This window comes from Sceloporus occidentalis, unplaced genomic scaffold (genome assembly GCF_023333645.1).
Source record: "Sceloporus occidentalis isolate IW3139 unplaced genomic scaffold, rSceOcc1.0.p SCAF_242, whole genome shotgun sequence".
Taxonomy (NCBI): Eukaryota; Metazoa; Chordata; class Lepidosauria; order Squamata; family Phrynosomatidae; genus Sceloporus; species Sceloporus occidentalis.
The window spans coordinates 857867-994345 of record NW_028317222.1 but is presented as its reverse complement, the minus strand read 5'-3'; the positions used below and the strand labels follow the sequence as shown (position 1 = coordinate 994345).

The window sequence follows — 136479 nt, the reverse complement described above, 5'->3', positions numbered from 1 at the left end:
GGAGTGACACTCGCCGGTCACCAGAAGAAGATCCTCTCCAGTCTCCAGCAGATCCTCCCAGCTGAGAAGGCCTCGGCGGGCCCCTGTTACTGAATCTACCCCCCGCGCCAACGGACTGCAGCCCCCCCCCCCGGCCGCGGCCCCCCGGCAAACGGAGACATTGCAGTTGTGCGCAGTGCATTGACACGGTATATAAACGTGTAGATACAGATCAGGGCTGTGCGCACGCGTGTCCGCACCGCTCTCAGCCCGACACACAACATGCATAGCACTGTGAAGACCCCGGATCCATAGCCCTGTACAGAATGTATATACACGCATTGTCAAGAGGTCGTTTTTTGTTGCATTTTTATATTAAATTATTTGATAATAAACCGACTGCGAAAAACTGTTCCGACACAGACGTGTAAATCACAGAGTATACAACCAGAGCGTATCACCGACACCATACGTGTAAATCACAGAGTATACAACCAGAGCGTATCACCGACACCATACGTGTAAATCACAAAGTATACAATCAGAGCATATCACCGACACCAGAGGTGTAAATCACAGAGTATACAATCAGAGCGTATCACCGACACCAGAGGTGTAAATCACAGAGTATACAATCAGAGCGTATCACCGACACCAGACGTTTAAATCACAGAGTATACAGAGCGTATCACCGACACCAGAGGTGTAAATCACAGAGTATACAATCAGAGCGTATCACCGACACCAGACGTGTAAATCACAGAGTATACAATCAGAGCGTATCACCGACACCAGACGTGTAAATCACAGGGTATACAATCAGAGCGTATCACCGACACCAGACGTGTAAATCACAGAGTATACAGAGGGTATCACCGACACCAGACGTGTAAATCACAGAGTATACAATCAGAGGGTATCACCGACACCAGAGGTGTAAATCACAGAGTATACAATCAGAGCGTATCACCGACACCAGACGTGTAAATCACAGAGTATACAATCAGAGCGTATCACCGACACCAGACGTGTAAATCACAGAGTATACAATCAGAGGGTATCACCGACACCAGAGGTGTAAATCACAGAGTATACAATCAGAGCGTATCACCGACACCAGACGTGTAAATCACAGGGTATACAATCAGAGCGTATCACCGACACCAGACGTGTAAATCACAGGGTACACAATCAGAGGGTATCACCGACACCAGATGTGTAAATCACAGAGTATACAATCAGAGGGTATCACCGACACCAGACGTGTAAATCACAGGGTATACAATCAGAGCGTATCACCGACACCAGACGTGTAAATCACAGAGTATACAATCAGAGGGTATCACCGACACCAGACGTGTAAATCACAGGGTATACAATCAGAGCGTATCACCGACACCAGACGTGTAAATCACAGAGTATACAGAGGGTATCACCGACACCAGACGTGTAAATCACAGAGTATACAATCAGAGCGTATCACCGACACCAGACGTGTAAATCACAGAGTATACAATCAGAGCGTATCACCGACACCAGACGTGTAAATCACAGTACAATCAGAGGGTATCACCGACACCAGACGTGTAAATCACAGAGTATACAATCAGAGGGTATCACCGACACCAGACGTGTAAATCACAGGGTATACAATCAGAGGGTATCACCGACACCAGAGGTGTAAATCACAGAGTATACAATCAGAGCGTATCACCGACACCAGACGTGTAAATCACAGAGTATACAATCAGAGGGTATCACCGACACCAGACGTGTAAATCACAGGGTATACAATCAGAGGGTATCACCGACACCAGAGGTGTAAATCACAGAGTATACAATCAGAGCGTATCACCGACACCAGACGTGTAAATCACAGGGTATACAATCAGAGCGTATCACCGACACCAGACGTGTAAATCACAGGGTACACAATCAGAGGGTATCACCGACACCAGACGTGTAAATCACAGAGTATACAATCAGAGGGTATCACCGACACCAGACGTGTAAATCACAGGGTATACAATCAGAGCGTATCACCGACGCCAGACGTGTAAATCACAGAGTATACAATCAGAGCGTATCACCGACACCAGACGTGTAAATCACAGAGTATACAATCAGAGGGTATCACCGACACCAGACGTGTAAATCACAGAGTATACAATCAGAGCGTATCACCGACACCAGACGTGTAAATCACAGTACAATCAGAGGGTATCACCGACACCAGACGTGTAAATCACAGAGTATACAATCAGAGGGTATCACCGACACCAGACGTGTAAATCACAGGGTATACAATCAGAGGGTATCACCGACACCAGAGGTGTAAATCACAGAGTATACAATCAGAGCGTATCACCGACACCAGACGTGTAAATCACAGGGTATACAATCAGAGCGTATCACCGACACCAGACGTGTAAATCACAGGGTACACAATCAGAGGGTATCACCGACACCAGACGTGTAAATCACAGAGTATACAATCAGAGGGTATCACCGACACCAGACGTGTAAATCACAGGGTATACAATCAGAGCGTATCACCGACACCAGACGTGTAAATCACAGGGTATACAATCAGAGCGTATCACCGACACCAGACGTGTAAATCACAGAGTATACAATCAGAGCGTATCACCGACACCAGACGTGTAAATCACAGAGTATACAATCAGAGGGTATCACCGACACCAGACGTGTAAATCACAGAGTATACAATCAGAGTGTATCACCGACACCAGACGTGTAAATCACAGAGTATACAATCAGAGGGTATCACCGACACCAGACGTGTAAATCACAGAGTATACAATCAGAGTGTATCACCGACACCAGACGTGTAAATCACAGAGTATACAATCAGAGCGTATCACCGACACCAGACGTGTAAATCACAGAGTATACAATCAGAGGGTATCACCGACACCAGACGTGTAAATCACAGAGTATACAATCAGAGGGTATACCCACTACTGACACCAGCGCTGTGTGTGTAAATCACGGGGTATCAAAAACCTGACACCAGCAATTTCCTACTCCTAACACCGGTATCAAGCTCCTGACACTAGTGCTCTTTGTAGATCACCGGATTTATCACTTTTTCACTAGTGCTCTTTGTAAATCACCGGATTTATCACCGGTGCTCTCCAGTTCCTGCCCTCGGATCGGCTCGTACTTCGAGACACAAAATCGCGTCACTCGTCTGTCTTCCCATAAAGAGACAGTGTCATTTAAATCCAGGGCTGTCCGCAGGGGCCGCAGGTGGCCTCATCAAGCATTCGCCGTGCCCCGGGCTGCTTTTGGCCAAACATTTACCGAGTAATTACCGAGGCGCACTAAGTGCTTCACTCAGTACACAGCGAGAGCTCTTAACTCCGATGAGTAACGTCCCGCGCAGAATATGGCGCCCTCCGGCACTGCGCACAGCGCTTTGAGTTTACACATAACCCCACCGATCTCACGCACATTAACCCTCTCCTCCAGGTATATCCCGTCTCAGTCCTCCCCGGTGAGGAAATGATGAACCTTTAGGGGACAGACCTAGAAGCCTAGGATGGCGGACGAGTTCCAGCAGGTCCCCCGACGCCGACATCTTCTCCGACTTCATCCCAGACTTTGACCCCACAACTAAGTGTTATTTTGCCCGGGGTCCTCATTCCTTTCCAGCCTGGCCTGCGCATGTTTGACCCCCATACTGACATAGACTCGGACAATCTTCCCGTTATTAAACGGGACACAAAGTGTGCTCTTTGCCCCAAGATGTCCGCTTCCCCCGCTGTATATTCTACGTAGGAATTAGGATGGTAAAGAGTGGTAGATACGTGAAGCAGCCTTTCAGCATAAGGGGTAAATATTTCGCTTCTCTGCCCGGGTCAGCCTGGGGATGGAGTCTGTCAGGGACATTATCTGTAAACATTTACCTCCTTATCTCCTCCATGTCACAACCACTCAGGTCCCCACCATCCACTATCTGTCACCCACTCCTCTCCTCCCTCTATCCAGACTTCCCTCCTTCCTCTGTCTCTCCCCCTCTCAGTTTATTAACAGGCAGAATACGGTCCGAAATCACGAGTCCTACCGGGGCCAGGTGATATATAAATAATAACACACATTGTACAGCGCTGCGGAGTATGACGGTGATATATAAATAATAATAACACACATTGTACAGCGCTGCGGAGTATGACGGTGATATATAAATAATAATAACACACATTGTACAGCGCTGCGGAGTATGACGGTGATATATAAATAATAATAACACACATTGTACAGCGCTGCGGAGTATGACAGCGATATATAAATAATAATAATAACACATTGTACAGCGCTGCGGAGTATGACGGCGATATATAAATAATAATAACACACATTGTACAGCGCTGCGGAGTATGACGGCGATATATAAATAATAATAACACACATTGTACAGCGCTGCGGAGTATGACGGCGATATATAAATAATAACACACATTGTACAGCGCTGCGGAGTATGACGGCGATATATAAATAATAATAATAATAATAACACATTGTACAGCGCTGCGGAGTATGATGGCGATATATAAATAATAACACATTGTACAGCGCTGCGGAGTATGACGGCGATATATAAATAATAATAACACATTGTACAGCGCTGCGGAGTATGACGGCGATATATAAATAATAACACATTGTACAGCGCTGCGGAGTATGACGGCGATATATAAATAATAATAATAACACAATGTACAGCGCTGCGGAGTATGACGGCGATATATAAATAATAATAACACATTGTACAGCGCTGCGGAGTATGACGGTGATATATAAATAATAACAACACACATTGTACAGCACTGCGGAGTATGACGGCGATATATAGATAATAATAACACACATTGTACAGCGCTGCGGAGTATGACGGCGATATATAAATAATAATAACACATTGTACAGCGCTGCGGAGTATGACGGCGATATATAAATAATAATAACACACATTGTACAGCGCTGCGGAGTATGACGGTGATATATAAATAATAACACATTGTACAGCGCTGCGGAGTATGACGACGATATATAAATAATAATAACACATTGTACAGCGCTGCGGAGTATGACGGCGATATATAAATAATAATAATAACACATTGTACAGCGCTGCGGAGTATGACGGCGATATATAAATAATAATAACACATTGTACAGCGCTGCGGAGTATGACGCCGATATATAAATAATAATAACACACATTGTACAGCGCTGCGGAGTATGGCGGCGATATATAAATAATAATAATAACACATTGTACAGCGCTGCGGAGTATGACGGCGATATATAAATAATAATAATAACACACATTGTACAGCGCTGCGGAGTATGACGGTGATATATAAATAATAACACATTGTACAGCGCTGCGGAGTATGACGGCGATATATAAATAATAATAACACATTGTACAGCGCTGCGGAGTATGACGGCGATATATAAATAATAATAATAACACATTGTACAGCGCTGCGGAGTATGACGGCGATATATTAAATAATAATAACACATTGTACAGCGCTGCGGAGTATGACGCCGATATATAAATAATAATAACACACATTGTACAGCGCTGCGGAGTATGGCGGCGATATATAAATAATAATAATAACACATTGTACAGCGCTGCGGAGTATGACGGCGATATATAAATAATAATAATAACACACATTGTACAGCGCTGCGGAGTATGACGGTGATATATAAATAATAACACATTGTACAGCGCTGCGGAGTATGACGGCGATATATAAATAATAATAACACATTGTACAGCGCTGCGGAGTATGACGGCGATATATAAATAATAATAATAACACATTGTACAGCGCTGCGGAGTATGACGGCGATATATAAATAATAATAATAACACACATTGTACAGCGCTGCGGAGTATGACGGCGATATATAAATAATAATATGGCGTCCGTCTCTCTCCCCATCTGTCTCTTGCCCCCCAGTCTGTGTATTAATAAACCTGCCTCCCCCCACCCGGCCTATGTGGAGGGGGAAGTGCTGATGTAAGGCGGGTGGGGGTAATTAGCGGAGTTTGTTTAGCGCTGGGAGAGGATGAAGCCTCTTCAGGAAATGAGGTGGGACGCGGTGTTTAGGTTGGGGTAATTAGGGTAATTGGGGTAATTATTATAAATGGAGGCCGGTGTAATGACCCCTTTTCTCCTTGCAGAGTCTGTGAGGAGTTTTATAGTCCTAGAGGTTGGGAGCGCTGGTGTCTCCGAGGTCCGCCGTAAAGCGGGTTATCTGGAATATGAATCGTTTAAAGGGACGGTACGGGGGGGGGGGTCTGTACGGGGTGCCCCCTCGCTTAGGACTCCGTGCTGAGGGATTTACTCGGTGCTGCACTATCGTGTTATAGTTGTGGGGCGTGTACGTGTATGTGCACCCTCTCTGCATGTTGCATGTGTGGTACCATCTCTGCCTGGAGTCTCCACCATGCATGCCCCACCCCTTCAGTGGCCTCCCAGTATTAGTGGTCAGGGGGGTTAGTGGTCCAGGTTAGCGGGCAGGGTTGGTGCTCCGGGTGTTTAGCGGCCCGTGTTGGTGGCCTGGGTGCTTTTGGGGGAGCTTGTCTACCCCCCCCCGTTTGCCCCTCCCCCCCGCTCACCTGCCCGGTATGTTAATGACCGTTTTAACATTCCTCTAAAAGCCCCCTCTAATCCCCGCCCGCCCCGAGGGGGCAGCTCGAAGGTTAATGGACCCCCCCTCCCTAACTCCTGCACCACAAGGGGTTAACCGCACAGCGCTGTGTCCGGCCGGCGCCTGCCATCTGGGGCTAGTTAGCTATTAGCCCCGGGAGCGCGTGGCGCTGCCGCACAGGGGGAGGAAGCAGATAATTCTCTGCTAATTTGAGCAGCAGAGCCGCGCATGTGCTTCACGTGTCTGTCCTCTCGGCCCCAGTCCATCTACCGAGTCCTCGATGGGTTAACTCTCTAGGCATACCTACCAAGTGCCCCGTTTTAAGCATAAGATCCCGTGACCCACCCGGGGGGGGGTACAGGGTGGCCGGATGGGGTAACCGGGGGTAACAGGACCTGCCCCAACCACGTCCCCAACAAAGCTGTCCCGCTTTGGCCCCTGGAAGGTTAAGGGTCACATGTGAGGCCCCCAAATCCACCGCCTCGGGGTGATAGGTGGGAGAGACCGGTTTCACGTTACCCCGGGGTAATTAGGAAGTAATAACCGTCTCACCCTGGTGTTTTTGTGAAGCCACCACAGGGGAGCCACCCCCCCCATACACCGGGGGTGGCAAAGAGGGGCAGCAGATCCGAGCTTTCCTCTAATGTTCATCCAATCCCCGACACGTGAGAGCGAACGGCGGGGGGGCTGCCTCTACCACTTCTGCTGGAGGGCTGTTCCACTTATCTACCACCCTCTCAGTAAAGTAAAACGTTTTAGAGTGTGGGGATTTATCATGGAGGGCGATGAGCGACGGAGCAGTTTCAGTCTCTTCATGCCTCGCTTTGCCTCAAAGAGCCCCAAGCCTGGGGCAAGAGTGGAATTTGCCCAGGTGCTGCGAGGTGAGGGGCCCCTGCGCCTCCATGTGCTCTGTGCTCGGGCTGTGACCTCTGACCTTGCCCCTGGCACCGCGAGCACTCTCATCAAACACTTACTTATTATGTAATGTTTTCTGTAGCGCCATCACATTCCGTAGCGCAGTAAAACACACCTTGTTTCTGCCGGGGAGCAGCGCACAGGTAGAGCTGGGTGTGCGGACTTCTGGGATTCTGGGGCACCTTTTGAAATATGGTGTCATTGCCATAGCAACCAATGGAATGTTCCTGCTTGTTGGACCATCGGGTGCTATGATGATAAGGCCTGTTTTAAAACTTTTCACCGGACTCGCCCTGCGGATTTTTAGCAGGTGTTTGGATAAAGTGCGATCAGCAGACAGACTTTGTCAGCCAAATATGTCAGGTCTGCAGTGTACTCGGCGCTCATCACTCCGTAGGGGCTGGATTGACAATTCAAACAACAAGGGAAGGATGTGGGGGAGGGGAAGCTTCCTGCAGGAGAGTTTGGATCTTAGAAGATGTGATTCCCGGCACTGGCCAAAATACGCAGGAAAAGCTGGCATAGCGCTCCCTCTGCTGGTCATGGTGTGTATTACAGGGAGATGGATAATGTGTGCTCCCTCTGCTGGTCATTGTGTGTATTACAGGGAGACGGATAATGTACTCTCCCTCTGCTGGTCATTGTGTGTATTACAGGAAGATGGATAATGTGTGCTCCCTCTGCTGGTCATTGTGTGTATGGCAGGATGATGGATAATGTGTGCTCCCTCTGCTGGTCATTGTGTGTATTACAGGGAGCTGGATAATGTGTGCTCCCTCTGCTGGTCATTGTGTGTATTACAGGGAGATGGATAATGTGTGCTCCCTCTGTTGGTCATTGTGTGTATTACAGGGAGATGGATAATGTGTGCTCCATCTGCTGGTCATTGTGTGTATTACAGGAAGATGGATAATGTGTGCTCCATCTGCTGGTCATTGTGTGTATTACAGGAAGATGGATAATGTGTGCTCTCTCTGCTGGTCATTGTGTGTATTACAGGGAGATGGATAATGTGTGCTCCCTCTGCTGGTCATTGTGTGTATTACAGGGAGATGGATAATGTGTGCTCCCTCTGCTGGTCATTGTGTGTATTACAGGGATATGGATAATGTGTGCTCCCTCTGCTGGTCATTGTGTGTATTACAGGGAGTGGATAATGTGTGCTCCATCTGCTGGTCATTGTGTGTATTACAGGAAGATGGATAATGTGTGCTCCATCTGCTGGTCATTGTGTGTATTACAGGAAGATGGATAATGTGTGCTCTCTCTGCTGGTCATTGTGTGTATTACAGGGAGATGGATAATGTGTGCTCCCTCTGCTGGTCATTGTGTGTATTACAGGGAGATGGATAATGTGTGCTCCCTCTGCTGGTCATTGTGTGTATTACAGGGATATGGATAATGCGTGCTCCCTCTGCTGGTCATTGTGTGTATTACAGGGAGATGGATAATGTGTGCTCCCTCTGCTGGTCATTGTGTGTATTACAGGGAGTGGATGATGTGTGCTCCCTCTGCTGGTCATTGTGTGTATTACAGGAAGATGGATAACGTGCTCTCCCTCTGCTTGTCATTGTGTTTGGTAATTTTTACTACTAGCAGCCATGTGGAGGCAATATTACATCCATAAAGTGTCAGCACAAAAAATCCTAACCTCCTGTCAAAGAGTAATTACACAAAACGCATTACACAAAAAAAAAAAAAAAAAGTATATCTAGAATTTGGAGATGCAGATTTCTCTGCAGTCATTCACAACCCGGACAGAAAAGCATAAGCAACCAGGACGTGTTGGAGAAAAACAAATTACTGGCAGGGATTGGCAGTCAAAGAAAGACAGGAGTTTTCCATATATTAAGTATTTCATACTTAGTAACATAGTAATTTAGACTGAAAAAAGCCCAAAGTCCATCAAATTCAAATTGTGCCTCACAAAATGGGAAACATTCCTATCTGACTCCAAAGTGGACACTGATCTCTCAATAGATTAACAACCTCTAAGTAATCCTGTTGTTACAACCCATTATATCCCTGTATATTCCTCATATTATATACTCTCCACCTCGTATAACTAATCCCGTCTTTATAACCCGTTACACCCTGTATATTCCTCATATTATATATTATATACTCTCCCCCTGTATAACTAATCCCATCCTTATAGCCCATTATATCCCTATATATTCCTCATATTATATACTCTCCGGCCGTATAATTTATCCCGTCCTTATAGCCCGTTATATCCCTGTATATTCCTCATATTATATACTCTCCGGCCGTATAACTAATCCCGTCCTTATAACCCGTTATATCCCTGTATATTCCTCATATTATATATTATATACTCTCCGGCCCGTATAACTAATCCCGTCCGTATAACCCGTTATATCCTGTATATTCCTCACATTATATATTATACTCTCCAGCCCGTATAACTAATCCCGTCCTTATAACCCGTTATATCCCTGTATATTCCTAATTTTATATACTCTCTGGCCTACTCTGTTGGATCTAATAGCACAGTCTCTGTGGGAAGCGGAATCCACATTTTTATCACTCTTACTGTAAAGAACTATTTTTGCTGCTTCAGGTAAAAATTCCATTCTCTGAGTCTGAATGGATGACCCCTTACATTTCACTTAGTCCTATTAACAAACAGGTGCTCATAGAGTGGCCGGTATTGCCCCATACGTATATTGATATATCCACTCAGGGTACAGGGGCCTCTATACCTTACTAGCCCTTTCAGCAGGAGCCGTCTGACATTGAGCACTGTCCCTGCTTGTCTACTATTCTCAAATCCAACTCATGGATTTCCCAATGCAGCCCCATTTAAGGGTTAGTTTGCATTTATTTTCCCAAAATGCAGAATTTATCAGCATTAATTCTCATCTCTCACTTGGTCGCCCCATCCTCCCCCTTGACTCAAATCTCCTCGCAAGGAAGCAACGCCTGGTTCAGGCTGTACATGGCTTCCATAACCCACCACAAGGTCATGTTAGGGATATTAACGAGACAAAATAGGCAAAAACAATATTTCGTCGCACACACAAAATAACGACGCTACCAAACATTGTAGTACCACATCCACAATATTAATTTAAGGAGATACCCTATATTTTATCTCCGATCCTAAATCCTTTCAGATCGCCGAAAATTATAATTCAAATTAGATAGATATCGCCACGATAGTCAATAAAAATATTGCTGTTGTCCAACTGGTCCTTGTAGAAATTAATCCAGATTCATTGTCAAGAAATTAAGTGGGCAAGAATATAACTTTCTACAAATTATATAGGTTAGGACTCCAAGTAACTCTAAGAGTGAAAAATGGTGCCAGGATTTTAAGATTCCAATTCTCTGGGGTAAATTTGGTGAATAAGTCCGTCAGGGTCTGTCCGTTTCAGGGTGCAAGCTTTTTTTTTTTTTTTTTTTTATTATTAAAGACATCAGCTTTTAAAGACAGGGCTCATTATCATAGCCTCCACCTTTTGGTAGGAATTCTCCAATCATAACGGTGGGTTTTACCCATTATAATTAGGATTTCTACTCATATTTACACCGTTGTAATTTCTTAATTTACCTGTGAGAGACGCTCTGGTCTAAGAATGAACTTAAAACCATTACATATGTGTTTGGAATTTATCCTTGGTTACCCTAATCGCCAGGTGTTACCTCCTAGATAGTAACTCAGGTCTTGTAGTCTTCCGATGGATCCCCCATTCCAAGTTACATTTCTAAAGATATGCAGCGTCTACTCCTTAACTTTCTCATGGAAGATAACGTTAATTGTATCATACATACTGAAACATCATTATACATGAATACTCCTTTGTTCTCAATTATAGAGGGAACAAGGACAAAAAGAAATAATCACTACATGATTAAGTAAAATAAAATGGCTCTGACTCCATTTTGTGTTCATGTAAAATACAGAATATGTGGAATACATGTTTTCTATCATAAAATATCTGACAGTCATTAATAAAGACATTACATAGGGGGGGCCGGGACAGGGCCCTCAGGAGCCACACTAACCATTTTTGTCTGTTAACACCTCTGAGCTCCATCTTCAAGCCAGTCAACCCCGGTGCAAGAACGCCACCTCAGCCGAGCTGTTTGAATTTGTACATTAACCTTTTATGAGGAATCGTATCGAATGCTTTACTGGAATCCCAGACAGACCCCGGGATATATTTTTCTCTCCTCGTCGTAGAATGCCATTAAGTAAGTCTGACTCGGTTATTGGATAATTATCTTATCGGATGAAATGTATTCCTGAATATTATTCCTTACTGAGCTTTTAAATAATTGCCCAGCCACTGCTGTCAGACGCACAGGTCTATAATTCCTTGCCTGGGATTTTGATCCCATTTTGAATCCCAACACCGCTTCTGCCTGTGTTTGCAGACCACGTCAGACAGGAGAAAACACTCGAAGGGCAGAAGGCAATGTCCTGGCTATTTCTTGTCTAAGGTCCCTAAATAACCCAAGCCTTAAAGGGTTAAATTACTTTCTTACAAAGCGATGCAACATGATTAGGGGTGATACAGGGACCTCTCAACTGGAGTGTACCCCTGAGGATATCATTGGGGTCCCTTTAAATACTTTTTTACCCGTTTCTTGAGGCCCCCCCACCTCTTCTCAATGTAATCTCCCAGCCTGCTGATCACACACTGATCAGGAAGCAGGGATCTGCAGCCATGCTTTTCTGATCACACTGAGATGATCTGAAGACTGAGATTAATACAAATAAATTAACACATTCAATTGTACTATTTCGGATTCCCCTCCCCCCAAAAAAACATTAAACTTCACACCATAAGTTCACTCAGGGTAGCCCAATGCAGACGCCAGTTAGACGGCAGGTTTTATTTATAGGAGGTAAAGGGGATTACAGGTAACCAAATACATCTGCAGGTAAAACAAAGAGGCAGAACAGAACCCGGAGAAATAAGAAAACAGGAACACAGGGTCGTCATTCTACAGAACTTTTAGGGTTAAACGTTGCGTTAGACACGGGGCAGGCACATATATCAGGCTCCACTCAAATGAAACACTTCAGCATAAATCTATACATTAAGGAACGTTAACGGTCGCATTATTCAACGCCCTTCGGGTTGCAGCGGGTGGGTTACAGAAGCGGAGAGCTGCAGCTGCCGACGGCAGACGGGGGAAGCTCCGCCCCTCCTTGTTGCATTAATGTTCCTTTAGCTATGCAAGCACACGCACAACTAATGGTTAATTTGGGCTTAAGGTTTAAGAGATACACCGATCCCTCTCGAAATACCCGCCGTGGCCCCAAAAAGCCACAGAGGTTTCACCCCTTATTGCTGCATCAACAAACCTAGGGCTGGAGAGGTATCTCGAAATTTTAGTTCACTTCAACCCTTTAATACTGAAAAATAAGGCAAAAATATCACAAAATGGAGAAAACAGGCAAAATGTGTTTGTCCAGGTGTATGAACATGGCGAAGTAGACATGCGGTGCGTGCACGCCGCTAAGTATATGCGCCATACACACGCACACGGACTGATGTAAAACAGCGCTTGTATACATATGTACAAACATGCAATACCCGGCGAGGGTCTCTGTATGTCACACTCACACCGTTACCTATAGTGCGCACGGGTAGATTTATTGCGCAGCTCGCCACGTGCACACGCGAGTGAGAGCGCGCGGGGGTCCGTGCCGGGCAGCGCCATGAATCTCAAGACAGGGGGAATCGTACATTTAAGACTCTTCTCTTCACCTATCGAGAATGGAAATTCCCAGAAGGTTGGGGGGGGGGGGGGCTTCACGTTTTCACTTGCCAGAGGATAGAGCACTCTGGCTCCCCCATATCCTGCTAGCGGCGCATGTACCGAGGGCCGGGCCACTCATCTTTTCTGGCCAGGATACAGTCACAAGCCCAGGGAAGTTTCCAACCTTGTATATATCCACATACACGCTCACACTATATATAGCTGAATATCTATAGGCGCGCGTATGTCATATAGGGTTACACACAGCGTATACGCGTGTGCACTTACACACTCGCAAGCCAAAGTACACACCCTACTATTTACACAGAGCAATACCGCGTATCACCGCACTCGGCTGCCCTAGGCGAACACCCCACACCTTAATCGCGTACGTGGGGTAATCCGCAGCCACACGGGGGGCTTTGGGGCAGATAAAATGCTGGATACCAGCTCCTGCCCTAATACATTCTTGTGTAGATCATTTTGAAACCCACAGTAAAAATTCTAAGCATTTTTAGGCATAAAAGTCAAATTTCGGCAAATTAGCGTTTCTCTGTTCGAGTTGTATTTACACATGACACATCCAGGAGTCCGTGCGGCCCTCCGGGGGGGTCCTGAGGGCGAGCCCCCGCAGCGGAGGCCTTCACCACTGCTACGCCGGGTGACCCTGCAGACCGTAGATCCTATCGGGGGTGACATGTCAAGGTCCACGTCTGTTCACAGTCCAAAGCGGAGATCCGGTAGCCGCGCGGGGGTCTCGGTCCTCTGCTCGGTGGGACTGTGCCGGGGTACGCCGCCCCATCAAGTGCTGTAAAAAGTATCCTAAAGCGGCGTTTACAGCGGTCCCCGAGTGTCTTTACAAGTCCTGCGGTGCAGCTGGGGTTGGGGCTCTCAGACATCGGGCAAGCGGGCGATGTGGCTCTTTGACGTCAACGTTAAGGCAACTGCATACAAACACCCCCACAACATTCTGTCCAGTCCTGTTAACACCCGCCCCCCGCTTGTGTGTGTGGGGGGGAGGGTTAACCTCGGGTAAGGCTCCAAACTTGCTTTGGGTAGACCTTCGCCCTCATGTCTGTGGATCCCACTGCCCCGGTTTTTTTTTTCCTCCCCTCGAGGCCATTGTAAACAAAAGGAGGACTTAAAAACAAAATAAGACTGTCCCGGGATGTCCGGTTTAAGGAGAACATGTACCATGAACCAGTCCCTTAAAAAAAAAAAGAAATGACTGGGGACACCGTCCCATCATCAACATAAAAGACCCGCGAGTAGCTCTTCCTGTGGTCGGAACTTTTTGGGTGCAGTCCGGGCGGCCATTGCTTGCGGTTTCGCCCAATCAAACACTTCACAGGTTTTTAGATTTGGGGTCACAGATCATACCCCGATAAAGGGACAGAAAAAACTTTAACAGCACATGTGGGTGGGGGGGGCACTATTTATTTTTTTTTCTTTCAATTTTTTTTTTTTTTTCTTAACAAAACAAAAATTATCTGTGCAAAAATAACCTTTAAAAATGTAGAGTTCCAACTAACCCCCCCATACCCACCAAAATTGCTGAATAAGTGCATTTTTCAAGTTTTGTTGGATTAATCTCTCGCTCTCCCCCTACATAACGGGGAATTCGAAGCAGAACACTTCCATTTCGCAAAAAAAAGCACAGAAAAAGTTTCTATTTTTTTTAACTTTGTTTTTAAGTTTTGGTTTGTTTTTTTTTTTTTCGATTTTTTTTTCCATAGTTTTCTAAACAAAATATATATATTTTTTTTTGCGACAAAAATAACAAAAAAATAAGTGTTTTTGGCTGCTTTTTTTTTTTCCTCCAAAATAATTTTTCTTTAAACATCTTTATCTGTTGCCGGAAAACTTTTTGATACAAAAAGAAAAAAAAAAAAATCAGAAACTGTCAAAAAGTTAAAACAAAAAACCCAAAAAATAAAACAGGCTGAAAGATCCGAAAAATGCTAAAGAACACAAAACACATATCTAGTAACAACAGTCAAAGTCGGTAAATCCAGTTTTTCCCCTTATTTTTGGGTAAAAAAAACCTGACAAAATGACAAAAAAAAAAAAAAGGAATAACTCAGATTTTTGATCAGTTTCTGTAAAGTGCATGTTTTAAGGTGCTTTAAAAAGAGTGCATGGATGTTTGGGGGAATTGGGGTAACTTGGCCCCCTCCTCCTTGGCTCTGGCTGGGGTAACCCATACCCCACTCTCCCAGTCTCTATTCTTGCCCCCACCTCGCGCAGAGGGAAGGGGCAACGTTTGCAGTGCATTCAAGCCGCAAATGGAGCGACATGTGAAGATGGCGTTTATGGAAAAGGTACGCCTCAGTAGTCATCAATGGCTTCCATTTCTCCCGACGAGCCGTGGAGGGAGTATCCTGCGCGGACGGAAGGAGAGCGTTAAGACACAGGGATTCATAAAAGTAAAAAAAAAAAAACCTCCATCAATAAAATGATTGTTAAAAACCCAAAACCCAAAATCTACCCTGTAAATACTTAATTAGCTTAATTCACCTAAGCCAGAGGTTCCGGTTGCGATACGGATCCTCGGCTGCAGGACGACTCGGCAATAAGATCGGTAACGGCTGCGCGGGGTTAATAATAACGGGGGGGGGGGGGGAATCATGTGACTGCTCTATTTACCAATAGAACAGGATGCTCTATAATACCCAAAATGCTGGGATCCGAATGTAACATGTGAATCCTCCTCTTCATTTTGCTGCTCTGTGCATCGAATCCGCTCTGCTTGGAATTCTGGGATGCTGGGAATATGGATGGAGCAAACCAGGAGGCTTCCTGCACGAGAAGGTATAGTGGTACCAAGTACATCGAGGGAAACGGAGACACTAATATATATATCTATTACACACGGGAGAACAATACCGCTCTCTATAACGACTCCAAGTACCCCAAAACCCTAGGCACTGTATACGGGCCGGGCCCACGCAGTATATGTGTATATACGTATGTATATATATATATAGCTACGTCAGGTACCTGCTGTCGCTGGCTGGCCTTGTACTTTGCTCTTCGTTCTAGGAACTGTTTTGCAAATTCTTTGGCTTCAAGCGTTTCCCCCAGACAGGAACGGATATAATCGTGCACATCGTACGGAGACTCCAGCTCCTTCAGGAAGGCCACCAGCGTGGGGACTAGAGAGAGCACAGCGAGTGTCAGGGAATCCCCAACGCAGGCACTAACCGCAGGGGGCAGAGTGTCAGGGAATCCCCAACGCAGGCACTAACCGCAGGGGGACTGAGTGTCGGGGAATCCCCCAACGCAGGCACTAACCGCAGGGGGCAGAGTGTCGGGGAATCCCACACGCAGGCACTAACCGCAGGGGGCAGAGTGTCGGGGAATCCCACACGCAGGCACTAACCGCAGGGGGCAGAGTGTCGGGGAATCCCACACGCAGGCACTAACCGCAGGGGGCAGAGTGTCGGGGAATCCCCAACGCAGGCACTAACCGCAGGGGACTGAGTGTCGGGGAATCCCCAACGCAGGCACTAACCGCAGGGGGCAGAGTGTCGGGGAATCCCACACGCAGGCACTAACCGCAGGGGGGCAGAGTGTCGGGGAATCCCACACGCAGGCACTAACCGCAGGGGGCAGAGTGTCGGGGAATCCCACACGCAGGCACTAACCGAAGGGGGCAGAGTGTCAGGGAATCCCCAACGCAGGCACTAACCGCAGGGGGCAGAGTGTCAGGGAATCCCCCAACGCAGGCACTAACCGAAGGGGGCAGAGTGTCAGGGAATCCCCAACGCAGGCACTAACCGCAGGGGGCAGAGTGTCGGGGAATCCCACACGCAGGCACTAACCGCAGGGGGCAGAGTGTCGGGGAATCCCCAACGCAGGCACTAACCGCCGGGGACTGAGTGTCGGGGAATCCCCAACGCAGGCACTAACCGCAGGGGGCAGAGTGTCAGGGAATCCCCAACGCAGGCACTAACCGCAGGGGGCAGAGTGTCAGGGAATCCCCAACGCAGGCACTAACCGCAGGGGGCAGAGTGTCGGGGAATCCCACACGCAGGCACTAACCGCAGGGGGCAGAGTGTCGGGGAATCCCCAACGCAGGCACTAACCGCCGGGGACTGAGTGTCAGGGAATCCCCAACGCAGGCACTAACCGCCGGGGACTGAGTGTCGGGGAATCCCCAACGCAGGCACTAACCGCAGGGGGCAGAGTGTCAGGGAATCCCCAACGCAGGCACTAACCGCAGGGGGCAGAGTGTCAGGGAATCCCCAACGCAGGCACTAACCGCAGGGGGCAGAGTGTCAGGGAATCCCCAACGCAGGCACTAACCGCAGGGGGCAGAGTGTCGGGGAATCCCACACGCAGGCACTAACCGCAGGGGGCAGAGTGTCGGGGAATCCCCAACGCAGGCACTAACCGCCGGGGACTGAGTGTCGGGGAATCCCCAACGCAGGCACTAACCGCAGGGGGCAGAGTGTCAGGGAATCCCCAACGCAGGCACTAACCGCAGGGGGCAGAGTGTCAGGGAATCCCCAACGCAGGCACTAACCGCAGGGGGCAGAGTGTCGGGGAATCCCCAACGCAGGCACTAACCGCAGGGGGCAGAGTGTCAGGGAATCCCCAACGCAGGCACTAACCGCAGGGGGCAGAGTGTCGGGGAATCCCCAACGCAGGCACTAACCGCAGGGGGCAGAGTGTCGGGGAATCCCCAACGCAGGCACTAACCGCAGGGGACTGAGTGTCGGGGAATCCCCAACGCAGGCACTAACCGCAGGGGGCAGAGTGTCGGGGAATCCCCAACGCAGGCACTAACCGCAGGGGACTGAGTGTCGGGGAATCCCCAACGCAGGCAGTAACCGCAGGGGACTGAGTGTCGGGGAATCCCCAACGCAGGCACTAACCGCAGGGGACTGAGTGTCGGGGAATCCCCAACGCAGGCAGTAACCGCAGGGGACTGAGTGTCGGGGAATCCCCAACGCAGGCACTAACCGCCGGGGACTGAGTGTCGGGGAACCCCCAACGCAGGCACTAACCGCAGGGGGACTGAGTGTCGGGGAATCCCCAACGCAGGCACTAACCGCAGGGGACTGAGTGTCGGGGAATCCCCAACGCAGGCACTAACCGCAGGGGACTGAGTGTCGGGGAATCCCCAACGCAGGCACTAACCGAAGGGGGCAGAGTGTCAGGGAATCCCCAACGCAGGCACTAACCGCAGGGGGCAGTGTCAGGGAATCCCCAATGCAGGCACTAACCGCAGGGGACTGAGTGTCAGGGAATCCCCAACGCAGGCACTAACCGCAGGGGGCAGAGTGTCGGGGAATCCCCAACGCAGGCACTAACCGCCGGGGGCAGAGTGTCAGGGAATCCCCAACGCAGGCACTAACCGCCGGGGGCAGAGTGTCGGGGAATCCCCAACGCAGGCACTAACCGCCGGGGGCAGAGTGTCGGGGAATCCCCAACGCAGGCACTAACCGCAGGGGACTGAGTGTCGGGGAATCCCCAACGCAGGCACTAACCGCCGGGGGCAGAGTGTCGGGGAATCCCCAACGCAGGCACTAACCGCCGGGGGCAGTCTCCACTACACATCTCACCGTCCAGGTTGTTGGATGTATTGAGGATGTGTAGCATTTGTTCGCACCACTGAGTGAAACCGTCCGATGGTTTAATTCCCTGCAGAAGTTTCAGAAGCTTCTCTTCCTCCTCCGTCTTCTTGCGGCGAGCAGACGCAGCGTACGCGTCACTGAAGTAAAAGGATAAGTCGCTGAGGGGAGACGACGCGTAACAGGCACGCAACACCGGTGTTAGAGGGGAAGAGACCACCGCAAAAGCAAGGGGAGACAGCAGACAAGGGGGTTCTGTGCCTAGCTGCATAGGGCAAGAGGAATCATGCGGGGTATTACAAAGGCAGAAACAATGGGCACACGCACATTAACTAGGTGAGTACGGCCAGGGAAGGGCGTAAGGCAGTGGCAGGAGAGGGCTGGAGTACGGGCAGGGAAGGGCGTAAGGCAGTGGCGGGAGAGGGCTGGAGTATAGGCAGGGAAGGGCGTAAGGCAGTGGCGGGAGAGGGCTGGAGTACGGGCAGGGAAGGGCGTAAGGCAGTGGCGGGAGAGGGCTGGAGTACGGGCAGGGAAGGGCGTAAGGCAGTGGCGGGAGAGGGCTGGAGTACAGGCAGGGAAGGGCGTAAGGCAGTGGCGGGAGAGGGCTGGAGTACGGCCAGGGAAGGGCGTAAGGCAGTGGCAGGAGAGGGCTGGAGTACGGCCAGGGAAGGGCGTAAGGCAGTGGCAGGAGAGGGCTGGAGTACGGGCAGGGAAGGGCGTAGGGTAGTGGCGGGAGAGGGCTGGAGTATAGGCAGGGAAGGGCGTAAGGTAGTGGCGGGAGAGGGCTGGAGTACAGGCAGGGAAGGGCGTAAGGCAGTGGCGGGAGAGGGCTGGAGTACGGCCAGGGAAGGGCGTAAGGCAGTGGCAGGAGAGGGCTGGAGTACGGGCAGGGAAGGGCGTAAGGCAGTGGCGGGAGAGGGCTGGAGTACAGGCAGGGAAGGGCGTAAGGCAGTGGCGGGAGAGGGCTGGAGTACAAGCAGGGAAGGGCGTAAGGCAGTGGCGGGAGAGGGCTGGAGTACAAGCAGGGAAGGGCGTAAGGCAGTGGCGGGAGAGGGCTGGAGTACAAGCAGGGAAGGGCGTAAGGCAGTGGCGGGAGAGGGCTGGAGTATAGGCAGGGAAGGGCGTAAGGCAGTGGCGGGAGAGGGCTGGAGTACGGGCAGGGAAGGGCGTAAGGTAGTGGCGGGAGAGGGCTGGAGTACAGGCAGGGAAGGGCGTAAGGCAGTGGCGGGAGAGGGCTGGAGTACGGGCAGGGAAGGGCGTAAGGTAGTGGCGGGAGAGGGCTGGAGTACGGGCAGGGAAGGGCGTAAGGCAGTGGCAGGAGAGGGCTGGAGTACGGGCAGGGAAGGGCGTAAGGCAGTGGCGGGAGAGGGCTGGAGTATAGGCAGGGAAGGGCGTAAGGCAGTGGCGGGAGAGGGCTGGAGTACGGGCAGGGAAGGGCGTAAGGCAGTGGCGGGAGAGGGCTGGAGTACGGGCAGGGAAGGGCGTAAGGCAGTGGCGGGAGAGGGCTGGAGTACAGGCAGGGAAGGGCGTAAGGCAGTGGCGGGAGAGGGCTGGAGTACGGCCAGGGAAGGGCGTAAGGCAGTGGCAGGAGAGGGCTGGAGTACGGGCAGGGAAGGGCGTAAGGTAGTGGCGGGAGAGGGCTGGAGTATAGGCAGGGAAGGGCGTAAGGTAGTGGCGGGAGAGGGCTGGAGTACAGGCAGGGAAGGGCGTAAGGCAGTGGCGGGAGAGGGCTGGAGTACGGCCAGGGAAGGGCGTAAGGCAGTGGCAGGAGAGGGCTGGAGTACGGGCAGGGAAGGGCGTAAGGCAGTGGCGGGAGAGGGCTGGAGTACAGGCAGGGAAGGGCGTAAGGCAGTGGCGGGAGAGGGCTGGAGTACAAGCAGGGAAGGGCGTAAGGCAGTGGCGGGAGAGGGCTGGAGTACAAGCAGGGAAGGGCGTAAGGCAGTGGCGGGAGAGGGCTGGAGTACAAGCAGGGAAGGGCGTAAGGCAGTGGCGGGAGAGGGCTGGAGTACGGGCAGGGAAGGGCGTAAGGCAGTGGCGGGAGAGGGCTGGAGTACGGGCAGGGAAGGGCGTAAGGCAGTGGCGGGAGAGGGCTGGAGTACGGGCAGGGAAGGGCGTAAGGCAGTGGCGGGAGAGGGCTGGAGTACGGGCAGGGAAGGGCGTAAGGCAGTGGCGGGAGAGGGCTGGAGTACGGGCAGGGAAGGGCGTAAGGCAGTGGCGGGAGAGGGCTGGAGTACGGGCAGGGAAGGGCGTAAGGCAGTGGCAGGAGAGGGCTGGAGTACGGGCAGGGAAGGGCGTAAGGTAGTGGCGGGAGAGGGCTGGAGTACGGGCAGGGAAGGGCGTAAGGCAGTGGCAGGAGAGGGCTGGAGTACGGGCAGAGAAGGGCGTAAGGTAGTGGCGGGAGAGGGCTGGAGTATAGGCAGGGAAGGGCGTAAGGTAGTGGGGGAAAGAGGGCTGGAGTACAGGCAGGGAAGGGCGTAAGGCAGTGGCGGGAGAGGGCTGGAGTACGGGCAGGGAAGGGCGTAAGGCAGTGGCGGGAGAGGGCTGGAGTACGGGCAGGGAAGGGCGTAAGGTAGTGGCGGGAGAGGGCTGGAGTACAGGCAGGGAAGGGCGTAAGGCAGTGGCGGGAGAGGGCTGGAGTACGGGCAGGGAAGGGCGTAAGGCAGTGGCGGGAGAGGGCTGGAGTACGGGCAGGGAAGGGCGTAAGGCAGTGGCAGGAGAGGGCTGGAGTACAGGCAGGGAAGGGCGTAAGGTAGTGGCGGGAGAGGGCTGGAGTACAGGCAGGGAAGGGCGTAAGGCAGTGGCGGGAGAGGGCTGGAGTACAGGCAGGGAAGGGCGTAAGGCAGTGGCGGGAGAGGGCTGGAGTACGGGCAGGGAAGGGCGTAAGGCAGTGGCGGGAGAGGGCTGGAGTACTGACTCACCTTAGTGACGGGCTGCTTCTGCTGTTTCCTTAGTCCTCTTGTGCTTCCTGTGCTCTTCAAACCATCCTCCCAGGGACTCTTCTCCAGGCCACCCCACAGGGACACCGAGTCAGGAGACCACTGAGACGAGGCAACGGGTCCACCGGGCATTCCCAAGCCCCCATGCTGAAGAAACAAATAAGCCGCTCACCAACTGCTGGCGTTGCAGACCAATTTCACAGCGATGGAGGCCATCATGAATTACACCAGCCATGGAGTCTAGTAGTCGGAGGCTGATGTGCTGGAGCCGTAACACCCGGTACACATGCGCGCTCTCTCTCTCTATACATGATCCTTAACAAAACACATAAAGGAGGCTCACGGCCCACCTCCAAACTGCTCAGAGCCATTACGCTTTCTCACCACACTGCGTGACTGCCCTCTCTGCTTGAGAAGTTGTCCTTCTCTCTCCTGCATTTCCAGCATGGCTTTCAGAGAGAGCCCCTTCCCGTGAGAGCTCCACGGGTGAGACGCGCCGGTCGGCTGCCCGCTCTGCTGGATCAGCTTCAGTAGCAGCTCCTGCTGTTGGCGAGTCTGGGGGAAGGCAAGAAAAATACAAACATCCCATCTCCGCTAGTGCTACGGCGCAAAGAACGTGTACCTGCGCGGTGAAGTTAGATGCAGCGCATTTGCATTATATATGAGGGAGAAGCAGTGGCTGGCATGCCAGGAAAGGAGGCCACCAGCGCGCAGGCAATGCCAGGAAAGGAGGCCGCTGGCGTGCAGCAATACCAAGTGGAGGGGTATAATAACGAATAGTGAGGAGGAGGTCACCTGCTTGCGCCTGTACATTTCCTCCTCCTGGTCTCGTCGTTTCAGTTCCTCCTGACGTCTCTTCTCCTCTCTCCTCTTTCGTTCCTCCTCTTCCCTCTTGGCCCTGAGTTCTGCTTCTCTCCGTTCCTGCAGCTGAAAGCGGCAAAGAATTCCGCATGAATATCTGCGATCATCACACCTGCCGCGCACTGCTTAGACATGGCACCCCTCCGCCGCCCACATCACACTGCTTTGCCCGCTGGGTAAAGATGCCCCTCTCTCAAAGCATTTGTTAACCCTCGGCAGCACCCACCGTACCTTCTGTTGCAGTTGCAGCTGTTCCAACGTTGGCCCCTGAGATGCAGCTGTCACCGGCAGGTCCCACAAAGCGGAGTCCCCACCTGCGAGTAAAGCTGGCGGTGAGAAGAGGTCTGCGAAGCGGCGGCGCGGAGACGGACGGGACAGAACTCACCTGCTGCCTGCGTGGCTGAGGTATGCAGATCCCACATGGATCCGGTGTCTGGCACAGACAGAGATCTGTTCATTGCAGGGAGGAGAGCAGAATCAGGAGCTCTGGAGTGCAAGGAGTAGGAAGGTCAGTAACGGCGGGGAAACAAACCATGCAGACGCCACGGATCGCCGGGACGGATACCGTCACCGCCGGCGCAGACTCGGAGGGGTAAGTAGGAAGGTGGTGGTACGGGGTATCAGGGAGTGATGCGAGATTTCACGAGACTTTGTTAACTCGGAAGCGGGAGAACCGCGGATGAAGATGAGGGTCCGATCGCCGGTGAACATACCTTGACTTTGAAGGGTTAAGCTGCTGCAGAAAAAGGGTGAGTTGCTGCTGCTGCTGAGGGGTCAGATCTCCTGACTTCTGGGAATACTGCGGTCTGCAGGGGCAAAGGGGGCAAACAGCTCAAGTACGGGGCAGGCGGCTGCATGGCTGGGGATAGGGGTGGGGTAGCCCCGCTGGGGGCCGCGAGGGCCGTTACCTGTTAAGTAGCTGGAGCAGGTACTGATGTTGCAGCTGCTGGTACAGAGCCAATTCCTGCTGTTTCTTCAGACACTGCTGATCGATATTTCCCTGCCGAAAGTCCATTCAAAAAGACCATGAGAATAATGGCAAGAAAACCCCGGGGCAGGACGCGGCGGGGCAGATAGGAGAGAAACTGCCCCCCCCCCGACACAACATACAACTGGAGGCGGCCTCCTGCCAGCACCGTCAGTCTGGTTCCATTATATCGAAGTGATTTGGTTTCCGTCTGTATTGCCCGGGGCGGGGGGGCAAAACCATCGCAGAGGGAGCGCTCGGAGGGGGCACTGAATTCCAGCGGAGGAGGGCACTGGCACGGCGATGATGATGCACATGCGTATCATGCGCGACGCACACACTTACCAGCAGTGGGGGAGGGGAAGGGCCGGGGGCGAAAGGGACCCGTCCCCACATCTTGATGACTTCTCCTAAAGGCTGGAAGCCCTCGTCGCAGCCTCTCTTCACCAGCAGGGACATCGTAAAGTACCCGGCCTGGCACCACTCCGCCATCTCCTGGGTACTGAACGGGCCTGAGGAGGGAGAACGATCGGCATGAGGGCAGAATGACGACAACCGAGCAGACACCGGTACGCGGGGGTAACACTCACCCTGAATCTCCCCCTGAGGATCCTTGTAAAACCATTTCATGGCGGCCTCGTGGGTGAGAGGAAGAGCGGCTGCGCTGTGAGAGCGAGCGGAGGAGAAGCCGTCCTCCTCCAGGGAGGAATCCTGCAGGGAGGCCACGAGCTTCTCCGCTTCCTGAAACAGAGACGGGCGAGAGCGTGTCCGAGACCGGCCGGGGCAGAGGAGCCGCGCAACAACCCCGGGGAGGGGGGCAGAGGAGCCGCGCAACAACCCCGGGAAGGGGGGGGGGGCAGAGGAGCCGCGCAACAACCCCGGGAAGGGGGGGCAGAGAAGCCGCGCAACAACCCCCGGGAAGGGGGGGCAGAGGAGCCGCGCAACAACCCCGGGAAGGGGGGGCAGAGGAGCCGCGCAACAACCCCGGGAAGGGGGGGCAGAGGAGCCACACAACCCCGGGAAGGGGGGGGGGGGGCAGAGGAGCCGCGCAACAACCCCGGGAAGGGGGGGGCAGAGGAGCCGCGCAACAACCCCGGGAAGGGAGGGGGGCAGAGGAGCCGTGCAACAACCCTGGGAGGGGGGTAGAGGAGCCGCGCAAAAACCCCGGGAAGGGGGGGGCAGAGGAGCCGCGCAAAAACCCCGGGAAGGGGGGGGGGCAGAGGAGCCACGCAAAAACCCCGGGAAGGGGGGGGGGCAGAGGAGCCACGCAAAAACCCCGGGAAGGGGGGGGGCAGAGGAGCCGCGCAACAACCCCGGGAAGGGGGGGGGCCAGAGGAGCCGCGCAAAAACCCCGGGAAGGGGGGGGGGCAGAGGAGCCTCACCTGCTGGAGATGCTTCATGCCTTCGTCCTCCTCTGGATCCCCCACAGAAAATTCAGTAGCAGCAACTGGGGGGGACGAGGAGGGCGGCGGGAGAGAGGAGAGGGGAGAAGGAACAAAGCGTCCGGGATCGACTGTCGGGAAAGAGGAGAAATAAATGAGATCTCGTGTCCCCCGCGTGACTCGCTTCACTCCCGTACCGCCGAGAAGAGACTCTTACCTTCCTCTACAGAGGCCTGCAGCTGCTCTCCTAACGCCCCGTCTCCCCCGTCCGCGGAGGGCATCTCTGGGCCGCGCTCGCCCTCCATCTCAGTGTATAGCCCTGGTGCCCAGAGAGGGTTTGCAGCATCAGGCGAGCCGGAGGCAGTTTCGTGGTTGGTCTCTTCTGTATGAAGAGCAGAGCCGTTATCTGTCGGTGAGATAGGACAGTATGGTGACGCCGTCAGGCATCACACGCTCACCACCCGCGCCACCCCCCGAAGCCGGGTCCATTCCGGCATCTTCCACCAACCCCAGCGGCATACACCGTGTCTTTTACGTAACATCAAATTCAGATATATTGAAAACGCAGTCGAGATAAAAGAAACTCCCTTGCAACTCCTGGGTAACTGCCCCCCACCCGTTACCCCGGCCCCCCACGCTGCCCCTCCGAGGAAGGGTGCATATTCCAGCACTTTGTTAGCACTTTACCGTGAAGCCGGTCGGCCATCTCGTCTGCTCGGCCGTCTTCTTCCTCCTCCTCCTCCTCCTCCACTCCCAGGAACTCCAGCTCGTGCTCCTCCAGAATGGTTTCTTTGGGGCATTTCTGGTAAATCAGAGGAATGCGTCAGGCAAACCAGTACCGGCCCCCCAGACCCTCCCCCCGGACAGACAAAGGTCCTCACTATACCTTAATAGAGAGGAAAGCCCCTGAGGAGTCAAAGGTTCCCATCTCATCATCTTCATCCTCCATGCACCACTCAGGGAGCCCGTCCCTTTCATCATCGTGGCTGCCATCTCCACTTCGTCCCCGGGGGGCCGCTCCACCCTCCTCCCGTCCCATGTCAAAATCAAACTTGCGACGGCGTTCGCCATGGTCCCTCCATCCGGCCGAGCGCGGCCCCTCTGGCAGACACAGAAGCAAGGGTGAAAAGAGGGATCTGAAGAGTGGTGGAGGCAGGAGACGGGGAGGAATAAAGACCGCCATCTACCTGCACTGGTACCCCCAGGACTCGTGGATCTCCAGCGCTCGTCCCTCCGCGTCACGGACAGCCTCCAGTTGCCATCTTCATCCTGCTCCTGCCCGTCCCTCAGCGTGCGCCAGTTGTCGCTGTCAGAGCGGGCGAATTCCTTGCGAGCCGAGACGGCCGTTTCTTCAAATCCAACGCGAACTGCAAAGACGGGCGATAGATGGAAACGTTTATGTCGGCCCCCCGCGGTATAAGGGCTGGCAGAGCGGAAGCAGCCCCCGGACAGATCTCTCTTAATGCCGACCAGCTGATGCTGCAGGGGGGTCTGTGTGAACAGTCATCATACCCCCCTGCACAAATATCACCCCCCCCAGGGGCCAGGAGGGGTAACTGCCCCAAACACATCAGGGTTGGGTGGGATATAGCATTACCTACCAGCCTCTCGACGAATCGGCTTCTCAAATCTTCTTTCCGCTCTGAAGAGAGAGAGCGCACCGCGTTAGGGCCATGTCACCTTAACGCATTAAACGGTACAAACCCGACCAGCTTTCCCTAAACCCCAGCAGTAACCCAGGCCTCTGACCCCGGGGCAATAAACACCCCTCTCATGGCTATACCGGCTCTTACCTGTCGTCCCAGCTTTGGCTCCGGTGAATCTCACGGCCTCCGCGGCCAAATCCAGACTCCCCGTCATCGAGCGCTCTCGAGAAAACGGCGGCGTCTCCTCGGCCGCGACCTGGGAGAGAAGGGACACGACGGTAAGACGGGAAAGGGGCGAGGAACGAGGGCCGTGGGGGACATTAAAGGAGCTTTACCTCGTCCCCGAGCTGTGCCCCGTCCTCTGGACACCCCACCAGGAGGGGGAGCTGTTCCCTTCCCCATCAATCGCAGGACCGGGACGCTGTTCACCGACAGCGAGAAGTTTCTCTGCAGACAGAGCAGACAGTGAGAGATCTGAGCGCCTGCACCCAGCCCCGCCCCCAGCCACTCTCGCAGCCCGCCCCCCCAGCCACTCTCGCAGCCCGCCCCCCCAGCCACTCTCGCAGCCCGCCCCCCCCAGCCACTCTCGCAGCCCGCCCCCCCCAGCCACTCGCGCAGAAAGCCCGCCGCCCCCCCCAGCCCCTCGCCTCTCTCTGCCCAGGACTTACCTGCTCCTCCTCGGTGAGGGGAAGAAGCGCCAGGGGCTGCAGAGGCTCCTCGTTTAAAATCACAGCAAACTCCTTGTCCTGCATCTCCTCAGGAACCTGCATGTGGGGGGTTGGGAAAGCAGCGTCGGGTTAACGGGACACTGGAAGAGAGCCCCCCCCATACAATGTTCCAGCCGCACCTTGTGACTGTTGTAGTTTAGCAGATAAAGCCCCGTGTGCGTTACCTGCACCGCGACAACCTGGGGGTCTTGCAGGGCTGGTGGGCAACACTATGAGACAGGTACTTTATAACTAGAGCTCTTTCAGCCGGGTACCCAACAGCCCCCCTAAGGGGCAACCCCCCGCCCAACGCCACCCCACCAAGCACCCCAACTCCTCCCCTCGCTCACCCACCTTGTTCTCCTTTACGTAAAGTGCTAACATCTCCTCTCTGCCGTAGCGATACTCGGCAAGCTTATACTTTGGCATGGCAGGGGAAGGAGGGGGGGACGCCACGCCGCCGCCGCCGCTGGATAGTGCTCGGAGCCTGCAGGAAAAACACAAACACTCCCGCGTTACTCGGCACAGGGGGCCGCATCGCCTCCGCGGGGGCCGCACTGCGATTTACACACGTCACATGACACAGAGTGCTCGGCTCGTAGTAATTAAGGGGCCGTTTCACTCCAGAAAGGCTGCGGCCTGCGAGTCACAGCAATATGTTCTCTCCGTGATGGATCCATGTTAATAGCGTGCGCCTCCTTTAATGTATACGTCGCTAACAGATACCGAGACGCTGCACAAACGCTTACACTGACAGTAAGATTATACAGAGGGAATGTGTGGAAGATCCTTGTCACCAGAGCTTACACTTACAGCTCTATATAAGTATCCCCCTTATAGCCCCCACACCATGCGTTACTTTATATGCTGTTCCCGGTCACCACTCCGCTCCCCCCCACACACATTACACGGAAGCAACCAAACCGCTCCCTTCTCTCCTCAAAATACTGTAAAAATTCACTCTCCCCCCCCCCCCCTCCAACACACGCCTGTGCTAACCTCTCTATCTAACCTCCCCCCTCCACGGCTACCGCTCCCCCCCCTAATCAATTCATTTATTATACAGTAAAGCACCAAGCACACCTGTCTGAAACATACACACCCCCAGGGTGGGGGAGCACAGTCTAGCCACGCCCACTCCAAGATAATTTAATTCGCCACGCATTACATGGCATTCGCGGTGACCTAGTCCTGCCCATTACACAGCTAGCCCCGCCCCCAAAAACTACTCCCTCAGAAACGGGAGCGCTCCAGGTAGCTCACCCAATGAACAGACTCATCACAAACCCTCCACCAATAGGAAGACGTCACAAACCCTCCACCAATAGGAAGACGTCACAAACCCTCCACCAATAGGAAGACGTCACAAACCCTCCACCAATAGGAAGACGTCACAAACCCTCCACCAATAGGAAGACGTCACAAACCCTCCACCAATAGGAAGACGTCACTCACCACTCTGGGCCGAAAGTTAAGGTTTCTGCAGCCATTATTCAGTCTCCAGGGACCTGAGAAACAAGAAGATTATTCTACACACTGCAACACCGCGCAGCACCGGCCCCACTCCCACACCGCGCAGCACCGGCCCCACTCCCACACCGCGCAGCACCGGCCCCACTCCGCGCAGCACCGGCCCCACTCCCACACTGCGCAGCACCGGCCCCACTCCCACACCGCGCAGCACCGGCCCCACTCCCACACCGCGCAGCACCGGCCCCACTCCCACACCGCGCAGCATCGGCCCCACTCCCACACCGCGCAGCACCGGCCCCACTCCCACACCGCGCAGCACCGGCCCCACTCCGCGCAGCACCGGCCCCACTCCCACACCGCGCAGCACCGGCCCCACTCCCACACCGCGCAGCACCGGCCCCACTCCCACACCGCGCAGCACCGGCCCCACTCCCACACCGCGCAGCACCGGCCCCACTCCCACACCGCGCAGCACCGGCCCCACTCCCACACCGCGCAGCACCGGCCCCACTCCCACACCGCGCAGCACCGGCCCCACTCCCACACCGCGCAGCACCGGCCCCACTCCGCGCAGCACCGGCCCCACTCCCACACCGCGCAGCACCGGCCCCACTCCCACACCGCGCAGCACCGGCCCCACTCCCACACCGCGCAGCATCGGCCCCACTCCCACACCGCGCAGCACCGGCCCCACTCCCACACCGCGCAGCACCGGCCCCACTCCCACACCGCGCAGCACCGGCCCCACTCCCACACCGCGCAGCACCGGCCCCACTCCCACACCGCGCAGCACCGGCCCCACTCCCACACCGCGCAGCACCGGCCCCACTCCCACACCGCGCAGCACCGGCCCCACTCCCACACCGCGCAGCACCGGCCCCACTCCCACACCGCGCAGCACCGGCCCCACTCCCACACCGCGCAGCACCGGCCCCACTCCCACACCGCACAGCACCGGCCCCACTCCCACACCGCACAGCACCGGCCCCACTCCCACACCGCTACACCGCGCAGCACCGGCCTCACTCCCACACCGCGCAGCACCGGCCCCACTCCCACACCGCACAGCACCGGCCCCACTCCCACACCGCGCAGCACCGGCCTCACTCCCACACCGCGCAGCACCGGCCCCACTCCCACACCGCACAGCACCGGCCCCACTCCCACACCGCACAGCACCGGCCCCACTCCCACAACGCAACACCGCGCAGCACCGGCCTCACTCCCACACCGCTACACCGCGCAGCACCGGCCCCACTCCCACACTACTACACCGCGCAGCACCGGCCCCACTCCCACACCGCGCAGCACCGGCCTCCCACCCCCGACACACACACAGTGTACAGCATCTACACTACAACACAAACACTACCCCCGACACACAGTGTACAGCCTCTACACTACAACACAAACACTACCCCCCGAAACACACACACACAGTGTACAGCCTCTACACCACAACACAAACACTACCCCCGACACACACACAGTGTACAGCCTCTACACTACAACACAAACACTACCCCCCGACACACAGTGTACAGCCTCTACACTACAACACAAACACTACCCCCCGACACACACAGTGTACAGCCTCTACACTACAACACAAACACTACCCCCGACACACACACAGTGTACAGCCTCTACACTACAACACAAACACTACCCCCCGACACACACACACAGTGTACAGCCTCTACACTACAACACAAACACTACCCCCGACACACAGTGTACAGCCTCTACACTACAACACAAACACTACCCCCGACACACACACACAGTGTACAGCCTCTACACTACAACACAAACACTACCCCCCGACACACACACACAGTGTACAGCCTCTACACTACAACACAAACACTACCCCCCGACACACACACAGTGTACAGCCTCTACACTACAACACAAACACTACCCCCCCGACACACACAGTGTACAGCCTCTACACTACAACACAAACACTACCCCCCGACACACACACAGTGTACAGCCTCTACACTACAACACAAACACTACCCCCCGACACACACACACAGTGTACAGCCTCTACACTACAACACAAACACTACCCCCCGACACACACACACAGTGTACAGCCTCTACACTACAACACAAACACTACCCCCCGACACACACACACAGTGTACAGCCTCTACACTACAACACAAACACTACCCCCCGACACACACACACAGTGTACAGCCTCTACACTACAACACACACTACCCCCGACACACACAGTGTACAGCCTCTACACTACAACACAAACACTACCCCGACACACACACACAGTGTACAGCCTCTACACTACAACACAAACACTACCCCCCGACACACACACAGTGTACAGCCTCTACACTACAACACAAACACTACCCCCCGACACACACAGTGTACAGCCTCTACACTACAACACACACTACCCCCGACACACACACAGTGTACAGCCTCTACACTACAACACAAACACTACCCCCCCGACACACACACACAGTGTACAGCCTCTACACTACAACACAAACACTACCCCCCCGACACACACACACAGTGTACAGCCTCTACACTACAACACAAACACTACCCCCCCGACACACACACACAGTGTACAGCCTCTACACTACAACACAAACACTACCCCCGACACACACACACAGTGTACAGCCTCTACACTACAACACAAACACTACCCCCCGACACACACAGTGTACAGCCTCTACACTACAACACAAACACTACCCCCCGACACACACAGTGTACAGCCTCTACACTACAACACAAACACTACCCCCGACACACAGTGTAGAGCCTCTACACTACAACACAAACACTACCCCCGACACACACACAGTGTACAGCCTCTACACTACAACACAAACACTACCCCCCGACACACACACAGTGTACAGCCTCTACACTACAACACAAACACTACCCCCAACACACACACACAGTGTACAGCCTCTACACTACACTACAAACACTACCCCCCGACACACACACACAGTGTACAGCCTCTACACTACAACACAAACACTACCCCCGACACACACACAGTGTACAGCCTCTACACTACAACACAAACACTACCCCCCGACACACACACACAGTGTACAGCCTCTACACTACAACACAAACACTACCCCCCGACACACACACACAGTGTACAGCCTCTACACTACAACACAAACACTACCCCCCGACACACACACAGTGTACAGCCTCTACACTACAACACAAACACTACCCCCGACACACACACAGTGTACAGCCTCTACACTACAACACAAACACTACCCCCCGACACACACACACAGTGTACAGCCTCTACACTACAACACAAACACTACCCCCCGACACACACACACAGTGTACAGCCTCTACACTACAACACAAACACTACCCCCCCGACACACACACAGTGTACAGCCTCTACACTACAACACAAACACTACCCCCCGACACACACACAGTGTACAGCCTCTACACTACAACACAAACACTACCCCCGACACACACACACAGTGTACAGCCTCTACACTACAACACAAACACTACCCCCCGACACACACACAGTGTACAGCCTCTACACTACAACACAAACACTACCCCCCCGACACACACACACAGTGTACAGCCTCTACACTACAACACAAACTACCCCCGACACACACACAGTGTACAGCCTCTACACTACAACACAAACACTACCCCCGACACACACACACAGTGTACAGCCTCTACACTACAACACACACACTACCCCCCGACACACACACACAGTGTACAGCCTCTACACTACAACACAAACACTACCCCCGACACACACACACAGTGTACAGCCTCTACACCACAACACAAACACTACCCCCCCGACACACACACACAGTGTACAGCCTCTACACTACAACACAAACACTACCCCCCGACACACACACACAGTGTACAGCCTCTACACTACAACACAAACACTACCCCCCGACACACACACACAGTGTACAGCCTCTACACTACAACACAAACACTACCCCCCCGACACACACACAGTGTACAGCCTCTACACTACAACACAAACACTACCCCCGACACACACACACAGTGTACAGCCTCTACACCACAACACAAACACTACCCCCCCGACACACACAGTGTACAGCCTCTACACTACAACACAAACACTACCCCCGACACACACACACGGTGTACAGCCTCTACACTACAACACACACTACCCCCGACACACACACAGTGTACAGCCTCTACACTACAACACAAACACTACCCCCCGACACACACACAGTGTACAGCCTCTACACTACAACACAAACACTACCCCCGACACACACACACAGTGTACAGCCTCTACACTACAACACAAACACTACCCCCCGACACACACACACAGTGTACAGCCTCTACACTACAACACAAACACTACCCCCCCGACACACACACACAGTGTACAGCCTCTACACTACAACACAAACACTACCCCCGACACACACACAGTGTACAGCCTCTACACTACAACACAAACACTACCCCCCGACACACACACACACGGTGTACAGCCTCTACACTACAACACAAACACTACCCCCCGACACACACACAGTGTACAGCCTCTACACTACAACACAAACACTACCCCCCGACACACACACAGTGTACAGCCTCTACACTACAACACAAACACTACCCCCCGACACACACAGTGTACAGCCTCTACACTACAACACAAACACTACCCCCCGACACACACACAGTGTACAGCCTCTACACTACAACACACACACTACCCCCGACACACACACAGTGTACAGCCTCTACACTACAACACAAACACTACCCCCCCGACACACACACACAGTGTACAGCCTCTACACTACAACACAAACTACCCCCGACACACACACAGTGTACAGCCTCTACACTACAACACACACACTACCCCCCGACACACACACACAGTGTACAGCCTCTACACTACAACACAAACACTACCCCCCGACACACACACACAGTGTACAGCCTCTACACTACAACACAAACACTACCCCCCGACACACACACACAGTGTACAGCCTCTACACTACAACACAAACACTACCCCCCCGACACACACACAGTGTACAGCCTCTACACTACAACACAAACACTACCCCCGACACACACACAGTGTACAGCCTCTACACTACAACACAAACACTACCCCCCCGACACACACACACAGTGTACAGCCTCTACACTACAACACAAACACTACCCCCCCGACACACACACACAGTGTACAGCCTCTACACTACAACACAAACACTACCCCCCGACACACACACACGGTGTACAGCCTCTACACTACAACACAAACACTACCCCCCGACACACACAGTGTACAGCCTCTACACTACAACACACACACTACCCCCGACACACACACAGTGTACAGCCTCTACACCACAACACAAACACTACCCCCGACACACACACACAGTGTACAGCCTCTACACTACAACACAAACACTACCCCCCCGACACACACACACAGTGTACAGCCTCTACACTACAACACAAACACTACCCCCCGACACACACACAGTGTACAGCCTCTACACTACAACACACACACTACCCCCGACACACACACACAGTGTACAGCCTCTACACCACAACACAAACACTACCCCCCGACACACACACACAGTGTACAGCCTCTACACTACAACACAAACACTACCCCCCCGACACACACAGTGTACAGCCTCTACACTACAACACAAACACTACCCCCCCGACACACACACAGTGTACAGCCTCTACACTACAACACAAACACTACCCCCGACACACACACACAGTGTACAGCCTCTACACTACAACACAAACACTACCCCCGACACACACACAGTGTACAGCCTCTACACTACAACACAAACACTACCCCCCGACACACACACACAGTGTACAGCCTCTACACTACAACACAAACACTACCCCCCGACACACACACACAGTGTACAGCCTCTACACTACAACACAAACACTACCCCCCGACACCACAGTGTACAGCCTCTACACTACAACACAAACACTACCCCCGACACACACACACAGTGTACAGCCTCTACACTACAACACAAACACTACCCCCCGACACACACAGTGTACAGCCTCTACACTACAACACAAACACTACCCCCCCGACACACACACACAGTGTACAGCCTCTACACTACAACACAAACACTACCCCCCGACACACACACAGTGTACAGCCTCTACACTACAACACACACTACCCCCGACACACACACACAGTGTACAGCCTCTACACCACAACACAAACACTACCCCCCGACACACACACACAGTGTACAGCCTCTACACCAAACACACACACTACCCCGACACACACACAGTGTACAGCCTCTACACTACAACACAAACACTACCCCCCCGACACACACACAGTGTACAGCCTCTACACTACAACACAAACACTACCCCCCGACACACACAGTGTACAGCCTCTACACTACAACACAAACACTACCCCCGACACACAGTGTAGAGCCTCTACACTACAACACAAACACTACCCCCCCGACACACACAGTGTACAGCCTCTACACTACAACACAAACACTACCCCCGACACACACACACAGTGTACAGCCTCTACACTACAACACAAACACTACCCCCCCGACACACACAGTGTACAGCCTCTACACTACAACACAAACACTACCCCCGACACACACAGTGTACAGCCTCTACACTACAACACAAACACTACCCCCGACACACACACAGTGTACAGCCTCTACACTACAACACAAACACTACCCCCGACACACACACACAGTGTACAGCCTCTACACTACAACACAAACACTACCCCCGACACACACACAGTGTACAGCCTCTACACTACAAACACTACCCCCCGACACACACACAGTGTACAGCCTCTACACTACAACACAAACACTACCCCCCGACACACACACACAGTGTACAGCCTCTACACTACAACACAAACACTACCCCGACACACACACAGTGTACAGCCTCTACACTACAACACAAACACTACCCCCCGACACACACACACAGTGTACAGCCTCTACACTACAACACAAACACTACCCCCCGACACACACACAGTGTACAGCCTCTACACTACAACACAAACACTACCCCCCGACACACACACAGTGTACAGCCTCTACACTACAACACAAACACTACCCCCCCGACACACACACACGGTGTACAGCCTCTACACTACAACACACACTACCCCCGACACACACACAGTGTACAGCCTCTACACTACAACACAAACACTACCCCGACACACACACAGTGTACAGCCTCTACACTACAACAAACACTACCCCCCGACACACACAGTGTACAGCCTCTACACTACAACACAAACACTACCCCCCGACACACACACAGTGTACAGCCTCTACACTACAACACAAACACTACCCCCGACACACACACAGTGTACAGCCTCTACACTACAACACAAACACTACCCCCCGACACACAGTGTACAGCCTCTACACTACAACACAAACACTACCCCCCCGACACACACACAGTGTACAGCCTCTACACTACAACACAAACACTACCCCCCGACACACACACACGGTGTACAGCCTCTACACTACAACACACACTACCCCCGACACACACACACAGTGTACAGCCTCTACACTACAACACAAACACTACCCCCCGACACACACAGTGTACAGCCTCTACACTACAACACAAACACTACCCCCGACACACAGTGTACAGCCTCTACACTACAACACAAACACTACCCCCCCGACACACACAGTGTACAGCCTCTACACTACAACACAAACACTACCCCCGACACACACACACACACAGTGTACAGCCTCTACACTACAACACAAACACTACCCCCGACACACACAGTGTACAGCCTCTACACTACAACACAAACACTACCCCCGACACACAGTGTACAGCCTCTACACTACAACACAAACACTACCCCCCCGACACACACAGTGTACAGCCTCTACACTACAACACAAACACTACCCCCGACACACACACACACACAGTGTACAGCCTCTACACTACAACACAAACACTACCCCCGACACACACAGTGTGCAGCCTTAGTATAATGTACAGTTAAATCAGCGAGATTCCATCACAATAAATCATACATTATCCGGGGCCAGCTCAGCCCTTTCGTGTTGGAGAAATCTGACAGTATTTACACTTCGTAATGATCAGCGACACGAGCGCTAAAACCAAGTCACCTGCAAACTCTGTGTTTAGTGAATAAACCCCTGCGAGCCGAGAGCTCAGCGAGTGATAAAGAGAGGGATAAGGCAGAGCCCGGGGCCCCCGGCTGGCTGCCTCACTCCAGTCACCTTGACAGTCCGAGCCCTGCAGCAGATGGGAGAGGCCACCAGGCCGCGTAACACGAGGGGAAATAACCGTGCGGGGGTCAATACAGGTGTGCGGGGGTTAATACAGGTGTGCGGGATTTAGGGGCTCCCAGGACTGGTTAGTGAGGACATGGAAGAACTACTTCCCTCACGTTATGTATTCACGGCCGCGGACTGGCCAGTCACACCCCCAACGGGGGGACTTCACTAAAGCTTTCAGGGATGCTGGGTGATATTACCTTCGCGGGGCGGTCTCTCCAAGCTGTCAGCCCTCCGGAGTTGTTGTTCCTCTTCTCACTCTCTTTATTCTCCGCTGGATTTTCCTCTCTCTTTCTATTGCCCCCAGTCCCGCAGAGCTCAGGGGTATAACCGTAGTGTCTGCCCCAGCGAGGTCCGCAAGTCACAGGACGCCCCCGGCGGTCGTCTCGCCCGGCTATTTACCGATCGTTGTGTCTCTAGCGCGAGATGTCCATTAAACTCCAAGCACTCTCTCGTTATAAGCACGCATGTGTGTGGTGTACACACTAAACACTCTATGGTGCGGCACCCCGGGCTGTCTCCATACGCCGACGTCCCCCTCCGGAATCCCGCCTGGTGTACAGATCTCTAGGCGTGCACGTATGTAGCTTCCGTGTTTATGTAAACATGTGTCACTCTTTGCGTTGCAGCCCCCAAAGGCTGTCTATAAGTGTAAAGATATGGTGCGTCTCTTCAGTCGTGGCTGACAGTATGCACGCCTCTGCAGCTGTCAGAGCTGTACGTGGATGTATACATGTATTTATAGTCCGTGTGCGAGCTCCCCGGCTGCAGGCTGTCTCTCTCCCAGATCCAGACCTTTCTGGTCCTGCTGGTTTGTAGCGGTCTCTTTATGCAGAGATAGCTGCCTCTGTAAGCGTGTTTACCTCAGTCTCCCCGGCCTGTGGGTCTCCACAGCAGCCGTCTCTCCCTCTCAGGCCTTTGTATGTTGCGGCCGTCTCTCCCTCTCAGGCCTTTGTATGTTGCGGCCGTCTCTCTCTCTCAGGCCTTTGTATGTTGCGGCCGTCTCTCTCTCTCAGGCCTTTGTATGTTGCGGCCGTCTCTCTCTCTCAGGCCTTTGTATGTTGCGGCCGTCTCTCTCTCTCAGGCCTTTGTATGTTGCGGCCGTCTCTCTCTCTCTCAGGCTTGTATACGGTGCTGCTGTTGCTGCTACTTCTGTATACTCCGAGGCCGTCTCTCTCCCAGGCCTGTATACGCTGCGGCCGTCTCGCTCAGGCCTATGTTTATGGTGTCCGCCTCTGAGGCCTGCACTTGCATGCAGCCCTCTCGCTGACTCTCGTTCCCCGGGCGTCTCCTCCCCCAGGGATCTCGCTTCCTCTCGTTCTGTATTCCTCTTTCTGGTGCTGTCGGCTCAGTCGCGATAGTGCTTCTTACGTCACGACACGTCACACTACCTCCGCCACCTCCTCCGTGTGCGGAGAACCCAGGACAAGATGGCGGCCGCGCCGCGGAGTCACGTGACCTGTCTTCGCTGCTGGGCGGAACCATTGAGAAAGGAGGGCCTCAGACCACGCACGAGCGCCATTCACATTAGGCGGGCGGGTCCTCATGGTGCCCGGTAATTGTCTTTTTTCCCCTCACACAAAACTTTATTGCTATAACGATTTTTAATAAAACTTTATTAAAATGACATCCGCTACATTTAAGTCAATATTTAGCGTCAACAATTATTTAAAAAAAGAAAAACACATTATCCCCCCCCCACGTGTTTAACCCCTCCAGTCCCGAGGGTTTTATACTCAAAGACCAAATATATTTTCTCTCATTTTTACCATATGTTTGTTAACCCATAATTCCATATTATGGACAAATAATACACATTTTATTTAAGAGAAGTAGGGCCTTAATACAAAAAACATAATTATTAATGATATGAAATCACATTTTTGCAGCTTCGCTTCATTTCTCTTCCATGCTGCAGCCGCCGCAGCTGACCAACGGCCCAGTTCACGTTCCACTTCATCTCATGGTTGCCGTCGTACCCGGCACACCCGTGTTTGTGTTCTAGAGCGCCACACGCATTTGTGTTCTAGAGCGCCACACGCGTGTGTTACATTTTACCATACCTGGATCCTCCTGACACACTCCACTCCCCACCCATTTGCCCCTTATTCAGGGGGGGGGGGCATCGGTAGGTAGCCGGATTCTAATAGCCCCCAGATATGGATATTGCCCTCTATTACGGTTGACTTAATGAGTTTGGGACTTATAGGGGACAGGCTATGGGGCACTTTTTTTTTTTTGGAGGGGGGTATTTTTTTATACAATATATTATTTATTGTTTTATATAGCGCTATCAAATTCCGTAGCGCTGTACAATTTCAAAAAGGGACACTTTTTTGTTTAAATCGATCTCGCCATCGCACGTTACCATGTCACGCTCGCATCGCCACTTAAAACACGCTTCTTTTTTGTCAGCACAGTCATGCATATTAAACATAACCAACACATTGAATTGAATTCCCATGAGGCTCAGCCAGACATACTACTTCCATGATGCTGGCTGAGCGTCATGGGAAGTGCAGTTAACAGTAGATAAAGCTGCAGATGCTAGCTGTGAACTACAATTCCTATGATTCTCAGCCAGCCAGGTGTCCACCATAATGCTGCCTGAGCATCATTGGAAGAGAAGTCCACAGCAACAGAACATTAGCCTCCCTCCCAGGACCCTTACACACACCTGCCCATGAACACACATACACTGCCTTTACACACACCTGCCCATAAACATACATATCCACATACACTGCCCTTAAACACCAGCGAACAAATACCTTTACTGATCTTACACACACCGGCCCCTACACACACACAAGCTTACAAACACATACATACACATACACTGCCCTCACACCCCTTTGGTGGTGGTGGGAGCGCGAGGCCTGTCACTTGAGAGCTCGCTTTACTGCTCCCTCATCACTACGTGTCGGCTATTGCTGCCGAGTGCAGGGATGACGTCATATCCCCGCATTATTTGCCGGCGGGTAGTGATGAGGGAGCAGTAAAGCGAGGTCTGAATTGACTGACTAGAGCTGTGAGCAGTGATCATCCCTGGGCTCCCATTTTTTTGTACATTTATTTCATTCACCCCCCCCCCATGTTTTTTGGAAGGTGGAGAAACTATTTTTCTTCTCCTGATCTGTTTGTGCTGATCACAATGTGATCAGCAAGCAGGGCTCCATAGCCCAGCATCACAACTTACAATAACTGTCATCAGCCAGCAGGGGGAGCAATAGGAGAGCTCAGCAGGGTGTAGAAAGATCCCGCTTAGTCTCTCCCTTCCTCGAGCGCAGTGGCGGATCTACCGGGGTCGCAGGGGTCGCGACCGCGACCGGGCCCCGGCGGCAGGGGGGCCCAAGCCAAGGGGCCGCCCGAAATCTTTTTTACGTTTTTTTTTTTTAAATAAGGCAGGGGCGTCCAACATGCGGCCCGCGGGCCAAATGCGGCCCGCGAGACCTCGAGGTGCGGCCCGCGTAAGATCGTCAGCCAGGGCAACCGATCTTACACGAGCCGCACCTCAAGCCCTACTACTTACTTGTGGGAGGGTCTTCTGGACAGCACAGAGGAAGCGGAGTTCACGTGACATCCTACTTCCTCTGTGCTTTAGCAGAGAAGGCAGAGGGAGGCCGCGCCCCCTGCTGAAGTCTGTTAGCGGCATCGAAGGGAGATGCAGTGCAGGTAAGGGGGTGGGGAGGGTGTTTGAATGAGTGTGTGTGATTGAGGGAATGAATCTGTGAATTAATGATTATATGAATAAATGAGTGTGTGAGTGTGTGTGTGATAGCATGGATGTGTAAGTGCTGGAACCTAGGCATGATGGGACTGTGATTGCTGTTAGCAATCACACTCCTATCATGCCAAGTCAGCCAGTACATGCTGAAACCTGGCCAGCTGCCCCCCTTGTGTAGTGATGCTGCCAGCAGTATGGGGTCTGCACTTACAGCCACCCTGTACCAGCATGTACTGGCTGACTTGGCATGATAGGAGTGTGATTGCTAACAGCAATCACAGTCCCATAATGCCTAGGTTCCAGCATTTACTGGATGGATGTGTAAGTGCTGGAACCTAGGCATGATGGGACTGTGATTGCTGTTAGCAATCACACTCCTATCATGCCAAGTCAGCCAGTACATGCTGAAACCTGGCTAGCTGCCCCCCTTGTGTATTGATGCTGCCAGCAGTATGGGGTCTGCACATCACTTACAGCCATCCTGTACCAGCGTGTATTGGCTGACTTGGCATGATAGGAGTGTGATTGCTAATAGCAATCAGAGTCCCATCATGCCTAGGTTCAAGCATTTACTGGATGGATGTGTAAGTGCTGGAACCTAGGCATGATGGGACTGTGACTACTGTTAGCAATCACACTCCTATCATGCCAAGTCAGCCAGTACATGCTGAAACCTAGCTAGCTGCCCCCCTTGTGTAGTGATGCTGCCAGCAGTATGGGGTCTGCACATCACTTACAGCCACCCTGTACCAGCATGTACTGGCTGACTTGGCATGATAGGAGTGTGATTGCTAACAGCAATCACAGCGGGCACAGTCCCATCATGCCTAGGTACCAGCATTTACTGGTTGCCTGGGTATGATAGGAGTGTGATTGCTGTTAGCAATCACACTCCTATCATGCCAAGTCATATTGCTAATTTTGTCCAATTGTGTGTTACCTACTTTTATTAAACATGTGAGTTTTTATTATTATTTTTAAAGGTGGGGGTCATTTTCGGTTTTGGCTAAGTGAACCCTGAATGTTTTGGTCCAGAATTTTCATTTTAGTTCATCCCTAGAATAAATCTAGGGAATCCTGAATTTGTAGTCGCAAAACTTTCAAGGCCCAGAAATCAGTGAGAGGAAGAGTAAAGGTTTTGTGTCATTTTACTTTATTTTAATCTGCATATTTTATTAAAGGCCATATTTTTTGTCACAGTGAAAAATGAGTGCGGCCTGCGCACGTATACAATTCTGATGAAGTGGCCCACTGCAGAAAAAACTTGGACACCCCTGGATTATGCCCTTTGTACATGCGCCCCTTTTTCTTTGATTTTTTTAGATATGATTCAATATGTAAATTGAATTAGTTGAAAAAAAATTGTTGGGTAAAAATCATGTTTTTTGGGGGGGGGTGAGGGGGTGGGGGGGGCCCTTAACAGATTCTCGCACCCGGGCCCTGAGGCGTCTAGTTACGCCCCTGCTCGAGCGAACTTCCAACGGGTGTCAGCAGCGCCGCTTACCGGAATGGAACGCCCGGTCGCGTGTAACAGAGCTCCATACACGGCCTGATCTCCCATGTAGCGGCCGGGAGATATCTCTGCTGCTGCAACAGTCAAGATGTACCAGTAAGTCCTAATGGGCTTCTTGCCGTAAGTTTTAAGTTTGTGCCGGCGCACCTTAAATGGGGTCTCAACGGCTTAACAAAGATCACGCCAACAAAGACAAAATCTGCCTAAAACTATTAGTACAAACAGTACGACACGCAGAGTCTCCTGGTTTGGTTAGAAGAGTCCTGATTCCTCAGGACAGTTAGCCACTTTGCCTCAGCAATGCCTGTATCCTCACAGGCCATGCGGCAGACCGGGGCGTGATGTCAGCGGCGCGTAAATGGAAGCCCCTGGCATACTTTTCTATCCTTAGAAATATGTAGAGATAAAAGTCTTCATGATTTATTTCTGCTCACCTACCCACAATCCTCTGCTACCCGGGAAGCCACTGCTCACGCCACGAGAGCCCTTGGAGATTCACCGCGATGATGTCATGTGCGATGCAGCCCAAACGTGTAAATATTTCTGCCATCAGACGACCCGACAAGCCACCTTTTGAATGGGGCAGATTCACAGGGCTGTGGTTTGATGCAGTTTAAGGGGGTTTTGCTTTACTGAGAGGGTGGTAGATAAGTGGTGCAGCCTCCCAGCAGAAGTGGTAGAGGATAATACAGCGAGGGTATTAAACATGGATGGGATAGACATACAGCTCCTGCATCTAAGACAAGACCAACGACTGATTAAGCTGACAGCAGGAGAAACGGGTGACGAGACGGGGGCCGATCTGCTGACCGGGAGACTCTCGGTAAAACGGGAAAGGTCAGATTTTTAGGATCGCGGGGTAATCAGTTTAAGGGGCAGATTAGGGCTGCATTTTATTACAGAGTGAAGCCGTTTCAAGATAACATAGCGATCTTCCACGGATGAGACAAGCGGCGACTAGATCACGGATCACGCGACATTCAACAATAAAGCGGACGAAGCCCAATGCAGCAGACGATCCAGCAAATCGCCATGGGAACCACACTGAACTTTTACACAGACTCCACGCGGTACATTGGAAACAGACAAACCAATGCATTCCAAATGAAGGATGCATTCCTATGACTCCCAGCCGCTCCGATGATGTATCGCAAATATCTTTATTATTACATAAAATTATCTTTCCAGCAAGAAAAAAAAAAACCCCAAAAAACATGAGAGAAATGCCAGCCCCGGCTTCGCCAGCTCACCAAATCATCACGGATTTAATGTTTATGATGGGCTACAGGGATCACATGACTGGAGCCGGTGGAGGGGGTCGCTCTGTACGTGAGCACTTCCCGAGGCCACGCACCCCCCGCTTAATCACACAAGGCTGTAGGGCCTTTAGCACTAAACGCGCTGCAGCCAATCGGTTCCATACAGGGTGTATCAGAATCCCGGCGGTTTGTTCCATACAGGGTGTATCAGAATCCCAGCGGTTTGTTCCATACAGGGTGTATCAGAACACCGGTGGGCTACATTGACATGGGAACCCCCAGATGATGTTGGGGGCCCGAGGTGTCAGTTGACCGGAGCCCTGTACACACGGATGTGGATGGCAGAGTTGTTCCTGCTCTTGGATCCTGGCTCCAGATCCTCTTCCCCCTCCGGCTCCATGTCATCTGTCAGCTCTACTGTGGAGGTGGTGGTGGAGATCAGAAGGGTGCCGGGAGCCGAGGCCTGGAGCTGCAGGGCCAGGTTAATGGCACGGCCGATGGCGAGGCCCAGGCCATGGACCCTCAGCTCGCTGTGGTCTCCAGCTTCAAGGAGCCGGCGGCAGCGGCCCAGCTGGGCTCGGAAGTCTGTTTTCGTATTGACGTAGATGTCGTTGGGTCCGCGGGGCGGGCGAGGGGCCGGTCGGCGGCGCCGGTTAAGGGTTTGCTGCGGAGCCGGCACCTGGTCAGCCATGTCCTGAAAGCCACAGAAAGAGAATCATAAACTTTATCCCAAACTGAGTCCTTTAACCGGTTTAAAAAAAACAAAACAGGAGGTTTCACCCCAAGAGACTCCATTCTATCAATAGGGGAGATACCTGACATCTCCCGGGGCCCCGTGGCAAAAAAAGGCCCAATTTGTGCCCCACGCCGGGGTTACCAGACATGAATATTTGGGGTCAAACATTTGGGTTACCTTGGCAACCACATCCCATAATCGTGGGAAGTTCCCAATACCAGCATTCCCCATAATGGGAATTTATCATTTGCGCCATCACTGAAAGCTGCACGGGCCGCTCCATATCTGGAATATGATTTTTTGCATATTTCATTTAACGCGGGGCGGCGGCAACCTAGTATTTGCCCTGAGACCATCATGCCTCCAATACCCTTAACTCCCGTCCCTCCGGTTACCCCTGCCCCGTAAACCCCCGTCCCTCCGGTTACCCCTGCCCCGTAAACCCCCGTCCCTCCGATTACTCCTGCCCCGTAAACCCCCGTCCCTCCGATTACTCCTGCCCCGTAAACCCCCGTCCCTCCGGTTACCCCTGCCCACCGCTTCCAGCCCCGTTCGGGATATTTCTCTCACCTGTAACACGCCGCAGCTCCCGGTCACGTGACTCAGACGTTGCGCCAACAAGAAGGTTTGGCTGAGAGCAACCAATCAGCGAGAGGGAGCTGAAAACGCCCCTGCTGCCTGTTAATCACCCTCCTCCTCAATGAGCCCCTCCCTGGCTGCTGCGTGCGTCACGCGGGGCCGGGCCTGCATGTCAGCCCACCCCCTTTAATTACAAAACCCCGGGGTTTCCGACGTGTTCCCGCGTAATTTCCACCTCTCTGCAAATCGTGGGATAGTCAACCTCCTACCGTATTCTGCTCCTTCTTCTAGTATTCTCCCCCAGTATCTTGCCCCCACATCCTCTGATATTCACCCCTCAGTATTCTGCCCCCACATCCTCTGATATTCACCCCTCAGTATTCTGCCCCCACATCCTCTGATATTCACCCCTCAGTATTCTGCCCCACAGCCTCTGATATTCACCCCTCAGTATTCTGCCCCACACCCTCTGAAATTCTCCCCACGTATTCTGCCCCCACACCCTCTGATATTCACCTCAGTATTCTGCCCCACACCCTCTGATATTCACCCCTCAGTATTCTGCCCCACACCCTCTGATATTCACCTCAGTATTCTGCCCCCACACCCTCTGATATTCGCCCCTCAGTATTCTGCCCCACACCCTCTGATATTCACCCCTCAGTATTCTGCCCCACACCCTCTGATATTCGCCCCTCAGTATTCTGCCCCACACGCTCTGATATTCGCCCCTCAGTATTCTGCCCCACACCCTCTGATATTCACCCCAGTATCTTGCCCCACACCCTCTGATATGCGCCCCTCAGTATTTTGCCCCACACCCTCTCATATTCACCCCTCAGTATCTTGCCCCACACCCTCTGATATTCACCCCTCAGTATTCTGCCCCACACCCTCTGATATTCTCCCCACGTATTCTGCCCCACACCCTCTGATATTCACCCCTCAGTATTCTGCCCCACACCCTCTGATATTCACCTCAGTATTCTGCCCCACACCCTCTCATATTCACCCCTCAGTATTCTGCCCCACACCCTCTGATATTCACCCCTCAGTATTTTGCCCCACACCCTCTCATATTCACCCCTCAGTATCTTGCCCCACACCCTCTGATATTCACCCCTCAGTATTCTGCCCCACACCCTCTGATATTCTCCCCACGTATTCTGCCCCACACCCTCTGATATTCACCCCTCAGTATTCTGCCCCACACCCTCTGATATTCACCTCAGTATTCTGCCCCACACCCTCTGATATTCACCTCAGTATTCTGCCCCACACCCTCTGATATTCACCTCAGTGTTCTGCCCCACACCCTCTGATATTTGCCCCTCAGTATTCTGCCCCACACCCTCTGATATTCGCCCCTCAGTATTCTGCCCCACACCCTCTGATATTCGCCCCTCAGTATTCTGCCCCACACCCTCTGATATTCACCCCTCAGTATTCTGTCCCACACCCTCTGATATTCACCCCAGTATCTTGACCCACACCCTCTGATATTCACCCCTCAGTATTCTGTCCCACACCCTCTGATATTCACCCCAGTATCTTGACCCACACCCTCTGATATGCGCCCCTCAGTATTTTGCCCCACACCCTCTCATATTCACCCCTCAGTATTCTGCCCCACACCCTCTGATATTCACCCCTCAGTATTCTGCCCCACACCCTCTGATATTCACCCCTCAGTATTCTGCCCCACACCCTCTGATATTCACCTCAGTATTCTGCCCCACACCCTCTGATATTCACCTCAGAATTCTGCCCCACACCCTCTGATATTCGCCCTTCAGTATTCTGCCCCACACCCTCTGATATTCACCTCAGTATTCTGCCCCACACCCTCTGATATTCGCCCCTCAGTATTCTGCCCCACACCCTCTGATATTCACCTCAGTATTCTGCCCCACACCCTCTGATATTCACCCCTCAGTATTCTGCCCCACACCCTCTGATATTCACCTCAGTATTCTGCCCCCACACCCTCTGATATTCGCCCCTCAGTATTCTGCCCCACACCCTCTGATATTCACCCCTCAGTATTCTGCCCCACACCCTCTGATATTCGCCCCTCAGTATTCTGCCCCACACGCTCTGATATTCGCCCCTCAGTATTCTGCCCCACACCCTCTGATATTCACCCCAGTATCTTGCCCCACACCCTCTGATATGCGCCCCTCAGTATTTTGCCCCACACCCTCTCATATTCACCCCTCAGTATCTTGCCCCACACCCTCTGATATTCACCCCTCAGTATTCTGCCCCACACCCTCTGATATTCTCCCCACGTATTCTGCCCCACACCCTCTGATATTCACCCCTCAGTATTCTGCCCCACACCCTCTGATATTCACCTCAGTATTCTGCCCCACACCCTCTGATATTCACCTCAGTATTCTGCCCCACACCCTCTGATATTCACCTCAGTATTCTGCCCCACACCCTCTCATATTCACCCCTCAGTATTCTGCCCCACACCCTCTGATATTCACCCCTCAGTATTTTGCCCCACACCCTCTCATATTCACCCCTCAGTATCTTGCCCCACACCCTCTGATATTCACCCCTCAGTATTCTGCCCCACACCCTCTGATATTCTCCCCACGTATTCTGCCCCACACCCTCTGATATTCACCCCTCAGTATTCTGCCCCACACCCTCTGATATTCACCTCAGTATTCTGCCCCACACCCTCTGATATTCACCTCAGTATTCTGCCCCACACCCTCTGATATTCACCTCAGTATTCTGCCCCACACCCTCTGATATTTGCCCCTCAGTATTCTGCCCCACACCCTCTGATATTTGCCCCTCAGTATTCTGCCCCACACCCTCTGATATTCGCCCCTCAGTATTCTGCCCCACACCCTCTGATATTCACCCCTCAGTATTCTGTCCCACACCCTCTGATATTCACCCCAGTATCTTGACCCACACCCTCTGATATTCACCCCTCAGTATTCTGTCCCACACCCTCTGATATTCACCCCAGTATCTTGACCCACACCCTCTGATATGCGCCCCTCAGTATTTTGCCCCACACCCTCTCATATTCACCCCTCAGTATTCTGCCCCACACCCTCTGATATTCACCCCTCAGTATTCTGCCCCACACCCTCTGATATTCACCCCTCAGTATTCTGCCCCACACCCTCTGATATTCACCTCAGTATTCTGCCCCACACCCTCTGATATTCACCTCAGAATTCTGCCCCACACCCTCTGATATTCGCCCTTCAGTATTCTGCCCCACACCCTCTGATATTCACCTCAGTATTCTGCCCCACACCCTCTGATATTCGCCCCTCAGTATTCTGCCCCACACCCTCTGATATGCGCCCCTCAGTATTTTGCCCCGCACCCTCTCATATTCACCCCTCCGTATCTTGCCCCACACCCTCTGATATGTTGCCATTTAATTGACAATGGGGTTTGTGTGAGGGTTGAATCCAGGAGTCTGCAGCCCCACAGCCGGGGCAGGAGCCTAAGGTACAGCAGTCAATATCAGACCCAGCTTGGAATGCCAATTATCCCGGGATAGCAAGGAGGCCATTTTTAGGACCCAAATTTGGCTCCAATATTCCTCTGGAACTCACTGGAATCCATCGCTAGATCATTCATGGCCGCCTGTTACCTTGACGATTACGTGCATTGAGCTGTACAAGATGCTGCCTGGCCGTATGACTCCCGGATCGGGGCAGTTAACACAGCTTCTGGGGCAGGAGGGGCATTTCTGCTGCAGATCCCTGTACATTAGGGATGCTGGGTGCGTACTAATGAAAGCAGAAGTAAGGGCCCCATAGTAACCGCCCCGTAGTAACGCCGCTGCTCGAGAAACATTCACTTCCCTGCAGTCACTGCTCCCTGCACTGGTGGTTGATCAGACTATTTGGTTATCGGACACTAGGTGGCGCTCCTTACATTTGGAATTGAATATGACATTCATGATATTAAATCCTTGCTCTTCATTCTCTTCCCCTGACGAGCCCACCCAGTAACGTACCGGCGCCCCTATCCCCCCCCTTGCAACGTACCGGTGCCCCCCCCCCCAGTAACGTACCAGAGCGATGCCAAGCGGTCACTCATGAATACATTTTCAGCAACCGCTCGGCGCCCCTCACTCTTCTCTGTGAGTCCACTAGCTCGGTCGCGGTGCTGGCAGTTCATGCTGAGTGAAGCAGCGCGCACCAAGACAGAGACCTCGTGTTCCCACCGCAGGACCTCTACAAGGTAAGTGAACTACAAAGGGTGGGGTGGTAGGTAGTGAGGAAGGGGGTAGTAAGACTATTGAAATTAAAAAAGTGAGAACATTAATGTGTGGATGAATTGTGTGAATGAGTGACAGTATGAATTAATGTGTGGGTGAATTGTGTGAATGAATGAGATTATGAATTAATGTGTGGGTAAATTGTCTGAGTGAAGTATGAAATAATGTGTGGATGAATTTGTGAGAATGCATTAATGAATATGTGTACATTGTGTGAATGAGTGAGAGAAAATATGATTATGTGAATGAAAGTGTGAATAAGTGAGTGTGTAAAAGTTTGTGTGTATCATAGATGTATAATTTAGGGTTTTATCTATACCTTTAATGCTGTTTCCATACATTATTATATATCTGCAAATACAGAGTTTGTATGTCTGATTCTGTTTATTTGATCTATACCTTAAGTGCTGAGTTCAGATGTGAATTCCAATTGATCTATACATGCTATGATATGTTTCTATACATTATTTATGTATACTTGCAAATATAGGGTTTTTAGGTCTTATTCAGTTAATCTATAACATGCCCCCCCAACTGTCACTGTTTGGGCGGGACAGTCCTGATTTTGCCGTTCTCACCTCAGGTGCAGCGCGCGGGCTGCACAGCCCCTCGATCGGCAGCTGCAGTCTGCAGGACTAGTTGGGAGATCACAATCTCCCTCTAGTCGGCTCAACATAAGGGAGCGAGAGGCCTGTCGCTTCATACATCACTTTACTGCTCCCTAATCACTACCCACCGGCATGTGACGTCATCCCTGCGCTCTACAGCAATAGCCAGCACGTAGTGATGAGGGAGCAGTAAAGCGAGGTCTCAATTGAGGCCTTGCGCTCCCACCACAGGATGAAGGATGGTGGAAGAGGTTAGAGATGGGGTGTAATTGCAGTGTATATGTATGTGTTTGTAAGATTGTGTGTGTGTATGGACAGGTGTGTAAGGGCAGTGTATGTATATGCGTTTATGAGCAGGTGTGTTTAAGGGCAGTGTATGTGTATATATATGTGTGTGTGTGTGTGTGTGTGTGTGTGTGTGTGTGAGGGCACTGTACATGTATATGTATGTTTATGGGCAGGTGTGTATGGAGAGGCGTGTGTAAGGGCAGTTTGTGTGTGTTTATGAGTAGGTGTGTGTAAGGGCAGCTGTGTGTGTGTATGGATAGGTGTGTAAGGGCACTGTACGTGTAAATGTATATTTATGGGCAGGTGTGTGTGTGTAAGGGCTGCTGTTGACTACTCTTCCAATGATGCATTATGGTGGACACCTGCCTGGCTGAGCATCTTGGGAATTGTAGTTCACAACTAGCATCTGCAGCTTTATCTACTGTTAACTGCACTTCCCATGATGCTCAACCAGCATCATGGAAGTAGTATGTCTGGCTGAGCCTCATGGGAATTAAATTCAATGTGTTGGTTATGTTTAATATGCATGACTGTGCTGACAAAACTGTAGCGTGTTTTAAGTGGCGATGCAAGCGCAACATTGTAATGTACAATCACTTGTATTGATGAGTTCCGTGAGAGCGAAAAAGTGTCCCTCTTTTACGTTTGGAATGTTGGGAGGTATGTATACATGCAAGCGCTGTTTCCATGTGTTGTGTTTATTTGATCTATAACTGAACTACAGGGAGTAAGAGAGGAATGGCTTAGTGAATGAGGGGACAGAGGGACTCTGAGGATGATTATGGGGGAGAGACGACCTCTCAATGTCATGGTCAGGGGCAGAAGGAGGGAGTGATTGCATGCTGTGGAGCTGGTCCCAATTTTTTCAATATAAAATATATTGGCAGCAGGGGCTAATATTAAAGAAGCTGCCAGTTCAGCTGTTATTTTGAAGTCTTATTTCAATCATAGTCTTTACTTCAAAGAGATAAGTACATATTATGTAGTTAAAAATGCACGTCTAACGCATATATATATATATATATATATCAGGGCTCGACAAATCCCAGGCTCCAGGTCGCCATAGCGACAGAGAATTTTGTCCTGGCGCCTAGGTTTTGTCAGCCTCTTACATCCAGAAAAAATAGTGGATGTAAGAGGCTGAGTAACCACGCCAGGAGTCTGGGCAGACAGCACAGCCACTCTGACCCCGCCCCCGAGCCTGAGACCCCTCCCACGGAGTGATCCTGTAGGCTGAAAACGCGGTTGCTGCAAAACCAGCAATCGTGTTTTCAGCTGCCACAGGCAGGTTCAGGGAAGGGGGTTGTGTGTTGATTGGGTCCCCACACCCCCCAGCTCTCCATGCAGTGCAGCGTTAACCCCTTCAATGCCGCGATCGCGCCATTTAAGGGTTAATTCCCGTTTTGTACGGGGCTCTGCTGCTGATGGTCTCCCTGGAAGCCCAGACAGGCCAGCAACAGCAAAAACGAGCCCCCCCACAAGCCCTTTGATGATTCCTGTAGGCATGGAAGCTACAGCAGTCATCAGAGACTCCCCCCTGCAATGGCTGCTCTATAGACCAGTAATTACGTCCCAGCTGCCAGAGGCAGCTTCAGGGACAGGGGAGAGGGCTCTTCGGTCTCCACATGAGTGTGGAGGGCAGCCCCAACACCCCCCTGCTGCCCGATCGCTCCATGAGAGCGACAGTGCAGCGTTAACCCCTTCAATGCCACAATTGTGTATAACACATTCGTGCGCCAATGGAACATCAGCATTGAAAGCGTTAAAAAATAAATAAATATATATAAAAAAACAACAAACAAAAAAAACCCAGCACTGAGCTGAAAGTCCAGGGTGCTTCCAGGTGAAACGCTGTGATTTTAGTAAGTGGGCTGATGATGATCGGATCCCTCCTGACCAACTGTTAGTTTAAAAAAATCCTGGCTCCTAACTTTCTTACCTGGCGCCGAGATTCACAACAAATTTGTCAAGCCCTGGTATATATATATATATATATATATATATATATATATATATATATATATATATATATATATATATATATATATTATATATATACACCTGTGTGTGATCTCATGGGCTTCATAGTGTGTCCCTGCATGCTAGAAATACAATGTGGTCACGCTACCAGTAACGTATCGGCGCCCACCCAGTATGGCAGCCAAAATCATGGGGTGCGGGGGAGGACCGGCCCCGTTTGTACGCAGAGCCTCACACGAGGGGTAGCGCAGGTCTGTTATTCTGGGAGTAGGGGATGGCAAACCCCTCTGCCAGGGACAGAGCACTCTATTGGGGCAATTGGGCTCCTTGGTGCAGCCCAGCCTCTGAAGTATATACTACAGTGCCCCTCCTAAATGCACCACTGGTCCTATGAGCTGACAATCTATAATATATATATATATATATATCTGTGTTTTCCTCCCCAGTTCTAGATACCAGGCACATGTTATTGACGATGCCCCCGTATTATCTGATATAACGCATCACTTTATTATCAGGGCTGCAGGACGGATCTGAGCGGTAGATCAGACATCCTGATTCCTGAAGCCCCAGGAGCCAACTCCCCCCGGGCTGCCTGTCTGCCCCGGAGGAATAAACCGTCATTTATTATCATCCATCCCGGCTTCCCCTCTGAATTCTTTGTATATAAACCTTTTCATCCCCGCAAAATGCGATGTCTGATCTCCAGAAACGAGCCGGCGGTGGAATGAATAAAGCTAATCGCTGCTGGCGGGGAGCGGCTCCTTCCTGGACGTCTGTGAGCTCGGCGCCGGGCTCTTTAAACAAACATGGATAGACTGCACAGGAGCCACAAGCGGCCCGACAGCGCGGGGAGCCCGCATTATACAGCACCTCGTCTTACTGCTTCAGACCCAGCTCTGATATCTCAGAACCCCAGAACCTGCCGGCAGATCGGCCCCCGGCGGCCCGTCCAGTCTGTAACGACTCAAACATTAACCAGTTTTTGGTTTCGTCTTAGATTCAGGAGCCGTATGTCTATCCCATGCATGTTTAATACCCTCACTGTATTACCCTCTACCACTTGTGCTGGAAGGCTGTTCCATGTATCTACCACCCTCTCAGTATTACCCTCTACCACTTCTGCTGAGAGGCTGTTCCACCCTCTCAATAGGGTTCCTCATGTGCTTGCCCCAATCATTGTGGAGGCTTCCACTGTACCCCTGTCTGGCACCAAAACCACCCCCGGGCCAAGAGCATAGATGCAAATAATATTAGAAAAATATCCAGAAATGACCAATAAAAATACTTTTTACACTATATTTTCAGGTCATTAGCTGCCTTCTCAAAAGCCGTGATGTGTAATAATAAAATATACTAATCATCCCCCAAAAGGGATACATGTACAGAATAATAAACCGGCATTCTGTTGTCCAGCTGGTTCCGGCCGACATAAATCCAGATTCTACCGAAAAAATCAAGTTAAAAAAATAGCTTTCTTAAAATTAGTTAAAAACTCCAACTGACCAGGAAAAGATAGTAAATACAGAGATTATTAAATAATCATGTATATATATATATATATATATATATATATATATATATATTTCTCCTTTGTTAATCACTTTTAAAAACTATTTTATTTATCTTATTTAGCCCTAAAAAGACTTAAAAAAATGATGCCTTCTGGGTTATTAATCAGTTTTCTAGCAATTTAACGATCTGTGAAATTCCCATTTATTTAAATAACATTTCTCCTTAGACTTTCATTATTCAGAAAGTCTGGCTGGGTGATTAAGACTGAGCCATTCTAATGTTTCCCTCAGGCAGTGTGATAAGTCACTCACTCCCACTCCCATCGCACCTTTTTTCAAAGTGTCACAATTACACTTTGGCTAAAAACTAGAACACTTTTAGAGAAATAAAGAAGCGAAGTATTTTTTTAAATTTTTTTTATCTGATGCTAGAAATGAAGATTCGGCGTTCAGTACAATAAAAAGGCAACCCGTACGGACCGACTGTAATACCTAGAATGGCCAGGAGGTGGCAGTCTAAAGACTGTTCAAAACAGACACCAAAGCAGCAGATCTGCTCACCGAGGGTCAAAAATCATCCAAAATAAAGCAGTGACGGAGCTGTGGGATTTACTTCTATTAGTGCCAAGCAGAGAAGCACGGACGAAGCCCCTGTATAATGTATAGCTAAATGAGCGAGCCGGCCCTGTATAATGTATAGATAAATCAGCGAGCCGGCCCCTGCATAATGTATAGATAAATCATTGACCCGGCCCCTGTATAATGTATAGATAAATCAGTGACTGGCCCCTGAATAAGGTATAGTTATTCCTTTAGGGAATCAACCCCTCTGTGATGAGGCTCCCAGTTTGATGTATGTGAATGACCTCAGGATGGGGCTCTGTCTGGTAGGGTGACATTTTATTTCTGCCATTCAGAGAGACACTATGAAGCCCATGAGGTGTGTGTCAGACATGCATTTTGAACTATTTTGTGTGTATGTATGTATGTATGTATGTATGTATGTGTGTGTATATATATATATATATATATATATATATATATATAAAAATAAATATTTGCCCCTGCTGCCAATATATATATCAATATTAGACCCTGCTGCCAATACATTTTATATTGAAAAAAAATTGGGCCACCCTCCCTAGCATGCAATCCCTCCCACCACTCCCGCACCACAAAATAGGTATAGATCAAATAAACCACACAAAACAGCACTTGCATATATAGATCAACTGAATAAGACATCCAAACCTACATAACTACATACATAAATAATGTATGGAAACATAAATAATGTATGGAAACATAGCATAGCAGGGACAGATCAACACACAAACACACACAATTCATCCACACACTAATTCACACAATTTATCCACACTAATTCATACTTTCACTTATTCACGCAATTCATTCACACAGTAATTCATTTATTCTCTCACTCAATTTCACTCTTTATTTATTTCAATATTCTTTCTACCCCCTTTCTCTCTATCTACCCACCCTCTCCCTCCCTTCTCATTATCTACCCTCTCCCCCCTTTGTAGTTCACTTACCTTCCAGAAGTCCTGCAGTGGAAGCACAAGGCCTCTGTCTCCCTGCTCCGCCGCGGTGCGCGCTGCCTCACTGCTGACGCTGAATATGACGTCATATTCTGGCGCTCAGCATGACGCGCTGGCACCGCAACCGAGCTAGAGGCCTTGTGGAGGAGACGGAGGGGCGTCATGAAAACTTCATGAGCTAAAGTCATGCGCCGCTGTCTCTCCTCTGAGGCTGCCCGGGACTTAAAGTCCCATTGCGGGACTGTCCCGGGCAATCCGGGACGCGTGGTCACCCTACTGTGTGGGGGCCACATGATGGAGCTCTGTGCGGGGGCCACGTAATGGGGCTCTGTGCGGGGGCCACGTAATGGGGCTCTGTGTGGGGGCCACATGATGGAGCCGTGTGATGGAGATCTGCGCAGGGGCCGTCTGATGGAGCCGTGGGATGGGGCTCTAACAGAATGGAGAGCGAGGGTAGAAGAAGATGTGTAAATCCCTTCTGTGTGGAACGTTGTGTTTTCTTTGCTGCAAGTGAACAGAATGGAAAGTAGTTCCTAGAAACACGACAATAAAGCCTCGGCCACTGGAGAGTGCGGAGGGCAGGGACGACAAAGTCCCGCCTGCGCCTTCACTGCTTCCAGATCAGCCATAAACCGCTGAGGAGGAAAAGCTGGCTGTTTTGGTGCTCGTGGCAGACGATAAATAACCCTTCAGTGATTTGATCCCTTCGCGATCGGCACGTACCTGGTACGCCATGGTTACATGGTAGCTGCAGACCGGGACGTACCATGCCCCCACGTTGCCACAACTGTGGTGATCGCGGGGGCGCTGCTGCTGTCTGCCCGGGTGTCGGGGAAGACCAGCACAGCCACCCAGCGCCCGGGCCGAGCCTTCGATCGCTCCCACGGGGTGATTTTGTCGTCTCAAAATGTGTTTTTTCATAAAATGCCGCAAACAGGCAGCTTCAAGGAGGGGGGTTGTTTGTTGATTGTGTGGAGACCTGACCCGACATCCCCCCTGCTGCCTGATCGCTCCATGAGTCCTCCCTGCAATGGCCGCTCTACCGGAGATTGTGTCCCAGCTGCCAGAGGCAGCTTCAGGAACGGGGAGAAAGGGTTCTTCGGCCCCCACCCCCTCCCTGCTCAATTAAGCCCTTCAATGCCACGATTGTGTATGACCCCCATCTCAGCATTGCTTGGGTTAATATTAGCCCCCACAAGCTTTGCTGTGCTTCAAAAAAATAAATAAATAAAAAAACTAACCACTGACCTGAATGTCCAGGGTGCTTCCAGGTCAAATGCTGTGAGTTTAATAACTGCTGCAGAACCCATCAAGTCACTGATTATTGATCGGTCTCCCTGATCGAAGTAATCTGATAAAAAATATTTTAAAACGTTTAAAAATTGAAATGCGAACGTACCAGTTTAGACTCCACAATGTCTGAGAAACATGACTTATCTATGCATGCGGGGTATCGCTGTACTCGGGACCGATTTAGTTTTTTTACACATCTACTCAGAAAAATAATCATGAAACCGCAAAGTGGATGCGAAAAATGTTTCCTTTTTTTGTTAGACTAAATTTGGAAGGCGCCGGGGTGGAATCAGCTGCATGGGACGGGTCAATATTCCCCTAACTAGAGTCCCTGAGCTGTCTAGTTTTAGGAAATATGTAGTTTTAGGGATTAATATGAAATATGGGGCTTCTACTGTGTCACAAAGAATGAGACCTGGACCCAACAAACTGATCTGTCAAAATTCCATGGATAGAATGGTTTTGTTAAAAATGAAATTTTACTGCAATGTTTAGGACAGACTGGCACTAAAATGGTTAAATAAAAAGTGTTAAAATGCCCCAAGTAAAATACTCTGGGATGTCATTTTCCAAAAAATATATACTTTTGTTGAGCTGTTTTTCTTTTTCTGGCCGCTATTGGGGCGTAACTCCCAGGATACCACATTTAATAAAACAATCTTGGTTAGAAACAGCGTGTCATTCATATTTAAACCTGTAAGTGCCAAAATAAATTAAAATACCAGGCATATGAGGTGTTTCCAAAAACAGGACAAATACCTAAATACACTTTTGGAGCTTTTTTTTCCCGTTTGCTCCGGTTATATTAAGGTTTTTTTTTATAGGTGAAACTGTCAAAATATTTTCTTTTTCTCTTAATTTCCCCTTGCATTTTTAGATATTTTTCATACTTAATCATAGTTTCTTTTAAAATAATAATTATATATATATATATATATTTGTGTTGAAAAAAACCAATATATGAATTGTGTGGGGGGGGCACTAATTGAGAAGTGAGAATTTACTGTTGAAGACAAAAACACAAAAACTGCTGGTCTTTGAGCACAAAATCATTAAATATTTGGTCCTTTCCGCTTCACACATTTTGTTTTCTGCCCCTTCGGATTTGATGGAAATCTGAGGGCTTTTTTATATGGAAATACATTTTTTTTTCTCTCTCGTTCACGATCTCTTCCTTCTCCACCAACCGCTTCCCTGCGTCCGCTTCTCCATTTCTGCTCTCTTTCCTCAACAGAGCACAGGCTCTGCGTGCCCAACACGGATGACCCCCCCCATCCAATACAAAAGAGGTCGTCCCCGCGGGGTGCGCGGAGGTCGACCCCGTCTGCGGCTGTCCTCTGTAGATTGCTGAAGAGGAGAGAAGAGTGCAGACGAAGAAGCAAAAATGAAGAAGCGGAGAAGGTAACGAGAGGAGAAAAAAACGAGTTTCCAAACGAAGGTTTGAAGCATTTCTCCTTAACTTTTTTGATTGTTTTGTTGGGACTCCATCCTTGTTTTCGGACATTCGTACAAATTAATAAATTTAACAAAACTGCTTAAATTGAAGTCGACTCCATAATATTTATCGATTACATCTCACACAGGCGACTCTCGGGAGCTCCTGAAACCTCCTGTGACCCTTAACTAAAGACTCCGTCTTCTCGCGGGATAATTTGGCTCAATCTATTTCCTCAGGATCAAGAAATAGAGATGGGGCAAACCGAGCGACTATCAGCACCTGGATACCCCACAAAGCTGAGAAGAAAGAATACTGGATAAAATATATCATATGATTTGTTCCCAAAGAGGGGATTGCCTTAGAAATGCTATCCTTAGGTCAACGCATCAAATTGTAGCGGTCGTGCCCTGTAACGTGTGACGATGAAGGGTGGTGGATAAGTGGAACAGCCTCCCAGCAGAAGTGGTAGAGGGTAATACAGTGAGGGTATTAAACACGCATGGGATATACATACGGCTCCTGAATCTAAGACGAGACCAACGACTGATTAAGGTTTGAGTCTTTATGGATTAGACGGGGGCCGGATGGGGCCGCTCTGCCGGTGGGTTCGGGGTTTGTGTGTCACAGTTGTAAATGGGGTAGATTTGGAGTAATGATGCACATAGTTATTATTTTTATTATATGTATAATATTTATTATATGCCGTCACATTATTCCAACGCTTCGCTTCCTGCTTAAATTCATTTTATTTCCGGCAGCAATCGGCTGTGGAAGCCTCGGCGGGGTGAATACTGCAGTCATTTCTTGAAAAAAAAGTACCATTCATTTAAGAATCTAACGATATAATTATTTAATAGAAATATAAAATATTCAAACAAAAAAAGTGAATTCAACCCTTAGGATCCCCTATGGATATTCCTGTACGTCCTTAAAATGTGTTCCAAGCTGCCGGTTCGGACGGCAGGGACCTGCTGCTGCTTTCTTACCGAAGCCCACTAACCGGCGGCCGTCTGCCTGACCCCGGTCGCCGTGCACAACGCTCGGAAACATATCATTTGTGCCATTTCTGCAGGAAATTAACGCTACGCCTAATGCAGGGATCGGCGGCCAAACTTTGGCTGCATGAAAAGCGTCCAAACGCTCCCGATGCGATACTCGGGGGTCTCTGCTTTATGGAATCTATACTTTTATGGGTAACAGCAATGTGCACCCTCTAATATTTTCCCCATAATTATCCGATACGGAAATTCTACACAAATGAGGGGTTCCTAAAATCAAGACACTCAAATTTTAGGGGTATTTTTGTTAATTTAACTCTTTTAGTGATGCTTCACTTCATAAATTCCATGAAAAAATGTTTTTCTTTTATATTTTTTCCACACTTAATGATGGGTGACACATATGAAAATGTATAGAGACGGTATTCATGGAAAAGGGGAATCGGCGTATGGTGAAGATGGCAAAAAGCTCGGTCGTCTTCGGTATGAACCCCCCGGGCCTGAAGGGGTTACACTGGGATCCCGTCTGTCACGGAGCTGGCTAGTCCGACCGACTATCTCCGCTGTCTTGTGCTCCCTTAGTCTGGGACACCACACTTTCCCCGGTTCCCCAGTCACTCGCCGAGACTCAGTGTAGGGTAAAACCAAACGAAGACTGATTTATTTTAGACACACAGAGGATATATCCAGCAAAACACACATTAACATAAAACAAGACATTGGGACACAAACCGCCCCCTTAATCTGCCTCTCAGAGACAACAGGGGCAGTAACGGGATTAACAATACAATAGGTGGGGGGAGACTGATTTATACAACATTAAACATCAAAGAATGGTGGTCACTCCCTGGTGGCAGATCCTGGCTGTCTGCTGGAGATAATCCCCTCAGCCAGTGATGAGATGATACTGCTGGGGGTAGCCACAGAAGTCTCTACAAACCCAGGGCCCATAGTCAATAGGGAGGAGGCTGGCAGTCAGGCTTCTCCAGTGGTCCCAGTGATGGAGGCTTCCGTCACACCGTCTCTGGGTGTGGGTGGGAGACGGACCCTGTTGGAGGTGCCGTCTTTCATCAGGCATCAGCGTGTATGAGAAGGGCTGCCTCCGGTCGCAGGTTTTCGCGGGGGGGCTGTCTCTATTCACAGGTTTTCGTGAGGGGGGGGCTGCCTCCGTTCGCAGGTTTTCGTGAGGGGGGGCTGCGTCCGTTCACAGGTTTTTGCGGGGGGCAGGTGGCTTGGTGGTGTCAGCAGGAGGAAGACCTTGGTGCCGGGGAGGGGAGCGGGTTCAGGGAGATCATCTCCTCGCTCCTGTCTTCAGTCCGGCCGGCTCTGGGAGTGAACGTTCCTTTCACAGTCCCTTGTACCGCGTCCTTCAGCTGAGAGAATACAGGACATGATGGGTTATTATAAGCACACGTCCACCATGACATCACACATGGTTTCGATGACATCACCTATAAACATGTACCAGTTCACAGTGTTATCTTTATCGCTATTTCTATGTCACTGTGTCTCTTGGTGACATCATAAGAGAGACACAGTGAGCCCACCGATTGGTGAAGCTGACACGTCTATTTTGTACGAGGGACGTTAAGTCCTGTTCTTGTCCAGATGTTGGAGTTCATTCCCCAGTTTAGTTCTCTGGTGCATATGACCGAAGGTGTACGGGGTGGGGACCTGATGTTTAAGCAGCAGGCGACTCTCCATTGGGATGCTCTGCTGTGGAGAATTTGGGCCCTCCCTGCGAACAGAAGCTTCTAACATAGGAGAGAACGTGGAGGTGGCGCCCCTAACAACTCCATGATGCTGAGGTCACTATATCGTAGGGTCTGCCCTAACCGTATTCATGCTGCGAGAGTTATATTACCTCGCGGAGGGATACCACCCCGATGAGCCTTCCGGTACTAGTGACGTACGCCGTACGCAGACCAAGCAGGTTAAACAAGTCGTAGCACTGCGGGGAAATGGGAGGGAGAGACGTCAATGCCAATGTAATCAATGCCACAATTATGCCCACGGTTCTCTGCCCTCATCCTCTGCCCAGAATAACTTCCCAAGTGTCTCCCCTGCCCGCACCGACTCCTCCCCACCCACACTGACGCTCCCCTGCCAGCACTGGCTCCACCCCACCTACACTGACTCCCCCCACCCACACTGACTCTCCCCTGCCCGCACTGGCTCTCCCCTGCCCTCATCGGGTTTTTCCCCTGCCCGCACTGGCTCTCCCCTGCCAACATTGGCTCTCCCCTGCTAGCACTTACTCCCCTCCACCCACACTGACTCTCCCCTGCCAGCACTGATTCCCCACACTGGCTCTCCCTTGCCAGCATTGGCTCTCCCCCGAGTTGCTCTTTCCCCCGACTGCACTGGCTCTAGCAGAGTCTCTCTCCCACCAGCATTAACTCTTTCACCTGCCCCCCAAAGACCTCCATTTTCCTCGTCCTCTCACCGGCCTGTTCCCATCTGGTGTAATTTATCTGTGCATTACCTGATACAGAGTCTGTTTCTCTACCAGTCTATACGGTGCAGAATCAGTGACCAACTCCTCCATTGGTACCTCTTCATTCAGCTGCCGGCACTCCCACTCCTCCACCTGCAAAACACACACTGAGCATAAGGCCGCACTCCCACTTCTCCATCCATTACGCATATACTGAGTGTCAGGCTCCCGCTTCTCCTTCCACTACACGCACCCTCAATGTGCAGCTCCGGGTGCAGCCTCAGAGGGGTTAATATTGCCCTGAGGTATGGCAGAGAGCCCGCAGGACTGCTCTCCTGGGTAATACTCACCAATTTCACATAATGGCTCCGGAATTTGCTTGATCGCCGCCTCCTCCCCGCAGGCCGCTGTTTCTGTACCTCAAAAAGAGGTGTAAGAGATAAACAATACACACACACACACACACTGGACATTAACCCTTCTGGATATATACCCCCTCTGGATATCCCCTAGACTTTATACACCCCTTTTGGAAATATACCACACTTACATATATACCCCATATGAATTTGTCTCCTCTGGATATATATATATATATTCCAACTAAATATTTATCATCTCGATATCTACCTCAAAAGCTCCCTGTATTAGATTACACCGTGTCTTTTTGCCCCCGTTTACCAGCCCTGCCAGTAGGGGGCTCTCTGTTATTATATTAAATGTTTCCCACCTCTTCGCTTTCATACACCACCGTCTCCTGGTTGCTGTACAAGGTGTCCGCAGCTTCCGCATCTGAGTAGATACAGAGAAACAAATCAGTGTTCCCAAGTGCCACGGCCCAGTGAACCCAGCACCCCCGGGCGCACTGCCCCAGTGAAGCTGGAACCCTGCGCGTGCCGTCCCATTGAGACCAGAACGCAGCATTTTTTACTTCATGTTCCATTTTCTAGCCATTCGGATTTAGAAGCCATGGCTCCCTCCAAACCCATAGTCGGGGCATTTCATGGAAATCCCCCTCCATTTTCCATGTTTCCGCATCAAGATCCCCCCATCAGCCTGAGCAGGAAGTTTTAAGCCGCTTCCTGTGCTCCCCCCCATCAGCCCGAGCAGGAAGTTATGAGCCCCTTCCTGTTCTCTCCCTCTGTTAGCCCAAACAGGAAGTTTGAAGCTGCTTCCTGTTCTCTCCCGCATTCTTTTAGCGGACGGCACAGGAGCCTCTAGCGTTAGAGATTGTTTCCAGCTGCGCAGGCCCCTCCGTAACGCTATTATCACAGATATCTTAGGGCAAAGGGGCGATTTATACCCCATGACGGGGCAGCAAGATGGCGGCTCCCGCATACAGCACAACCAAATACAACCCAGAGACCCCTCTTACCAGCTCTCAGCAGTTTGGGCCGAGAAGATCCATTCTCTCCCATAGACTGAAAAAAACCAAAACAGAAATAAAACCCTCCTTTAAACCCCCCATCAACAAATGTCTCTCAGCCCTCCTCCTGTCCAAGCCTGCACACTATTAACAACCCTTTCCTACCATGCCCAGATTTGTCACCCCAGATAGCCCTCTCCCACCAGTATCCACCTCTCTCCACCTCCCAACCCTCTCCGGACCTCTCACCACAGCCCTCCAAATCACCACCCACTCTGCTAGTCTCATATTGTTGCCCTGTTCTTTACAATATAAATAACGAGCCCCTTCCATGCCAGTCCTGTCCCCTGTTATCCACATAAGTCTCTTTCTTACAATCACTGTGAGGTTGTTGTCCATATTCTCCCCATGCCCTGATTGAGCATGAACTGAATTCTCCGTTCTGTGCTGAGCTGATCCGCCAACATCTTGCTTAGGGTCTTCCGCGTGACTGAACCAAGAAGAATCTTCGAGTCTAAGGGAAGGAGAACATTAGAGAGGGAGTGAAAAGAAGATGGGATCTAGAAGGTGTGATAATGATCAAAGCCATAGGGAGAAGACAATGAGGGAGGAGGAGAAGATGATGCATGAGATGAAGAAGAGGGAGAGGAAGATACCTTCTGCATCCACAATGGGGAACTGTCTGAGTTCAGATGTCTTTAGGAGGGTGCGAACATCTTTGTACTTAAACCCCTTCACCAAGTAGAGCAGGTCGGTCACCATGAAATCCTCAGCACAGATATCATGGGCACTATGGAGAGACAAACTACAACGTGACCACCTGAACACCCTCGGTAACCAAGTGACCACCAGTACCCCCATCACAGCAACTGCATGACCCCCTGTGCCGCAGACCCTATACGAGTCCTATATCATAAATGAGATAGATGAGGTGGGTAGTTACTAACCAGTTCTTTCCCATGACGAGTTTTGGGAGGTACGGCAGCTTCTTGATGATGATAATGAGGTCGAATAACGAATTCTGACAGCTTTGGCTTATGGCGTTTGCTATAAGAACCGCAATCAGGACGGGTAGGATGTGGGACATTTGCCCCGTAAGCTCAAACACCAGCAGAGCGGTGGAGAGGGTATGCGTCACAGCCCCGGAATATGCTGCAGCACCTGCCGATCCAAGAGCGAGAGAGTGAGGCGGTGGGAGAGCGAGAGACACCAGCGTCGGAGAATCAACATACAGACGAGACTGCAAAAGACCGAGCGGCCAGAGACAGAAGAATTAATATTCAAAAAGAAAGGCGAGACAGCATGGCCGGAGAATAAATGTACAGACGGAGCGGAAAGGGACATAAAATTCCCATACGTATGAGACAGCAAGAGACAGCATGGCCAGACAATTAATATACAGATGGGACGGCAAGAGACCGTTCAGCCAGAAAATAAACATAAAGACAGGACAGCGAGAGACGGCACGGTCGGAGAATTAATATTCACAGTGGAAAGTGAGGCATGGAGAATGAATATACAGATGAGGCACACGTGACACACACAAGGCTTTCTGCTGCCATGTCCGCGTCTCTTGATGCCATAAAGCTGAATGGATGTGCATTGTGTGTCCTGGCCACTTGGTGGTCCTGGCGAGAAGTTAATCGGTGAGGGGCTAAATTCTGAGAATACCGGTCCTGGAGACTCACCTGCAAGAGCGTACCCTGCTACGTAATCTTGATACGTATTTCCTCAGAGATGATGCCTTCAGGGAAGATTTTGGCCATTATCTCTCCATAAAGTCTTCCCACCCCTGCACCTGTTTGAGGAACAAATGAGGTCACACGATGCCCACTTCAGGTCTATACATTTTATTTCAATGCAGATGCATATGTGACGGACCCGTTAGTGTAATGCATGGTGGGGCTGGATCCGTCACCCCCAGCTAGTAGTAGAGATTTATGAGATGGAGTTCTGGGTCAAGGCTTCTTAACACTTAAGTTTGATCTGAATGAGCTGTTCTCCTTTCCAGGCCTGGTTGACATTGGGTGAAAGGGACTTATTAACTGCCCTCCAGCCAATCCACCACCAATTGTACATTGATGAACCTCAGAGGTACCGATTAGAATCAATCCCCCTCTAAACATTCAGATATTTAATCAAAATGACCAAAATGATACTTTATGTATTTCCTTGTTTCAGACCTCAAGGGCCCCCGGGGGTCCGAGACGCACCGGCCTCAGTAAACCTATCGCAAGCAATAGCGGCTTCGCGAAAGTCCTGGAGGTCACTCACCATACACGAACACGGGGAGGAAATATCCCGCTGGGATGGTCATGGTATTCGCAAAAAGCAGCATAAAAAACTGGTGAGAAGAGAGATCAGCGTTAGGAGATTCGTGCCTGGCAGGGTTGAGGGTTTCAGGATACAAACGATATCTGGAGGACTGGATTTATTGTGTTGAGAACGTTGAGAAACATATTAATGGAATGTCCGTGTGGCGTCTAGATGAGACCCGCGTGCCGCCTGTTAGCTTAGCTCTAGAAAGGCTCAAAAAGACAGGCAAAGGTCTAGACGTTTTCTGGTTCTCACCTTCAGAACGACGAAGCAGGCAAGTTTTTCTATAGCAGACATCTGCGGGTGCGTCCACTGGAGCCAGTTATTGTCATAGGTAGGATTGGGGGGCTGGCGGGAGGCATTTAAACTCAAGGACAATTCCTCGACGCCCCAAGTGGTGGTGTTGAAGAATGTTTCTAGATGTTCCTTCATGGTCAGCTATCGGGAGAGAAAGGGCGACAATGAGGACGGACGTCACAGGCAGGTCTTACTGCGATCGCGGCAGAGACGTGGTCACTTACCCTAGTGCCCCCCATGTACTGGCCAAATCCGTGGGGGAAAGTGATGCTGGCCAAGATCAAAGAAACAAAAGCGGCGTAGACTATCCGGCTGCAAGAGAAAACCCAGCAAGAAATGAAGTCCAGATCTCCTGTCTGTATCTGGCTGTAGGCTTCTCTAGAATAAGACCATTGACCGAGATCTACAAAACGCTTACTTATTCCTCAGGAACGTGCCGATGCGTTCGTTGTTTCGCAGGAAAAGCAGGGTGACGCGGTGAAGGAAAAGGTAGACGCAGCAGAGGCATCCACAAACCACTCTGGAACGACAAGGACAAAAGGGATCTAGAACCAGACTTCAAATCGGCCTGGGACCAGAGTAATGCCCTTCTAGAGCATGTTCCCAGTGGACACCGGGCAGCTCGGAACTAAGGGTGTTCTGGAGCTCTTACTGAAAAGTCTTCTCATTCTGGATGTCCCACATTAGTGATAAGCAAGGGCTAAATCCCTCAGCCACCCAGGATGCCGACTTCCTACCATTCATCTCCCTTCCTCTCAGATGTGAAACAATTCTATATTATTCCGCCAGCTCAGTCACGTGCCACGGGGTACATTGGGTTAAAAATATGCCCCGGTCACCCCACAGGTTGGCGCAGATGCCCCGATGTTACCTTATCACATTGCTTATAGGAGACATCGATTTAGAGGTTCGCTTACCCCAGCAGTGCATAGGACAGATATTCCGGAAGGTCAAAGGGAAATTCTACTCGCCAATTGGTACTGAAGAGGATGGCAACGGTCTCTAAGAGGGATAAAAAGGGTTAATGCCCTGTGGGAAGTCGGTTGGATCAGAGAAAGGGTGAAATGCTCTGCAGCTCATGGACAGGAGAAGATCAACACTCCAGTTATGGGAACAGGAGATGTACAGTGTTTGTAGGCAGCAAAAGGGTGATGGTGCAGTGCTCTGCGGTGTATGGAGAGGGAGGGTGATGGTGCAGTGCTCTGCAGTGTATGGAGAGGGAGGGTGATGGTGCAGTGCTCTGCGGTGTACGGAGAGGGAGGGTGATGGTGCAGTGCTCTGCGGTGTATGGAGAGGGAGGGTGATGATGCAGTGCTCTGCAGTGTATGGAGAGGGAGGGTGATGGTGCAGTGCTCTGCAGTGTATGGAGAGGGAGGGTGATGGTGCAGTGCTCTGCAGTGTATGGAGAGGAGGAGGGTGATGATGCAGTGCTCTGCAGTGCATACAGTGATGGAGGAAAAATGTGTATAAAGATACATGCGCAGTGACCGGGTTCACCTCTCTCGTGGTTGATGACGGCCAACATTAAAGCTGCGCTGTGACAGGGCCAGGCTAGCTGGCTCATATGTCATATGAAGTTTAGCCGGGTCACGGAGCACTTTTGTATCCGGTTCTGTATACTGTGACCCGGTAATATATTATATTGTGTTTATTGTGTAACCGGCCCAGAGACTGATGTGGATTCAGCCCCAGCCTTCAAAGAGACAATCCTATAATCTGGCTGGGGCTCTTAATCAGCCAACACAGCCCTGTCTGCCCAGACGGCACCCGCACTACAGGGGGGATAACACAGGTGGGGGAACCCATTGTATTCTGTAATCCCCTCACCTGATACATCCCCTGTATACTGATGGGATTTGTGATGGGATGTGAGTGATGGGATTGGGGGTTGGGTTTGGTACACATTGCATTGAGATTGTATAAAGTTCTGTGTGTTTGTAATAAAGAGAGTTCTTTTTGGTTTGCTACGAATGGTGGTCTGGATGATCCGTAGATAGCTGAGTGCTATCCGTATGAGGGACTGACTGGTGATTCCTCAGCCCTCAAACAGGGGTACCCAGCCTTGGGTACGGTGACCCTGTAACATGCGCATGTTGCAGCGAAGAATCCTCGCCAGTAGTTCCGCTCCGCAAAGTGCGTGGCTGTGGCCTCCACGCTGAATAAGACCCCTAATGAGAAAAGCACTGTCACAAACCGGCCGGGCCCTCGACCTAATGAAGTAACACGCCAATGGGCCCCTGGTAGGCACTTGATTAGGGCTACTCTGCTGCCACACGATAGAGGGGGCCACACTCGGCAAGCCTAACCCTGTAATGCTTGCAGTGGCCCTGGAAGGGCTGTTAAAGCAAGTCACTTACCCCCAACTGGAGCCACGAAGCAGCAAGCCACGCCGACAGAGGCCCCCGCGATAAGCAGCTCATACTTCCGGCTTGGATTCTATAGGAAGAGGATTACTTAGAGACAGCATCTAACACGGGGTAATTCCCTAAATGATAGGGTCACACGGGGGCTATTCCTATAAATTACAGAGCCGGTCACCCCCCCCCAGTGATGGGGTAAGAGGGAGTTAAACGTACAGCGGGAGCGGGAGGTCTGTTAATGCAGACCTCCGATCCTGCTCCCTTGCGGGATTTGATGTCATATCCCGGCGCACAACACTGAAGCCACGCCCACCGCCTTCCACCAGTACATGCTAGTACCTGGGGATGATAGGAGTGTGATTGCTGTTAGCAATCACACTCCTATCATGCTAAGTCAGCCAGTACATGCTGGAATCTGGGTATGCCTGGGCATGATAGGATTGTGATTGCTGTTAACAATAATATTTATATTAATATTGTTCTTGCTTTCTTTTGTGTCTGATTTTGATGTGTTACTTACTTTGATCCCGTTGCTTTAGTGAGAAGATTGAGGTAGCTTCTTGAGAGCATAAAAGAGTGAGACCATGTTTTCTAGAAATTGAGCTATGGCAGGTAGGAAATGGTAGGAAATGACTAAACAATGTAGAGATAGAATGCTAAAATATGCCAAAAAAGGAGAAAGAAAAAAGGAGCTTCGTGATCATGAAAAAAGGTGGCCAAGTAGTTCGCTTGTTCCCACAAGCAAAAGGAAACGTAGGAATGCTTGCTTGAAAGCACAGTGAAAATATTTCTGCTAGTTACCTCTCATTGTTTTCCATCTGTGTCAGACTCTTTCTTCCGAAGTGAATGTGCACTTAAGCACGCGCAGCCTCTTATGAACAGGTGTTGCGAGAACATATCCGTAACAAGGAATTCTGGACAGGAGCAATTTAGAAAAACTAGAGAGCCGTGACCCGGATTCGAACCTGGGTTGCTGCTGCAGCACAGAGTACTAACCACTATACGATCACGGCAGGCAAGACGAGCCAGGTAGGACTTGAACCCACAATCTTCTGATCCGTAGTCAGACGCGTTATCCATTGCGCCACTGGCCCACACATGTTAAAAGCTGGATACCCGTTGCTTTAGTGAGAAGATTGAGGTAGGTTCTTGAGAGCATAAAAGAGTGAGACTTCATGTTTGCTAGAAAGGGAGTTATGGCAGGCAAATTATTTGGTAGGAAATGACTAAACAATGTAGAGATAGAATGCTAAAATACGTCAAAAAAAGAAGAAAAAAGGAGCTTCGTGATCATGAAAAAAGGTGGCCAAGTAGTTCGCTTGTTCCCACAAGCAAAAGGAAACGTAGGAATGCTTGCTTGAAAGCACAGTGAAGATATTTCTGCTAGTTACCTCTCATTGTTTTCCATCTGTGTCAGACTCTTTCTTCCCAAGTGAATGTGCACTTAAGCACGCGCAGCCTCTAATGAACAGGTGTTGCGAGAACACATCCGTAACAAGGAATTCTGGACAGGAGCAATTTAGAAAAACTAGAGTGCCGTGACCCGGATTCGAACCGGGGTTGCTGCGGCCACAACGCAGAGTACTAACCACTATACTATCACGGCAGACAAGACAAGCCAGGTAGGAGTCGAACCTACAATCTTCTGATCCGTAGTCAGACGCGTTATCCATTGCGCCACTGGCCCATACATGTTAAAAGTTGGATACCCGTTGCTTTAGCGAGAAGATTGAGGTAGGTTCTTGAGAGCATAAAAGAGTGAGACTTCATGTTTTCTAGAAAGGGAGCTATGGCAGGCAAATTATTTGGTAGGAAATGACTAAACAATGTAGAGATAGAATGCTAAAATACGTCAAAAAAAGAAGAAAAAAGGAGAAAGAAAAAAGGAGCTTCGTGATCATGAAAAAAGGTGGCCAAGTAGTTGGCTTGTTCCCACAAGCAAAAGGAAAGGTAGAAATGCTTGCTTGAAAGCACAGTGAAGATATTTCTGCTAGTTACCTCTCATTGTTTTCCATTTGTGTCAGACTCTTTCTTCCCAAGTGAATGTGCACTTAAGCACGCGCAGCCTCTAATGAACAGGTGTTGCGAGAACATATCCGTAACAAGGAATTCTGGACAGGAGCAATTTAGAAAAACGAGAATGCCGTGACCCGGATTCGAACCGGTGTTGCTGCGGCCACAACGCAGAGTACTAACCACTATACGATCATGGCAGGCAAGACGAGCCAGATAGAAGTCGAACCTACAATCTTCTGATCCGTAGTCAGACGCGTTATCCATTGCGCCACTGGCCCACACATGTTAAAAGTTGGATACCCGTTGCTTTAGTGAGAAGATTGAGGTAGGTTCTTGAGAGCATAAAAGAGTGAGACTTCATGTTTGCTAGAAAGGGAGCTATGGCAGGCAAATTATTTGGTAGGAAATGACTAAACAATGTAGAGATAGAATGCTAAAATACGCCAAAAAGAGAAGAAAAAAGGAGAAAGAAAAAAGGAGCTTCGTGATCATGAAAAAAGGTGGCCAAGTAGTTGGCTTGTTCCCACAAGCAAAAGGAAAAGTAGAAATGCTTGCTTGAAAGCACAGTTAAGATATTTCTGCTAGTTACCTCTCATTGTTTTCTATCTGTGTCAGACTCTTTCTTCCCAAGTGAATGTGCACTTAAGCACGCGCAGCCTCTAATGAACAGGTGTTGCGAGAACATATCCGTAACAAGGAATTCTGGACAGGAGCAATTTAGAAAAACTAGAGTGCCGTGACCCGGATTCGAACCGGGGTTGCTGCGGCCACAACGCAGAGTACTAACCACTATACGATCACGGCAGACAAGACGAGCCAGGTAGGAGTCGAACCTACAATCTTCTGATCCGTAGTCAGACGCGTTATCCATTGCGCCACTGGCCCACACATGTTAAAAGTTGGATACCCGTTGCTTTAGTGAGAAGATTGAGGTAGGTTCTTGAGAGCATAAAAGAGTGAGACTTCATGTTTTTTAGAAAGGGAGCTATGGCAGGCAAATTATTTGGTAGGAAATGACTAAACAATGTAGAGATAGAATGCTAAAATACGTCAAAAAAAGAAGAAAAAAGGAGAAAGAAAAAAGGAGCTTCGTGATCATGAAAAAAGGTGGCCAAGTAGTTCGCTTGTTCCCACAAGCAAAAGGAAACGTAGGAATGCTTGCTTGAAAGCACAGTGAAGATATTTCTGCTAGTTACCTCTCATTGTTTTCCATCTGTGTCAGACTCTTTCTTCCCAAGTGAATGTGCACTTAAGCACGCGCAGCCTCTAATGAACAGGTGTTGCGAGAACATATCCGTAACAAGGAATTCTGGACAGGAGCTTGAAAGGACTGTAGCAATTTAGAAAAATTAGACTGCTGTGACCCAGATTCGAACTCGGGTTGCTGCGGCCACAACGCAGAGTACTAACCACTATACGATCACAGCAGACAAGACGAGCCAGGTAGGAGTTGAACCTACAATCTTCTGATCCGTAGTCAGACACGTTATCCATTGCGCCACTGGCCCACACATGTTAAAAGTTGGATACATGTTGCTTTAGTGAGAAGATTGAGGTAGGTTCTTGAGTGCATAAAAGACTGAGACTTCATGTTTTCTAGAAAGGGAGTTATGGCAGGCAAATTATTTGGTAGGAAATGACTAAACAATGTAGAGATAGAATGCTAAAATACGCCAAAAAAAGAAGAAAAAAGGAGCTTCGTGATCATGAAAAAAGGTGGCCAAGTAGTTGGCTTGTTCCCACAAGCAAAAGGAAACGTAGGAATGCTTGCTTGAAAGCACAGTGAAGATATTTCTGCTAGTTACCTCTCATTGTTTTCCATCTGTGTCAGACTCTTTCTTCCCAAGTGAATGTGCACTTAAGCACGCGCAGCCTCTAATGAACAGGTGTTGCGAGAACACATCCGTAACAAGGAATTCTGGACAGGAGCAATTTAGAAAAACTAGAGTGCCGTGACCCGGATTCGAACCGGGGTTGCTGCGGCCACAACGCAGAGTACTAACCACTATACTATCACGGCAGACAAGACAAGCCAGGTAGGAGTCGAACCTACAATCTTCTGATCCGTAGTCAGACGCGTTATCCATTGCGCCACTGGCCCATACATGTTAAAAGTTGGATACCCGTTGCTTTAGTGAGAAGATTGAGGTAGGTTCTTGAGTGCATAAAAGAGTGAGACTTCATGTTTTCTAGAAAGGGAGCTATGGCAGGCAAATTATTTGGTAGGAAATGACTAAACAATGTAGAGATAGAATGCTAAAATACGTCAAAAAAAGAAGAAAAAAGGAGAAAGAAAAAAGGAGCTTCGTGATCATGAAAAAAGGTGGCCAAGTAGTTCGCTTGTTCCCACAAGCAAAAGGAAACGTAGGAATGCTTGCTTGAAAGCACAGTGAAGATATTTCTGCTAGTTACCTCTCATTGTTTTCCATCTGTCTCAGACTCTTTCTTCCCAAGTGAATGTGCACTTAAGCACGCGCAGCCTCTAATGAACAGGTGTTGCGAGAACATATCCGTAACAAGGAATTCTGCACAGGAGCTTGAAAGGACTGTAGCAATTTAGAAAAATTAGACTGCCGTGACCTGGATTCGAACCGGGGTTGCTGTGACCACAACACAGAGTACTAACCACTATACGATCACGGCAGACAAGACGAACCAGGTAGGAGTCGAACCTACAATCTTCTGATCCATAGTCAGACGCGTTATCCATTGCGCCACTGGCCCACACATGTTAAAAGTTGGATACCCGTTGCTTTAGTGAGAAGATTGAGGTAGGTTCTTGAGAGCATAAAAGAGTGAGACTTCATGTTTGCTAGAAAGGGAGCTATGGCAGGCAAATTATTTGGTAGGAAATGACTAAACAATGTAGAGATAGAATGCTAAAATACGCCAAAAAGAGAAGAAAAAAGGAGAAAGAAAAAAGGAGCTTCGTGATCATGAAAAAAGGTGGCCAAGTAGTTGGCTTGTTCCCACAAGCAAAAGGAAAAGTAGAAATGCTTGCTTGAAAGCACAGTTAAGATATTTCTGCTAGTTACCTCTCATTGTTTTCTATCTGTGTCAGACTCTTTCTTCCCAAGTGAATGTGCACTTAAGCACGCGCAGCCTCTAATGAACAGGTGTTGCGAGAACATATCCGTAACAAGGAATTCTGGACAGGAGCAATTTAGAAAAACTAGAGTGCCGTGACCCGGATTCGAACCGGGGTTGCTGCGGCCACAACGCAGAGTACTAACCACTATACGATCACGGCAGACAAGACAAGCCAGGTAGGAGTCGAACCTACAATCTTCTGATCCGTAGTCAGACGCGTTATCCATTGCGCCACTGGCCCACACATGTTAAAAGTTGGATACCCGTTGCTTTAGTGAGAAGATTGAGGTAGGTTCTTGAGAGCATAAAAGAGTGAGACCATGTTTTCTAGAAAGGGAGCTATGGCAGGCAAATTATTTGGTAGGAAATGACTAAACAAAGTAGATATAGAATGCTAAAATACGTAAAAAAAAGAAGAAAAAAGGAGAAAGAAAAAAGGAGCTTCGTTTTCATGAAAAAAGGTGGCCAAGTAGTTCGCTTGTTCCCACAAGCAAAAGGAAACGTAGGAATGCTTGATTGAAAGCACAGTGAAGATATTTCTGCTAGTTACCTCTCATTGTTTTCCATCTGTGTCAGACTCTTTCTTCCCAAGTGAATGTGCACTTAAGCACGCGCAGCCTCTAATGAACAGGTGTTGCGAGAACATATCCGTAACAAGGAATTCTGGACAGGAGCTTGAAAGGACTGTAGCAATTTAGAAAAATTAGACTGCTGTGACCCAGATTCGAACTCGGGTTGCTGCGGCCACAACGCAGAGTACTAACCACTATACCATCACAGCAGACAAGACGAGCCAGGTAGGAGTTGAACCTACAATCTTCTGATCCGTAGTCAGACACGTTATCCATTGCGCCACTGGCCCACACATGTTAAAAGTTGGATACATGTTGCTTTAGTGAGAAGATTGAGGTAGGTTCTTGAGTGCATAAAAGAGTGAGACTTCATGTTTTCTAGAAAGGGAGTTATGGCAGGCAAATTATTTGGTAGGAAATGACTAAACAATGTAGAGATAGAATGCTAAAATACGCCAAAAAAAGAAGAAAAAAGGAGCTTCGTGATCATGAAAAAAGGTGGCCAAGTAGTTGGCTTGTTCCCACAAGCAAAAGGAAACGTAGGAATGCTTGCTTGAAAGCACAGTGAAGATATTTCTGCTAGTTACCTCTCATTGTTTTCCATCTGTGTCAGACTCTTTCTTCCCAAGTGAATGTGCACTTAAGCACGCGCAGCCTCTAATGAACAGGTGTTGCGAGAACACATCCGTAACAAGGAATTCTGGACAGGAGCAATTTAGAAAAACTAGAGTGCCGTGACCCGGATTCGAACCGGGGTTGCTGCGGCCACAACGCAGAGTACTAACCACTATACTATCACGGCAGACAAGACAAGCCAGGTAGGAGTCGAACCTACAATCTTCTGATCCGTAGTCAGACGCGTTATCCATTGCGCCACTGGCCCATACATGTTAAAAGTTGGATACCCGTTGCTTTAGTGAGAAGATTGAGGTAGGTTCTTGAGTGCATAAAAGAGTGAGACTTCATGTTTTCTAGAAAGGGAGCTATGGCAGGCAAATTATTTGGTAGGAAATGACTAAACAATGTAGAGATAGAATGCTAAAATACGTCAAAAAAAGAAGAAAAAAGGAGAAAGAAAAAAGGAGCTTCGTGAACATGAAAAAAGGTTGCCAAGTAGTTCGCTTGTTCCCACAAGCAAAATGAAACGTAGGAATGCTTGCTTGAAAGCACAGTGAAGATATTTCTGCTAGTTACCTCTCATTGTTTTCCATCTGTGTCAGACTCTTTCTTCCCAAGTGAATGTGCACTTAAGCACGCGCAGCCTCTAATGAACAGGTGTTGCGAGAACACATCCGTAACAAGGAATTCTGGACAGGAGCAATTTAGAAAAACTAGAGTGCCGTGACCCGGATTCGAACCGGGGTTGCTGCGGCCACAACGCAGAGTACTAACCACTATACTATCACGGCAGACAAGACAAGCCAGGTAGGAGTCGAACCTACAATCTTCTGATCCGTAGTCAGACGCGTTATCCATTGCGCCACTGGCCCATACATGTTAAAAGTTGGATACCCGTTGCTTTAGCGAGAAGATTGAGGTAGGTTCTTGAGAGCATAAAAGAGTGAGACTTCATGTTTTCTAGAAAGGGAGCTATGGCAGGCAAATTATTTGGTAGGAAATGACTAAACAATGTAGAGATAGAATGCTAAAATACGTCAAAAAAAGAAGAAAAAAGGAGAAAGAAAAAAGGAGCTTCGTGATCATGAAAAAAGGTGGCCAAGTAGTTGGCTTGTTCCCACAAGCAAAAGGAAAGGTAGAAATGCTTGCTTGAAAGCACAGTGAAGATATTTCTGCTAGTTACCTCTCATTGTTTTCCATTTGTGTCAGACTCTTTCTTCCCAAGTGAATGTGCACTTAAGCACGCGCAGCCTCTAATGAACAGGTGTTGCGAGAACATATCCGTAACAAGGAATTCTGGACAGGAGCAATTTAGAAAAACGAGAATGCCGTGACCCGGATTCGAACCGGTGTTGCTGCGGCCACAACGCAGAGTACTAACCACTATACGATCATGGCAGGCAAGACGAGCCAGATAGAAGTCGAACCTACAATCTTCTGATCCGTAGTCAGACGCGTTATCCATTGCGCCACTGGCCCACACATGTTAAAAGTTGGATACCCGTTGCTTTAGTGAGAAGATTGAGGTAGGTTCTTGAGAGCATAAAAGAGTGAGACTTCATGTTTGCTAGAAAGGGAGCTATGGCAGGCAAATTATTTGGTAGGAAATGACTAAACAATGTAGAGATAGAATGCTAAAATACGCCAAAAAGAGAAGAAAAAAGGAGAAAGAAAAAAGGAGCTTCGTGATCATGAAAAAAGGTGGCCAAGTAGTTGGCTTGTTCCCACAAGCAAAAGGAAAAGTAGAAATGCTTGCTTGAAAGCACAGTTAAGATATTTCTGCTAGTTACCTCTCATTGTTTTCTATCTGTGTCAGACTCTTTCTTCCCAAGTGAATGTGCACTTAAGCACGCGCAGCCTCTAATGAACAGGTGTTGCGAGAACATATCCGTAACAAGGAATTCTGGACAGGAGCAATTTAGAAAAACTAGAGTGCCGTGACCCGGATTCGAACCGGGGTTGCTGCGGCCACAACGCAGAGTACTAACCACTATACGATCACGGCAGACAAGACGAGCCAGGTAGGAGTCGAACCTACAATCTTCTGATCCGTAGTCAGACGCGTTATCCATTGCGCCACTGGCCCACACATGTTAAAAGTTGGATACCCGTTGCTTTAGTGAGAAGATTGAGGTAGGTTCTTGAGAGCATAAAAGAGTGAGACTTCATGTTTTTTAGAAAGGGAGCTATGGCAGGCAAATTATTTGGTAGGAAATGACTAAACAATGTAGAGATAGAATGCTAAAATACGTCAAAAAAAGAAGAAAAAAGGAGAAAGAAAAAAGGAGCTTCGTGATCATGAAAAAAGGTGGCCAAGTAGTTCGCTTGTTCCCACAAGCAAAAGGAAACGTAGGAATGCTTGCTTGAAAGCACAGTGAAGATATTTCTGCTAGTTACCTCTCATTGTTTTCCATCTGTGTCAGACTCTTTCTTCCCAAGTGAATGTGCACTTAAGCACGCGCAGCCTCTAATGAACAGGTGTTGCGAGAACATATCCGTAACAAGGAATTCTGGACAGGAGCTTGAAAGGACTGTAGCAATTTAGAAAAACCAGAGTGCCGTGACCCAGATTTGAAGCGGGGTTGCTGCGGCCACAACGCAGAGTACTAACCACTATACGATCACAGCAAACAAAATGAGCCAGGTAGGAGTTGAACCTACAATCTTCTGATCCGTAGTCAGACGCGTTATCCATTGCGCCACTGGCCCACACATGTTAAAAGTTGGATACCCGTTGCTTTAGCGAGAAGATTGAGGTAGGTTCTTGAGAGCATAAAAGAGTGAGACCATGTTTTCTAGAAAGGGAGCTATGGCAGGCAAATTATTTGGTAGGAAATGACTAAACAAAGTAGATATAGAATGCTAAAATACGTCAAAAAAAGAAGAAAAAAGGAGAAAGAAAAAAGGAGCTTCGTTTTCATGAAAAAAGGTGGCCAAGTAGTTCGCTTGTTCCCACAAGCAAAAGGAAACGTAGGAATGCTTGATTGAAAGCACAGTGAAGATATTTCTGCTAGTTACCTCTCATTGTTTTCCATCTGTGTCAGACTCTTTCTTCCCAAGTGAATGTGCACTTAAGCACGCGCAGCCTCTAATGAACAGGTGTTGCGAGAACATATCCGTAACAAGGAATTCTGGACAGGAGCTTGAAAGGACTGTAGCAATTTAGAAAAATTAGACTGCTGTGACCCAGATTCGAACTCGGGTTGCTGCGGCCACAACGCAGAGTACTAACCACTATACGATCACAGCAGACAAGACGAGCCAGGTAGGAGTTGAACCTACAATCTTCTGATCCGTAGTCAGACACGTTATCCATTGCGCCACTGGCCCACACATGTTAAAAGTTGGATACATGTTGCTTTAGTGAGAAGATTGAGGTAGGTTCTTGAGTGCATAAAAGAGTGAGACTTCATGTTTTCTAGAAAGGGAGTTATGGCAGGCAAATTATTTGGTAGGAAATGACTAAACAATGTAGAGATAGAATGCTAAAATACGCCAAAAAAAGAAGAAAAAAGGAGCTTCGTGATCATGAAAAAAGGTGGCCAAGTAGTTGGCTTGTTCCCACAAGCAAAAGGAAAAGTAGAAATGCTTGCTTGAAAGCACAGTTAAGATATTTCTGCTAGTTACCTCTCATTGTTTTCTATCTGTGTCAGACTCTTTCTTCCCAAGTGAATGTGCACTTAAGCACGCGCAGCCTCTAATGAACAGGTGTTGCGAGAACATATCCGTAACAAGGAATTCTGGACAGGAGCAATTTAGAAAAACTAGAGTGCCGTGACCCGGATTCGAACCAGGGTTGCTGCGGCCACAACGCAGAGTACTAACCACTATACGATCACGGCAGACAAGACGAGCCAGGTAGGAGTCGAACCTACAATCTTCTGATCCGTAGTCAGACGCGTTATCCATTGCGCCACTGGCCCACACATGTTAAAAGTTGGATACCCGTTGCTTTAGTGAGAAGATTGAGGTAGGTTCTTGAGAGCATAAAAGAGTGAGACTTCATGTTTTTTAGAAAGGGAGCTATGGCAGGCAAATTATTTGGTAGGAAATGACTAAACAATGTAGAGATAGAATGCTAAAATACGTCAAAAAAAGAAGAAAAAAGGAGAAAGAAAAAAGGAGCTTCGTGATCATGAAAAAAGGTGGCCAAGTAGTTCGCTTGTTCCCACAAGCAAAAGGAAACGTAGGAATGCTTGCTTGAAAGCACAGTGAAGATATTTCTGCTAGTTACCTCTCATTGTTTTCCATCTGTGTCAGACTCTTTCTTCCCAAGTGAATGTGCACTTAAGCACGCGCAGCCTCTAATGAACAGGTGTTGCGAGAACATATCCGTAACAAGGAATTCTGGACAGGAGCTTGAAAGGACTGTAGCAATTTAGAAAAACCAGAGTGCCGTGACCCAGATTTGAAGCGGGGTTGCTGCGGCCACAACGCAGAGTACTAACCACTATACGATCACAGCAAACAAAATGAGCCAGGTAGGAGTTGAACCTACAATCTTCTGATCCGTAGTCAGACGCGTTATCCATTGCGCCACTGGCCCACACATGTTAAAAGTTGGATACCCGTTGCTTTAGTGAGAAGATTGAGGTAGGTTCTTGAGAGCATAAAAGAGTGAGACCATGTTTTCTAGAAAGGGAGCTATGGCAGGCAAATTATTTGGTAGGAAATGACTAAACAAAGTAGATATAGAATGCTAAAATACGTCAAAAAAAGAAGAAAAAAGGAGAGAAAAAAGGAGCTTCGTTTTCATGAAAAAAGGTGGCCAAGTAGTTCGCTTGTTCCCACAAGCAAAAGGAAACGTAGGAATGCTTGATTGAAAGCACAGTGAAGATATTTCTGCTAGTTACCTCTCATTGTTTTCCATCTGTGTCAGACTCTTTCTTCCCAAGTGAATGTGCACTTAAGCACGCGCAGCCTCTAATGAACAGGTGTTGCGAGAACATATCCGTAACAAGGAATTCTGGACAGGAGCTTGAAAGGACTGTAGCAATTTAGAAAAATTAGACTGCTGTGACCCAGATTCGAACTCGGGTTGCTGCGGCCACAACGCAGAGTACTAACCACTATACCATCACAGCAGACAAGACGAGCCAGGTAGGAGTTGAACCTACAATCTTCTGATCCGTAGTCAGACACGTTATCCATTGCGCCACTGGCCCACACATGTTAAAAGTTGGATACATGTTGCTTTAGTGAGAAGATTGAGGTAGGTTCTTGAGTGCATAAAAGAGTGAGACTTCATGTTTTCTAGAAAGGGAGTTATGGCAGGCAAATTATTTGGTAGGAAATGACTAAACAATGTAGAGATAGAATGCTAAAATACGCCAAAAAAAGAAGAAAAAAGGAGCTTCGTGATCATGAAAAAAGGTGGCCAAGTAGTTGGCTTGTTCCCACAAGCAAAAGGAAACGTAGGAATGCTTGCTTGAAAGCACAGTGAAGATATTTCTGCTAGTTACCTCTCATTGTTTTCCATCTGTGTCAGACTCTTTCTTCCCAAGTGAATGTGCACTTAAGCACGCGCAGCCTCTAATGAACAGGTGTTGCGAGAACACATCCGTAACAAGGAATTCTGGATAGGAGCAATTTAGAAAAACTAGAGTGCCGTGACCCGGATTCGAACCGGTGTTGCTGCGGCCACAACGCAGAGTACTAACCACTATACTATCACGGCAGACAAGACAAGCCAGGTAGGAGTCGAACCTACAATCTTCTGATCCGTAGTCAGACGCGTTATCCATTGCGCCACTGGCCCATACATGTTAAAAGTTGGATACCCGTTGCTTTAGTGAGAAGATTGAGGTAGGTTCTTGAGTGCATAAAAGAGTGAGACTTCATGTTTTCTAGAAAGGGAGCTATGGCAGGCAAATTATTTGGTAGGAAATGACTAAACAATGTAGAGATAGAATGCTAAAATACGTCAAAAAAAGAAGAAAAAAGGAGAAAGAAAAAAGGAGCTTCGTGATCATGAAAAAAGGTTGCCAAGTAGTTCGCTTGTTCCCACAAGCAAAATGAAACGTAGGAATGCTTGCTTGAAAGCACAGTGAAGATATTTCTGCTAGTTACCTCTCATTGTTTTCCATCTGTGTCAGACTCTTTCTTCCCGAGTGAATGTGCACTTAAGCACGCGCAGCCTCTAATGAACAGGTGTTGCGAGAACATATCCGTAACAAGGAATTCTGGACAGGAGCAATTTAGAAAAACTAGAGTGCCGTAACCTGGATTCGAACCGGGGTTGCTGCGGCCACAACGCAGAGTACTAACCACTATACGATCACGGCAGGCAAGACGAGCCAGCTAGGAGTCGAACCTACAATCTTCTGATCCGTAGTCAGACGCGTTATCCATTGCACCACTGGCCCAGACGTTTTAAAAGTTGGATACCCGTTGCTTTAGCGAGAAGATTGAGGTAGGTTCTTGAGAGCATAAAAGAGTGAGACTTCATGTTTTCTAGAAAGGGAGCTATGGCAGGCAAATTATTTGGTAGGAAATGACTAAACAATGTAGAGATAGAATGCTAAAATACGTCAAAAAAAGAAGAAAAAAGGAGAAAGAAAAAAGGAGCTTCGTGATCATGAAAAAAGGTGGCCAAGTAGTTCGCTTGTTCCCACAAGCAAAAGGAAATGTAGGAATGCTTGCTTGAAAGCACAGTGAAGATATTTCTGCTAGTTACCTCTCATTGTTTTCCATCTGTCTCAGACTCTTTCTTCCCAAGTGAATGTGCACTTAAGCACGCGCAGCCTCTAATGAACAGGTGTTGCGAGAACATATCCGTAACAAGGAATTCTGCACAGGAGCTTGAAAGGACTGTAGCAATTTAGAAAAATTAGACTGCCGTGACCTGGATTCGAACCGGGGTTGCTGTGACCACAACACAGAGTACTAACCACTATACGATCACGGCAGACAAGACGAACCAGGTAGGAGTCGAACCTACAATCTTCTGATCCATAGTCAGATGCGTTATCCATGGCGCCACTGGCCCACACATGTTAAAAGTTGGATACCCGTTGCTTTAGCGATAAGATTGAGGTAGGTTCTTGAGAGCATAAAAGAGTGAGACTTCATGTTTTCTAGAAAGGGAGCTATGGCAGGCAAATTATTTGGTAGGAAATGACTAAACAATGTAGAGATAGAATGCTAAAATACGCCAAAAAAAGAAGAAAAACGGAGCTTCGTGATCATGAAAAAAGGTGGCCAAGTAGTTGGCTTGTTCCCACAAGCAAAAGGAAAGGTAGAAATGCTTGCTTGAAAGCACAGTGAAGATATTTCTGCTAGTTACCTCTCATTGTTTTCCATTTGTGTCAGACTCTTTCTTCCCAAGTGAATGTGCACTTAAGCACGCGCAGCCTCTAATGAACAGGTGTTGCGAGAACATATCCGTAACAAGGAATTCTGGACAGGAGCAATTTAGAAAAACGAGAATGCCGTGACCCGGATTCGAACCGGTGTTGCTGCGGCCACAACGCAGAGTACTAACCACTATACGATCATGGCAGGCAAGACGAGCCAGATAGAAGTCGAACCTACAATCTTCTGATCCGTAGTCAGACGCGTTATCCATTGCGCCACTGGCCCACACATGTTAAAAGTTGGATACCCGTTGCTTTAGTGAGAAGATTGAGGTAGGTTCTTGAGAGCATAAAAGAGTGAGACTTCATGTTTGCTAGAAAGGGAGCTATGGCAGGCAAATTATTTGGTAGGAAATGACTAAACAATGTAGAGATAGAATGCTAAAATACGCCAAAAAGAGAAGAAAAAAGGAGAAAGAAAAAAGGAGCTTCGTGATCATGAAAAAAGGTGGCCAAGTAGTTGGCTTGTTCCCACAAGCAAAAGGAAAAGTAGAAATGCTTGCTTGAAAGCACAGTTAAGATATTTCTGCTAGTTACCTCTCATTGTTTTCTATCTGTGTCAGACTCTTTCTTCCCAAGTGAATGTGCACTTAAGCACGCGCAGCCTCTAATGAACAGGTGTTGCGAGAACATATCCGTAACAAGGAATTCTGGACAGGAACAATTTAGAAAAACTAGAGTGCCGTGACCCGGATTCGAACCGGGGTTGCTGCGGCCACAACGCAGAGTACTAACCACTATACGATCACGGCAGACAAGACAAGCCAGGTAGGAGTCGAACCTACAATCTTCTGATCCGTAGTCAGACGCGTTATCCATTGCGCCACTGGCCCACACATGTTAAAAGTTGGATACCCGTTGCTTTAGTGAGAAGATTGAGGTAGGTTCTTGAGAGCATAAAAGAGTGAGACCATGTTTTCTAGAAAGGGAGCTATGGCAGGCAAATTATTTGGTAGGAAATGACTAAACAAAGTAGATATAGAATGCTAAAATACGTAAAAAAAAGAAGAAAAAAGGAGAAAGAAAAAAGGAGCTTCGTTTTCATGAAAAAAGGTGGCCAAGTAGTTCGCTTGTTCCCACAAGCAAAAGGAAACGTAGGAATGCTTGATTGAAAGCACAGTGAAGATATTTCTGCTAGTTACCTCTCATTGTTTTCCATCTGTGTCAGACTCTTTCTTCCCAAGTGAATGTGCACTTAAGCACGCGCAGCCTCTAATGAACAGGTGTTGCGAGAACATATCCGTAACAAGGAATTCTGGACAGGAGCTTGAAAGGACTGTAGCAATTTAGAAAAATTAGACTGCTGTGACCCAGATTCGAACTCGGGTTGCTGCGGCCACAACGCAGAGTACTAACCACTATACCATCACAGCAGACAAGACGAGCCAGGTAGGAGTCGAACCTACAATCTTCTGATCCGTAGTCAGACGCGTTATCCATTGCGCCACTGGCCCATACATGTTAAAAGTTGGATACCCGTTGCTTTAGTGAGAAGATTGAGGTAGGTTCTTGAGTGCATAAAAGAGTGAGACTTCATGTTTTCTAGAAAGGGAGCTATGGCAGGCAAATTATTTGGTAGGAAATGACTAAACAATGTAGAGATAGAATGCTAAAATACGTCAAAAAAAGAAGAAAAAAGGAGAAAGAAAAAAGGAGCTTCGTGATCATGAAAAAAGGTTGCCAAGTAGTTCGCTTGTTCCCACAAGCAAAATGAAACGTAGGAATGCTTGCTTGAAAGCACAGTGAAGATATTTCTGCTAGTTACCTCTCATTGTTTTCCATCTGTGTCAGACTCTTTCTTCCCGAGTGAATGTGCACTTAAGCACGCGCAGCCTCTAATGAACAGGTGTTGCGAGAACATATCCGTAACAAGGAATTCTGGACAGGAGCAATTTAGAAAAACTAGAGTGCCGTAACCTGGATTCGAACCGGGGTTGCTGCGGCCACAACGCAGAGTACTAACCACTATACGATCACGGCAGGCAAGACGAGCCAGCTAGGAGTCGAACCTACAATCTTCTGATCCGTAGTCAGACGCGTTATCCATTGCACCACTGGCCCAGACGTTTTAAAAGTTGGATACCCGTTGCTTTAGCGAGAAGATTGAGGTAGGTTCTTGAGAGCATAAAAGAGTGAGACTTCATGTTTTCTAGAAAGGGAGCTATGGCAGGCAAATTATTTGGTAGGAAATGACTAAACAATGTAGAGATAGAATGCTAAAATACGTCAAAAAAAGAAGAAAAAAGGAGAAAGAAAAAAGGAGCTTCGTGATCATGAAAAAAGGTGGCCAAGTAGTTCGCTTGTTCCCACAAGCAAAAGGAAATGTAGGAATGCTTGCTTGAAAGCACAGTGAAGATATTTCTGCTAGTTACCTCTCATTGTTTTCCATCTGTCTCAGACTCTTTCTTCCCAAGTGAATGTGCACTTAAGCACGCGCAGCCTCTAATGAACAGGTGTTGCGAGAACATATCCGTAACAAGGAATTCTGCACAGGAGCTTGAAAGGACTGTAGCAATTTAGAAAAATTAGACTGCCGTGACCTGGATTCGAACCGGGGTTGCTGTGACCACAACACAGAGTACTAACCACTATACGATCACGGCAGACAAGACGAACCAGGTAGGAGTCGAACCTACAATCTTCTGATCCATAGTCAGATGCGTTATCCATGGCGCCACTGGCCCACACATGTTAAAAGTTGGATACCCGTTGCTTTAGCGATAAGATTGAGGTAGGTTCTTGAGAGCATAAAAGAGTGAGACTTCATGTTTTCTAGAAAGGGAGCTATGGCAGGCAAATTATTTGGTAGGAAATGACTAAACAATGTAGAGATAGAATGCTAAAATACGCCAAAAAAAGAAGAAAAACGGAGCTTCGTGATCATGAAAAAAGGTGGCCAAGTAGTTGGCTTGTTCCCACAAGCAAAAGGAAAGGTAGAAATGCTTGCTTGAAAGCACAGTGAAGATATTTCTGCTAGTTACCTCTCATTGTTTTCCATTTGTGTCAGACTCTTTCTTCCCAAGTGAATGTGCACTTAAGCACGCGCAGCCTCTAATGAACAGGTGTTGCGAGAACATATCCGTAACAAGGAATTCTGGACAGGAGCAATTTAGAAAAACGAGAATGCCGTGACCCGGATTCGAACCGGTGTTGCTGCGGCCACAACGCAGAGTACTAACCACTATACGATCATGGCAGGCAAGACGAGCCAGATAGAAGTCGAACCTACAATCTTCTGATCCGTAGTCAGACGCGTTATCCATTGCGCCACTGGCCCACACATGTTAAAAGTTGGATACCCGTTGCTTTAGTGAGAAGATTGAGGTAGGTTCTTGAGAGCATAAAAGAGTGAGACTTCATGTTTGCTAGAAAGGGAGCTATGGCAGGCAAATTATTTGGTAGGAAATGACTAAACAATGTAGAGATAGAATGCTAAAATACGCCAAAAAGAGAAGAAAAAAGGAGAAAGAAAAAAGGAGCTTCGTGATCATGAAAAAAGGTGGCCAAGTAGTTGGCTTGTTCCCACAAGCAAAAGGAAAAGTAGAAATGCTTGCTTGAAAGCACAGTTAAGATATTTCTGCTAGTTACCTCTCATTGTTTTCTATCTGTGTCAGACTCTTTCTTCCCAAGTGAATGTGCACTTAAGCACGCGCAGCCTCTAATGAACAGGTGTTGCGAGAACATATCCGTAACAAGGAATTCTGGACAGGAGCAATTTAGAAAAACTAGAGTGCCGTGACCCGGATTCGAACCGGGGTTGCTGCGGCCACAACGCAGAGTACTAACCACTATACGATCACGGCAGACAAGACAAGCCAGGTAGGAGTCGAACCTACAATCTTCTGATCCGTAGTCAGACGCGTTATCCATTGCGCCACTGGCCCACACATGTTAAAAGTTGGATACCCGTTGCTTTAGTGAGAAGATTGAGGTAGGTTCTTGAGAGCATAAAAGAGTGAGACCATGTTTTCTAGAAAGGGAGCTATGGCAGGCAAATTATTTGGTAGGAAATGACTAAACAAAGTAGATATAGAATGCTAAAATACGTAAAAAAAAGAAGAAAAAAGGAGAAAGAAAAAAGGAGCTTCGTTTTCATGAAAAAAGGTGGCCAAGTAGTTCGCTTGTTCCCACAAGCAAAAGGAAACGTAGGAATGCTTGATTGAAAGCACAGTGAAGATATTTCTGCTAGTTACCTCTCATTGTTTTCCATCTGTGTCAGACTCTTTCTTCCCAAGTGAATGTGCACTTAAGCACGCGCAGCCTCTAATGAACAGGTGTTGCGAGAACATATCCGTAACAAGGAATTCTGGACAGGAGCTTGAAAGGACTGTAGCAATTTAGAAAAATTAGACTGCTGTGACCCAGATTCGAACTCGGGTTGCTGCGGCCACAACGCAGAGTACTAACCACTATACCATCACAGCAGACAAGACGAGCCAGGTAGGAGTTGAACCTACAATCTTCTGATCCGTAGTCAGACACGTTATCCATTGCGCCACTGGCCCACACATGTTAAAAGTTGGATACATGTTGCTTTAGTGAGAAGATTGAGGTAGGTTCTTGAGTGCATAAAAGAGTGAGACTTCATGTTTTCTAGAAAGGGAGTTATGGCAGGCAAATTATTTGGTAGGAAATGACTAAACAATGTAGAGATAGAATGCTAAAATACGCCAAAAAAAGAAGAAAAAAGGAGCTTCGTGATCATGAAAAAAGGTGGCCAAGTAGTTGGCTTGTTCCCACAAGCAAAAGGAAACGTAGGAATGCTTGCTTGAAAGCACAGTGAAGATATTTCTGCTAGTTACCTCTCATTGTTTTCCATCTGTGTCAGACTCTTTCTTCCCAAGTGAATGTGCACTTAAGCACGCGCAGCCTCTAATGAACAGGTGTTGCGAGAACACATCCGTAACAAGGAATTCTGGACAGGAGCAATTTAGAAAAACTAGAGTGCCGTGACCCGGATTCGAACCGGGGTTGCTGCGGCCACAACGCAGAGTACTAACCACTATACTATCACGGCAGACAAGACGAGCCAGGTAGGAGTCGAACCTACAATCTTCTGATCCGTAGTCAGACGCGTTATCCATTGCGCCACTGGCCCATACATGTTAAAAGTTGGATACCCGTTGCTTTAGTGAGAAGATTGAGGTAGGTTCTTGAGTGCATAAAAGAGTGAGACTTCATGTTTTCTAGAAAGGGAGCTATGGCAGGCAAATTATTTGGTAGGAAATGACTAAACAATGTAGAGATAGAATGCTAAAATACGTCAAAAAAAGAAGAAAAAAGGAGAAAGAAAAAAGGAGCTTCGTGAACATGAAAAAAGGTTGCCAAGTAGTTCGCTTGTTCCCACAAGCAAAATGAAACGTAGGAATGCTTGCTTGAAAGCACAGTGAAGATATTTCTGCTAGTTACCTCTCATTGTTTTCCATCTGTGTCAGACTCTTTCTTCCCGAGTGAATGTGCACTTAAGCACGCGCAGCCTCTAATGAACAGGTGTTGCGAGAACATATCCGTAACAAGGAATTCTGGACAGGAGCAATTTAGAAAAACTAGAGTGCCGTAACCTGGATTCGAACCGGGGTTGCTGCGGCCACAACGCAGAGTACTAACCACTATACGATCACGGCAGGCAAGACGAGCCAGCTAGGAGTCGAACCTACAATCTTCTGATCCGTAGTCAGACGCGTTATCCATTGCACCACTGGCCCAGACGTTTTAAAAGTTGGATACCCGTTGCTTTAGCGAGAAGATTGAGGTAGGTTCTTGAGAGCATAAAAGAGTGAGACTTCATGTTTTCTAGAAAGGGAGCTATGGCAGGCAAATTATTTGGTAGGAAATGACTAAACAATGTAGAGATAGAATGCTAAAATACGTCAAAAAAAGAAGAAAAAAGGAGAAAGAAAAAAGGAGCTTCGTGATCATGAAAAAAGGTGGCCAAGTAGTTCGCTTGTTCCCACAAGCAAAAGGAAATGTAGGAATGCTTGCTTGAAAGCACAGTGAAGATATTTCTGCTAGTTACCTCTCATTGTTTTCCATCTGTCTCAGACTCTTTCTTCCCAAGTGAATGTGCACTTAAGCACGCGCAGCCTCTAATGAACAGGTGTTGCGAGAACATATCCGTAACAAGGAATTCTGCACAGGAGCTTGAAAGGACTGTAGCAATTTAGAAAAATTAGACTGCCGTGACCTGGATTCGAACCGGGGTTGCTGTGACCACAACACAGAGTACTAACCACTATACGATCACGGCAGACAAGACGAACCAGGTAGGAGTCGAACCTACAATCTTCTGATCCATAGTCAGATGCGTTATCCATGGCGCCACTGGCCCACACATGTTAAAAGTTGGATACCCGTTGCTTTAGCGAGAAGATTGAGGTAGGTTCTTGAGAGCATAAAAGAGTGAGACTTCATGTTTTCTAGAAAGGGAGCTATGGCAGGCAAATTATTTGGTAGGAAATGACTAAACAATGTAGAGATAGAATGCTAAAATACGCCAAAAAAAGAAGAAAAACGGAGCTTCGTGATCATGAAAAAAGGTGGCCAAGTAGTTGGCTTGTTCCCACAAGCAAAAGGAAAGGTAGAAATGCTTGCTTGAAAGCACAGTGAAGATATTTCTGCTAGTTACCTCTCATTGTTTTCCATTTGTGTCAGACTCTTTCTTCCCAAGTGAATGTGCACTTAAGCACGCGCAGCCTCTAATGAACAGGTGTTGCGAGAACATATCCGTAACAAGGAATTCTGGACAGGAGCAATTTAGAAAAACTAGAATGCCGTGACCCGGATTCGAACCGGTGTTGCTGCGGCCACAACGCAGAGTACTAACCACTATACGATCATGGCAGGCAAGACGAGCCAGATAGAAGTCGAACCTACAATCTTCTGATCCGTAGTCAGACGCGTTATCCATTGCGCCACTGGCCCACACATGTTAAAAGTTGGATACCCGTTGCTTTAGTGAGAAGATTGAGGTAGGTTCTTGAGAGCATAAAAGAGTGAGACTTCATGTTTGCTAGAAAGGGAGCTATGGCAGGCAAATTATTTGGTAGGAAATGACTAAACAATGTAGAGATAGAATGCTAAAATACGCCAAAAAGAGAAGAAAAAAGGAGAAAGAAAAAAGGAGCTTCGTGATCATGAAAAAAGGTGGCCAAGTAGTTGGCTTGTTCCCACAAGCAAAAGGAAAAGTAGAAATGCTTGCTTGAAAGCACAGTTAAGATATTTCTGCTAGTTACCTCTCATTGTTTTCTATCTGTGTCAGACTCTTTCTTCCCAAGTGAATGTGCACTTAAGCACGTGCAGCCTCTAATGAACAGGTGTTGCGAGAACATATCCGTAACAAGGAATTCTGGACAGGAGCAATTTAGAAAAACTAGAGTGCCGTGACCCGGATTCGAACCGGGGTTGCTGCGGCCACAACGCAGAGTACTAACCACTATACGATCACGGCAGACAAGACGAGCCAGGTAGGAGTCGAACCTACAATCTTCTGATCCGTAGTCAGACGCGTTATCCATTGCGCCACTGGCCCACACATGTTAAAAGTTGGATACCCGTTGCTTTAGTGAGAAGATTGAGGTAGGTTCTTGAGAGCATAAAAGAGTGAGACTTCATGTTTTTTAGAAAGGGAGCTATGGCAGGCAAATTATTTGGTAGGAAATGACTAAACAATGTAGAGATAGAATGCTAAAATACGTCAAAAAAAGAAGAAAAAAGGAGAAAGAAAAAAGGAGCTTCGTGATCATGAAAAAAGGTGGCCAAGTAGTTCGCTTGTTCCCACAAGCAAAAGGAAACGTAGGAATGCTTGCTTGAAAGCACAGTGAAGATATTTCTGCTAGTTACCTCTCATTGTTTTCCATCTGTGTCAGACTCTTTCTTCCCAAGTGAATGTGCACTTAAGCACGCGCAGCCTCTAATGAACAGGTGTTGCGAGAACATATCCGTAACAAGGAATTCTGGACAGGAGCTTGAAAGGACTGTAGCAATTTAGAAAAACCAGAGTGCCGTGACCCAGATTTGAAGCGGGGTTGCTGCGGCCACAACGCAGAGTACTAACCACTATACGATCACAGCAAACAAAATGAGCCAGGTAGGAGTTGAACCTACAATCTTCTGATCCGTAGTCAGACGCGTTATCCATTGCGCCACTGGCCCACACATGTTAAAAGTTGGATACCCGTTGCTTTAGCGAGAAGATTGAGGTAGGTTCTTGAGAGCATAAAAGAGTGAGACCATGTTTTCTAGAAAGGGAGCTATGGCAGGCAAATTATTTGGTAGGAAATGACTAAACAAAGTAGATATAGAATGCTAAAATACGTCAAAAAAAGAAGAAAAAAGGAGAAAGAAAAAAGGAGCTTCGTTTTCATGAAAAAAGGTGGCCAAGTAGTTCGCTTGTTCCCACAAGCAAAAGGAAACGTAGGAATGCTTGATTGAAAGCACAGTGAAGATATTTCTGCTAGTTACCTCTCATTGTTTTCCATCTGTGTCAGACTCTTTCTTCCCAAGTGAATGTGCACTTAAGCACGCGCAGCCTCTAATGAACAGGTGTTGCGAGAACATATCCGTAACAAGGAATTCTGGACAGGAGCTTGAAAGGACTGTAGCAATTTAGAAAAATTAGACTGCTGTGACCCAGATTCGAACTCGGGTTGCTGCGGCCACAACGCAGAGTACTAACCACTATACGATCACAGCAGACAAGACGAGCCAGGTAGGAGTTGAACCTACAATCTTCTGATCCGTAGTCAGACACGTTATCCATTGCGCCACTGGCCCACACATGTTAAAAGTTGGATACATGTTGCTTTAGTGAGAAGATTGAGGTAGGTTCTTGAGTGCATAAAAGAGTGAGACTTCATGTTTTCTAGAAAGGGAGTTATGGCAGGCAAATTATTTGGTAGGAAATGACTAAACAATGTAGAGATAGAATGCTAAAATACGCCAAAAAAAGAAGAAAAAAGGAGCTTCGTGATCATGAAAAAAGGTGGCCAAGTAGTTGGCTTGTTCCCACAAGCAAAAGGAAAAGTAGAAATGCTTGCTTGAAAGCACAGTTAAGATATTTCTGCTAGTTACCTCTCATTGTTTTCTATCTGTGTCAGACTCTTTCTTCCCAAGTGAATGTGCACTTAAGCACGCGCAGCCTCTAATGAACAGGTGTTGCGAGAACATATCCGTAACAAGGAATTCTGGACAGGAGCAATTTAGAAAAACTAGAGTGCCGTGACCCGGATTCGAACTCGGGTTGCTGCGGCCACAACGCAGAGTACTAACCACTATACGATCACGGCAGACAAGACGAGCCAGGTAGGAGTCGAACCTACAATCTTCTGATCCGTAGTCAGACGCGTTATCCATTGCGCCACTGGCCCACACATGTTAAAAGTTGGATACCCGTTGCTTTAGTGAGAAGATTGAGGTAGGTTCTTGAGAGCATAAAAGAGTGAGACTTCATGTTTTTTAGAAAGGGAGCTATGGCAGGCAAATTATTTGGTAGGAAATGACTAAACAATGTAGAGATAGAATGCTAAAATACGTCAAAAAAAGAAGAAAAAAGGAGAAAGAAAAAAGGAGCTTCGTGATCATGAAAAAAGGTGGCCAAGTAGTTCGCTTGTTCCCACAAGCAAAAGGAAACGTAGGAATGCTTGCTTGAAAGCACAGTGAAGATATTTCTGCTAGTTACCTCTCATTGTTTTCCATCTGTGTCAGACTCTTTCTTCCCAAGTGAATGTGCACTTAAGCACGCGCAGCCTCTAATGAACAGGTGTTGCGAGAACATATCCGTAACAAGGAATTCTGGACAGGAGCTTGAAAGGACTGTAGCAATTTAGAAAAACCAGAGTGCCGTGACCCAGATTTGAAGCGGGGTTGCTGCGGCCACAACGCAGAGTACTAACCACTATACGATCACAGCAAACAAAATGAGCCAGGTAGGAGTTGAACCTACAATCTTCTGATCCGTAGTCAGACGCGTTATCCATTGCGCCACTGGCCCACACATGTTAAAAGTTGGATACCCGTTGCTTTAGCGAGAAGATTGAGGTAGGTTCTTGAGAGCATAAAAGAGTGAGACCATGTTTTCTAGAAAGGGAGCTATGGCAGGCAAATTATTTGGTAGGAAATGACTAAACAAAGTAGATATAGAATGCTAAAATACGTCAAAAAAAGAAGAAAAAAGGAGAAAGAAAAAAGGAGCTTCGTTTTCATGAAAAAAGGTGGCCAAGTAGTTCGCTTGTTCCCACAAGCAAAAGGAAACGTAGGAATGCTTGATTGAAAGCACAGTGAAGATATTTCTGCTAGTTACCTCTCATTGTTTTCCATCTGTGTCAGACTCTTTCTTCCCAAGTGAATGTGCACTTAAGCACGCGCAGCCTCTAATGAACAGGTGTTGCGAGAACATATCCGTAACAAGGAATTCTGGACAGGAGCTTGAAAGGACTGTAGCAATTTAGAAAAATTAGACTGCTGTGACCCAGATTCGAACTCGGGTTGCTGCGGCCACAACGCAGAGTACTAACCACTATACGATCACAGCAGACAAGACGAGCCAGGTAGGAGTTGAACCTACAATCTTCTGATCCGTAGTCAGACACGTTATCCATTGCGCCACTGGCCCACACATGTTAAAAGTTGGATACATGTTGCTTTAGTGAGAAGATTGAGGTAGGTTCTTGAGTGCATAAAAGAGTGAGACTTCATGTTTTCTAGAAAGGGAGTTATGGCAGGCAAATTATTTGGTAGGAAATGACTAAACAATGTAGAGATAGAATGCTAAAATACGCCAAAAAAAGAAGAAAAAAGGAGCTTCGTGATCATGAAAAAAGGTGGCCAAGTAGTTGGCTTGTTCCCACAAGCAAAAGGAAAAGTAGAAATGCTTGCTTGAAAGCACAGTTAAGATATTTCTGCTAGTTACCTCTCATTGTTTTCTATCTGTGTCAGACTCTTTCTTCCCAAGTGAATGTGCACTTAAGCACGCGCAGCCTCTAATGAACAGGTGTTGCGAGAACATATCCGTAACAAGGAATTCTGGACAGGAGCAATTTAGAAAAACTAGAGTGCCGTGACCCGGATTCGAACCAGGGTTGCTGCGGCCACAACGCAGAGTACTAACCACTATACGATCACGGCAGACAAGACGAGCCAGGTAGGAGTCGAACCTACAATCTTCTGATCCGTAGTCAGACGCGTTATCCATTGCGCCACTGGCCCACACATGTTAAGAGTTGGATACCCGTTGCTTTAGTGAGAAGATTGAGGTAGGTTCTTGAGAGCATAAAAGAGTGAGACTTCATGTTTTTTAGAAAGGGAGCTATGGCAGGCAAATTATTTGGTAGGAAATGACTAAACAATGTAGAGATAGAATGCTAAAATACGTCAAAAAAAGAAGAAAAAAGGAGAAAGAAAAAAGGAGCTTCGTGATCATGAAAAAAGGTGGCCAAGTAGTTCGCTTGTTCCCACAAGCAAAAGGAAACGTAGGAATGCTTGCTTGAAAGCACAGTGAAGATATTTCTGCTAGTTACCTCTCATTGTTTTCCATCTGTGTCAGACTCTTTCTTCCCAAGTGAATGTGCACTTAAGCACGCGCAGCCTCTAATGAACAGGTGTTGCGAGAACATATCCGTAACAAGGAATTCTGGACAGGAGCTTGAAAGGACTGTAGCAATTTAGAAAAACCAGAGTGCCGTGACCCAGATTTGAAGCGGGGTTGCTGCGGCCACAACGCAGAGTACTAACCACTATACGATCACAGCAAACAAAATGAGCCAGGTAGGAGTTGAACCTACAATCTTCTGATCCGTAGTCAGACGCGTTATCCATTGCGCCACTGGCCCACACATGTTAAAAGTTGGATACCCGTTGCTTTAGTGAGAAGATTGAGGTAGGTTCTTGAGAGCATAAAAGAGTGAGACCATGTTTTCTAGAAAGGGAGCTATGGCAGGCAAATTATTTGGTAGGAAATGACTAAACAAAGTAGATATAGAATGCTAAAATACGTCAAAAAAAGAAGAAAAAAGGAGAGAAAAAAGGAGCTTCGTTTTCATGAAAAAAGGTGGCCAAGTAGTTCGCTTGTTCCCACAAGCAAAAGGAAACGTAGGAATGCTTGATTGAAAGCACAGTGAAGATATTTCTGCTAGTTACCTCTCATTGTTTTCCATCTGTGTCAGACTCTTTCTTCCCAAGTGAATGTGCACTTAAGCACGCGCAGCCTCTAATGAACAGGTGTTGCGAGAACATATCCGTAACAAGGAATTCTGGACAGGAGCTTGAAAGGACTGTAGCAATTTAGAAAAATTAGACTGCTGTGACCCAGATTCGAACTCGGGTTGCTGCGGCCACAACGCAGAGTACTAACCACTATACCATCACAGCAGACAAGACGAGCCAGGTAGGAGTTGAACCTACAATCTTCTGATCCGTAGTCAGACACGTTATCCATTGCGCCACTGGCCCACACATGTTAAAAGTTGGATACATGTTGCTTTAGTGAGAAGATTGAGGTAGGTTCTTGAGTGCATAAAAGAGTGAGACTTCATGTTTTCTAGAAAGGGAGTTATGGCAGGCAAATTATTTGGTAGGAAATGACTAAACAATGTAGAGATAGAATGCTAAAATACGCCAAAAAAAGAAGAAAAAAGGAGCTTCGTGATCATGAAAAAAGGTGGCCAAGTAGTTGGCTTGTTCCCACAAGCAAAAGGAAACGTAGGAATGCTTGCTTGAAAGCACAGTGAAGATATTTCTGCTAGTTACCTCTCATTGTTTTCCATCTGTGTCAGACTCTTTCTTCCCAAGTGAATGTGCACTTAAGCACGCGCAGCCTCTAATGAACAGGTGTTGCGAGAACACATCCGTAACAAGGAATTCTGGACAGGAGCAATTTAGAAAAACTAGAGTGCCGTGACCCGGATTCGAACCGGGGTTGCTGCGGCCACAACGCAGAGTACTAACCACTATACTATCACGGCAGACAAGACAAGCCAGGTAGGAGTCGAACCTACAATCTTCTGATCCGTAGTCAGACGCGTTATCCATTGCGCCACTGGCCCATACATGTTAAAAGTTGGATACCCGTTGCTTTAGTGAGAAGATTGAGGTAGGTTCTTGAGTGCATAAAAGAGTGAGACTTCATGTTTTCTAGAAAGGGAGCTATGGCAGGCAAATTATTTGGTAGGAAATGACTAAACAATGTAGAGATAGAATGCTAAAATACGTCAAAAAAAGAAGAAAAAAGGAGAAAGAAAAAAGGAGCTTCGTGATCATGAAAAAAGGTTGCCAAGTAGTTCGCTTGTTCCCACAAGCAAAATGAAACGTAGGAATGCTTGCTTGAAAGCACAGTGAAGATATTTCTGCTAGTTACCTCTCATTGTTTTCCATCTGTGTCAGACTCTTTCTTCCCGAGTGAATGTGCACTTAAGCACGCGCAGCCTCTAATGAACAGGTGTTGCGAGAACATATCCGTAACAAGGAATTCTGGACAGGAGCAATTTAGAAAAACTAGAGTGCCGTAACCTGGATTCGAACCGGGGTTGCTGCGGCCACAACGCAGAGTACTAACCACTATACGATCACGGCAGGCAAGACGAGCCAGGTAGGAGTCGAACCTACAATCTTCTGATCCGTAGTCAGACGCGTTATCCATTGCACCACTGGCCCAGACGTTTTAAAAGTTGGATACCCGTTGCTTTAGCGAGAAGATTGAGGTAGGTTCTTGAGAGCATAAAAGAGTGAGACTTCATGTTTTCTAGAAAGGGAGCTATGGCAGGCAAATTATTTGGTAGGAAATGACTAAACAATGTAGAGATAGAATGCTAAAATACGTCAAAAAAAGAAGAAAAAAGGAGAAAGAAAAAAGGAGCTTCGTGATCATGAAAAAAGGTGGCCAAGTAGTTCGCTTGTTCCCACAAGCAAAAGGAAATGTAGGAATGCTTGCTTGAAAGCACAGTGAAGATATTTCTGCTAGTTACCTCTCATTGTTTTCCATCTGTCTCAGACTCTTTCTTCCCAAGTGAATGTGCACTTAAGCACGCGCAGCCTCTAATGAACAGGTGTTGCGAGAACATATCCGTAACAAGGAATTCTGCACAGGAGCTTGAAAGGACTGTAGCAATTTAGAAAAATTAGACTGCCGTGACCTGGATTCGAACCGGGGTTGCTGTGACCACAACACAGAGTACTAACCACTATACGATCACGGCAGACAAGACGAACCAGGTAGGAGTCGAACCTACAATCTTCTGATCCATAGTCAGATGCGTTATCCATGACGCCACTGGCCCACACATGTTAAAAGTTGGATACCCGTTGCTTTAGCGATAAGATTGAGGTAGGTTCTTGAGAGCATAAAAGAGTGAGACTTCATGTTTTCTAGAAAGGGAGCTATGGCAGGCAAATTATTTGGTAGGAAATGACTAAACAATGTAGAGATAGAATGCTAAAATACGCCAAAAAAAGAAGAAAAACGGAGCTTCGTGATCATGAAAAAAGGTGGCCAAGTAGTTGGCTTGTTCCCACAAGCAAAAGGAAAGGTAGAAATGCTTGCTTGAAAGCACAGTGAAGATATTTCTGCTAGTTACCTCTCATTGTTTTCCATTTGTGTCAGACTCTTTCTTCCCAAGTGAATGTGCACTTAAGCACGCGCAGCCTCTAATGAACAGGTGTTGCGAGAACATATCCGTAACAAGGAATTCTGGACAGGAGCAATTTAGAAAAACTAGAGTGCCGTGACCCGGATTCGAACCGGGGTTGCTGCGGCCACAACGCAGAGTACTAACCACTATACGATCATGGCAGACAAGACGAGCCAGGTAGGAGTCGAACCTACAATCTTCTGATCCGTAGTCAGACGCGTTATCCATTGCGCCACTGGCCCACACATGTTAAAAGTTGGATACCCGTTGCTTTAGTGAGAAGATTGAGGTAGGTTCTTGAGAGCATAAAAGAGTGAGACTTCATGTTTTTTAGAAAGGGAGCTATGGCAGGCAAATTATTTGGTAGGAAATGACTAAACAATGTAGAGATAGAATGCTAAAATACGTCAAAAAAAGAAGAAAAAAGGAGAAAGAAAAAAGGAGCTTCGTGATCATGAAAAAAGGTGGCCAAGTAGTTCGCTTGTTCCCACAAGCAAAAGGAAACGTAGGAATGCTTGCTTGAAAGCACAGTGAAGATATTTCTGCTAGTTACCTCTCATTGTTTTCCATCTGTGTCAGACTCTTTCTTCCCAAGTGAATGTGCACTTAAGCACGCGCAGCCTCTAATGAACAGGTGTTGCGAGAACATATCCGTAACAAGGAATTCTGGACAGGAGCTTGAAAGGACTGTAGCAATTTAGAAAAACCAGAGTGCCGTGACCCAGATTTGAAGCGGGGTTGCTGCGGCCACAACGCAGAGTACTAACCACTATACGATCACAGCAAACAAAATGAGCCAGGTAGGAGTTGAACCTACAATCTTCTGATCCGTAGTCAGACGCGTTATCCATTGCGCCACTGGCCCACACATGTTAAAAGTTGGATACCCGTTGCTTTAGCGAGAAGATTGAGGTAGGTTCTTGAGAGCATAAAAGAGTGAGACCATGTTTTCTAGAAAGGGAGCTATGGCAGGCAAATTATTTGGTAGGAAATGACTAAACAAAGTAGATATAGAATGCTAAAATACGTCAAAAAAAGAAGAAAAAAGGAGAAAGAAAAAAGGAGCTTCGTTTTCATGAAAAAAGGTGGCCAAGTAGTTCGCTTGTTCCCACAAGCAAAAGGAAACGTAGGAATGCTTGATTGAAAGCACAGTGAAGATATTTCTGCTAGTTACCTCTCATTGTTTTCCATCTGTGTCAGACTCTTTCTTCCCAAGTGAATGTGCACTTAAGCACGCGCAGCCTCTAATGAACAGGTGTTGCGAGAACATATCCGTAACAAGGAATTCTGGACAGGAGCTTGAAAGGACTGTAGCAATTTAGAAAAATTAGACTGCTGTGACCCAGATTCGAACTCGGGTTGCTGCGGCCACAACGCAGAGTACTAACCACTATACGATCACAGCAGACAAGACGAGCCAGGTAGGAGTTGAACCTACAATCTTCTGATCCGTAGTCAGACACGTTATCCATTGCGCCACTGGCCCACACATGTTAAAAGTTGGATACATGTTGCTTTAGTGAGAAGATTGAGGTAGGTTCTTGAGTGCATAAAAGAGTGAGACTTCATGTTTTCTAGAAAGGGAGTTATGGCAGGCAAATTATTTGGTAGGAAATGACTAAACAATGTAGAGATAGAATGCTAAAATACGCCAAAAAAAGAAGAAAAAAGGAGCTTCGTGATCATGAAAAAAGGTGGCCAAGTAGTTGGCTTGTTCCCACAAGCAAAAGGAAAAGTAGAAATGCTTGCTTGAAAGCACAGTTAAGATATTTCTGCTAGTTACCTCTCATTGTTTTCTATCTGTGTCAGACTCTTTCTTCCCAAGTGAATGTGCACTTAAGCACGCGCAGCCTCTAATGAACAGGTGTTGCGAGAACATATCCGTAACAAGGAATTCTGGACAGGAGCAATTTAGAAAAACTAGAGTGCCGTGACCCGGATTCGAACCAGGGTTGCTGCGGCCACAACGCAGAGTACTAACCACTATACGATCACGGCAGACAAGACGAGCCAGGTAGGAGTCGAACCTACAATCTTCTGATCCGTAGTCAGACGCGTTATCCATTGCGCCACTGGCCCACACATGTTAAAAGTTGGATACCCGTTGCTTTAGTGAGAAGATTGAGGTAGGTTCTTGAGAGCATAAAAGAGTGAGACTTCATGTTTTTTAGAAAGGGAGCTATGGCAGGCAAATTATTTGGTAGGAAATGACTAAACAATGTAGAGATAGAATGCTAAAATACGTCAAAAAAAGAAGAAAAAAGGAGAAAGAAAAAAGGAGCTTCGTGATCATGAAAAAAGGTGGCCAAGTAGTTCGCTTGTTCCCACAAGCAAAAGGAAACGTAGGAATGCTTGCTTGAAAGCACAGTGAAGATATTTCTGCTAGTTACCTCTCATTGTTTTCCATCTGTGTCAGACTCTTTCTTCCCAAGTGAATGTGCACTTAAGCACGCGCAGCCTCTAATGAACAGGTGTTGCGAGAACATATCCGTAACAAGGAATTCTGGACAGGAGCTTGAAAGGACTGTAGCAATTTAGAAAAACCAGAGTGCCGTGACCCAGATTTGAAGCGGGGTTGCTGCGGCCACAACGCAGAGTACTAACCACTATACGATCACAGCAAACAAAATGAGCCAGGTAGGAGTTGAACCTACAATCTTCTGATCCGTAGTCAGACGCGTTATCCATTGCGCCACTGGCCCACACATGTTAAAAGTTGGATACCCGTTGCTTTAGTGAGAAGATTGAGGTAGGTTCTTGAGAGCATAAAAGAGTGAGACCATGTTTTCTAGAAAGGGAGCTATGGCAGGCAAATTATTTGGTAGGAAATGACTAAACAAAGTAGATATAGAATGCTAAAATACGTCAAAAAAAGAAGAAAAAAGGAGAGAAAAAAGGAGCTTCGTTTTCATGAAAAAAGGTGGCCAAGTAGTTCGCTTGTTCCCACAAGCAAAAGGAAACGTAGGAATGCTTGATTGAAAGCACAGTGAAGATATTTCTGCTAGTTACCTCTCATTGTTTTCCATCTGTGTCAGACTCTTTCTTCCCAAGTGAATGTGCACTTAAGCACGCGCAGCCTCTAATGAACAGGTGTTGCGAGAACATATCCGTAACAAGGAATTCTGGACAGGAGCTTGAAAGGACTGTAGCAATTTAGAAAAATTAGACTGCTGTGACCCAGATTCGAACTCGGGTTGCTGCGGCCACAACGCAGAGTACTAACCACTATACGATCACAGCAGACAAGACGAGCCAGGTAGGAGTTGAACCTACAATCTTCTGATCCGTAGTCAGACACGTTATCCATTGCGCCACTGGCCCACACATGTTAAAAGTTGGATACATGTTGCTTTAGTGAGAAGATTGAGGTAGGTTCTTGAGTGCATAAAAGAGTGAGACTTCATGTTTTCTAGAAAGGGAGTTATGGCAGGCAAATTATTTGGTAGGAAATGACTAAACAATGTAGAGATAGAATGCTAAAATACGCCAAAAAAAGAAGAAAAAAGGAGCTTCGTGATCATGAAAAAAGGTGGCCAAGTAGTTGGCTTGTTCCCACAAGCAAAAGGAAACGTAGGAATGCTTGCTTGAAAGCACAGTGAAGATATTTCTGCTAGTTACCTCTCATTGTTTTCCATCTGTGTCAGACTCTTTCTTCCCAAGTGAATGTGCACTTAAGCACGCGCAGCCTCTAATGAACAGGTGTTGCGAGAACACATCCGTAACAAGGAATTCTGGACAGGAGCAATTTAGAAAAACTAGAGTGCCGTGACCCGGATTCGAACCGGGGTTGCTGCGGCCACAACGCAGAGTACTAACCACTATACTATCACGGCAGACAAGACAAGCCAGGTAGGAGTCGAACCTACAATCTTCTGATCCGTAGTCAGACGCGTTATCCATTGCGCCACTGGCCCATACATGTTAAAAGTTGGATACCCGTTGCTTTAGTGAGAAGATTGAGGTAGGTTCTTGAGTGCATAAAAGAGTGAGACTTCATGTTTTCTAGAAAGGGAGCTATGGCAGGCAAATTATTTGGTAGGAAATGACTAAACAATGTAGAGATAGAATGCTAAAATACGTCAAAAAAAGAAGAAAAAAGGAGAAAGAAAAAAGGAGCTTCGTGATCATGAAAAAAGGTTGCCAAGTAGTTCGCTTGTTCCCACAAGCAAAATGAAACGTAGGAATGCTTGCTTGAAAGCACAGTGAAGATATTTCTGCTAGTTACCTCTCATTGTTTTCCATCTGTGTCAGACTCTTTCTTCCCGAGTGAATGTGCACTTAAGCACGCGCAGCCTCTAATGAACAGGTGTTGCGAGAACATATCCGTAACAAGGAATTCTGGACAGGAGCAATTTAGAAAAACTAGAGTGCCGTAACCTGGATTCGAACCGGGGTTGCTGCGGCCACAACGCAGAGTACTAACCACTATACGATCACGGCAGGCAAGACGAGCCAGCTAGGAGTCGAACCTACAATCTTCTGATCCGTAGTCAGACGCGTTATCCATTGCACCACTGGCCCAGACGTTTTAAAAGTTGGATACCCGTTGCTTTAGCGAGAAGATTGAGGTAGGTTCTTGAGAGCATAAAAGAGTGAGACTTCATGTTTTCTAGAAAGGGAGCTATGGCAGGCAAATTATTTGGTAGGAAATGACTAAACAATGTAGAGATAGAATGCTAAAATACGTCAAAAAAAGAAGAAAAAAGGAGAAAGAAAAAAGGAGCTTCGTGATCATGAAAAAAGGTGGCCAAGTAGTTCGCTTGTTCCCACAAGCAAAAGGAAACGTAGGAATGCTTGCTTGAAAGCACAGTGAAGATATTTCTGCTAGTTACCTCTCATTGTTTTCCATCTGTCTCAGACTCTTTCTTCCCAAGTGAATGTGCACTTAAGCACGCGCAGCCTCTAATGAACAGGTGTTGCGAGAACATATCCGTAACAAGGAATTCTGCACAGGAGCTTGAAAGGACTGTAGCAATTTAGAAAAATTAGACTGCCGTGACCTGGATTCGAACCGGGGTTGCTGTGACCACAACACAGAGTACTAACCACTATACGATCACGGCAGACAAGACGAACCAGGTAGGAGTCGAACCTACAATCTTCTGATCCATAGTCAGATGCGTTATCCATGGCGCCACTGGCCCACACATGTTAAAAGTTGGATACCCGTTGCTTTAGCGAGAAGATTGAGGTAGGTTCTTGAGAGCATAAAAGAGTGAGACTTCATGTTTTCTAGAAAGGGAGCTATGGCAGGCAAATTATTTGGTAGGAAATGACTAAACAATGTAGAGATAGAATGCTAAAATACGCCAAAAAAAGAAGAAAAACGGAGCTTCGTGATCATGAAAAAAGGTGGCCAAGTAGTTGGCTTGTTCCCACAAGCAAAAGGAAAGGTAGAAATGCTTGCTTGAAAGCACAGTGAAGATATTTCTGCTAGTTACCTCTCATTGTTTTCCATTTGTGTCAGACTCTTTCTTCCCAAGTGAATGTGCACTTAAGCACGCGCAGCCTCTAACGAACAGGTGTTGCGAGAACATATCCGTAACAAGGAATTCTGGACAGGAGCAATTTAGAAAAACGAGAATGCCGTGACCCGGATTCGAACCGGTGTTGCTGCGGCCACAACGCAGAGTACTAACCACTATACGATCATGGCAGGCAAGACGAGCCAGATAGAAGTCGAACCTACAATCTTCTGATCCGTAGTCAGACGCGTTATCCATTGCGCCACTGGCCCACACATGTTAAAAGTTGGATACCCGTTGCTTTAGTGAGAAGATTGAGGTAGGTTCTTGAGAGCATAAAAGAGTGAGACTTCATGTTTGCTAGAAAGGGAGCTATGGCAGGCAAATTATTTGGTAGGAAATGACTAAACAATGTAGAGATAGAATGCTAAAATACGCCAAAAAGAGAAGAAAAAAGGAGAAAGAAAAAAGGAGCTTCGTGATCATGAAAAAAGGTGGCCACGTAGTTGGCTTGTTCCCACAAGCAAAAGGAAAAGTAGAAATGCTTGCTTGAAAGCACAGTTAAGATATTTCTGCTAGTTACCTCTCATTGTTTTCTATCTGTGTCAGACTCTTTCTTCCCAAGTGAATGTGCACTTAAGCACGCGCAGCCTCTAATGAACAGGTGTTGCGACAACATATCCGTAACAAGGAATTCTGGACAGGAGCAATTTAGAAAAACTAGAGTGCCGTGACCCGGATTCGAACCGGGGTTGCTGCGGCCACAACGCAGAGTACTAACCACTATACGATCACGGCAGACAAGACGAGCCAGGTAGGAGTCGAACCTACAATCTTCTGATCCGTAGTCAGACGCGTTATCCATTGCGCCACTGGCCCACACATGTTAAAAGTTGGATACCCGTTGCTTTAGTGAGAAGATTGAGGTAGGTTCTTGAGAGCATAAAAGAGTGAGACTTCATGTTTTTTAGAAAGGGAGCTATGGCAGGCAAATTATTTGGTAGGAAATGACTAAACAATGTAGAGATAGAATGCTAAAATACGTCAAAAAAAGAAGAAAAAAGGAGAAAGAAAAAAGGAGCTTCGTGATCATGAAAAAAGGTGGCCAAGTAGTTCGCTTGTTCCCACAAGCAAAAGGAAACGTAGGAATGCTTGCTTGAAAGCACAGTGAAGATATTTCTGCTAGTTACCTCTCATTGTTTTCCATCTGTGTCAGACTCTTTCTTCCCAAGTGAATGTGCACTTAAGCACGCGCAGCCTCTAATGAACAGGTGTTGCGAGAACACATCCGTAACAAGGAATTCTGGACAGGAGCAATTTAGAAAAACTAGAGTGCCGTGACCCGGATTCGAACCGGGGTTGCTGCGGCCACAACGCAGAGTACTAACCACTATACTATCACGGCAGACAAGACAAGCCAGGTAGGAGTCGAACCTACAATCTTCTGATCCGTAGTCAGACGCGTTATCCATTGCGCCACTGGCCCATACATGTTAAAAGTTGGATACCCGTTGCTTTAGTGAGAAGATTGAGGTAGGTTCTTGAGTGCATAAAAGAGTGAGACTTCATGTTTTCTAGAAAGGGAGCTATGGCAGGCAAATTATTTGGTAGGAAATGACTAAACAATGTAGAGATAGAATGCTAAAATACGTCAAAAAAAGAAGAAAAAAGGAGAAAGAAAAAAGGAGCTTCGTGATCATGAAAAAAGGTTGCCAAGTAGTTCGCTTGTTCCCACAAGCAAAATGAAACGTAGGAATGCTTGCTTGAAAGCACAGTGAAGATATTTCTGCTAGTTACCTCTCATTGTTTTCCATCTGTGTCAGACTCTTTCTTCCCGAGTGAATGTGCACTTAAGCACGCGCAGCCTCTAATGAACAGGTGTTGCGAGAACATATCCGTAACAAGGAATTCTGGACAGGAGCAATTTAGAAAAACTAGAGTGCCGTAACCTGGATTCGAACCGGGGTTGCTGCGGCCACAACGCAGAGTACTAACCACTATACGATCACGGCAGGCAAGACGAGCCAGCTAGGAGTCGAACCTACAATCTTCTGATCCGTAGTCAGACGCGTTATCCATTGCACCACTGGCCCAGACGTTTTAAAAGTTGGATACCCGTTGCTTTAGCGAGAAGATTGAGGTAGGTTCTTGAGAGCATAAAAGAGTGAGACTTCATGTTTTCTAGAAAGGGAGCTATGGCAGGCAAATTATTTGGTAGGAAATGACTAAACAATGTAGAGATAGAATGCTAAAATACGTCAAAAAAAGAAGAAAAAAGGAGAAAGAAAAAAGGAGCTTCGTGATCATGAAAAAAGGTGGCCAAGTAGTTCGCTTGTTCCCACAAGCAAAAGGAAACGTAGGAATGCTTGCTTGAAAGCACAGTGAAGATATTTCTGCTAGTTACCTCTCATTGTTTTCCATCTGTCTCAGACTCTTTCTTCCCAAGTGAATGTGCACTTAAGCACGCGCAGCCTCTAATGAACAGGTGTTGCGAGAACATATCCGTAACAAGGAATTCTGCACAGGAGCTTGAAAGGACTGTAGCAATTTAGAAAAATTAGACTGCCGTGACCTGGATTCGAACCGGGGTTGCTGTGACCACAACACAGAGTACTAACCACTATACGATCACGGCAGACAAGACGAACCAGGTAGGAGTCGAACCTACAATCTTCTGATCCATAGTCAGATGCGTTATCCATGGCGCCACTGGCCCACACATGTTAAAAGTTGGATACCCGTTGCTTTAGCGAGAAGATTGAGGTAGGTTCTTGAGAGCATAAAAGAGTGAGACTTCATGTTTTCTAGAAAGGGAGCTATGGCAGGCAAATTATTTGGTAGGAAATGACTAAACAATGTAGAGATAGAATGCTAAAATACGCCAAAAAAAGAAGAAAAACGGAGCTTCGTGATCATGAAAAAAGGTGGCCAAGTAGTTGGCTTGTTCCCACAAGCAAAAGGAAAGGTAGAAATGCTTGCTTGAAAGCACAGTGAAGATATTTCTGCTAGTTACCTCTCATTGTTTTCCATTTGTGTCAGACTCTTTCTTCCCAAGTGAATGTGCACTTAAGCACGCGCAGCCTCTAACGAACAGGTGTTGCGAGAACATATCCGTAACAAGGAATTCTGGACAGGAGCAATTTAGAAAAACGAGAATGCCGTGACCCGGATTCGAACCGGTGTTGCTGCGGCCACAACGCAGAGTACTAACCACTATACGATCATGGCAGGCAAGACGAGCCAGATAGAAGTCGAACCTACAATCTTCTGATCCGTAGTCAGACGCGTTATCCATTGCGCCACTGGCCCACACATGTTAAAAGTTGGATACCCGTTGCTTTAGTGAGAAGATTGAGGTAGGTTCTTGAGAGCATAAAAGAGTGAGACTTCATGTTTGCTAGAAAGGGAGCTATGGCAGGCAAATTATTTGGTAGGAAATGACTAAACAATGTAGAGATAGAATGCTAAAATACGCCAAAAAGAGAAGAAAAAAGGAGAAAGAAAAAAGGAGCTTCGTGATCATGAAAAAAGGTGGCCACGTAGTTGGCTTGTTCCCACAAGCAAAAGGAAAAGTAGAAATGCTTGCTTGAAAGCACAGTTAAGATATTTCTGCTAGTTACCTCTCATTGTTTTCTATCTGTGTCAGACTCTTTCTTCCCAAGTGAATGTGCACTTAAGCACGCGCAGCCTCTAATGAACAGGTGTTGCGACAACATATCCGTAACAAGGAATTCTGGACAGGAGCAATTTAGAAAAACTAGAGTGCCGTGACCCGGATTCGAACCGGGGTTGCTGCGGCCACAACGCAGAGTACTAACCACTATACGATCACGGCAGACAAGACGAGCCAGGTAGGAGTCGAACCTACAATCTTCTGATCCGTAGTCAGACGCGTTATCCATTGCGCCACTGGCCCACACATGTTAAAAGTTGGATACCCGTTGCTTTAGTGAGAAGATTGAGGTAGGTTCTTGAGAGCATAAAAGAGTGAGACTTCATGTTTTTTAGAAAGGGAGCTATGGCAGGCAAATTATTTGGTAGGAAATGACTAAACAATGTAGAGATAGAATGCTAAAATACGTCAAAAAAAGAAGAAAAAAGGAGAAAGAAAAAAGGAGCTTCGTGATCATGAAAAAAGGTGGCCAAGTAGTTCGCTTGTTCCCACAAGCAAAAGGAAACGTAGGAATGCTTGCTTGAAAGCACAGTGAAGATATTTCTGCTAGTTACCTCTCATTGTTTTCCATCTGTGTCAGACTCTTTCTTCCCAAGTGAATGTGCACTTAAGCACGCGCAGCCTCTAATGAACAGGTGTTGCGAGAACATATCCGTAACAAGGAATTCTGGACAGGAGCTTGAAAGGACTGTAGCAATTTAGAAAAACCAGAGTGCCGTGACCCAGATTTGAAGCGGGGTTGCTGCGGCCACAACGCAGAGTACTAACCACTATACGATCACAGCAAACAAAATGAGCCAGGTAGGAGTTGAACCTACAATCTTCTGATCCGTAGTCAGACACGTTATCCATTGCGCCACTGGCCCACACATGTTAAAAGTTGGATACATGTTGCTTTAGTGAGAAGATTGAGGTAGGTTCTTGAGTGCATAAAAGAGTGAGACTTCATGTTTTCTAGAAAGGGAGTTATGGCAGGCAAATTATTTGGTAGGAAATGACTAAACAATGTAGAGATAGAATGCTAAAATACGCCAAAAAAAGAAGAAAAAAGGAGCTTCGTGATCATGAAAAAAGGTGGCCAAGTAGTTGGCTTGTTCCCACAAGCAAAAGGAAAGGTAAAAATGCTTGCTTGAAAGCACAGTGAAGATATTTCTGCTAGTTACCTCTCATTGTTTTCCATCTGTGTCAGACTCTTTCTTCCCAAGTGAATGTGCACTTAAGCACGCGCAGCCTCTAATGAACAGGTGTTGCGAGAACATATCCGTAACAAGGAATTCTGGACAGGAGCTTGAAAGGACTGTAGTAATTTAGAAAATTTTAAGTGCCGTGACCCGGATTCGAACCGGGGTTGCTGCGGCCACAACGCAGAGTACTAACCACTATACGATCACGGCAAACAAGACGAGCCAGCTAGGAGTCAAACCTACAATCTTCTGATCTGTAGTCAGACGCGTTATCCATTGCACCACTGGCCCAGACATTTTAAAAGTTGGATACCCGTTGCTTTAGCGAGAAGATTGAGGTAGGTTCTTGAGAGCATAAAAGAGTGAGACTTCATGTTTTCTAGAAAGGGAGCTATGGCAGGCAAATTATTTGGTAGGAAATGACTAAACAATGTAGAGATAGAATGCTAAAATACGTCAAGAAAAGAAGAAAAAAGGAGCTTCGTGATCATGAAAAAAGGTGGCCAAGTAGTTCGCTTGTTCCCACAAGCAAAAGGAAACGTAGGAATGCTTGCTTGAAAACACAGTGAATATATTTCTGCTAGTTACCTCTCATTGTTTTCCATCTGTGTCAGACTTTTTCTTCCCAAGTGAATGTGCACTTAAGCACGCGCAGCCTCTAATGAACAGGTGTTGCGAGAACATATCCGTAAAAAGGAATTCTGGACAGGAGCAATTTAGAAAAACTAGAGTGCCGTGACCCGGATTCGAACCGGGGTTGCTGCGGCCACAACGCAGAGTACTAACCACTATACGATCACGGCAAACAAGACTGTTAGGGATATTAACGAGACAAAATAGGCAAAACCAATATTTTATCACATACGCAAAATAACGACGCTATCAAATATTGTAGTACCACATCCACAATATGAATTTAAGGAGATACCCTATATTTTATCTCCGATCCTAAATTCTTTCAGATCGCCGAAAATTATAATTCAAATTAGATAGATATCGCCACGATAGTCAATAAAAATATTTATTTATTGTGAATACAATTTATAAAATCTATGTATGAGTCACACAGTGCATAATATAAAACACAAAGTTCTTAAAACATGTCAAAAATGAATCAATTCAAATACAATATATTATCGATTGTTATCAATATGAATTAGTACTATATGAGTCTAACACACAATTAATTTCCAGTCCACTCAGCAACCAAAAATTTATAATAATCAGGGCAGTAATAAAAATATCACTATCTCTCTAATATTAGTTCAATTAATATAACAAATTAAAAACTAATTTAATAATGTCTACGAGTATTAGTGAAATTCCTAATAGATGCAAATGATGTCAAACTTCATCTATAGGTAAAAATACCTTTTCATTATTGTTATTATCACGGGTTATAAGCTGCAGTCTCACAAGCCGCCATATACAATAATGCAATATAGTACTTCCCAGAAACAGGGAATTCTATACGAAGAAGACAAAATTCATCTCTATTCAGAATAATAAAACAATTATAATTACCACCACTTGTTGTTGTTGTCCAACTGGTACTTGTAGAAGTTAATCCAGGTTCATTGGCAAGAAATTAAGTGGAAAAGAAAATAACTTTCTACCAGTTATATAGGTTAGAACTCAAAGTAACTCCAAGAGTGAAATATGGTGCCAGAATCTTAAGATTCCAATTCTCTGGGGTAAATTTGGTGAATAAGTCCGTCCGGGTCTGTCTGTTTCAGGGTGCGATTTTTTTTTTAAGGTCCGTTCTTTTTTTTCTAATTATCCAAGACATAAGCTTAAAAACAGAGCTTATTATCATAGCCTCCACCTCTTGATTGGAATTCTCCAATCATAACGGTGGGTTTTACCCATTAAAATTAGGATTTCTACTCATATTTACACCGTTGTAATTTCTTAATTTACCTGTGAGAGACGCTCTGGTCTAAGAATTAACTTAAAACCATTAAATATGTGTTTGGAATTTATCCTTGGTTACCCTAATCGCCAGGTGTTACCTCCTTGATAGTAACTCAGGCCTTGGTAGTCTTACGACGTATCCCCCATTCCAAGTTACATTTCTAAAGATATGCAGCGTCTACTCCTTAACTTTCTCATGGAAGATAACATTAATTGTATCATACATACTGAAACATCATTATACATGAATACTCCTTTGTTCTCTATTATAGAGGGAACAAACACAAAAAGAAATCATCACTACATGATTAAGTAAAATAAAATGGATCTGACTCCATTTTGATTTCATGTAAAATACAGAATATGTGAAATACATGTTTTCTATGATAAAATATCTGACAAGACGAGCCAGCTAGGAGTCAAACCTACAATCTTCTGACCCGTAGTCAGACACGTTATCCATTGCGCCACTGCCCCAGACATTTTAAAAGTTGGATACCCGTTGCTTTAGCGAGAAGATTGAGGTAGGTTCTTGAGAGCATAAAAGAGTGAGACTTCATGTTTTCTAGAAAGGGAGCTATGGCAGGCAAATTATTTGGTAGGAAATGACTAAACAAAGTAGAGATAGAATGCTAAAATACGTCAAAAAAAGAAGAAAAAAGGAGCTTCGTGATCATGAAAAAAGGTGGCCAAGTAGTTCGCTTGTTCCCACAAGCAAAAGGAAACATAGGAATGTTTGCTTGAAAGCACAGTGAAGATATTTCTGCTAGTTACCTCTCATTGTTTTCCATCTGTGTCAGACTCTTTCTTCCTAAGTGAATGGAAGGTGCGAGTGAGATGAGCCAGATAGGAGTCGAACCTTCAATCTTCTGATCTGTAGTCAGACGCTTTATCCATTGCGCCACTGGCCCACACATGTTAAAAGTTGGATACCCGTTGCTTTAGCGAGAAGATTGAGGTAGCTTTTTGAGAGCATAAAAGAGTGAGACTTCATGTTTTCTAGAAATTGAGCTATGGCAGGCAAATTATTTGGTAGGAAATGACTAAACAATGTAGAGATAGGGTGCCCGGGCCGAGCCTTCGATCGCTCCCACGGGGTGATTTTGTCGTCTCAAAATGTGTTTTTTCATAAAATGCCGCAAACAGGCAGCTTCAAGGAGGGGGGTTGTTTGTTGATTGTGTGGAGACCTGACACGACATCCCCCTGCTGCCTGATTGCTCCTTGAGAGTCCTCCCTGCAATGGCCGCTCTACCGGAGATTGTGTCCCAGCTGCCAGAGGCAGCTTCAGGAACGGGGAGAAAGGGTTCTTCGGCCCCCACCCCCTCCCTGCTCAATTAACCCCTTCAATGCCACGATTGTGTATGACCCCCATCTCAGCATTGCTTGGGTTAATATTAGCCCCCACAAGCTTTGCTGTGCTTCAAAAAAAACCAAAAAAAAAAAAACTAACCACTGACCTGAATGTCCAGGGTGCTTCCAGGTCAAATGCTGTGAGTTTAATAACTGCTGCAGAACCCATCAAGTCACTGATTATTGATCGGTCTCCCTGATCGAAGTAATCTGATAAAAAATATTTTAAAACGTTTAAAAATTGAAATGCGAACGTACCAGTTTAGACTCCACAATGTCTGAGAAACATGACTTATCTATGCATGCGGGGTATCGCTGTACTCGGGACCGATTTAGTTTTTTTACACATCTACTCAGAAAAATAATCATGAAACCGCAAAGTGGATGCGAAAAATGTTTCCTTTTTTTGTTAGACTAAATTTGGAAGGGGACGGGGTGGAATCAGCTGCATGGGACGGGTCAATATTCCCCTAACTAGAGTCCCTGAGCTGTCTAGTTTTAGGAAATATGTAGTTTTAGGGATTAATATGAAATATGGGGCGTCTACTGTGTCACAAAGAATGAGACCTGGACCCAACAAACTGATCTGTCAAAATTCCATGGATAGAATGGTTTTGTTAAAAATGAAATTTTACTGCAATGTTTAGGACAGACTGGCACTAAAATGGTTAAATAAAAAGTGTTAAAATGCCCCAAGTAAAATACTCTGGGATGTCATTTTCCAAAAAATATATACTTTTGTTGAGCGGTTTTTCTTTTTCTGGCCGCTATTGGGGCGTAACTCCCAGGATACCACATTTAATAAAACAATTTTGGTTAGAAACAGCGTGTCATTCATATTTAACCCTGTAAGTGCCAAAATAAATGAAAATACCAGGCATATGAGGTGTTTCCAAAAACAGGACAAATACCTAAATACACTTTTGGAGCTTTTTTTCCCCCGTTTGCTCCGGTTATATTAAGTTTTTTTTTATAGGTGAAACTGTGAATATATTTTCTTTTTCTCTTAATTTCCCCTTGCATTTTTAGATATTTTTCATACTTAATCATAGTTTCTTTTAAAATAATAATTATATATATATATATATATATATACTTGTGTTGAAAAAAACAATATATGAATTGTGTGTGTGGGGGGGGCACTAATTGAGAAGTGAGAATTTACTGTTGAAGACAAAAACTGCTCTGGTCTTTGAGCACTAACGTAGTAACCGACTTGAATGCGCAAAAAAAAAAATCATTTAATTTTTGGTCCTTTCAGCTTCACACATTTTGTTTTCTGCCTCTTCGGATTGGATGGAAATCTGAGGGCTTTTTTATATGGAAATAAAAGTTTTTTTCTCTCTCGTTCACTATCTCTTCCTTCTCCACCAACCGCTTCCCTGCGTCTGCTTCTCCATTTCTGCTCTCTTTCCTCAACAGACCACAGGCTCTGCGTGCCCAACACGGATGACCTCCCCCATCCAATACAAAAGAGGTCGTCCCTGCGGGGTGCGCGGAGGTCGTCCCCGTCTGCGGCTGTCCTCTGTAGATTTCTGAAGAGGAGAGAAGAGTGCAGACAAAGAAGCAAAAATGAAGAAGCGGAGAAGGTAACGAGAGGAGAAAAAACAACGAGTTTCCAAACGAAGGTTTGAAGCATTTCTCCTTAGCTTTTTTGATTGTTTTGTTGGGACTCCATCCTTGTTTTCGGACATTCGTACAAATTAATAAATTTAACAAAACTGCTTAAAATGAAGTCGACTCCATAATATTTATCGATTACATCTCACACAGGCGACTCTCGGGAGCTCCTGAAACTTCCTGTGACCCTTAACTAAAGACTCCGTCTTCTCGCGGAATAATTTGGCTCAATCTATTTCCTCAGGATCAAGAAATAGAGATGGGGCAAACCGAGCGACTATCAGCACCTGGATACCCCACAAAGCTGAGAAGAAAGAATACTGGATAAAATATATCATATGATTTGTTCCCAAAGAGGGGATTGCCTTAGAAATGCTATCCTTAGGTCAACGCATCAAATTGTAGCGGTCGTGCCCTGTAACGTGTGACGATGAAGGGTGGTGGATAAGTGGAACAGCCTCCCAGCAGAAGTGGTAGAGGGTAATACAGTGAGGGTATTAAACATGCATGGGATAGACATACGGCTCCTGAATCTAAGACGAGACCAACGACTGATTAAGGTTTGAGTCTTTATGGATTAGACGGGGGCCGGATGGGGCCGCTCTGCCGGTGGGTTCGGGGTTTGTGTGTCACAGTTGTAAATGGGGTAGATTTGGAGTAATGATGCACATAGTTATTATTTTTATTATATGTATAATATTTATTATATGCCGTCACGTTATTCCAACGCTTCGCTTCCTGCTTAAATTCATTTTATTTCCGGCAGCAATCGGCTGTGGAAGCCTCGGCGGGGTGAATACTGCAGTCATTTCTTTAAAAAAAAGTACCATTCATTTAAGAATCTAACGATATAATTATTTAATAGAAATATTAAATATTCAAACAAAAACAGTTCAACCCTTAGGATCCCCTATGGATATTCCTGTACGTCCTTAAAATGTGTTCCAAGCTGCCGGTTCGGACGGCAGGGACCTGCTGCTGCTTTCTTACCGAAGCCCACAAACCGGCGGCCGTCTGCCTGACCCCGGTCGCCGTGCACAACACTCGGAAACATATCATTTGTGCCATTTCTGCAGGAAATTAACGCTACGCCTGACGCAGGGATCGGTGGCCAAACTTTGGCTGCATGAAAAGCGTCCAAACGCTCCCGATGCGATACTCGGGGGTCTCTGCTTTATGGAATCTATACTTTTATGGGTAACAGCAATGTGCACCCTCTAATATTTTCCCCATAATTATCCGATACGGCAATTCTACACAAATGAGGGGTTCCTGAAATCAAGACACTCAAATTTTAGGGGTATTTTTGTTAATTTAACTCTTTTAGTGATGCTTCACTTCATAAATTCCATGAAAATTTTTTTTTCTTCTTTTATATTTTTTCCACACTTAATGACGGATAAAAATGTATAGTTTGCGTGGAGACGGTATTCATGGAAAAGGGGAATCGGCGTATGGTGAAGATGGCAAAAAGCTCGGTCGTCTTCGGTATGAAGGGGTTACACTGGGATCCCGTCTCTGGGTGTGGGTGGGAGACGGACCCTGTTGGAGGTGCCGTCTTTCATCAGGCGTCAGCGTGTATGAGAAGGGCTGCCTTCGGTCGCAGGTTTTCGCGGGTGGGGCTGCCTCCGTTCACAGGTTTTTGCGGGGGGCAGGTGGCCTGGTGGTGTCAGCAGGAGGAAGACCTTGGTGCCGGGGAGGGGAGCGGGTTCAGGGAGATCATCTCCTCGTTCCTGTCTTCAGTCCGGGCGGCTCTGGGAGTGAACGTTCCTTTCACACTCCCTTGTACTGCGTCCTTCAGCTGAGAGAATACAGGACATGATGGGTTATTATAAGCACACGTCCACCATGACATCACACATGGTTTTGATGACATCACCTATAAACATGTACCAGTTCACAGTGTTATCTTTATCGCTATTTCTATGTCACTGTGTCTCTTGGTGACATGATAAGAGAGACACAGTGAGCCCACCGATTGGTGAAGCTGACACGTCTATTTTGTACGAGGGACGTTAAGTCCTGTTCTTGTCCAGATGTTGGAGTTCATTCCCCAGTTTAGTTCTCTGGTGCATATGACCGAAGGTGTACGGGGTGGGGACCTGATGTTTAAGCAGCAGGCGACTCTCCATTGGGATGCTCTGCTGTGGAGAATTTGGGCCCTCCCTGCGAACAGAAGCTTCTAACATAGGAGAGAACGTGGAGGTGGCGCCCCTAACAACTCCATGATGCTGAGGTCACTATATCGTAGGGTCTGCCCTAACCGTATTCATGCTGCGAGAGTTATATTACCTCGCGGAGGGATACCACCCCGATGAGCCTTCCGGTACTAGTGACGTACGCCGTACGCAGACCAAGCAGGTTAAACAAGTCGTAGCACTGCGGGGAAATGGGAGGGAGAGACGTCTGTAATCAATGCCACAATTATGCCCACGGTTCTCTGCCCTCATCCTCTGCCCAGAATAACTTCCCAAGTGTCTCCCCTGCCCGCACTGACTCCTCCCCACCCACACTGACGCTCCCCTGCCAGCACTGGCTCCACCCCACCTACACTGACTCCCCCCACCCACACTGACTCTCCCCTGCCCGCACTGGCTCTCCCCTGCCCGCATCGGGTTTTTCCCCTGCCCGCACTGGCTCTCCCCTGCCAACATTGGCTCTCCCCTGCTACTTACTCCCCTCCATCCACACTGACTCTCCCCTGCCAGCACTGATTCCCCACACTGGCTCTCCCTTGCCAGCATTGGCTCTCCCCTGCCAGCACTGACTCTGCCTGAGTTGCTCTTTTCCCCGACTGCACTGGCTCTAGCAGAGTCTCTCTCCCACCAGCATTAACTCTTTCACCTGCCCCCCAAAGGCCTCCATTTTCCTCGTCCTCTCACCGGCGTGTTCCCATCTGGTGTAATTTATCTGTGCATTACCTGATACAGAGTCTGTTTCTCTACCAGTCTATACGGTGCAGAATCAGTGACCAACTCCTCCATTGGTACCTCTTCATTCAGCTGCCGGCACTCCCACTCCTCCACCTGCAAAACACACACTGAGCATGAGGCTGCACTCCCACTTCTCCATCCATTACGCATATACTGAGTGTCAGGCTCCCGCTTCTCCTTCCACTACACGCACCCTCAATGTGCAGCTCCGGGTGCAGCCTCAGAGGGGTTAATATTGCCCTGAGGTATGGCAGAGAGCCCGCAGGATTGCTCTCCTGGGTAATACTCACCAATTTCACATAATGGCTCCGGAATTTGCTTGATCGCCGCCTCCTCCCCGCAGGCCGCTGTTTCTGTACCTCAAAAAGAGGTGTAAGAGATAAACATCTATGATATATACCCGCTCTGGCTATATATACCCGTGTGTATACACCTGTCTGCAAATATACTCTGGCTATATACCCCAGAATATATACCTCCTTTCTATATATATATATATATATATATATATATACACACACACACACACACTGGACATTAACCCTTCTGGATATATACCCCCTCTGGATATCCCCTAGACTTTATACACCCCTTTTGGAAATATACCACACTTACATATATACCCCATATGAATTTGTCTCCTCTGGATATATATATATATATTCCAACTAAATATTTATCATCTCGATATCTACCTCAAAAGCTCCCTGTATTAGATTACACCGTGTCTTTTTGCCCCCGTGTACCAGCCCTGCCAGTAGGGGGCTCTCTGTTATTATATTAAATGTTTCCCACCTCTTCGCTTTCATACACCACCGTCTCCTGGTTGCTGTACAAGGTGTCCGCAGCTTCCGCATCTGAGTAGATACAGAGAAACAAATCAGTGTTCCCAAGTGCCACGGCCCATTGAACCCAGCACCCCCGGGCGCACTGCCCCAGTGAAGCTGGAACCCTGCACGTACCGTCCCATTGAGACCAGAACGCAGCATTTTTTACTTCATGTTCCATTTTCTAGCCATTCGGATTTAGAAGCCATGGCTCCCTCCAAACCCATAGTCGGGGCATTTGAGCAGGAAGTTTTAAGCCGCTTCCTGTGCTCCCCCCATCAGCCCGAGCAGGAAGTTATGAGCCCCTTCCTGTTCTCTCCCTCCGTCAGCCCGAACAGGAAGTTGGAAGCTGCTTCCTGTTCTCTCCCGCATTCTTTTAGGGGACGGCACATGAGCCTCTAGCATTAGAGATTGTTTCCAGCTGCGCAGGCCCCTCCGTAACGCTATTATCACAGATATCTCAGGGCAAAGGGGCGATTTATACCCCATGACGGGGCAGCAAGATGGCGGCTCCCGCATACAGCACAACCAAATACAACCCAGAGACCCCTCTTACCAGCTCTCAGCAGTTTGGGCCGAGAAGATCCATTCTCTCCCATAGACTGAAAAAAACCAAAACAGAAATAAAACCCTCCTTTAAACTCCCCATCAACAAATGTCTCTCAGCCCTCCTCCTGTCCAAGCCTGCACACTATTAACAACCCTTTCCTACCATGCCCAGATTTGTCACCCCAGATAGCCCTCTCCCACCAGTATCCACCTCTCTCCACCTCCCAACCCTCTCCGGACCTCTCACCACAGCCCTCCAAATCACCACCCACTCTGCTAGCCTCATATTGTTTCCCTGTTCTTTACAATATAATTAACGAGCCCCTTCCATGCCAGTCCTGTCCCCTGTTATCCACATAAGTCTCTTTCTTACAATCACTGTGAGGTTGTTGTCCATATTCTCCCCCATGCCCTGATTGAGCATGAACTGAATTCTCCGTTCTGTGCTGAGCTGATCCGCCAACATCTTGCTTAGGGTCTTCCGCGTGACTGAACCAAGAAGAATCTTCGAGTCTAAGAGAAGGAGAACATTAGAGAGGGAGTGAAAAGAAGATGGGATCTAGAAGGTGTGATAATGATCAAAGCCATAGGGAGAAGACAATGAGGGAGGAGGAGAAGATGATGCGTGAGATGAAGAAGAGGGAGAGGAAGATACCTTCTGCATCCACAATGGGGAACTGTCTGAGTTCAGATGTCTTTAGGAGGGTGCGAACATCTTTGTACTTAAACCCCTTCACCAAGTAGAGCAGGTCGGTCACCATGAAATCCTCAGCACAGATATCATGGGCACTATGGAGAGACAAACTACAGCGTGACCACCTGAACACCCTCGGTAACCAAGTGACCACTAGTACCCCCATCACAGCAACTGCATGACCCCCTGTGCCGCAGACCCTATACGAGTCCTATATCATAAATGAGATAGATGAGGTGGGTAGTTACTAACCAGTTCTTTCCCATGACGAGTTTTGGGAGGTACGGCAGCTTCTTGATGATGATAATGAGGTCGAAGAACGAATTCTGACAGCTTTGGCTTATGGCGTTTGCTATAAGAACCGCAATCAGGACGGGTAGGATGTGGGACATTTGCCCCGTAAGCTCAAACACCAGCAGAGCGGTGGAGAGGGTATGCGTCACAGCCCCGGAATACGCTGCAGCACCTGCCGATACAAGAGCGAGAGAGTGAGGCGGTGGGAGAGCGAGAGACACCAGCGTCGGAGAATCAACATACAGACGAGACTGCAAAAGACCGAGCGGCCAGAGACAGAAGAATTAATATTCAAAAAGAAAGGCGAGACAGCATGGCCGGAGAATAAATGTACAGACGGGGCGGAAAGGGACATAAAATTCCCATACGTATGAGACAGCAAGAGACAGCATGGCCAAACAATTAATATACACATGGGACAGCAAGAGACCGTTCAGCCAGAAAATAAACATAAAGACAGGACAGCGAGAGACGGCACGGTCGGAGAATTAATATTCACAGTGGAAAGTGAGGCATGGAGAATGAATATACAGATGAGGCAGAAGAATGAATGTATCGGTGGTCCTCGCATAGTATTCTTTCCCCCCATACGTGACACACACAAGGCTTTCTGCTGCCATGTCCGCGTCTCTTGATGCCATAAAGCTGAATGGATGTGCATTGTGTGTCCTGGCCACTTGGTGGTCCTGGCGAGAAGTTAATCGGTGAGGGGCTAAATTCTGAGAATACCGGTCCTGGAGACTCACCTGCAAGAGCGTACCCTGCCGGAGTGATCTTGATATGTATTCCCTCAGAGATGATGCCTTCAGGGAAGATTTTGGCCATTATCTCTCCATAAAGTCTTCCCACCCCAGCACCTGTTTGAGGAACAAATGAGGTCACACGATGGCCACTTCAGGTCTATACATTTTATTTCAATGCAGATGCATATGTGACGGACCCGTTAGTGTAATGCATGGTGGGGCTGGATCCGTCACCCCCAGCTAGTAGTAGAGATTTATGAGATGGAGTTCTGGGTCAAGGCTTCTTAACACTTAAGTTTGATCTGAATGAGCTGTTCTCCTTTCCAGGCCTGGTTGACATTGGGTGAAAGGGACTTATTAACCGCCCTCCAGCCAATCCACCACCAATTGTACATTGATGAACCTCAGAGGTACCGATTAGAATCAATCCCCCTCTAAACATTCAGATATTTAATCAAAATGACCAAAATGATACTTTATGTATTTCCTTGTTCCAGACCTCAAGGGCCCCCGGGGGTCCGAGACGCACCGGCCTCAGTAAACCTATCGCAAGCAATAGCGGCTTCGCGAAAGTCCTGGAGGTCACTCACCATACACGAACACGGGGAGGAAATATCCCGCTGGGATGGTCATGGTATTCGCAAAAAGCAGCATAAAAAACTGGAGAGAAGAGAGATCAGCGTTAGGAGATTCGTGCCTGGCAGGGTTGAGGGTTTCAGGATACAAACGATATCTGGAGGAGTGGATTTATTGTGTTGAGAACGTTGAGAAACATATTAATGGAATGTCCGTGTGGCGTCTAGATGAGACCCGCGTGCTGCCTGTTAGCTCTGCTCTAGAAAGGCTCAAAAAGACAGGCAAAGGTCTAGACGTTTTCTGGTTCTCACCTTCAGAACGACGAAGCAGGCAAGTTTTTCTATAGCAGACATCTGCGGGTGCGTCCACTGGAGCCAGTTATTGTCATAGGTAGGATTGGGGGGCTGGCGGGAGGCATTTAAACTCAAGGACAATTCCTCGACGCCCCAAGTGATGTTGTTGAAGAACGTTTCTAGATGTTCCTTCATGGTCAGCTATCGGGAGAGAAAGGGCGACAATGAGGACGGACGTCACAGGCAGGTCTTACTGCGATCGCGGCAGAGACGTGGTCACTTACCCTAGTGCCCCCCATGTACTGGCCAAATCCGTGGGGGAAAGTGATGCTGGCCAAGATCAAAGAAACAAAAGCGGCGTAGACTATCCGGCTGCAAGAGAAAACCCAGCGAGAAATGAAGTCCAGATCTCCTGTCTGTATCTGGCTGTAGGCTTCTCTAGAGTAAGACCATTGACCGAGATCTACAAAACGCTTACTTATTCCTCAGGAACGTGCCGATGCGTTCGTTGTTTCGCAGGAAAAGCAGGGTGACGCGGTGAAGGAAAAGGTAGACGCAGCAGAGGCATCCACAAACCACTCTGGAACGACAAGGACAAAAGAGATCTAGAACCAGACTTCAAATCGGCCCGGGACCAGAGTAATGCCCTTCTAGAGCATGTTCCCAGTGGACACCGGGCAGCTCGGAACTAAGGGTGTTCTGGAGCTCTTACTGAAAAGTCTTCTCATTCTGGATGTCCCACATTAGTGATAAGCAAGGGCTAAATCCCTCAGCCACCCAGGATGCCGACTTCCTACCATTCATCTCCCTTCCTCTCAGATGTGAAACAATTCTATATTATTCCGCCAGCTCAGTCACGTGCCACGGGGTACATTGGGTTAAAAATATGCCCCGGTCACCCCACAGGTTGGCGCAGATGCCCCGATGTTACCTTATCACATTGCTTATAGGAGACATCGATTTAGAGGTTCGCTTACCCCAGCAGTGCATAGGACAGATATTCCGGAAGGTCAAAGGGAAATTCTACTCGCCAATTGGTACTGAAGAGGATGGCAACGGTCTCTAAGAGGGATAAAAAGGGTTAATGCCCTGTGGGAAGTCGGTTGGATCAGAGAAAGGGTGAAATGCTCTGCAGCTCATGGACAGGAGAAGATCAACACTCCAGTTATGGGAACAGGAGATGTACAGTGTTTGTAGGCAGCAAAAGGGTGATGGTGCAGTGCTCTGCGGTGTATGGAGAGGGAGGGTGATGGTGCAGTGCTCTGCGGTGTATGGAGAGGGAGGGTGATGGTGCAGTGCTCTGCGGTGTATGGAGAGGGAGGGTGATGGTGCAGTGCTCTGCAGTGTATGGAGAGGGAGGGTGATGGTGCAGTGCTCTGCGGTGTATGGAGAGGGAGGGTGATGGTGCAGTGCTCTGCAGTGTATGGAGAGGGAGGGTGATGGTGCAGTGCTCTGCAGTGTATGGAGAGGGAGGGTGATGGTGCAGTGCTCTGCGGTGTATGGAGAGGGAGAGTGATGGTGCAGTGCTCTGCGGTGTATGGAGAGGGGTGTGTGTGATGGTGCAGTGCTCTGCAGTGCATGGAGAGGGGCAGGGTGATGGTGCAGTGCTCTGCGGTGTATGGAGAGGGGTGTGTGTGTGATGGTGCAGTGCTCTGTAGTGTATGGATAGGGAGGGTGATGGTGCAGTGCTCTGCAGTGTATGGAGAGGGAGGGTGATGGTGCAGTGCTCTGCCGTATATGGATAGGGAGGGTGATGGTGCAGTGCTCTGCAGTGTATGGAGAGGGAGGGTGATGGTGCAGTGCTCTGCGGTATATGGATAGGGAGGGTGATGGTGCAGTGCTCTGCAGTGTATGGATAGGGAGGGTGATGGTGCAGTGCTCTGCAGTGTATGGAGAGGGAGGGTGATCGTGCAGTGCTCTGCGGTATATGGATAGGGAGGGTGATGGTGCAGTGCTCTGCAGTGTATGGATAGGGAGGGTGATCGTGCAGTGCTCTGCAGTGTATGGAGAGGGAGGGTGATCGTGCAGTGCTCTGCAGTGTATGGAGAGGGAGGGTGATGGTGCAGTGCTCTGCAGTTTATGGAGAGGGAGGGTGATGGTGCAGTGCTCTGCGGTATATGGAGCGGGAGGGGGGTGATGGTGCCGTGCTCTGCAGTGTATGGATAGGGAGGGTGATAATGCAGTGCTCTGCAGTGTATGGAGAGGGAGGGTGATGGTGCAGTGCTCTGCAGTGTATGGAGAGGAGGAGGGTGATGATGCAGTGCTCTGCAGTGTATACAGTGATGGAGGAAAAATGTGTATAAAGATACATGCGCAGTGACCGGGTTCACCTCTCTCGTGGTTGATGACGGCCAGCAGTCGGAACATTAAAGCTGCGCATGTTGCAGCGAAGAATCCTCGCCAGTAGTTCCGCACCGCAAAGTGCGTGGCTGTGGCCTCCACGCTGAATAAGACCCCTAATGAGAAAAACACTGTCACAAACCGGCCGGGCCCTCGACCTAATGAAGTAACACGCCAATGGGCCCCTGGTAGGCACTTGATTAGGGCTACTCTGCTGCCACACGATAGAGGGGGCCACACTCGGCAAGCCTAACCCTGTAATGCTTGCAGTGGCCCTGGAAGGGCTGTTAAAGCAAGTCACTTACCCCCAACTGGAGCCACGAAGCAGCAAGCCACGCCGACAGCGGCCCCCGCGATAAGCAGCTCATACTTCCGGCTTGGATTCTATAGGAAGAGGATTACTTAGAGACAGCATCTAACACGGGGTAATTCCCTAAATGATAGGGTCACACGGGGGCTATTCCTATAAATTACAGAGCCGGTCACCCCCCCCAGTGATGGGGTAAGAGGGAGTTAAACATACAGCGGGAGCGGGAGGTCTGTTAATGCAGACCTCCGATCCTGCTCCCTTGCGGGATTTGATGTCATATCCCAGCGCACAACACTGAAGCCACGCCCACCGCCTTCCACCAGTACATGCTAGAACCTGGGGATGATAGGAGTGTGATTGCTGTTAGCAATCACACTCCTATCATGCTAAGTCAGCCAGTACATGCTGGAATCTGGGTATGCCTGGGCATGATAGGATTGTGATTGCTGTTAACAATAATATTTATATTAATATTGTTCTTGCTTTTTTTGTGTCTAATTTTGATGTGTTACTTACTTTTAATAAAAGTGTGGTTAACACACCAAAATTGGACAAAAAAATCAATATTATATATATATATATATATATGTATATATATATATATATATATATGTGTGTATTTTTTTGTTTTTGTTTTCAAAGGTGGGGGGGTCATTTTCAGTTTCGGTCCAGAATTTTCGTTCTGGTGCATCCCTACTATATACTATGCCAGACACTGTGGTAGGCCTACACCACATCAGTGTTTGGCTTAGTATACAATGATAGGGGTTATGCTGCATTATTGTCAATGTCTGGTTCAATGTATAGTGATAGGTGTTATGCTGTACCACAGTCAGTGCGTGGCTCAGTATATAATGATAACAGTTATCCTGTACCACCGTTAATGTATGCCCCAGTATATAATGATAGCAGTTATGCTGTTCCACCGTCAATGTTTCCCTCAGTATATAATGATAGCAGTTATGCTGTACCACTGTCAGTACGTGCCTCAGTATATAATGATAGCAGTTATGCTGTACCCCCGTCAATGTTTGCCTCAGTATATAATGATAACAGTTATGCTATACCACCGTTAATGTATGCCTCAGTATATAACGATAGCAGTTATGCTGTACCATCATCAATGTCTGCCTCAGTATATAATAACAGTTATGCTGTACCCCTGTTAATGTTTGCCTAACGATAGAAGCTATGCAGTTTTAAAGTGTGTGTGTGTGGGGGGCACATACAGGATCCGCCCCAGGTGCCAAATACTCTAGGCACGCCCCTGGGCCACAGAATAAATTCAATTTTTACCTCTTTTGCACCGACAAGTTTCACCATGAGTTTTCCTAGAAGGGTAGCGAGTATAGTTGCCATATGCACAAAGGGACCCTGTGGAGATAAAGACACATCATTGGCTGCGAATCCTGTAGTTTCATTTGCTTGTGTACTGTCACCCCCTCTGCTGTTACATTATTATTATTATTATACTTATAAATCGCCGAGAGAATCCGCAGCGCTGTACAAGATGAAAATTTTGCAGATAACGACAAGTACAATACAGCATTTGACATACAGATACAAGAGGAATTATATCCAGTTTGCGGGGAGGGGTGGCTGCCAACTCTGCTGTTACATTGTATCCAGAGGCTGACGGCTCCGCTGTTACATTGTGTCCAGCCTGGCGGGAGGGGAGGCTGCCGGTTACACAGTTACATTGTATCCAGTCTGGCGGGAGGGGAGGCTGCCGTTACACTGTTAAGCTGTGTCCGTCAGTGAGGAGGTGGCTATGCTGCTTCTACTATCGGACAGGAGACTATCGGACAGGATACTGGGCTGATAGTCTTCATCTGGCAAAAACCATCTTTCTCTACAGTGGGTCAGCGTATCCAACAGCAACCGGCTCAGCCAACTACCGGCCACCTGGCGAGCCCATGCAGTGCCCTGACAGATCAGCAACAACACGTACCACTTTCCCGAGGAATATGGTGTTGCCGGCAGCGAGTGTACAAGTTACACCAATCAATTTGGCGATAAATGTGCGGAAGGTGAAAAATTCAGCCAGTACAACCCCTCGCAGGGTAACCTTCAGCTCCGGGATACCAGACCCTGAAACGGAAAGAGAGAAAAGTGAGTCACCCTAACAGTGAGGAGGGGCAAACCCACAGCTCCCTGTGTCACCCCACAGGAGGAGGGGCAAACCCACAGCTCCCTGTACCACCCCGCCGGGGGAGGGGCAGACTCCCAGCTCCCTGTGCCACCTCGCAGAAGGAGGGGCAAACTCACAGCTCCCTGTGTCACCCCACAGGGGAGGGGCAAACCCACAGCTCCCTGTGCCACCTCGCAGGGGCAGATGTTGTGGGTGTTACACTGAGTAGCAGTCCCCAGCATGTAATCAGGTTCTTACCTGCAGCCTGCGGTGAGATGTATTTTGCGACTCCGGCCGACACCATCATTAGCAGCATGTGGTAGAGGACCCAGGAGAAGTACTGCAGGTACAGGTACTGGCTGAGGGCATCATACACCCAGAGATTCACTGCAGGGAACGGGGCAAAGAACACACGTAACATATATGTTAGGTGGACTCAACAAATACTAACCCTTTAATACCCCGTCACACAGTGGTGGCAGCCCAATGGCTCTAATAACGGTCATTATGGAAACTGTGACTGGTCAGGAGGTAAATTTTGAATGGAGTCACCTGTATTCAAGTAGGGATACCAACCGTGATGTAGCAGGGAGAAAAGAACCAATCGGGATCCTCGGAAATCATTAAATCAGAGGAGAATATGAAGGAATCGGCTCCAGACTGTGTGACCCTGAAAATTCCCCCTGAGACTGGGGTAAAACTCTGAGAATCTGCCTATTTACCCTGCAAATCTGCTCATTCAGCCCTGAGACTATTAAAAAGCTTGATAATCTGCCCCTTTACACATAACATGCACCCCTTGGCACTGTCAGGGTGAAAGGTGTATTAATGCTGTATACACGGACCCGGCTCGCACGCTGCGAGGAGGAAAGGTGTATTAATGCTGTATTACACACAGCCGTTTACAAGCTAACAGTGACATATCGCGCGCTGTGATAACAACACACGGGCTTGTAAATGTCGCACTACCCGTTATATGTCCATCACAAACGGAACGGCACATGATTCCCCGCAGTGACACCGCAAGAAGCTTCTGCAGCTACTGGTGTCAGACTCGCAGGTCCGGAGCCGCTAGTGTGAGATCCCGACAGTCAGCCGCGGCCGGCTGTTGTGATGTCAACACACAGAAAGTGTTACAAAAATGTCAACATCCTCTAAGCCAACAATAAATAACATGTTTGAAAGACCAACTTCTCTGTAACTTTGCAATGGTGACGTCCAGCCCGAAGCTGATGGTGGCCATGCTGATTCCAAGCAGGAACAGAAAGATCCAGTCTTCTCCGAATCGAAGCAGCAGCCTGCGCAGCGTCAGACCGATGGCTGCGGACAGAGAGGAGCTTGGGTAATGCGTATCACGACTGCACATACATGGATATTATTTACATGTCTGTTACCCTCTGCCCAGGTCCGTTCATACAATGTCACGGGACACACACACCAATCTATGGCACACGGGGCATGTCACGAGGGAACATAGTCTGCACGGTCCTGGACACTATGGCACAGGGGGCATGTCACGAGGGAACATAGTCTGCACGGTCCTGGACACTATGGCACACGGGGCATGTCACAAGGGAACATAGTCTGCACGGTCCTGGACACTATGGCACAGGGGGCATGTCACAAGGGAACATAGTCTGCACGGTCCTGGACACTATGGCACAGGGGGCATGTCACGAGGGAACATAGTCTGCACGGTCCTGGACACTTACAAATTCTAAAACCTTCACCAGGATTTAGGAGAACCAACTGCAACCTGAGACAGGTAGTTCTGTGTATCACAGTAGCAAATATCTCTATCTACCCCTGTGACGGATATCTCTATCTACCCCTGAATGGATATATTCCGGTGGCAGGTAGAGGTGTGTTCCCCGGTAGCGGTGTATATTCGGGGGGCAGGTAGCGGTGTGTACCCCGGTGGCGGTGTATATTCGGGGGGCAGGTAGCGGTGTGTACCCTGGTAGCGGTGTATATTCGGGGGGCAGGTAGCGGTGTGTACCCCGGTAGCAGTGTGTACCCCGGTAGCAGTGTATATTCGGGGGCAGGTAGCGGTGTATATTCGGGGGGCAGGTAGCGGTGTATACCCCGGTAGCAGTGTATATTCGGGGGGCAGGTAGCGGTGTATACCCCGGTAGCAGTGTATATTCAGGGGGCAGGTAGCGGTGTGTACCCCGGTAGCGGTGTATATTCGGGGGCAGGTAGCGGTGTGTTCCCCGGTAGCGGTGTATATTCGGGGGGCAGGTAGCGGTGTGTACCCCGGTAGCGGTGTATATTCGGGGGCAGGTAGCGGTGTGTACCCCGGTAGCGGTGTATATTCGGGGGCAGGTAGCGGTGTGTTCCCCGGTAGCGGTGTATATTCGGGGGGCAGGTAGCGGTGTGTACCCCGGTAGCGGTGTATATTCGGGGGGCAGGTAGCGGTGTGTACCCCGGTAGCAGTGTATATTCGGGGGGCAGGTAGCGGTGTGTACCCCGGTAGCAGTGTATATTCGGGGGGCAGGTAGCGGTGTGTACCCCGGTAGCAGTGTATATTCGGGGGGCAGGTAGCGGTGTGTACCCCGGTAGCGGTGTATATTCGGGGGGCAGGTAGCGGTGTGTACCCCGGTAGCAGTGTATATTCGGGGGGCAGGTAGCGGTGTGTACCCCGGTAGCAGTGTATATTCGGGGGGCAGGTAGCGGTGTGTACCCCGGTAGCAGTGTATATTCGGGGGGCAGGTAGCGGTGTGTACCCCGGTAGCAGTGTATAGCTGTGTACTCACGTTTAAAGACTCCCAGTATCCTACGTCCCACCTGGATCAGGGCACTCTGGTTCTCCTTGTCTTTGGGGTTATAGGACAGCGCCTCGCTCTCTGTAAATTCGCTCTCCCCTTTACTCTCTCCCCTCGCCTCTTTCCTCTCGCCCGGCTCCACTGGCCCCAAATCCTGCCCCTCGCCCTTTTCTGTCTGGTTCTGAGCCATTGCTGCTGTGGAGGAGCCTGGTACTGACACTGGGACTCGGAGAACATCTTTATATACTCAGCACTCGCTGCCCAGCCCTTCCCAGTACAGCCCAGTCAGGAGTGGTATATCAGAGCCATAGTGTGTCTATACAACATCGGCATTGTTTGGCCATGAGTGGGGAGGGGTGGGGGGGGAGGCATTGTACGGTAGGTAGGTAAATAGAGAGGGGTAATAACTAGGGTGATGGCATTAGGTGCAGGAGTCCTGCGCAGCAGGGGGCACTGGCTGGCTCCATGAGGGAGTAGGGGGGGGTAAATGCAGCTTTGGGGATAGGGCGACACTTTGGGGTTCACATACAATAAGAAGACATGAAGTTTGCTTCCAGTAGAGGAAACGCATTTGGCTTTAATGATCCCTGAGAATATTGGGGGTCTCGCTACTAGGGGGACCACATCGACCACTTCTGTGTGTTCTGCCAACCAGAACACAAAACGCCACAGAGTGTAAAGAGACGCTCTGGCCCCCCGGTCTGGCCTAGGCCGACGAGCCCTACGGCAGCAGGGGGTGCAACAAAAAATAGCAAGTGATTTAAGTAAACTAGAAGAATGGGGAGAGCAAATGCAGTTTAATGTTAGAAGAATGGGGGTGAGCGCGGCGGCTGCAGTTTAATGATAGAAGAATGGGGGAGAGCAGGGCAGCTGCAGTTTAATGTTAGAAGAATGGGGGAGAGCGCGGCGGCTGCAGTTTAATGTTAGAGAAATGGGGGAGAGCGGGGCGGCTGCAGTTTAATGTTAGAAGAATGGGGGAGAGCGCGGCGGCTGCAGTTTAATGTTAGAGGAATGGGGGAGAGCGCGGCGGCTGCAGTTTAATGATAGAAGAATGGGGGAGAGCAGGGCAGCTGCAGTTTAATGTTAGAAGAATGGGGGAGAGCGCGGCGGCTGCAGTTTAATGTTAGAGAAATGGGGGAGAGCGGGGCGGCTGCAGTTTAATGTTAGAAGAATGGGGGAGAGCGCGGCGGCTGCAGTTTAATGTTAGAGGAATGGGGGAGAGCGCGGTGGCTGCAGTTTAATATTAGAGGAATGGGGGAGAGCGCGGTGGCTGCAGTTTAATGTTAGAGGAATGGGGGAGAGCGCGGCGGCTGCAGTTTAATGTTAGAGGAATGAGGGAGAGCGCGGCGGCTGCAGTTTAATGTTAGAGGAATGGGGGAGAGCGCGGCGGCTGTAGTTTAATGTTGATAAATAGAACATAATGCAGTAAAAATCCCAATGCAGAATATAGCATTGGGGCCCCTGTGCTGTAGGTGACAACAGAAGAGAGGGATTTGGGGTTATAATTTCTGAAGACTTAACGGTAAGCAGGCAGTGCAACAATGGGGTGGAAAAAAGTAAGCAAGGTGCCAAGTGTACAGCGAAGGGGCATTAGTGGCAGAAAGAGGGAGGTGGGCCTGCGCCTCTGCAGATCTCTGGTCAGACCTCCCCTAGAGAATGGTGGAGACCCCATCTCCAGAACGATATTCTGTGCGTTCAGAGGAGGCGACTAGAATGGGGAACGGTTTACAGGATAAAAATAATAAATAAAGAGGGAAGTTTATTCAAAGGAGGAGAAATTTACAAGAAGAGACCAGAATCTAACACTAGAGGGTCAGAGGCTGAGATGGAATGGAAGGAAGTTTTACTGAGAGGGTGGTAGATAAGTGGAACAGCCTCCCAACAGAAGTGGTAGAGGGTAATCCAGCGAGGGAATGGAAACATGCATGGAATAGATGTATGGCTCCTGAATCTAAGACGAGACCAAGGACCTATGTTCCTAATGCGCAGCCGCTCCACGTCTCACCGGTTTACGTCATGTTCTATTCACAGTCAGACATGTCAGAAGTATGTCCCACTGTATGTGGCCCCTGGGTTATGATCCCGACCAGGACTCCATGCCACAGAATAAAGAAAAGTAAAGAAACTGATAAGAAAAGCCACTGAAACCTATTCTCTGACTGCTTGGTAAATATTCAGACAATGGAAGGGACCACAGACACCATAAAGGCTTTTCCAACACAGACAGATGGACAGATTACGGCTCCTACTCTGAACAGGCACCGGGGGGCAACCAGAGGGTAACGCAGGCAGAACAGGCAGCGGGTAACACAGGCAGGACAGGCAGAGGGTAACGCAGGCAGAACAGGCAGCGGGTAACACAGGCAGGACAGGCAGAGGGTAACGCAGGCAGGACAGGCAGCGGGTAACGCAGGCAGAACAGGCAGCGGGTAACGCAGGCAGGCCAGGCAGCGGGCAACGCAGGCAGGACAGGCAGAGGGTTACGCAGGCAGAACAGGCAGCGGGTAACGCAGGCAGAACAGGCAGCGGGTAACGCAGGCAGAACAGGCAGCAGGTAACGCAGGCAGGACAGGCAGAGGGTTACGCAGGCAGCGGGTAACGCAGGCAGGACAGGCAGAGGGTTACGCAGGCAGAACAGGCAGCAGGTAACGCAGGCAGGACAGGCAGAGGGTTACGCAGGCAGAACAGGCAGCGGGTAACGCAGGCAGGACAGGCAGAGGGTTACGCAGGCAGAACAGGCAGCGGGTAACGCAGGCAGGACAGGCAGAGGGTTACGCAGGCAGAACAGGCAGAGAGTTACGCAGGCAGGACAGGCAGAGGGTAACGCAGGCAGGACAGGCAGCGGGTAACGCAGGCAGGACAGGAAGAGAGTTACGCAGGCAGGACAGGCAGCAGGTAACGCAGGCAGGACAGGCAGAGGGTTACGCAGGCAGGACAGGCAGCGGGTAACGCAGGCAGGACAGGCAGAGGGTTACGCAGGCAGGACAGGCAGAGAGTTACGCAGGCAGCACAGGCAGCAGGTAACGCAGGCAGGACAGGCAGAGGGTTACGCAGGCAGGACAGGCAGAGGGTTACGCAGGCAGGACAGGCAGAGGGTAACGCAGGCAGGACAGGCAGAGGGGAAGCCAGGCAATCGTCGCAAATAAACACACGGGTCGTCTCGAGACGTAAAACATATAAATAAATAAAACGTTATTCCACACGTAGAACAAATATTTATTCCTTCCAATCACAGGACAATAACACGGGGGTTCAAAGTATGGGAAGGTATCCCACCTGGTGCCGGCACTCGATCGGCAATAATGATGGGAAAACGCGAGATAGAAGGCAGAACTACTGGATTAAAGACAGTCCCCCCCAAAAAACCTGAGAAAACCCGATCCTCTTTCACACCTTTCATCTCTGCGAATGTAACAATGTTTCTCAGCGAGGGTTCTGGACCTACAGATAAAGAATTCTAAGAGTATCGTTAAGCAAAAACCTTTCATTTTCACACAATCAGAGGTTCGGCTCCCAAAAAAGAAAGAAGCAGGCGGCACAAGCCCTGAAACCGGGTTTTTACGGCGTATTGTGTGCGATTCGCACTTTACATGATATTACAGCCTGTGTATTGTATGCGCATGTAAATACACAATCACTGCGTCCGATTAAAGAAATAAAAGTAAAAGGCCCCTTCCTGTCCTGGACTGAAATCATCCTCCATGTGAGGTTCTGGGTTCTCATGGTCCATACTGGGGGTCTGTGATGCTGGGACTGCCTCTAACGATTTTCAGGTGGAGGTCCTTGGGGGCAGGTCCCACGTCTGCCAGGAACATTGTGGTCCCCAGACCTGCTAAAGTGTGCGGGGGGCTACACTTCAGGAAGCCTCATATAATTATATATTGTTCTGCTTCTGGATGCGCATGCTGATCACTTACTTTTAACTTAAGAGTGTAACGGATTTTCTGTTAAACTGGTGGGACCCCCTGGATTTTCTGTTATACTGCTGGAGGACCCCAAATTCTCAGTTATACTCCTAGGGATGGCCTACATTTTATATGGCACTATTAAGGACCCCTGGGCTTTCTGTTAGGCTGATGGGGGCTCTGTGGTTTCTGTTTCAGCAACGGTTTTTATTAGGTGGCACAGTGTGGTAATCGCTGGATCCCAAACATTGCCAAGCTCAGTACCGCATTAAGCACACGCGTGTAAAGGTGCCTCTTGCTGTCTCCTTGACAGCTCCATGACCTGCCAGGAATGTACATGCATGACTCTCCCTGACACACTCCCTGCTCCCCTCCCCCAGTGTGACAGTGACTGTACAGTCAATAAGTGACTAGACTTTCACAACACACAGTAGCTCCCAGTCACACAACACAGTTACACCAGCCTGCCCAGTGGCCTCCACTATCACACAGCCTCCCCAGTGGCCTCCACTATCACCCAGCCTGCCCAGTGGCTTCAACTCCCACCCAACCTCCCCATCCTTCAAGCAGAGACCTCCACATCACCTAGCTTCCCCATACTTCAAGCAGCAGCCTTCACTATCACCCAGCCTCCCCATCCTTCAAGCAGAGACCTCCATATCACCCAGCCTCCACATCCTTTGGGCAGAGACCTCCACATCACCCAGCCTCCCCATCCTTCAAGCAGAGACCTCCACATCACCCAGCCTCCCCATCCTTCAAGCAGAGACCTCCACATCACCCAACCTCCCCATCCTTCAAGCAGAGACCTCCACATCACCCAGTCTCCCCATCCTTCGAGTAATGACCTCCACTATCATCCAGCCTCCCCATCCTTTGAGCGGAGACCTCCATTATCATCCAGTCTCCCCATCCTTCGAGCAGAGACCTCCACATCACCCAACCTCCCCATCCTTCGAGCAGAGACCTCCACATCACCCAGCCTCCACATCCCTCGAGCAGAGACCTCCACTATCACCCAGCCTCCCCATCCTTCGAGCAGAGACCTCCACATCACCCAGCCTCCCCATCCTTCGAGCAGAGACCTCCGCATCACCCAGCCTCCCCATCCTTCGAGCAGAGACCCCCACATCACCCAGTCTCCCCATCCTTGGAGCATCAGCCTCCACCCGTACCCGCTCCATGTATCCATAATTTCCCATCGTTCTTACAAACCCTTACCAGCCCCCCTTTGACTTTTACTGGCAATTCTGGCTTCAGTTGCCCCGATCTTGTCCGGTATCTGTAGCTCCATTTGCATCTTATCCTGGCTTTTCTTTCCAAACCTGCTACCCATCTGATCTCAAGTCTTTATCCTCTTTGCCCCCCCCTGTGGCTATTCCCCCTTTCCCCTTCACGACCCCTGTGGCCATGCTTCCTCCTGCCCCACTTGTGGCCATTCCTGAGTATCCTGTATCTTTTATGCCTCCGTCTATTACCCTGTTCATCCCCGCTGCCCTTCACATCCGGTCCTACAAGAGCCATCCGGTTGACATTGATATGACCCAACTTTCTTCCTTATACCCCTCTTTACCCTGATACCCCCTTCTTCCTGGCTTTTTCTTTACAGAGAGACAGAGAGAATGAGGACTGGGAGTGATGTGAGTGAGAGTCAGTCAGGGCTGTGTGATCGAGCCTGAGGTTTGGATGCTGCATTATAAAACACATAGTGGGAGTGAGTATGTGTTGGGTTAACCATTCACCCTTTGGGGGCAGTAAACTAGTTTATTACCCCAATAAAGGGTCAGATTGCAAATTCAGGGTCATCGCTGGATATTCTGTATCAATGCCCCTGTAAATACCCCCTCCCCTCCATTGTTTGATGCCCCGCTTGCCCCTCCTGTGTCCCTCTCTGTTTACACCTGTTCTTATTACCTGAGATAAGACACCTCCATAACCTTCAGCTCGCAGATAGAGGCTGGCGGCAGTCCAGGCCTCTAACGCTGGAAGATACGTTCCCTGTTTATTATAAACACGGGGCAGGTGACAGAGCATGGGTGGCAATCTGTGTCTGGGGCCCCGACGGCCTCTCGAGCTGCCGGCTAGTTCCATGGTGGTCTTAGAACACCTACTCGTATCTACAAGCACATGACCACAGGCGTGATCAGGACCCTCTGTATATAGAGATAACTGAACATCCCAAGGCGGGGCCCGCTGGCCTTGCTTCTGGCCGATCAACGGCCCCCAGGTCTGGTTCTGGCCGGTGCCAGCTGTTAAGTTACATTTTGTTGCTTGGTGTGTAAACATGCTGGGGGGTAGCCGTGCATGTCTGGTGATTGGGGGGGGGGGGGTATTGTTTGCACTGAATGTACCAAAGGACACATTTTTGTTACTTTTATGTTTTGCCCAAAACACGTTTCCATCTCATTTTCACCTATTTCACCCCAGCAAAATATTCCCAAGTTCCACTGCCCCACAACTCAATCACCTGCACCCCTCCCCCCACATACAAGGGGCATTAGTGGCTGGGGTTGAGGGGGGGATACAGACCAAAATGCCATTCTCTGACAGTGCCTGAGGGCCAGACCTGGCCAGTAGTGTTATTACAAGGGCTACCAGATGGCTCTTTTCACTGGGGGGCATCATCTAGGGCAGCAGTGATCTGTGATGCCTGTTATTATATAATGCAGGTTCCCCCACATCGGGGCGGATCCCACTTTGAACGATAAGCTCTTCGGCCAAGAAGAACGTTTGTGGGGGGAATTCATGGCAACCTGCTGCAAATTAATTAAAACAAGGAGACGGTTTAACTCGATGCCCGGAGATTAACAAGTTATCTACGGCAAGGAAGAGGCAGAAACCAATGAAACCCGGAAGCTGCCTGCAGATCGCACCCATTCAGCCCATCTACTCACCCGTTTAATGTTACCTCACTGTGTTCGTCTCTACCACTTCTGCTGGGAGGCTGTTCCACTTATCTCCCACCCTCTCAGTAAAGTAAAACTTACTTCCATCCCACCTCTGCCTCCGACCCTCTAGTGTTAGCTTCTGGTCTCTTGAAATAAATTCCCTCCTGCCCTTTATGTATTAGGTGGGCAGAATCTACTAACGCGGTTAGAACCCGTCATTCGCTGTTTGTTAGAACCCGTCATTCGCTGTTTGTTAGAACAGGTCATTCGCTGTTTGTTAGAACCCGTCATTCGCTGTTTGTTAGAACCCGTCATTCGCTGTTTGTTAGAACCCGTCATTCGCTGTTTGTTAGAACAGGTCATTCGCTGTTTGTTAGAACACGTCATTCGCTGTTTGTTAGAACCTGTCATTCGCTGTTTGTTAGAACAGGTCATTCGCTGTTTGTTAGAACCCGTCATTCCCTGTTTGTTAGAACCCGTCATTCGCTGTTTGTTAGAACCCGTCATTCGCTGTTTGTTAGAACCCGTCATTCGCTGTTTGTTAGAACCCGTCATTCGCTGTTTGTTAGAACAGGTCATTCGCTGTTTGTTAGAACCCGTCATTCGCTGTTTGTTAGAACACGTCATTCGCTGTTTGTTAGAACACGTCATTCGCTGTTTGTTAGAACACGTCATTCGCTGTTTGTTAGAACACGTCATTCGCTGTTTGTTAGAACAGGTCATTCGCTGTTTGTTAGAACCGTCATTCGCTGTTTGTTAGAACCCGTCATTCGCTGTTTGTTAGGACACGTCATTCGCTGTTTGTTAGAACCCGTCATTCGCTGTTTGTTAGAACAGGTCATTCGCTGTTTGTTAGAACCCGTCATTCCCTGTTTGTTAGAACCCGTCATTCGCTGTTTGTTAGAACAGGTCATTCGCTGTTTGTTAGAACCCGTCATTCGCTGTTTGTTAGAACCCATCATTCGCTGTTTGTTAGAACCCGTCATTCGCTGTTTGTTAGAACAGGTCATTCGCTGTTTGTTAGAACAGGTCATTCGCTGTTTGTTAGAACCCGTCATTCTCTGTTTGTTAGAACCCGTCATTCGCTGTTTGTTAGAACCCGTCATTCGCTGTTTGTTAGGACACGTCATTCGCTGTTTGTTAGAACCCGTCATTCGCTGTTTGTTAGAACAGGTCATTCGCTGTTTGTTAGAACCCGTCATTCCCTGTTTGTTAGAACCCGTCATTCGCTGTTTGTTAGAACAGGTCATTCGCTGTTTGTTAGAACCCGTCATTCGCTGTTTGTTAGAACCCATCATTCGCTGTTTGTTAGAACCCGTCATTCGCTGTTTGTTAGAACAGGTCATTCGCTGTTTGTTAGAACAGGTCATTCGCTGTTTGTTAGAACCGGTCATTCGCTGTTTGTTAGAACCCGTCATTCGCTGTTTGTTAGAACCCGTCATTCTCTGTTTGTTAGAACCCGTCATTCGCTGTTTGTTAGAACAGGTCATTCGCTGTTTGTTAGAACCCGTCATTCGCTGTTTGTTAGAACACGTCATTCGCTGTTTGTTAGAACACGTCATTCGCTGTTTGTTAGAACCCGTCATTCGCTGTTTGTTAGAACAGGTCATTCGCTGTTTGTTAGAACCCGTCATTCGCTGTTTGTTAGAACCCGTCATTCGCTGTTTGTTAGAACAGGTCATTCGCTGTTTGTTAGAACCCGTCATTCGCTGTTTGTTAGAACCCGTCATTCGCTGTTTGTTAGAACCCGTCATTCGCTGTTTGTTAGAACCCATCATTCGCTGTTTGTTAGAACCCGTCATTCGCTGTTTGTTAGAACCCGTCATTCGCTGTTTGTTAGAACCCGTCTGTGACGGATCGTCCTGTGCCCCAGACTGGACACATCCGCCCGTCAGCTCCTTCCCTCTCCCAGTGAGCGGACACGCTGTGGCTGTCCGAAGAAAGCAGTCACAGACCAGCACTTCCCTCAATCATGAGACAGGACTTCATGCTTTGAGGTTAAAAACAGAACTCTCTTTTTTACAAACACACAGAACTTATATACAATCTACATTCACTGTGCACCGAGCCCAACCCCCAATCCTATCAGCCACATCCCATGACAAATCCCATCAGCCACATCCCCTCACAAATCCCATCGGTATACAGAGGATGTATCAGGTGAGGGGATTAAGGGATACAATGGGTTCCCCCACCTGTGTTATCCCCCCTGTAGTGCGGGGGCCGTCTGGGCAGACAGGGCTGTGTTGGCTGATTAAGAGCCCCAGCCCGATTATAGGATCGTCTCTTTGAAGGCTGGAGCTACAGCCACATTCAAACAGGGTACACATAAATATAATAATAATAATAACAGTGACGATCAGACATGGTTCTTCACATTACTCCCCTCTTGTGCAAACGTCCGGCAGACACAGCCAGATCCCTAACGGATCGGCTTGGGGATGACCGGGCCTCTACTGTCTCTAGTCCTGCGGGGTAGGGAGAGCGGGCGTGCGGCCTCTTGGGCACCCTGGCAGCCCCATGTCAGTCACCCAGGCTCCTAGGCCTGGCCCGTAGTCAAAGGGTAAGAGGCCAGCCCAGAAGCCTCTCCAGTGGGCAGCCCTCTTTAGTCTCCTCTGCAGGCATGGGAGACCTTTCTCCAGGGCTTCCTTTCCCCTCTGGGCCCTCAGCCCAGACTCGGCTCCCTCCCAACCTGATGGAACCCTCCCATGGTTACCCTGACTACGGGCTTGTCCCGAGTCAGCTCCACATTCCCCCACCCAAACAACAAGAGCCCACTCCAAAGCAGCAGCAGTTTCACTTACCCCTACCTGGCTCTCCGAGCTGGGGCTCGTTTTGCCCACTGGACCATGCCGCTGGGGAGGAGTGCCGGTTTCCCTTCCTCCCATAATTGGTGACAGCCGCTGGGGAGGGTCGCCGCCTGCGCCCCCTCCCGGATGCTCGTGCTGGGGAGCGCCAGATAATGGGGGTGTAAGCAGTGCAGGGCAGAGGTCAGCGACTCTCTGCCCGGTTGCCAGTGCTTCTGCTGGTGCAGGGAACGGTGCTGGGCAGAGAACAGCGTCACTCTGCCTTGTAGCCAGCGCTTCCGCTGGTGGTTCCCTGCTAGCAGGTGGGGACCCTTCACTGTGGGGCGGGCAGAGGCCAGCAGCACTCTGCCCTGTTGCCGGCGTTTCAGCCAGAGCGAGGATTGCTGGTGCAGGACAGAGGTCAGTGACGCTCTGCCCGGTTGCCAGTGCTTCTGCTGGTGCAGGGAACGTTGCTGGGCAGAGAACAGCGTCACTCTGCCTTGTGGCCAGCTCTTCCGCTGGTGGTTCCATGCTAGCAGGTTGGGACCCTTCACTGTGGGGCGGGCAGAGGCCAGCAGCACTCTGCCCTGTTGCTGGCGTTTCAGCCAGAGCGAGGATTGCTGGTGCAGGACAGAGGTCAGCGACTCTCTCTCCGGGTGCCAGCACTTCTGGTTGGTCCTCGTTAGCCGGCGGGTACACTGTGCTGGGGGATGAGCAGAGGCCAGCAGCACTCTGCCCCGTGGCCGGCTCTTCTGCCGGTCTGGCATTTTGCGGTGCTGGGCAGAGGATCGCGTCGCACTGCTCTGGTGGGTCCCTGCTAGCAGGCAGGGACCTTTCACTGTGGGGGGGGCAGAGGCCAGTGGCACTCTGCCCCGCTGCCGGCGCTTCAGCCGGAGCAGGAGGGGCGCATGGTGCTGGGCAGAGAACAGCGTCCCTCTGCCCTGTTGTTGGCGCTTCTGCCGCCTCTAGTGGAAACCCATAGACTGCTGCCTCAAATTCCGGCGACTGCATGCGGTCCATAATCGCCCGGAAGACTTCCTC

The 136479-nt window shown here is 48.5% G+C and overlaps 1 protein-coding gene, 80 non-coding genes and 1 pseudogene across 81 annotated transcripts; 1 reads left to right on the top strand and 81 right to left on the bottom strand.

Moving 5' to 3' along the window:
• The window catches only part of LOC149276405 (ephrin type-B receptor 4-like), an 8655-nt pseudogene extending 8562 nt beyond the window's left edge, over nt 1–93 (top strand).
• A 15570-nt stretch (nt 94–15663) lies between these two features.
• On the bottom strand, nt 15664–28903 carry LOC149276404 (GRB10-interacting GYF protein 1-like). Its single transcript, XM_089503723.1, is given in 25 exon segments — nt 15664–15716; nt 16008–16134; nt 16327–16490; nt 18906–19054; nt 21833–21858; nt 21860–21952; nt 22235–22405; nt 22646–22777; nt 22943–23025; nt 23097–23197; nt 23425–23517; nt 23620–23711; nt 24024–24190; nt 24269–24419; nt 25061–25191; nt 25278–25466; nt 25748–25862; nt 25947–26161; nt 26248–26427; nt 26662–26702; nt 26854–26962; nt 27042–27153; nt 27375–27470; nt 27768–27900; nt 28869–28903. Coding segments are annotated over 25 exon segments (2958 nt in total).
• A 40046-nt stretch (nt 28904–68949) lies between these two features.
• On the bottom strand, nt 68950–69022 carry TRNAR-ACG (transfer RNA arginine (anticodon ACG)). The gene has a single exon. It is a non-coding gene; the product is annotated as a tRNA-Arg (tRNA).
• A 440-nt stretch (nt 69023–69462) lies between these two features.
• On the bottom strand, nt 69463–69534 carry TRNAH-GUG (transfer RNA histidin (anticodon GUG)). The gene has a single exon. It is a non-coding gene; the product is annotated as a tRNA-His (tRNA).
• Nucleotides 69535–69542: 8 nt separating this feature from the next.
• TRNAR-ACG (transfer RNA arginine (anticodon ACG)) lies at nt 69543–69615 on the bottom strand. Its single transcript has one exon. It is a non-coding gene; the product is annotated as a tRNA-Arg (tRNA).
• Nucleotides 69616–70149: 534 nt separating this feature from the next.
• On the bottom strand, nt 70150–70222 carry TRNAR-ACG (transfer RNA arginine (anticodon ACG)). Its single transcript has one exon. It is a non-coding gene; the product is annotated as a tRNA-Arg (tRNA).
• A 454-nt stretch (nt 70223–70676) lies between these two features.
• Nucleotides 70677–70748, bottom strand: TRNAH-GUG (transfer RNA histidin (anticodon GUG)). Its single transcript has one exon. It is a non-coding gene; the product is annotated as a tRNA-His (tRNA).
• An 8-nt stretch (nt 70749–70756) lies between these two features.
• TRNAR-ACG (transfer RNA arginine (anticodon ACG)) lies at nt 70757–70829 on the bottom strand. Its single transcript has one exon. It is a non-coding gene; the product is annotated as a tRNA-Arg (tRNA).
• A 550-nt stretch (nt 70830–71379) lies between these two features.
• Nucleotides 71380–71452, bottom strand: TRNAR-ACG (transfer RNA arginine (anticodon ACG)). The gene has a single exon. It is a non-coding gene; the product is annotated as a tRNA-Arg (tRNA).
• A 440-nt stretch (nt 71453–71892) lies between these two features.
• On the bottom strand, nt 71893–71964 carry TRNAH-GUG (transfer RNA histidin (anticodon GUG)). The gene has a single exon. It is a non-coding gene; the product is annotated as a tRNA-His (tRNA).
• Nucleotides 71965–71972: 8 nt separating this feature from the next.
• On the bottom strand, nt 71973–72045 carry TRNAR-ACG (transfer RNA arginine (anticodon ACG)). The gene has a single exon. It is a non-coding gene; the product is annotated as a tRNA-Arg (tRNA).
• A 550-nt stretch (nt 72046–72595) lies between these two features.
• Nucleotides 72596–72668, bottom strand: TRNAH-AUG (transfer RNA histidin (anticodon AUG)). Its single transcript has one exon. It is a non-coding gene; the product is annotated as a tRNA-His (tRNA).
• A 454-nt stretch (nt 72669–73122) lies between these two features.
• TRNAH-GUG (transfer RNA histidin (anticodon GUG)) lies at nt 73123–73194 on the bottom strand. The gene has a single exon. It is a non-coding gene; the product is annotated as a tRNA-His (tRNA).
• Nucleotides 73195–73202: 8 nt separating this feature from the next.
• Nucleotides 73203–73275, bottom strand: TRNAR-ACG (transfer RNA arginine (anticodon ACG)). The gene has a single exon. It is a non-coding gene; the product is annotated as a tRNA-Arg (tRNA).
• Nucleotides 73276–73823: 548 nt separating this feature from the next.
• Nucleotides 73824–73896, bottom strand: TRNAR-ACG (transfer RNA arginine (anticodon ACG)). The gene has a single exon. It is a non-coding gene; the product is annotated as a tRNA-Arg (tRNA).
• A 440-nt stretch (nt 73897–74336) lies between these two features.
• On the bottom strand, nt 74337–74408 carry TRNAH-GUG (transfer RNA histidin (anticodon GUG)). The gene has a single exon. It is a non-coding gene; the product is annotated as a tRNA-His (tRNA).
• An 8-nt stretch (nt 74409–74416) lies between these two features.
• On the bottom strand, nt 74417–74489 carry TRNAR-ACG (transfer RNA arginine (anticodon ACG)). The gene has a single exon. It is a non-coding gene; the product is annotated as a tRNA-Arg (tRNA).
• Nucleotides 74490–74943: 454 nt separating this feature from the next.
• TRNAH-GUG (transfer RNA histidin (anticodon GUG)) lies at nt 74944–75015 on the bottom strand. The gene has a single exon. It is a non-coding gene; the product is annotated as a tRNA-His (tRNA).
• An 8-nt stretch (nt 75016–75023) lies between these two features.
• TRNAR-ACG (transfer RNA arginine (anticodon ACG)) lies at nt 75024–75096 on the bottom strand. Its single transcript has one exon. It is a non-coding gene; the product is annotated as a tRNA-Arg (tRNA).
• A 534-nt stretch (nt 75097–75630) lies between these two features.
• Nucleotides 75631–75703, bottom strand: TRNAR-ACG (transfer RNA arginine (anticodon ACG)). Its single transcript has one exon. It is a non-coding gene; the product is annotated as a tRNA-Arg (tRNA).
• A 454-nt stretch (nt 75704–76157) lies between these two features.
• On the bottom strand, nt 76158–76229 carry TRNAH-GUG (transfer RNA histidin (anticodon GUG)). Its single transcript has one exon. It is a non-coding gene; the product is annotated as a tRNA-His (tRNA).
• Nucleotides 76230–76237: 8 nt separating this feature from the next.
• On the bottom strand, nt 76238–76310 carry TRNAR-ACG (transfer RNA arginine (anticodon ACG)). Its single transcript has one exon. It is a non-coding gene; the product is annotated as a tRNA-Arg (tRNA).
• Nucleotides 76311–76860: 550 nt separating this feature from the next.
• Nucleotides 76861–76933, bottom strand: TRNAR-ACG (transfer RNA arginine (anticodon ACG)). Its single transcript has one exon. It is a non-coding gene; the product is annotated as a tRNA-Arg (tRNA).
• A 548-nt stretch (nt 76934–77481) lies between these two features.
• TRNAR-ACG (transfer RNA arginine (anticodon ACG)) lies at nt 77482–77554 on the bottom strand. Its single transcript has one exon. It is a non-coding gene; the product is annotated as a tRNA-Arg (tRNA).
• Nucleotides 77555–77994: 440 nt separating this feature from the next.
• Nucleotides 77995–78066, bottom strand: TRNAH-GUG (transfer RNA histidin (anticodon GUG)). Its single transcript has one exon. It is a non-coding gene; the product is annotated as a tRNA-His (tRNA).
• An 8-nt stretch (nt 78067–78074) lies between these two features.
• TRNAR-ACG (transfer RNA arginine (anticodon ACG)) lies at nt 78075–78147 on the bottom strand. The gene has a single exon. It is a non-coding gene; the product is annotated as a tRNA-Arg (tRNA).
• A 550-nt stretch (nt 78148–78697) lies between these two features.
• On the bottom strand, nt 78698–78770 carry TRNAR-ACG (transfer RNA arginine (anticodon ACG)). The gene has a single exon. It is a non-coding gene; the product is annotated as a tRNA-Arg (tRNA).
• Nucleotides 78771–79316: 546 nt separating this feature from the next.
• Nucleotides 79317–79389, bottom strand: TRNAR-ACG (transfer RNA arginine (anticodon ACG)). The gene has a single exon. It is a non-coding gene; the product is annotated as a tRNA-Arg (tRNA).
• Nucleotides 79390–79829: 440 nt separating this feature from the next.
• TRNAH-GUG (transfer RNA histidin (anticodon GUG)) lies at nt 79830–79901 on the bottom strand. The gene has a single exon. It is a non-coding gene; the product is annotated as a tRNA-His (tRNA).
• Nucleotides 79902–79909: 8 nt separating this feature from the next.
• Nucleotides 79910–79982, bottom strand: TRNAR-ACG (transfer RNA arginine (anticodon ACG)). The gene has a single exon. It is a non-coding gene; the product is annotated as a tRNA-Arg (tRNA).
• A 1157-nt stretch (nt 79983–81139) lies between these two features.
• On the bottom strand, nt 81140–81212 carry TRNAH-AUG (transfer RNA histidin (anticodon AUG)). The gene has a single exon. It is a non-coding gene; the product is annotated as a tRNA-His (tRNA).
• A 520-nt stretch (nt 81213–81732) lies between these two features.
• On the bottom strand, nt 81733–81805 carry TRNAR-ACG (transfer RNA arginine (anticodon ACG)). The gene has a single exon. It is a non-coding gene; the product is annotated as a tRNA-Arg (tRNA).
• A 454-nt stretch (nt 81806–82259) lies between these two features.
• TRNAH-GUG (transfer RNA histidin (anticodon GUG)) lies at nt 82260–82331 on the bottom strand. The gene has a single exon. It is a non-coding gene; the product is annotated as a tRNA-His (tRNA).
• Nucleotides 82332–82339: 8 nt separating this feature from the next.
• On the bottom strand, nt 82340–82412 carry TRNAR-ACG (transfer RNA arginine (anticodon ACG)). The gene has a single exon. It is a non-coding gene; the product is annotated as a tRNA-Arg (tRNA).
• Nucleotides 82413–82960: 548 nt separating this feature from the next.
• Nucleotides 82961–83033, bottom strand: TRNAR-ACG (transfer RNA arginine (anticodon ACG)). The gene has a single exon. It is a non-coding gene; the product is annotated as a tRNA-Arg (tRNA).
• Nucleotides 83034–84190: 1157 nt separating this feature from the next.
• On the bottom strand, nt 84191–84263 carry TRNAH-AUG (transfer RNA histidin (anticodon AUG)). The gene has a single exon. It is a non-coding gene; the product is annotated as a tRNA-His (tRNA).
• A 520-nt stretch (nt 84264–84783) lies between these two features.
• TRNAR-ACG (transfer RNA arginine (anticodon ACG)) lies at nt 84784–84856 on the bottom strand. Its single transcript has one exon. It is a non-coding gene; the product is annotated as a tRNA-Arg (tRNA).
• A 454-nt stretch (nt 84857–85310) lies between these two features.
• TRNAH-GUG (transfer RNA histidin (anticodon GUG)) lies at nt 85311–85382 on the bottom strand. The gene has a single exon. It is a non-coding gene; the product is annotated as a tRNA-His (tRNA).
• An 8-nt stretch (nt 85383–85390) lies between these two features.
• Nucleotides 85391–85463, bottom strand: TRNAR-ACG (transfer RNA arginine (anticodon ACG)). The gene has a single exon. It is a non-coding gene; the product is annotated as a tRNA-Arg (tRNA).
• Nucleotides 85464–86011: 548 nt separating this feature from the next.
• TRNAR-ACG (transfer RNA arginine (anticodon ACG)) lies at nt 86012–86084 on the bottom strand. The gene has a single exon. It is a non-coding gene; the product is annotated as a tRNA-Arg (tRNA).
• Nucleotides 86085–86524: 440 nt separating this feature from the next.
• Nucleotides 86525–86596, bottom strand: TRNAH-GUG (transfer RNA histidin (anticodon GUG)). The gene has a single exon. It is a non-coding gene; the product is annotated as a tRNA-His (tRNA).
• An 8-nt stretch (nt 86597–86604) lies between these two features.
• Nucleotides 86605–86677, bottom strand: TRNAR-ACG (transfer RNA arginine (anticodon ACG)). Its single transcript has one exon. It is a non-coding gene; the product is annotated as a tRNA-Arg (tRNA).
• Nucleotides 86678–87834: 1157 nt separating this feature from the next.
• On the bottom strand, nt 87835–87907 carry TRNAH-AUG (transfer RNA histidin (anticodon AUG)). Its single transcript has one exon. It is a non-coding gene; the product is annotated as a tRNA-His (tRNA).
• Nucleotides 87908–88427: 520 nt separating this feature from the next.
• TRNAR-ACG (transfer RNA arginine (anticodon ACG)) lies at nt 88428–88500 on the bottom strand. Its single transcript has one exon. It is a non-coding gene; the product is annotated as a tRNA-Arg (tRNA).
• A 454-nt stretch (nt 88501–88954) lies between these two features.
• TRNAH-GUG (transfer RNA histidin (anticodon GUG)) lies at nt 88955–89026 on the bottom strand. Its single transcript has one exon. It is a non-coding gene; the product is annotated as a tRNA-His (tRNA).
• An 8-nt stretch (nt 89027–89034) lies between these two features.
• On the bottom strand, nt 89035–89107 carry TRNAR-ACG (transfer RNA arginine (anticodon ACG)). The gene has a single exon. It is a non-coding gene; the product is annotated as a tRNA-Arg (tRNA).
• Nucleotides 89108–89657: 550 nt separating this feature from the next.
• Nucleotides 89658–89730, bottom strand: TRNAR-ACG (transfer RNA arginine (anticodon ACG)). Its single transcript has one exon. It is a non-coding gene; the product is annotated as a tRNA-Arg (tRNA).
• A 548-nt stretch (nt 89731–90278) lies between these two features.
• Nucleotides 90279–90351, bottom strand: TRNAR-ACG (transfer RNA arginine (anticodon ACG)). Its single transcript has one exon. It is a non-coding gene; the product is annotated as a tRNA-Arg (tRNA).
• Nucleotides 90352–90871: 520 nt separating this feature from the next.
• On the bottom strand, nt 90872–90944 carry TRNAR-ACG (transfer RNA arginine (anticodon ACG)). The gene has a single exon. It is a non-coding gene; the product is annotated as a tRNA-Arg (tRNA).
• Nucleotides 90945–91494: 550 nt separating this feature from the next.
• On the bottom strand, nt 91495–91567 carry TRNAR-ACG (transfer RNA arginine (anticodon ACG)). Its single transcript has one exon. It is a non-coding gene; the product is annotated as a tRNA-Arg (tRNA).
• Nucleotides 91568–92115: 548 nt separating this feature from the next.
• Nucleotides 92116–92188, bottom strand: TRNAR-ACG (transfer RNA arginine (anticodon ACG)). Its single transcript has one exon. It is a non-coding gene; the product is annotated as a tRNA-Arg (tRNA).
• Nucleotides 92189–92628: 440 nt separating this feature from the next.
• TRNAH-GUG (transfer RNA histidin (anticodon GUG)) lies at nt 92629–92700 on the bottom strand. Its single transcript has one exon. It is a non-coding gene; the product is annotated as a tRNA-His (tRNA).
• An 8-nt stretch (nt 92701–92708) lies between these two features.
• On the bottom strand, nt 92709–92781 carry TRNAR-ACG (transfer RNA arginine (anticodon ACG)). The gene has a single exon. It is a non-coding gene; the product is annotated as a tRNA-Arg (tRNA).
• Nucleotides 92782–93331: 550 nt separating this feature from the next.
• Nucleotides 93332–93404, bottom strand: TRNAR-ACG (transfer RNA arginine (anticodon ACG)). Its single transcript has one exon. It is a non-coding gene; the product is annotated as a tRNA-Arg (tRNA).
• Nucleotides 93405–93950: 546 nt separating this feature from the next.
• Nucleotides 93951–94023, bottom strand: TRNAR-ACG (transfer RNA arginine (anticodon ACG)). The gene has a single exon. It is a non-coding gene; the product is annotated as a tRNA-Arg (tRNA).
• Nucleotides 94024–94463: 440 nt separating this feature from the next.
• On the bottom strand, nt 94464–94535 carry TRNAH-GUG (transfer RNA histidin (anticodon GUG)). The gene has a single exon. It is a non-coding gene; the product is annotated as a tRNA-His (tRNA).
• An 8-nt stretch (nt 94536–94543) lies between these two features.
• Nucleotides 94544–94616, bottom strand: TRNAR-ACG (transfer RNA arginine (anticodon ACG)). The gene has a single exon. It is a non-coding gene; the product is annotated as a tRNA-Arg (tRNA).
• A 534-nt stretch (nt 94617–95150) lies between these two features.
• On the bottom strand, nt 95151–95223 carry TRNAR-ACG (transfer RNA arginine (anticodon ACG)). The gene has a single exon. It is a non-coding gene; the product is annotated as a tRNA-Arg (tRNA).
• Nucleotides 95224–95773: 550 nt separating this feature from the next.
• TRNAH-AUG (transfer RNA histidin (anticodon AUG)) lies at nt 95774–95846 on the bottom strand. The gene has a single exon. It is a non-coding gene; the product is annotated as a tRNA-His (tRNA).
• Nucleotides 95847–96286: 440 nt separating this feature from the next.
• On the bottom strand, nt 96287–96358 carry TRNAH-GUG (transfer RNA histidin (anticodon GUG)). Its single transcript has one exon. It is a non-coding gene; the product is annotated as a tRNA-His (tRNA).
• An 8-nt stretch (nt 96359–96366) lies between these two features.
• On the bottom strand, nt 96367–96439 carry TRNAR-ACG (transfer RNA arginine (anticodon ACG)). Its single transcript has one exon. It is a non-coding gene; the product is annotated as a tRNA-Arg (tRNA).
• A 550-nt stretch (nt 96440–96989) lies between these two features.
• TRNAR-ACG (transfer RNA arginine (anticodon ACG)) lies at nt 96990–97062 on the bottom strand. The gene has a single exon. It is a non-coding gene; the product is annotated as a tRNA-Arg (tRNA).
• A 548-nt stretch (nt 97063–97610) lies between these two features.
• TRNAR-ACG (transfer RNA arginine (anticodon ACG)) lies at nt 97611–97683 on the bottom strand. The gene has a single exon. It is a non-coding gene; the product is annotated as a tRNA-Arg (tRNA).
• Nucleotides 97684–98123: 440 nt separating this feature from the next.
• Nucleotides 98124–98195, bottom strand: TRNAH-GUG (transfer RNA histidin (anticodon GUG)). Its single transcript has one exon. It is a non-coding gene; the product is annotated as a tRNA-His (tRNA).
• An 8-nt stretch (nt 98196–98203) lies between these two features.
• Nucleotides 98204–98276, bottom strand: TRNAR-ACG (transfer RNA arginine (anticodon ACG)). Its single transcript has one exon. It is a non-coding gene; the product is annotated as a tRNA-Arg (tRNA).
• Nucleotides 98277–98826: 550 nt separating this feature from the next.
• On the bottom strand, nt 98827–98899 carry TRNAR-ACG (transfer RNA arginine (anticodon ACG)). Its single transcript has one exon. It is a non-coding gene; the product is annotated as a tRNA-Arg (tRNA).
• Nucleotides 98900–99445: 546 nt separating this feature from the next.
• On the bottom strand, nt 99446–99518 carry TRNAR-ACG (transfer RNA arginine (anticodon ACG)). Its single transcript has one exon. It is a non-coding gene; the product is annotated as a tRNA-Arg (tRNA).
• Nucleotides 99519–99958: 440 nt separating this feature from the next.
• TRNAH-GUG (transfer RNA histidin (anticodon GUG)) lies at nt 99959–100030 on the bottom strand. The gene has a single exon. It is a non-coding gene; the product is annotated as a tRNA-His (tRNA).
• An 8-nt stretch (nt 100031–100038) lies between these two features.
• TRNAR-ACG (transfer RNA arginine (anticodon ACG)) lies at nt 100039–100111 on the bottom strand. The gene has a single exon. It is a non-coding gene; the product is annotated as a tRNA-Arg (tRNA).
• Nucleotides 100112–101268: 1157 nt separating this feature from the next.
• TRNAH-AUG (transfer RNA histidin (anticodon AUG)) lies at nt 101269–101341 on the bottom strand. Its single transcript has one exon. It is a non-coding gene; the product is annotated as a tRNA-His (tRNA).
• A 520-nt stretch (nt 101342–101861) lies between these two features.
• Nucleotides 101862–101934, bottom strand: TRNAR-ACG (transfer RNA arginine (anticodon ACG)). Its single transcript has one exon. It is a non-coding gene; the product is annotated as a tRNA-Arg (tRNA).
• Nucleotides 101935–102388: 454 nt separating this feature from the next.
• Nucleotides 102389–102460, bottom strand: TRNAH-GUG (transfer RNA histidin (anticodon GUG)). The gene has a single exon. It is a non-coding gene; the product is annotated as a tRNA-His (tRNA).
• Nucleotides 102461–102468: 8 nt separating this feature from the next.
• On the bottom strand, nt 102469–102541 carry TRNAR-ACG (transfer RNA arginine (anticodon ACG)). The gene has a single exon. It is a non-coding gene; the product is annotated as a tRNA-Arg (tRNA).
• A 454-nt stretch (nt 102542–102995) lies between these two features.
• On the bottom strand, nt 102996–103067 carry TRNAH-GUG (transfer RNA histidin (anticodon GUG)). Its single transcript has one exon. It is a non-coding gene; the product is annotated as a tRNA-His (tRNA).
• An 8-nt stretch (nt 103068–103075) lies between these two features.
• Nucleotides 103076–103148, bottom strand: TRNAR-ACG (transfer RNA arginine (anticodon ACG)). Its single transcript has one exon. It is a non-coding gene; the product is annotated as a tRNA-Arg (tRNA).
• Nucleotides 103149–104305: 1157 nt separating this feature from the next.
• Nucleotides 104306–104378, bottom strand: TRNAH-AUG (transfer RNA histidin (anticodon AUG)). Its single transcript has one exon. It is a non-coding gene; the product is annotated as a tRNA-His (tRNA).
• A 520-nt stretch (nt 104379–104898) lies between these two features.
• Nucleotides 104899–104971, bottom strand: TRNAR-ACG (transfer RNA arginine (anticodon ACG)). The gene has a single exon. It is a non-coding gene; the product is annotated as a tRNA-Arg (tRNA).
• Nucleotides 104972–105425: 454 nt separating this feature from the next.
• On the bottom strand, nt 105426–105497 carry TRNAH-GUG (transfer RNA histidin (anticodon GUG)). The gene has a single exon. It is a non-coding gene; the product is annotated as a tRNA-His (tRNA).
• An 8-nt stretch (nt 105498–105505) lies between these two features.
• On the bottom strand, nt 105506–105578 carry TRNAR-ACG (transfer RNA arginine (anticodon ACG)). The gene has a single exon. It is a non-coding gene; the product is annotated as a tRNA-Arg (tRNA).
• Nucleotides 105579–106128: 550 nt separating this feature from the next.
• TRNAR-ACG (transfer RNA arginine (anticodon ACG)) lies at nt 106129–106201 on the bottom strand. The gene has a single exon. It is a non-coding gene; the product is annotated as a tRNA-Arg (tRNA).
• A 456-nt stretch (nt 106202–106657) lies between these two features.
• On the bottom strand, nt 106658–106729 carry TRNAH-GUG (transfer RNA histidin (anticodon GUG)). Its single transcript has one exon. It is a non-coding gene; the product is annotated as a tRNA-His (tRNA).
• Nucleotides 106730–107250: 521 nt separating this feature from the next.
• Nucleotides 107251–107322, bottom strand: TRNAH-GUG (transfer RNA histidin (anticodon GUG)). The gene has a single exon. It is a non-coding gene; the product is annotated as a tRNA-His (tRNA).
• Between the last annotated feature and the right edge of the window lie 29157 nt (nt 107323–136479).